This window comes from Aptenodytes patagonicus, unplaced genomic scaffold, assembly GCF_965638725.1.
Source record: "Aptenodytes patagonicus unplaced genomic scaffold, bAptPat1.pri.cur scaffold_157, whole genome shotgun sequence".
NCBI classification, from domain to species: domain Eukaryota; kingdom Metazoa; phylum Chordata; class Aves; order Sphenisciformes; family Spheniscidae; genus Aptenodytes; species Aptenodytes patagonicus.
Window position 1 is genome coordinate 36976 of NW_027472096.1, and position 131652 is coordinate 168627.

A 131652-nucleotide genomic window follows, 5' to 3' on the forward strand; every position below is an offset into this window, starting at 1 on the left:
CAGGGTGGGAGGGAGCTCAGGTGGTCTGTAGTCCAATGGCCAGCTCCAAGCAGGGCCAGCTCTGAGGTCAGACCAGGTCACTCAGTCCATGTCAGCATCCACAGAGAGAGTTTACCCATGAACCAGGCATCTAAGCCCCCATTCAAAAAAAGGAGACAGGCATTTGACCAGCTCCGTGCACACAGCTATCGGGACACCATTCCTCCAGAGATTCCTGGGAACATCCACCTCTTTGTCCAGAGGAGCGGGCTACTCCTGCAAGTTTCCTGGCCTATCTCCAGACCATGGGGGGCTTTAGGCTGGAAGCAGAATTGAAACAAAACCTCTGACTTGGGTACTGTCACCTTAATTGCTAAAAGAGAGGGAGGTGGAGGGATCTCAGCGCTTCCAGGGTCCTGCAGAAGATTTAAGGCCTCCGAGAAAGGAGCAGAAGATAACAGTTTTGAACTAGCAGAGCCTTAAATCATTTCACATGTGAGGGCTCTGCTCCCCCCTTTCAGTCATTGGCACCCAGAAACCTCCTTGAGCTTTTCCTTGCTCTCCTCCCAAAACATGACCCAGTGATGGGAAGAAAGGAAGCAGAACGGCCCTAGGCCTCTGAGAATCAGCCGGGGTCTGGCACCTGGAGGGCCACGGTGTCATTCCCTTGTACACCCGATAAAGAATCAAGCTGGGGAGTGACTGTGCAAGTCCGAATCAACAAGGTGCATGGACAGGCAAGGCTGTGTCTGTGGCTGTGTCTGGAGACCCGGACACCTACAGCATAGATGAAGCTGGGGCTGAAACTCAGGCCTTGCTTCAATGGTCTCCTGGGCCCATGGACAGAGAGGCAGGTGGAGGCCCCAGGTGATGCTGCTCAGGGCCATGAAGGCCTATGGATGCTCTCAGGGCCCTGACACTGCCCCCACGGGTTCCCACCTGCCAGTGCCCTCAGCAGGTCAAGTTCTCATGCCCTGATGTCCAGGGTCTGCTTGCGGCTACTCTCCTTCCCCATGTCCCTGGGGATCTGGGAGACCACCATTTCATGGTCACTACAGCCAAGGCTGACATGTGTCTTCACATCCCTGAGCAGCTCTTCCTCCTTTGGGAGTACCAGATCCAGGTGAGCAGAAGACTGGGTGGCCCATTCAGAAGGTGACCCCCACACAAGCCGCCATCTGACCTGTTACGTGTCCCACAGAGACCCTCATATATCTGAGCTGCCCTGACATCACACAAGGCATCCCCCACTTCTCATCTCCCCTGTCGGTCTCTCCTGAAGGTCTTGTATCTCCATGACCACAAAAGCCGTGGGAGCTGTCCTTCCCCACCTCAGCTCTTCTTCCACTGAAGTCACAGCTCTGTGGTGGCACATGGGGCTCCTGCTGTCTGTGGCCCAGGCTGTGGGTTTTGGTGCCCATTTGGGCTGCAGCACCTCACACGGGGCACCAGGCCCAAGGGCAGATTGTCACATGGAAACCTGGTGCGCAGAGCTTGGACCCCTTGCGTGGAAAGGCTTTGCTTCCCAGCAGAGGCATGCTGGAGTGGATGGCAGGTGGCGACATCATGACGGATGAGGTTCCCACAAGGAGAGCACAAGCTGCAGTCCCCAAGGCCCGAGAGAAAGAGGCCTGGGCTGTGCAGCCCTGGCAGGAGAGGGCTTTGCTGTCCCAGGTGACCCTGCAGCACCGTGGGGCCTGGGCCAGAGGTGGAGCTGATCTCCAAGAAGGACAAGGTGCTGCTGAGAAAGTCCCTGTGGGAAGAAAGCCTGTGATCCAGCCACACTGTGGACATCATGCTGGGGGCCGACCGGCCAGGTAGCAGCTCTGCAGAGAAGGACCTTGGCCTCCCAGAGGACAACAAGCTGAGCACGAGCCAGCAATGCCCCCTCGCGGCAAAGGCCAACAGCCTCCTGGGCTGCATTCGGAAAAGCATTGCTGGGTGATGGAGGGAGGTGACCCGTCCCCTCTTCTCAGCACTGGTGAGGCCACGTCTGTAGTGTTTTGTCCAGGGCTGGGCTCCCCAGTACAAGAAAGCTGTTGACCTACTCAAGCAAGTCCAGCAAAGGGCCACAGAGCTGGTTTCAGGGATTGTAGCGTCTTTCATAGGAGGAAATGGCTGAGAGATGTGGGTCTGGTCAGCCTGGAGAAAGAAAGTCTTGGAGGGATCGTATTAATGTCTATAAAATTCCATCTGAAGCCAAGAAAACACTTTTAGACTGTGAGGGTGGTCAGTCACTGGAACGGGTTGCCTGGAGAGGTTGTGGAGTGCCCGTCCATGGAGATATTCGAAACCCACCTAGACAAGGTGCTGAGCAACCTGCTCTAGCTGAGCCTGCCTCAGCTGCGGGGTTGAACCAGATGATCTCCAGAGGTCCCTTCCAACCTCAACATTGCCGCGATTCTGGGAGTATAAAGAAGTAAGACAGGAAGAAATGAACAACACAGAGCCTTGACCACAAATATGGTGGGATCCCATGGAGAGGACCCACACTGGAGCAGGGGAGAAGTGTGAGGAGGAAGGAGCGGCAGAGATGTTCTTTGACTGTTAACCCCCTCTTCATCACCACCCCTGCTCCTCTTGGGGTTGGGGAGGGTAGATGAATTGGGAGCAATGGAGTAATTAGAGCCTGGGAGAAAGTGTGAGGGCAAAGGTCTTTAATAGTTTTGTCATTGTTTCTCACAATCCACATCTTTTTTAATTGGCAATACATTAAATTGATCTTCGGCAAGTCCACACGTCTTTGCCTGTGACAGTAATTGGCAACTGATCTCCTTGACTTTGTCTTGACCCATGAGATTCCTGGTTTCTTTTCTCCCCTTGTCCTGTTGAGTCAGGGGAGTGAGGGAGTGAGCAGCTGGGTGGCTGTCTGGCTGCTGGCCAAGGTGAACCCACCACGGGACCGCATCAGGACTGCTGCGTCCAGTATGGGGCTTTCCAGCACAAGGAAGACCCTACACCGAATGGAGCGAGTCCTGCAGAGGCCAGAAGGGTGGTTGAGGCCTGGGGCACAGTATGGAGAAGCAGAGGCTGAGCGAGCTGGGGTTTTTGAGAAATTGTTCAGGGAGAAACACTGGAGCAAGGGCCCAGGCCCGTTGGTGGGACCTCAGTCAATGAGATTTTCAATGTTGGAAAGATCCAAGGGACAAGGCCATGAGCACCTGATCGCTTTGGAGTTGTCTGGGAAAGGGCTTGGCTGAGAGACCAGCAGTGGCCAGAGCTCTGGGACTCGTGTGTCGTAAGAGTCAGTAGGAAACTGGTTCCCTTTCTATTAATGAGTGCGGTGGAGTTGGGTATCACAGGGCCCCAGAGGAGGACAGAGGTGACCATGCAGCAGCAAAAGTCCCTCCTCAGGGCTGGGGTGTACGACCAGACATGGAAATGGCCGGTGTGTGGGACTGATCTGGGACAGTTTTCCCAGGGCAGCTTCCCCGGGGTGTGCAGGGAACATGGCACAGAGCGGGCCCCTCTCTTCTGCACCTTTGGTGCCTTGCTTCCTTCACCACAACGCCTGGCTCTGCTCTGTGAGCACCCTGCTGGGTGCGCTCACCCTGCACACTCTCACAGCGTTGGGAACACTGGTGTTTCCCTCTCCTGGGCTCTTTCCAGCCCAGCCCAGCCTCTCCCCACCTCTCCCCACCTCCCCTGCCCTCTACAGCAGCCCAGCCCAGCCCAGCCCAGCGGAGCAGCCCAGTCTGGGCTGGTCCCACTGCAGTGCTCATCGCAGGGTGCTGCAGAGCTCTGGCCATTCGGCAACAGCCCCAGCCCCTCTGAAGGGCACAGCAGGTCCTGGGGGGCAGAGAGGGGTCTCAGCCTCCCCACCAGCCCCAGGGCTGATGCCTGCAAAAAAGACACAAGGAAACAGAGGCCAGTCACTCCCAGGATCTCCTGCAGTCATCTTGTTGGTGATCCGCAACCCCAACTGCATTTGACCTCTTCTCTGCTCCCACCAGCCCCACTCCCCAGGACAGCACAAGAGCCCTGGGCCTCCTCAGGCAGCTCCCGCATCTCTCCAGTCTCCCCTTCCTGTGCCTGCTGGCTCCCCACTGACTCCCATGGCACTGCAGAGTCCTTTGTGGATACCTCAATCCAGTGCTTTACTTTGGGGGGACGCCACCTTTCAGGGTGTTGCACCTTCTGAGTCTCCATTCATTCCAACCCCAGGGCACGTGGCGAGTCCCCATCCTCGCCTCTCCTCACCCCTCCACATTCATTTCCACAGAGTCTGCCGTATGCCATCAGTCCTGTCGTACATGAAGAAACCTGAGGAGAGAAGGGGAGCTCATGGACCATCTCCCCTGCCATTGGACACCAAGAGGAGACCTTTGAAATCCAGAACATTCGGTCCAGTGGAACCCAATGGTACCATGAGCTTAACTCCCAAAACATTGACAACAAAAGGAGAACAGACTCGTTAAAACACCAACTCCTCCGACATTGTCTTGGAAGCAGTGTAGTAGACATTAAAGATGTGGGTATGACATCGGCACGGAAGAGGGGGTGGAGAAAGGACTGTCGTGGTGTAACCCCGGCCGGTAACCGAGCACCACACGGCCGCTCGCTCACTCCCCCCGGCGGGATGGGGGGAGGGAATCGGACGGGTAAGAGAGAGAAAACACGCGAGATAAAAAGTTTAATAAAAGTAATAAAAATAATAATAATAATAATAATAATAATAATAATAATAATAATAATGAAAAGGAAGATGACAAAGAGAGAGAAATAAAACCCAGGAAAGACAAGTGATGCAAATGAAAACCGTTGCTCACCACCAAGTGACCGATGCCCAGCCAGCGGCCCCCCCGCCAACCTCCCCCCCAGTTTTATTGCTGAGCGTGACGTCATATGGTGTGGAATATCCCTTGGGTCAGCCGGGGTCAGCTGTCCCGGCTGTGTCCCCTCCCAGCTTCTCGTGCACCCCCAGCCTGCTCGCTGGTGGGGCGGGGTGGGAAGCAGAAAGGGCCTTGACTCAGTGTAGGCACTGCTCAGCAGGGACGAAAACACCCCTGTGTTATCAACACCGTTTCCAGCACAAATCCAACCCAGAGCCCCGTAGCAGCTACTACGAGGGAAATTAACTCCATCCCAGCCCAAACCAGCCCAGCTCCCAGTACAAGAGAGGAGTTTGATGCCGGGACAAGTGACGACTCGCCAGCTTGGCAGAGCACGGGTGCCTTTTCGTGCCCTGGGATGTCTCAGGAGGGGCAGGTTGGGCTAAAGCTTCTCCCCTCCTCCCCTCGGGGCTTTGTGGTCTAGCGGGGCAGCTGGGGCTTGGCTGCAAGGACACCCTGGGTCCGGGTGTGCTGTCCTGCAGGCAGCGGCAGAGGCCAGGAAGGACGCTGTCTGCTCAGCACCCTCAGGGTGGTCCCCATGGGAAGGACACCATGGGACGGGGCTGCTTGTTCCAGCTTTAATTAAAAAAAAAAAAATATTCAAATACGGCCGTTTTTGAGAGGAGAACGTAATCTCTCAAAGGCTCGGCAGGGCCAGCAGCACAGCGATCGCAGGCTCCATCCTGATGTTGGCACATCTCTTGTCAGGACGAAGACGGTCTGAACTGCCAGGGAGCTGACCGAGAGTTCCGTGTCCTTCCCCAAGGGCAGGAGGGCTGCAACGAAAGGAAGCGAAGCGGACGTGAACCCCCACTGCCTGCAGAGACCCCCAGGAGTCCCCTCCAGCCCATGCCAGCCCCACCCATCTCTTTCCCTGGCCAGGAGGAGCAGGTGGGACAAACAGACCAGCTGGAAGCTGCTGCTCAGGAATTCCCCATGTGCCCCAGACACGTTCCTCTGCCCCTGAAACGTTGCCCTGGCGCGGGGCCAGCCATGGCAGCACCCTGCCCCGGCTCTGTCCCCTGCCCCGCCAGCCCCGGCCAGCACAGCACCGCCCCTACTCACCGTTGCAGATATCCCAGAGCTTCTCCGAGCTTCGGTTCCTCAGGTGCCGCGCGGCAAGCCCTAGGCACAGAGCTCCTGTCAGACCTCCTGCTCCCCAGCACGCTCCCAGCAGCACGGCCCCCGGCCCTGCCAGACTGGCTGCACCCCCTCCTCCCCCTCAGCAGGGCGGACCCCAGGGAAGGACAGTACGCGGGGGCGGTGGGACTGAGCAAGGCTCCCAGCGAGCCCACCTGCGTGGCGGGCCCTGCACGGGGCAGCCGGGGCTCTGGCAGCCACAGGGCTGTCCCTTGCTGCCGGTGCAGTGGAGGGAACCGGGGCCAGGCTGCCAGAAGAGGGACCCCAGGGGCTGTGGCTCACCGATGAACCTGATGGCCGCCACTCGCAGGGTGGCCTGAGCGTCCTTCAGGTACGGCAGGCTCTGACACAGATATTCTTCCACCCTGCTCCTGTTGTGCAGTAGCTGGAGAGAGCACAAGGGCACGTGGCTCATACAGACCCTCCCCAGCCATCCGGAACAGTCCCTCCTACCGGTGCCCTCCCTCCCTCCCTCCCTCCCTCCCTCCCAGGCAGGAGCCCTGTGGGGCTGAGGTTCAGAGCGAGCCGCAGGCACAGGGGGCCTGGGGGTGCTGCGACCCCTCTGTCCCAGTGCCAGGGCTTACATGTGCCAGGGTCTTGTTCAGCACCCTGGGGGCAGGGAGGGGAGAAGGGCCTGGAGAAGAGCCCTTGGGGGCTGCGTGCTTGAGGGCAAGGAAGGAGGATGCAGCTCCAGGCTCTGGGCTCCAGGCTGGAGCAGGGCAGGCGAGGCACAGCTGCACAGCCCTCCCCACGGGCACGTGGGGCCCGGCCGTGGGGCTTGGGGGTTGTCCTCACCAAGCACTCTCCAATCAGGTGTGTCTGACGCGTCTCGGCCAGGTAGCTGAGCTTCCTCCATCCCAGGAACTTTGCACAGGCGAGGAGGGTGTTCCCAGAGGCCTGCAGAGAAGCAGAGGCTGGGAGATGGCACCACAGCCCAGGGAAGCAGCCCTGGCATCCTCCTCCTCTTGGCCAGGCTCCGAGCTGTTCCCAGCCCCTTATGGGAAGAGGCAGCAGGGGACAGAGTCTGAACTGGGTTCAGTGCCCAGGGCAGGGACACGGGGCAGCCACCACCTCAGGTATCTCCTGCTGCCGGCCAACAGAACAGAGATCCTCAAGAGCTGCTGAGCTGCTGCCAGAGATGTGGGCAGGCCGAAGGGCAAAGGAGGTGTGGGCCCACAGCTGTAGGCAGCGAGGGCTGGAGCCCCAGAGACACTGGGGCAGGATGGAGCCAGCAGCACGTCCCAGGAGCATCCCCCAGCAGGACGCTTGGCTCCCCAGCCGGGGCTGCCCCAGCTCCTCCACACCCAGGCTCCGGGTGAGCAGAGCTTTGATCCCGGGATGCAGGGCCAGTCCCCTTCTGGCTGCACCTCCCTTCCCACCATTCTCCCTGCCCCAGGCTGGGGAACAAGCTGGCTCTCCACCCCTTCTAAGTGCTGCACCCCTCTGCAGAGGCCAAGTTCACTGGCCCCGTGCAAGGGCATCGGGGTGAGCAGGGCTCTGTTTCTGCAGCGATCCTGCCCTCAGGGAGCTGGGACATGCCCTGGCCCAAACATTTGGGGGTCTCTGGGGCACAGCCCTGGGGGACAGGGATTGGGGCTCAAAGCCCTGGCCTCCCACACCTGCAGGGACAGCTGGGAAGCCCGTAGGGACTCGTGTGCTCGCTGGCCGTGGGGCTGCTGCTGAGCCCTGCTGGACCAGGCAGGGCAGGTCTGGGAAATGCCTGTGCCAGGTTCCCCGGCCCTGCTCGTGCTGGGTCTGCAGGGAGCCTTCCTCTGGGCTGTGCTGGAGGAGGGCTGAGTGGGGAGAGCGGGGCTGGGAGGGGACCCCCGCTCCCCATCCACCTCGGCAGCAGGCAGCAGGGGGGAAGGAGGAAGGCAGCGGTGGGCCCAGGGCAGGGAAGGAGGGGAGCAGTGGGACCCTGGGGTGACACACATTCCCAGACTCTGACGTCCAGCAGCCCTCGCCCCTTATGCCAGGCCAGCGTCGGCACGCCCTTCCCGGCGTCCCCAGTGGGTCGCTGGTCACTCACCTTCGCCACGCTCTCGATCTGGTCGTTCATGTGGAGAAAGAGCGGGAGCAGGACCCTCTGCACTTTCTTCTTCATCTTTTTCACGTTTCTCCCCACCACAGTCTTCATCACGCCTTCGAAGAAGCTGATGGAGAGCTCCCGCACCTGGCTGGACACCTGGTGGTGAGGAGGACAGGGGGACTTGAGCAACAGCCGCTCCCTGCCCACAGTGAGCAAGGGCATCAGCGTGTCTGATGTGAGGGGGGCTGCTCGGGGGTCGGATCCTGAACACAGGGGCTGTGGGCCAGATCTGCAGCTGCGGCTGAAGAGCCCCAAAGCCCTGAAAGGCCATGCAAGAGGAGTGAGGAGGGGAGCCCTGCCCAAGTGCTGCCCACAGGGCTGGGCTGAAGGGCAGCTGTCTTTGCAGGGTGCCCATCTGTAGGGCTCAGGCTCCCACAGCAGCCTTACATCATCAAAGAGGGGCAGGAGCTTCTCTGCCAGCTGCAGAGCGATGACGCTGGCCTCCTCCCTCTTCATGTGACCCATCATGTTCCTGAGGAGTACCAGGGCCTTCATCTTGACATCAGCGTTGGCATCCTGCAGGGTCTCCATGATGTCTGGCAGCAGGACCGGTATTTTTCTTGCCTGTACGAAACACAGAGTTTCCTTATTGTGAAGCAGGGAACGAGCACCCTGGCAAAAATGCGCCGGCTGCTGAGCACCAGCCTCCCGCCCGGCTTCCCAGCAGGTGGCACAGGAGTCACTGCAGCAGCCTCCTGGCAGGCAGTGGCCACGGATGGGGATGCGGGGAGAGCCCGAGGAAGGGAAGGGAGTGCAGGAGAGCAGTGTCCCCTGCTCAGCCACCCCCTGAAACCGACCGGCCTGAAGGGGGCAGGTGGATTGGCAAGCCTCTGTGCCCGGAGGGCTCCCCAGGCACCCACCAGGCCCCTCCATAGCAGGGAGGGTGATTGGAGCCCTCACCCCGCCTCCTGCCTCCCAGCCAAGGCCAAGCCACCACATTACCCCCCTGCCCCAGGCCCCGGCTGCCAACATGGCTCCGCTTGACTACCCCCTGCTCACCGTCTCGGGTGTCTCTGAAAGCGTGATGAGGCCCCTCAGCACCAGCGAGAGCATCACCGGGCTTGGATGCCTCAGGTACCTCTGGGCTTTGTACAGGGCAGCAAACTCCTCTGTTCCAACGTCGGCGCAGAGCAGCAGCTAAAACGAAGACAGCAGTGAGAGACCAGCAGAGCCCGCAGGGCTCCCTCCACCGCGCTGGCACAAAGGGGGCACGACACGTGGGCGGTGGTAAGTGTCTCCTCTCCCCAGACTTGAAGCCCCCTCAGCCTGCGCAGAGGCCGTGCCTCTGCCCCAGGCCCAGCAACTGGCCTGACTCGGGCTTCTGCTCCTTTCTCTGCCCCTGCCCCGGGTTTCCAGGCTGCAGAGCAGGGCAGGGGGATGCAGGCAGGGGGATGCAGGCAGGAGGATGCAGGCAGGGGGGAAGCAGGCAGGGGGGAAGCAGGGTGCTGCCCGGGCAGGGGCAGGCTTCGTGTTTTTTCACCGGGGCCAAAACAGCTCAGGGCGGCCCCAAGTGTCTGGCACGGGGTCTGGCTGGTGCTGGGCAGGTCCCTGCTGACCCTCCGGGGCTGTGTCCATATGTACTGGAGGTGGTGGCCATTTGGAGGCAGACGGAAGGGGAGGGGGCCGTGCCTGTTTCCCTGGGGAGGCAGGCACAGCCCTGAAGGTCACTCACAGCCAAGGGATAGATGCAGGCGTCCTCCGCGGCACAGCTGAACACCTTGCGCAGCCGCTGGTCCTGGAGCACGCTGAGCAGCTCCGTCAAGACACTCCACAAAGCCCAAGGCACAGAGATCATCACCTCCCACATGGCCAGGGCAGCGCTGCAGACCCAGAGCGCTCGGTCAGCAGGGCTGCCTCGGCCACTGCACCATGCCCAGGCCAGCCTCTCCGGACCCAGGCGGTGCTGCAGCCCTGGCCCTGCCCACCCCCCTCACTTGGGGTGCCCGGGAACCCTGCCCGGTTAGGCAGGAGGGGGCTGAGGTGGTGTTCCCCATGGGGCAGGGAGGAGCGTGGTGGCGGGACTCTGCCTTGGCCAGCTTTGGCTGCTGCGGGCCTGGCTGACCCACCGGGGCTGGGAAGCGTAGTGGGATGGAGGGCCCTGCTCCTGGGGGATGTCCTGCAGTTTTCCGTGGGCCTGGCAGCCAGAGCGTCCATGAGCCCCTCTCCCCACAGGGAACGAGCCCTCAAGGCTGTCGGGGCCGGTACCTGTCGCATGTTGGAGAGATCTTCAACAGGCTCCTGACCACTTCCCTGGGGCACCGCTTGGTCAGCAGGAGCAGGAATGAATCCAGGCTGTGCCGGGCTGGCTCCATGCGGATGTGCTCCATGTTTTTGTGGGTGTACCTCACAATCGTTGGCACCTGGAGGGGACACAGTGAGGATGGTGCTGCCACTGGAGTGCAGCCATTTCCCAAGCTGCCACCGAAACTGCTGCCCTTCCCATCCCTCTCTGCTGCCTTGAAATGGCTTCAGGTGCCCGAGAGAGCTGGGTTAGGGAAGGAGGGAAGAACAAGGGCTGACAGGGCTCACGGGCAGGGCAATCCAGCCGCAGGGCACTTACATCCGTCAGCCAGGAGGCAGGGTCTCTCATGGCCATATCCAGGATGTTGCTGCCCAGCTGCCTGTCGTAGATGTCGTCTGCTGTCAAGGCCTCAATGGCCACGAGGAGAATGTCTGTCATCTGAGAAGGCTGGAGGTATTCTCCAAACACCTACGGGAGGAAGGAGGGGAGCAAAGACATGTCACACCGAGCACCCTGATGGTGCTTCTTGGCTGAGCACCGCCAGCAGCTCTGGCAAGAGGTGCCCGGCAGTGCTGTCAGCAGTGCCCGCAGGAAAGCTGGAAGCAGGGGCTGCAGTCTCTGCAGGGCAGAGGGTGAGAGCAGAGGGTTCCCAGGGTGAGGGAGGAGGGTTGGCATCATGGGCGCCGTGTGTTTGCCCTAGAGAGAACCAGGGCTGGCTGGTGGCCAGAAGGGCTGGAGCTGCTGCTGGGACACTGGAGTGCCACCCTCGCCTAGTCCCTGCTCGGGGACAGCAGGAACCCTCTCAGCAGGGACAGTAAGGCCATGCCAACCCCACTGATTCTGGGTCCCTTTGCTCACACAAGCCTCCTGCGGATGCCAGGGACAAGAGTCCCAGCAAGGGGGGAGCTCATTACCGTGGTCATGTCGCTGCTGTCGAGCGAAGAAAGCAACCAGGTGCTCTCAGAATCCCATCCCAGTTGGAGCTCCGGATGCTCTGGATTCTCCTCTGGCAGCGTCTCGCCTACGTGGAGGGGAAACACAGGAGAGTCGGTAGGACAAAGCATCTTTGCCAACAAGCTTCCCAATCGGTGAAAAAGCTCGGCATGGCTGAGGAGGGAGGCTGTGCTGGGGACAGCTCCCAGCCCCGAGCAGCCTTGGCGTTCAGGCATCACTGTGTCCCTGCCCGTGGGACTCCTGCTGCCAGCGTGCCGAGGAAATGGGGTCCCGGCGTTGAGCCGGTCGTGCTCGCTGGCCCCGGCTCTGCCAGTCCCGGGGGGCCCCTCACTCACCGGTCTGCAGGGGCTGGACCGTGGACACCTCGTAGGGCTCTGGCAGAGAGCGGCTCTCCTGGGGAGCCCCCACCTCTTCCCAGGCCACCCTGGGGTGGCTGGGGGGTCTCTCCGCCATCCTGCGAAATGGAGGAAAGTTTTGGGGGGAGGGTGGGGCAGCTTAAGGGCAACACCTCGGCAGCACGAGGCTGCCAGGGGCGGCAGGGAAAGACGTGGGCTGCGCTCGGGGTCTCCTCGCCAGCTCCGTGCTCCTGCCCTGTCCCGTCGCTGTCTTGTCAGACACTGCAGGGCCACGGCCCCGCTGGCTAGATATGGTGCCGTGGGGTGTCACAGAGGGGGGGGTCACAAAGGACCCCACTGTGACCCGCCGCCCGGGCTGGAAGGGGCAGGGAGTCCACTTGCAGGGGGTAGGGAGCCAGCTCACCATTGGCCCATGGGTCCTCTCGGGGTGCCCCCAGGCCCACCTCTGCTTTTATGTCCCCTCAGGACCTTCCTGTACCCTTTGGCTCATCCCAGAGCCCTGTGTTCACACGCCCCAGGCCTGGCCCCAGGACCTCCCTGCGAGACCTCTGCTTCTCCCCCTCCGTGTCGTGCTCTCTTCACATCTCCGCAGTTTCTGGCATCTCACAGTTACGTCCTTTCCCCCACTCTGAAAATCTCTCTCAGCACCAGGAAGCAGAAGATGTTTACGCCTGCTCCTCTCCTCCAATCCCTGCTTGGGGATACAGTTGTCGATGGGACTCTTACAGTGTGTAGCGCGTACCAGATACTGTCAGAATAGGAAGCCTGAAAGAAATAGTCTCTCTATGCTGCCTTAACATCTTTAATCAAGGCCCTCACCCACAGCCTGAGAGACGGAGAACTTGAGGAGTCATTCAGAAAAGTCTTCTCTAAACACATGGATCTCACCGGGATCCAAACCTGCCCGACTGATGTGAACAGCTTCTAAGCTGCTCCTTATTTGTGCCTTTAGAGATTTCTCGAGGTTTCTAAGGTGCGCAGTGGAGACAATAGACATTTTTTGATGGTGTCTGCCGTCTCATGGCTTACAGAAGCTCTCGTTCACTTTTGTCTTCATCAACCCTGGCTTGAGGTGCAACTCACCGCTTTAGAAAGTGAGAAGCTGTTGGAGATGGCAGGCCGTGAAAGGAGAAACCTAGTTGGCCTGGGGTGAAACTGGTGAGAATATAAAGGGATATTTGGTGCCAGCCAAAAGCTCGGAAAGTAGAGCGTCAGGATAGAAGGGGAAAAGGGGGAGTAGAAGGTGCGGCTGAAAAATGAGGCGGGGACGCCTGGGGGCCCCAGTCCAGCAGCCCTGTGTACCTGCTCTGTGCAGCCTGCAGCAGGAGAAGAAACCTGTTGCCCTGACTGTACCGCCTGTGTTTGACTGGCTGCTGTAGTCAGGAAGACATGGAGTGCTCCCCGACATCAGCGAAGGGGCACCCTGGTGTGCTGGTTTTGGCTGGGATAGAGTTAATGTTCCTCAGAGTAGCTAGTACGGGGCTATGGATGTCTAGGGAGCCTCGGCGTCTCACACAGCACTACAGGCCTGTATGTGGCCATTAGCTGAGCGGCTGCCCTGAATTCGGTTAGGCTGCGTGGGGACGTGTGAGACAGCTATTGTTACAGACAAGGGACAGCCAGTAAATACAGCTAAGGGAGGGGAGAAAGAGAAAGCCTTCACTCTCCCTCGGGCACATGACTCCATTTGGTCAGCTGAACACCTCCTTAGGCGGCCCTGAAGAGCGTGAGGAGGGACAGGTGGTGATGTCCTACATGTGGGCATCTGCCGTCGTTTCAGCTGGCATCCTCACCAGGCTGCAGGGTGATGCCCCCAGGTGTTTCCCACTCTCTCAGTCCTGCTCCACTCTCGTGGACTACCTCTGGCACCTCCAGTGTCACCAGGTGTTTGTGTGCGAACTCCTGCTCTCCATCTCCACCAATGACCATGGGACCATAGAAAAGGAGTGCAGGTGCCTATTTTGAACAGACACCGTTGCGGAAGCAAGAGGAATCTCACCTGCTGTGGGTTTGTGGCAGGCATGGGAGGGAGCTGAGGTCCCTTCCAGCCCCAGGACTACACATCCAGGACGAGATGCCTCCATTGACTCAGGTGATTCCCCTCCCTCAGCAGGGGTAAAGGAGATCCCTCCCTGTCAGTGTCCAGGTGCCCTGCCTAATGACGGGACAAGGCAGGGTGATTCTCAGACCTCACGGTGTCTCTGAGAGGAGAAAGGACAGTGCTGGGAAGAAATGTCTCTGCAGAGGTGAGACAGGCCACATCGGTGATTACTTCAGTCTCTTTCCACATGGGATCCTGGAGAGCCCCAGGGACAGCTGTGGAGAGCCCCAGGGACAGCTGGCGGGAGCGCAGCGTGGGGTGGGGGGCAGAGAAAGTGACGTCTTGGGCAGGTCCTGTCCTCCTGGGCAGAGACAGGCTCCTGGGATGGAGGGAGCTCAGGGTAAGCAGGCAGCACTGCAGAGAGAGAGCTCTGCCAAGGAACAACTCCTCTGCAAAGCGTGGCAGGGCTCAGAGGAAAGGAGTAGGGCAGAGAGAGATTGAAAGCAGTCTGGAGTGGGAGGACAGAGGAGAGCTCAAAGGAAGAAATCGTTACAGCCCTTGACACGGTAAGTCTCTTGGTGCAGGGCAATGCAGCTGCGGTTCCTGGCAGGGTCTCCTACAGCTATCGTAGCCTACAGGATCCGTCGGGAGGACTCCCAGTCCAGGGGCTCATGTTAGACAAGCGTGAAGGGGTGAAGCCAGGGTGTGCACCCAGAGCTGCCCAGGGCATTTCAGAGGGGACTTTTCCAGAGGAAGATCAAGGCAGGGGATGCCTTAAAGGTGAAGAGCTTTCCGGAGTCTACGCTTCCAGTTTCCTGCTCTTTCAGGGAAAAGGCGCTGCTATGTTTGGAGAGGGAGACTGAGAGTCCTGAGCCGCTACACTGAGGGATCAGTGGGTGTGGTAGGAGCCAAGTAAACTGCTTTCATCCACTCCTCTACCTACGGAGAGCACCAGCATCACCTTTGTTGCCCTCATCGGGGTTTGTCTGACCTGCTCCTTACTGCCTGCAAACGGGGAGAACCTCTAGAGAGTGCCTGAAACGGGGAGGTTTCTTCAGGTCAGAGCTGAGCCGACAGTAGTTGCTGATGGGGTCTGTGATCCCAGACAGGGGAAACATTGAGGGCAGAGGAACAGTTCGCGGCAGGGATAGCTCCAGGCAGCAGACACATGGGCAGAGAGCTCTACCCAACTCCAACCAGAAATGTCACGGGAGGGAGAATTTGGAAAGCTGCCTGTCATCCCCTCCAACGCAGACGCCTTCCTCTGAGCCAGAGCCCTGGTCTCGTCTCCCACCCAGCAGAGCCTCTGCCCTCAAGGCTGCGTGGTCCAGGGCAGGAGTTGCCTCCTCTGCAGCCAGAGCTCTAGCACGGCAGAGGTGCATCTCTCCTGACACGTGGCCACTTGCCTCTGCAGAGCAAAGGGGCTGAGAGCGACTGCCCTGGGATTTTGCTAACTGGGAGGGGCTGCGCTCTGCTGGGTAAGGAGAAGGCTTTGCCGAGTGCCCGGCCACCTCTCCTCTCCTTGCTTCCCTTAGGAGGAGAGTCACAGAGTCTTTCTTTGTTTCTCCACCTGGTTGTGCTGCTCTTCTTCCTGCTCTTGGGGTCCCTGGCCAGAACAGTGGTGGTGTGGCGCAAGGGGTGGGGGTGTTGAGTGCCTGCTCTGACGCTGCCCTGGAGGGCGCTGCCCTGGAGGTGTCTCCATGGGACCAAGGTGCCCAAGCCCTCTCTTAATTGTCCAGGCTGGAGACACTGCAGTCCGAGGTTGGGCAATGAGACGCTGCTTCCCTTAGCAGGCACCACCTTAAGGCACCTGACTATGCTGGACAGGGAGTCCTGCGAGGCTGTGAGCATCACTCCAGAAGGCCATCGCTCTCCTGTCGGACCTCTGTGATGTCTGAGAGCACCTGATCTGCCCATGCGAATCAGCATCCTTGTCCTGTCCTCTTCATCACACTCTGCATAGCTCTGCTGGCAAGGAGAGGTGGTTTTAAATCTCCACGTTGAACAGGACCCCTCTGCTCCCAGTACAGTCCGGTTTCTTCTTCAGAGCATCCTCTGTGTGTGGTCCTCCTCCAGCTGAGAGCGGTGCGAGCACAGGGCAGCTGGGCACCCGGCTGATGGACAGAGCAGCCCTCCTGGACGTGAGCACTGACGGAGGTTTACACTGAGAGCAAAGGGGCAACGGGGGGATTTCACCCTTTCCAAGAACATCTCCCAAGTGGGATGGGGGTGTCTGAAGTCTAAAACACAGGGTAACGAGGCACATTTGCTGCACGTCATCTCCCCCCCTCCTCGGTGGAGGAAAGCATCCTTCTGAGCTTTTTACCCTCCGCTCTGGTGCAGCCCAGGGAACTCCTCCCCGGGAACCCTCCCTCCAAATTATCTGGGCTGTTGCTACCTCCATGTGTCATTGCTGTAAAGCAGGGCTGACCCTGAAGGAGCCCACGGGTAGAGGGCACTGCTCTGCACCGCGCCCTCAGCCAGCACAAACCAGAGCTGAAGCCTCGGAGCTGCAGAACAGTCCCCCAGGCAAGAAAAGCACCCTCGGGTGTTTCACAATGAATGAATTAAGTTTTGCTCAGAGAAGCTTCTCTGAATTTTTCTGGTTTATCTCCTTTGGCAGTTTGAATGCCCAGAAGCAGCAGATGTCCAACGGCAGCTCCATCACTGAGTTCCTCCTCCTGGCATTCACAGACACGCGGGAGCTGCAGCTCTTGACCTTCTGGCTCTTCCTGGGCATCTACCTGGCTGCCCTCCTGGGCAACGGCCTCATCATCACCGCCGTAGCCTGCGACCACCGCCTCCACACCCCCATGTACTTCTTCCTCCTCAGCCTCTCCCTCCTCGACCTGGGCTCCATCTCCACCACTCTGCCCAAAGCCATGGCCAATTCCCTCTGGGACACCAGGGCCATCTCCTACCCAGGATGTGCTGCACAGCTCTTTTTATTTGTCTTTTTTATATCAGCTGAGTATTATCTTCTCACTGTCATGGCCTACGACCGCTACGTTGCCATCTGCAAACCCCTGCACTACGGGACCCTGCTGGGCAGCAGAGCTTGTGCCCACATGGCAGCAGCTGCCTGGGGCAGTGCGTTTCTCTATGCTCTGCTGCACACGGCCAATACATTTTCACTCCCACTCTGCCGAGGCAATGCCCTGGACCAGTTCTTCTGTGAAATCCCCCACATCCTCAAGCTCTCCTGCTCAGACTCCTACCTCAGGGAGGTTGGGCTTATTGTGGTTAGTGTCTGTTTAGGTTTGGGGTGTTTTGTTTTCCTTGTGGTGTCCTATGTGCAGATCTTCAGGGCCGTGCTGAGGATCCCCTCGGAGCAGGGACGGCACAAAGCCTTTTCCACGTGCCTCCCTCACCTGGCCGTGGTCTCCCTGTTTCTCAGCACTGCCATGTTTGCCTACCTGAAGCCCCCCTCCATCTCCTCCCCATCCCTGGACCTGGTGGTGTCGTTTCTGTACTCGGTGGTGCCTCCAGCAGTGAACCCCCTCATCTACAGCATGAGGAACAAGGAGATCAAGGATGCCCTGCGCAAACTCTGTGAACACGGACTACTGCAGCATCAATAAGGTGTCCATCATCCTCAGGAAAAGCTCGGATGCTCTTTTGCTCATATGTGCCTTGTTTTTCTCTTGGTTTATTATTCTTCATGTATTCCTTCTACTTAAAGAATAATATTCTTCCCCCTCTAGCAGTGTTTTCTGACCCAAAAGACCTCATGTACATATGGAGCCAGGCTCCCCGTGTCGGTAAAGACAATAAAGAATCCAGCAGAATATTATTTGTCTCTGCTCCCATCTCTTAGATCTCCTCTGGAGCTGGGGGTGCAGCCCCAGCACACAGGAGAGGTCAAGGAGCCATGAGCCCAGCTGCCACATGGAGGAGCAGCACTTGTGGACCTTGGGGCTGCCCCTCGCTGCCTCAGCGGACAGATCCTTTCTGCCACCTTCACATCGGGGCTGCTGCTTCCCTGGAGCCGTGGCCATGGACAACCGCAGGATCTGGTCTTATTAGAGCAGCCCTGCCAGGTCAAGGCCCTGTGGAGAGCACGGGCTGGGAACCTGGAGGCCATCAGCGCTCGCTGCCGGCAGCGGCCCAGGCTCTGGAGGTACAGCCCCTCGGTGTCTGGAGGGGGGAACGCAGAGACGTCGTCACCGGCTGGGGGACAAAGTGCCACCCTCTCCCCCCACTGGCAAGGGCGGACTCACAGTTGAGGATGGCGGCCCTCTTGCAGGGCCGGGCGCTGGCGGCAGCAGGAGGGAGAGGGGTGCAGAGGTGGCGCCAGGCGGCCTCGCTGTCGCACACCTCCTGGAGGCAGCGGCAGGTCTGGCCCAGTCTCAGCAGGTCGGGCAGCGTCAGGAAGGAGACGACGTGTAGTAGCTGCGGGGAGAGAGGGGGCGAGAGCAGCAACCCTGGGACCCCCCCCTGCTTTCAGGGGGAGACCCCAGCCCCGCCATCCACCCCTGCTCAACTCACCAGCTCAGGGGGGAGACGCTGCATGGCGGCCACGTCCTCCCCCTCCTCACCACCCTTCAGGCTCCTGTGGGGTTGGGCTGCGGGCAGGGCATGTGGGTGAGGTGATGGCGGGCAGCCCCACAGCAAGCACCACCCCCACCCCTCCTCAGCCACCCCACCGCCACCCCGGCGGCCTCACTGCCATGTCCTCACCACCGACAGCTGGATGCTGGCAGCGATGGCGATCTCTTTCCAAGCAGTGGATGGAGATCAATCTGGGGTTACTTAGGTAAGGTCAACCCTTAAGAGTCCATTGGCTGAGACGGAATGCATCCAAGGATGCTGAGAGACCAGCCGATGTCATAGCAGGGCCGCTCTGGTACATTTTGGAAGGTCACCATGACCGGAGAAAGCAAGAGGCAAATCTTGCATACCTCTTCTAAAGAGAGCCAAGGACTGAGCAGGGGAATTACAGGCTGCAGTGACAGAGGCCAGGGGCTGCGTGGCTGGGGAGCAGCTCTGTGGAAAAGGCTCTGGTGGTCCTTGAGTTTCATTAGGCAAAACATGACCCAGCAGAGGATCCTGGGCTCTTTGAGCAGGACCACAGCCAGAAGAAGCGATTATCCCCCTCTGCTCAGCGCTTTTGACACCACACCCAGAATACTTGCCCAGGTTTAGACCCTGGGCAACGACAGTGAGACATTGGCAAAGAGGAGCCACTTCACCGGAGGGCCACTAAGATGGTAATCCTTCCATTACCCTTCAAGAGTTGGTGCGATTTCCCCAAGAATACCAGTATCTGCAACAACATCAACAACAACAAAGGCATTAATGTCCCTAAATATAAATACCGGCAGTGGAGCAGTGGGCACCTGTGGTAGCCACTTAGGGCAATGCCAATTAGATCAGTATTTGCAATATACAGCATGATACCCAATCCCAAAGTACAGATCTAAAGCGGTTCAGATGAAGGGCGGTCTTGCAAAAGACACCCTTTGTGTTCCCAGGTGGCATGGCCACTGCTGATTGCCCTCCCCAGGCTGGCAGAGGCTGGCTCCCCTTCTGAGGAGGGACTCCCTGCAAGGAAGCCACAGCCGTGGGTGTTGCTCACCTGGTTCTTACTGGCACTTCACTTGGCAGCCCTTCTGGGGTGTTTGATGCCTTCCTGTGACTACTCTTTCTGCACAGAAGATCATAAAAGGACAATGATTTCATAAAAGATGGTCATAAAGGCCCTGCTATGGACAAGAAAGCTCACCATGAGCGCTGGAGGGCGCCAGGAAGGTAGTTGATAAGCACCAGGCCGATCCAGGAAGCTCAAGGCCTCTTCTGAAGCGTAAGCGGCCTTGAGCAGCAGTGCTTGCCCGTGTGGAGGTCTGGGAGAGAGAGTCGGGGCCCATCAGTGAGAATCCAAGTGATGGCTGCTGGCTTTAGCAAATCCTCACAACCATGTCAGAGCCCAGAAAGGGAAGGCACTTGATGGCTGTTGGCAGAGGAGACGCAGAGAATGTTTCCCCCGGGAATATGGCAGGAAGGACCTTGCCCTCTTTTTCTCCTTCACTCCCCACGCTGGGACGGAGCTCAGGAAACATCCGTGAGCCTGGAGGAAGCCCAGACCTCCTGGGATGAGGTTCTGTCAGTGCAGGGGAAGAGGGAAGGATTTGTGAGACACAAGGGAGTGCAGGTGAGGGAGCGGTATATGTGTAGCAACAAGTGTGCTAAGGGTAGGAAGGAGACCTGAACTAGCATGGGTAAGTGTAGGGTGGGGGTCATCCTGAATTGAAGTAGGTTATTTCTTATAAGTTGAGGCAGCAGAAGAAGGAGGCTGCGCAGGTCAGTGCTGGCATATGGCGTAAAGATTCAAACAAGCCTGGGGCTAAGACATCTTGGGTGCTAGGGGAGCATTAGCAGGGCTTTGGAAGAAACTGGGTGAGTTGTTGGGAACTCACAGGCACTGGCACATCCTCAGAAAACTTTGTGTTTGAAGACACAACCAGTGAGCGTACAGGGACACCAGCTTGGGAGATCCCGGCTCAGAGTGAGGCAGGGAAGCACGGGGGTGGTTAAAGGTTTCAAGGAAGCAGGCACAGGTATAGGAGAGTGTAGGACAGCCTGTGGTGGGGACAAGCAAGGGCCTTGGTGGGGCTGGGACAGCCCCCAACAGAACTGAGATCCTTGTCCTCTCAGCTATGGCTGCTGCTTCTTCCAGTGGGGCCCAGGAGAGGACAGCAGTTCCTTATGTTCCCAGTGCCTTGTGGCCTCCTCACCTCCACAGAGGCTGGGAGGTGTCCTACCGCTGTCCTGCACTCAGCATTGCACACCCCCACCTCTCACCGCCCCCAGGAAAAGCCCCGAGACTCCCATGAGGGAAGAATCCCCTTTCCCAGGGGACAGGGCTCAGGCCTTTGCTCTCTTGATTGAGGAAATGCATCAAAGGCTTTCAGAGCCACCTCCACATTGGCTTTTCCACCTGTAACCAGTGCTTCTGACTTTCTGCTTCACCAGTCCCCAGGGACGGGAATCTTCTCTGGTCATGCCCTCCACACGGTCTCTCCAGTGATGGACATCAGTGGGGCCTGCTAACACCCTCAGGAACTCCGAGTTTTGCTGCTGACTTTTACTTCTCTAGAGGCTTCTTCAATCTGCCAGGACCTGCAGGATCTTGCCACTAGAGGGCTCATTAACATGCAAAACGCCCCAACAAGCCAAGTGTCTGTGCGTAGTGTTCCTTAATCCCTCAGTTCTTATGGGGTTCTTTTGAGAGATTTCAGAAGCCAATAGATTTCAAAACTAAAAAACAAGTTTTTAATTTTTTCTTTGTATTTCTTCTTACACACATTAAGTGATATCAGCAATCTCCAGACAATATTGATCCTGAACGTCTCCTAATGGAGCCTGAATATGGAAGTCAAGACCCTTTCTGTCAGACCCTCTACGGACAGTCTTTGCCCCAACCCCACCATTTCTCTCACCAGGCAACTAGGACTTAGAGCAGCCTGTTCCAACCTGAGCTTTCCCCACTGAAGTCTGTAGCTGCATGTTTCCCCTCCTGGGCACCAATTCCCACCTGCTTTACCGGGAAAAGGAGCTGACACGGAAGGATGTTTCTTAATTGCCAACAAAGAAAACCAAAGGAAGGCAGAGTTCAATAAACAAAAGACCTTCCTCAGCTGTATGGTGAGTCCACGTTACCTCCACCGAAGTTCACTTTCCATTCTGGACGGCCTTAGGCTAATCGCAAACCCATTGTTGTGTCAAGCACAGATCATCCCAAGGCCCCCCAAAACTCTCCCTGCCCCGGACTCTGTCCGTAGTCGCTCTCTGCACACAGCGAGTCACACGTTGGAGTCACAAGCTCCCTCCATTCCCAGAGGCAAGCAAAGAGGCAGAGGGAATGAAATGCTCTCTCTTGATGAGCTAAAGCTGCACTGCTCCCAAAACGTCAGGGGCTCAGGAGCATCTTCAAGTAGACTCTGCAACACGCAGATCCCCTCATTTGTCATTCGCTGGAGGGTAAGTTACATGTGACTCCATTGTAGGTGAAGACAGGGATGAGAGTGACCTGCTACAGTGTAGGACACCTCGGGTGCAATTGCCCAGGCTTACCTTTCTGGTCCAAGGAGAGAAATGGGTTGTCTCCACTGAGATGCCCTGGCCTCCCCTGTCTGTCCACCAGCTCCTGCTCCAGAAAGGCTCTTGTCGGTCCTGGCTCACATTCCCCAGTCCCTTGTGGAGGCTTCAGCTGCTCCCAGGGATCCTGGAGGAAGTTGCCCCCTCGGTGTGGGCAACTGAGTCAAGCCCTGGAGGAAGAGGTTAGGCAGAAGTTGAAACAGATGCAGGAAAGGCCTGGGTGTGAGAAGTGCTCAGGAAGTCTGCATTTTCAGATCTTTGGTGCTGGTCTGTAAAGTCTTGTGAATTTCTTCATAGGACATGACACGGAGCAGCAAGCTGATGGCACTTTCTCACCCCCTTTGGAAATACAGGTTTATGCAGCCATTTCCAAAACCACATTTCACCCCAGCACTTTGCATGGAGAAACCGTGTTCTGAGGACATGTTTATTCTAACACATTTCACATCTACATCTCATATCTAAATGGAGCTGGGAGCAATGAAGGCTGGATAAGTTGGGTAGATGCTGCTCGTATCTCTTTGCTGTCAAGCAATGGCCCCACCTGCTGGCACTTCCCTCATACCGTCCCTTTTTTGGAGATGGCCAAATCTTTATGGGGTTGTGCAATGGCATAACACCCCGGCCCTCCATGTGCCAGACCACCATTGATGTACATGTTCCCTGAGTTCACCCAGTCACCTTCTCCTTCAGGCACCCAGAAATGCAATCCCAGAGGACATGCTCTGGGACACGTTCCCCATCTAAAGTGAAGCTAAGCAGCCTTTAGCTCCCCAGCTCATTCCCTGGACCTTTCTGAAAGATGCGTGCAGCATCTACTTTTTGCCAGCTGTCAGGGAGTCCCGCCAGTCTCCATGACCTTTCAAAGATGACAGAGAGTGGCCTCACTGTGACATTGTCTTACTTTCTCAGCACCCCTGGATGTGACCCAGCCATTCCCATGTCCTGGTAATGGTGGAGTTTGCTCAAGTAGCCCCTGATTTGACTCCTGTCCTCCGTTGGCTGTTCTCCTCCAGAGCCCTGCCTTGAGGCACAAAGGCCTGGGAGACCTTGCTGGTGAAGTCTGAGGCAAAAAGGACATGGAGGATCTCAGGTCTGTCTTTACCTACTCTTCCTAAATCCAGCAGTGTCCAGTCAGTATCTTTGTTTTCTCCTGGAAGTGTTCCTGAAGTAGGAAAAGCTCGTTATGATTGCCTGGAATTCGCTTTCAGGTTCCAAACAGGTTTTTGATACAGAGAAATCTTCTGCTTGGAGGATGCTGTCCTTGGAGACCAGCTGTACTGAGCTCTGCTGCCCTTCAGTGGTGCTGACTATTGGATCCCCACTGAAACTCCCCAGAAGAGGCACAAGTCTGCTCCTCTGAGGTCCAACGTCTCCACTCTTCCATTCCACTTCCTCACTCCCCTTGGGTGATGGGACCCCACTATTTCAGGGTCACAACAGCCAATCCTCACACCTCTGACCAGCTCTTCCTTCCTTGCAAGTATCACATCCAGGTTGGCATTATTTTTGTTGGCCCATCTGGCCGCTGTGCTAAGACGTTGTGCCAAGACACTCCAGGAACCGCCTGGACTGTGCATGCTGCTGTGTTCCCCTTTCAGAAATTGCCAGGGTCATTGCAGGCCCCAGGGAGACCCAGGCTTCTACAGCCAGAGGCTTCCTTGGGATCCTTCAAAAAGACTGTACCCGCTTCCTCACCCTGACTGCGGGTTCCTTATCGCCCACCATGAGAGGCCACTTTTACTGGCCTCTCCTCGGACCCTCCCTCACAAGGGATCACCAAACTCTTCCCCCGCCCCACAGAGGAGCTCCATACATCCCGTTAAAGCCTTCACTTTCAGGGAACCCCACTCCTGATCCTTCCAGCCTGTCCCTCCTGAAGAGCCGATACCCATCCAGTGCAGCACTCCACGCTGTGTGCCTTGTCCAGCCGCGCTGTGGCTGTTACTCTATCGATGTCAAAAAGCACAGGCTCTCGCTCCGCTTGTCTGCTGCCCTGGCTGAGGGCATGGGTGCCCATCTGGGCTGTGGCACCTCAGGTGTAGCTCCAGGCCAAGCTCTGACTCGCCTTAAAGGAAACCTGGTACCGAGCGTCGACATCCTTCTGTGTGCAAAGGCTTTGCTTCACAGCAGAGAAGCTCAAGCTGAAATTGAGTGCCGAGTGTGAGCAAATCCTGCTGTCCCCAAGGCCAGAGAGAAACAGGGCTGGGAACTGCAGCCCTGGCAAGAAACAAGGTTTTTCTCAGTGGCGTCTCTGCTGCCCCTGAGGGCCTTTGGCAAAGGTGAAGCTGATCTCCATGAACAACAAGGTGCTGCTGAGAGGCCCCCTGTGAAAATTGCTTGTCTGTTCCCTGACTGTCTAATCAAGGGGGTGAGTAAAGGTTGGGGAAGAGATAAAACAGCAGTTTGAGAGGGCAGGCACATGAGCGGAGACCCCGGTGTGATGTGCCTTGTCTTCCTGGACTGCCCTACATCTCCTGCATGGAGAAGGGAGAGACCTTGCCACAGTGCAGTGGCCATCAGTCACTTGTGTTAGGAAAATGTGCAACTGGCCCGTGCTGTCCGAGGAGAGAGGCTCGGACACAAAGCACGGAATTACACGGGTAAGCATTTATTCATGCGCGTGAGGTGTCTGAGCGAAATTGGGGTACCTCAAATGTGGTTTTACACAGGGTTCTTATACCGGTTAAGCATTGAGGTACAACGTGATTTGACTAATCACTAATTAACACACACACAGTACTGATGACCATCATAGTAACACTTCACAAAGCAACTATTTTTCTGCAGCCTCATCAGCCATCAGCATTCTCGCTGCTTGTCTGTTGATCCAGGCGTCCCTGGAGCTGGTCTATTGAGAGTTACTTATCTGGGCTGCTAGAGACTGGGAGAGTTTCAAAGGTGTGTTAGAGGGACTAGGGTACTGGCGTTATCTTGGTTGTCCAGGGGTCTCTTTCAGCCTTCATGGACAGCTCTAAGGTTCCGAGAAGCAAAGCCCTCATTTCCAGGGCAGGGCTGTTCTTCTGGTCCTTCTGATGAGCTGGTGTCCTTTAGTTTGCTTACTCAAGCGTGATAAATCAGTATACAACGTGAGCTATATCTCCATCTTCAGAAAGTGAATACGTTTTCATAGTATAAAGACTGATTGGCCTAAGAGTTAGGGAGGGAAGTTTTGATAACCTTGGAGCAGGGGATGCCTGTGGCCAGGCAGATTCTGCAGAAGGCTCTTTGATGGTCAAGGATCACCTCTCCATGATCCAGAATGCTCCACCCCAACATGCAGGAAGTCACGCCAAGGCGTCAGGAGGCTGGCATGGCTGAGAAAGGAGCTCCTGACTAAGGTCAAGCATGAAGAGGAAGCACAGAGAAGGGGGGAGCTGGCTGCCTTCCAGCCTCAATGGTCTATGACTCTGTGCTGGAGAGAGCCATTTGTGTGTGTGTGTGTGCTTGTCTGTGCATGGGGGCCCTGGAGGGATGAGGGAATCTTGAGGCCAGCTCCTAGAGAGGTGGAGGGTCTAAGACCAGCTCCAGGAGGGATCCGTCCCGTCTGTGTGTCTATACAGGTATACATCTCACACGAACACAGCCTGGCATGCAAACAGCCCAACCCTCATTTCCCTTTCTCCACAGACTGCGATTTGGCTTGGCCTAGAGACCTCCCGAGGTCCCTTCCAGCATGAGTGAGTGTGCATTTCCTTCCACCATGGGTCTTCCCTTGATGAGGACAGGGAGAGCGCTCAGGTTCCCCAGGACCACAGAAGTAAGCAGACATAAGTGTGACCCACTCAGGTGTGGCTTTTTTGTCCCACTCAACTCACTGACTCAAGGCGGACAGGCAGGTTACCCCAGACCCGCCTCATCATATCCTGAGCTGAACTTTTGCTTTTCCTTTTCCCTCTTTCCCCCTCCCAAATTCTTCTTTTTGATCATCCTCATACATTCCTCGACAAACAGCCCAGCTCTGCTCTTGCCCCACTGGCCCTGGCTTTGCTTGCTTTGTGCCCTCATGAAGTGTTTCTAAGAGGGTCGTCGTGCTGGTTCCTATGTTGGTCAGTACAGAACCAGTAAATCCTGCAATTACCTGCAGTGCCCTGCAACTTCTCATGCGGTTATCTTGTGGTCATGGCTCACCACAACCACGTTGAGCTGTCTGCATGCAAACAAGAAGAGGTGACAAAATGGATCTTCAGTGCAGGGGGACCTTGAGAAACTCTGGGATTCTGCCAACAAAAACTCCTGAAGTTTTCCAAGGAGAAGTGCCCAGTCCTGCATCGGCAGGGAATAACAACCCCATGTATCAGGGAACGTGACCAGCTGGGCAGTGACCCTGAGGAGAAGGGCCTGGGCACTACGAAGGACGCCAGACGAGCCAGTGGTGCATGCTCACCATGAGCAAGGCCAGCTGCACAGGGGGATGTGTTAGGAGGAGCATGGCCACCCAGACATCTTGAGTTTTCATCCCCCTCCAGGGAGCCGTGGTGTGGCCACACCTGCACTAGTGTGTCCCTCTGTGGGAATTCCTGCTCTAGGCAGGTGGGGAGGGACGGGAGAGTGCCCAGAGGAGGTCTGCACATCTCCTGGACTTCAGGCCCCAGTCCCCATCTTTGCCGACCTCTTCCATCCCAACACAACCTGAGGAACGTGATGACCCTGGAGAACCACCGTGCACTCCAGGCGGCTCCAGATTCTTGTCTTAGAGGATGGGTGTCTTCAGTGTCACCCGTGGGAAAGCTCTGGGAGTGTCCCTGTCCCGCTTTACACCTTCAGCAACGAAGCACCACAGAGCTGCTTGCTCACCCTCCCCACCCCAGTGGGATGGGGGTAGAGAAGTGGAAGAGTAAAAGTAAGAAAACTCGTGGATTGAGATAAGAACAATTTCATACTTGAAATAATAAGATAATAATAATAAAAATAATAACAACAACAAAAATAAATTGTAATGGAAAGTAAAACAATGAGAGAGAGAGAGAGAAATAAACAAAACCGAGGAAGGGGGGAAAAAAAATGTGATGCAACTGCTCAGTTTCAACCCCTCTCCAAACCTGAACTTCTGCTGTTTGGACCCTTGGGGGAAGAGCAGGGCTCAGGAGGTCCCAGAGCATTCTCAAGGTAGTGGAAGAGGACTGTGAGGAATCTGACTAGCTCACAGGCCTCAAGGAGGAGAGGGGTGGGAATGCTATGATGAGGTCAGCTGTACCTCAGAATTTCATGGGCCAGCAGGAGGCACGTGGCTGCGAAGGTGACTGTGATGCCCCTTCTGCCTCTGGAGTTGATTGACCAGCAGCACGAACATGGCTGGTAAAGGACGGGGAGGTCACTTCTTTCTGAGGTAGCTGCTCGGTCAGCCCTTGACTCATGGCTGGGATATTTGCTGTTAGGCTCACATCTGCCAGCGTCCTTGATAGGCCAGCAGAAGGCACCTGCCTGGACCGTGGATTGTGGGAAGCCGTTTCCCTAATGAGCTGGGAGGCCTCTCCAGGAAGAGGCGTTGGATATGGGTTGTCACTTCCTTTCCACCTGAGTAACTGAGGGGGCAGGGGCAGGCACACAGCTTGGCCGTGTCAGTCCCAGAAGCTGAAAGGCCAGCAGCAGGCACGTGGCTTGGAAGACCATGGTGAGGTTACGTCTGTCGAGTCGGCTGATAGGCCACAAGAAGGCTGATGGCTCGGGATGTGATGATGTTATCAATTGTGTCTGAGAAGCTCATAGGCCAGGAGGAGGCACGTGGCCGTGAAGGCGAGTTTGAGGCCATTTTGTCTCCAATCTCCTGGAGTGACTGGCCATCAGCAGGCACAGGGCTGGGCTGGTCACCGTGACATTCATTTCTGGCTGAGAACCTGAGAGCCAGCAGCAGGCACACGTGACTTGGTGGTTGTTTTGTACCTGGAGGTTCTGGTTTGTTATGTCCCCAGTGAGAAAGGCACTCAGACTCTGCGAGGCATTCCTTACAATGCCATTTGTTAGAGAAACACTCTGAACAAAGAGAGGATCGTGTAGGCAATCTGACGTCCCTTCAGGTGCCAGGGCCTTTGACAGTGGTGCAGAGAGTTGTGCAGCTTCCATCTCTGAATCTGCTCCTGTGATCTCTTTCAAGGTTTCCTAAAGGGGAAAAACACTCTGGTCATCATTTCTACTGCCCTGAGACGTGATGTTCACGTGCAAATCTGTTGCTGCAGTTTTTGGCAAACGTGAGGACGTGCAGTGGGCCTCCTGGCCAGTCCCAGGTGGGAGCTTCCTGCAGATTTCTCTCTTGCCATCAAGTTGGTCCTGTGACCCAGGGACATGCTCAGCACAACACAGCCTGAAGACCAAACTGCACGTGGAGCCCAGCACAGCGCAGCACAGGCCCGGGTCCACTCAGGTTTACTCTTCTGTGGATCACTGACTCCTCCATGGACAATGCTCTTATGGGCAGGATCCCTGAACTGCCTGAGGAAGGTTAGGAAGAGGGTGAGGTCTCCTTTAGACAGCTGGAGGAAGGGACACCTTTTTAGGACCTGGTAGTCGCTGGGGACTTTGAAGACCATGGACCTCTGCTAAAAGGCCTCGGTAGGAGGGAAGGTAGAAGGTAATCCCTGACCCGACATGGGGGGATGCTCTCCTGGACTTGTTTTTCACCAGAAGACAAGGCAGGACTGGTGGAAGATGCGGAGGGCAGCTTTGGCTGCAGTGCGCGTGAGGTGGCAATGTAGAAAAGCTTGAGGGAAGTGAGCAAGAGCACTTGTAGCAGGGCTGAGTAGAGAGGAAGGATCACCTCCACCCAGCTGCTGGCAGTGCTCTTCCTCCTGCAGCCCAGGATGGTGTTGTCTGCCTTTGCTGCAAAGGTGCCAAGTCAGGAGAAGAGAAGAGAAGAGAAGAGAAGAGAAGAGAAGAGAAGAGAAGAGAAGAGAAGAGAAGAGAAGAGAAGAGAAGAGAAGAGAAGAGAAGAGAAGAGAAGAGAAGAGAAGAGAAGAGAAGAGAAGAGAAGAGAAGAGAAGAGAAGAGAAGAGAAGAGAAGAGAAGAGAAGAGAAGAGAAGAGAAGAGAAGAGAAGAGAAGAGAAGAGAAGAGAAGAGAAGAGAAGAGAAGAGAAGAGAAGAGAAGAGAAGAGAAGAGAAGAGAAGAGAAGAGAAGAGAAGAGAAGAGAAGAGAAGAGAAGAGAAGAGAAGAGAAGAGAAGAGAAGAGAAGAGAAGAGAAGAGAAAGAGAAGAGAAGAGAAGAGAAGAGAAGAGAAGAGGCTTTGGGGAGACCTAATTCCAGCCCTCCCATATCTTCCTGGAGAGAAGAAGGGAAGGGAAGGGAAGGGAAGGGAAGGGAAGGGAAGGGAAGGGAAGGGAAGGGAAGGGAAGGGAAGGGAAGGGAAGGGAAGGGAAGGGAAGGGAAGGGAAGGGAAGGGAAGGGAAGGGAAGGGAAGGGAAGGGAAGGGAAGGGAAGGGAAGGGAAGGGAAGGGAAGGGAAGGGAGGGGAAGGGAAGGCAAGGCAAGGGAAGGAAAGGAAAGGAAAGGAAAGGAATTCCTTCTTGGATAAAAGAAATAGAAAACCAGGGCCTCTGCCATGGACATCTGCCAGGATGTGGTTTGAGGCCTCTGTGGAGAGGCAGAGGGACCTGGGGTTCTTTAGCCTGGTGACGTAGAGGCTCAGGACTCTATAGTAGTAACCTGCAGCTACTTGAAGGATGGTTTCCAAGATAATGGAGCTTTTCTGGGTAGTGGGAAGAGAAGGAAACCTCCAGAAATTGCAGCTTGGAAGCTTCAGAGTGGAGGTGATAAAAAAGAAATCTCACTCTGAGGGTAGCCTTGTGGTGCAAGAGGTCACCCAGAGGGCGTCTGGATCAGCCCATGGCTTTGTCTTCAAGGAAAAGCCAACAATGGCTGGAGAGACATCAGTGAAGACACAGAAATGCTGGGCTGAGAGCTAGGTGGGAAAGCAAGAAGGGTGTCGGCAGCCTGAAGGGAAAGAGGTGCAGGCATGGGACAGTGTAGGACAGCCTGCAGTAGAGACGGCCTCGGCCTCTGGCAAGGCTGAAAGGCCCATCAAAACCGAGGTCTTTGTCCCCTTGGCTACGGCAGTTGCCTCTACCACCGAGGCCTACAAGGAGGAACTTTCTGTTGAGGCTCTGGACTGCATTTCTTCCTTTCCCCTGCTTGGGGAGGCCGGGAGGGGTTGTACGGTTTTTCTACACCTGGCATTGCTCACCCTCACATCCCACTGCCCCCAGGAAGAGCCCTGAGCCACGCGTGAGGGACAGGGTCGGCCTTCTCAGGGCCTGGGGGTCAGGGCTTGGCCTTTCTGCTTTCTGAATACAACCAAGGCTTCTCTCAGCATCACAGCTGCCTGCACAGTGCCTTTGCCTACCTGCAATCACAGCCTCCAATTACCTGCTCTAACGAGTCCATGGGGAGGCTTTGTCAGGAATGGTCCTCAGGGGGACCCAGTCATACTTCAGTACTCCTTTGCTTCTGACTTGGACTTCTTGAGAGGTTTCTTCAATCTCCTCTCATCATGGGAGCTTCAAGGACTCAGCACCAAATACTCCATGGGTCTCATTAAAAGACAGAGAGCCTTAACGAGCTCTTTGTCTTCCTGTAGTGTTCTTCAGGTCTTCCAGGCTTGTACAGCTCATTGGAGTCAGTTCATTGTGTGGTGAAAGAGGAAGATTTCAAAGGGCACCTAATAAAAAAACCAAAATTTTGTAATTTGTTTGATATTTTATTTCTTTTCATTGTAGAGAAGAGGTGATAGAAGCATTCTCCAATTGATATTGATGCAGAGTGTCTCCTCAGGAGGCCTGGGCAGGTAGGAACAGCCGTCCTTTGAGGTCTGACGCCGGATGGACAACCTCGCTCCTCACCTCCCCAACCCCACCATTGTTCTCATTGGCCCCCTGGGACTTGCATCAGTTTGCCTTACATCAGACTTCACTGAACTCTGGAGCTGAATGTTACAGCTCCGTTGCACCAGCTCCCTCCCGCTCTCCTTCGAGAACTGGCTGCACACAGGCCACAGAAGAATTTTTCCCATTTGCAAGCAAAGACAAGCAAAGCATGATAAAGTTTGCTAAACAGTAAAACACCCTCCTCAACCACACGCTAAGCACAAGCTGTCTCTAATGAGTTGCTTTTCCACAAGGGATAATCTCAGGAGAAATATTTTACACACAACAATGTTAGCTATGAAAATAATTAAAGAATTTGCTAAAGAGACAGCTAGAGAACGGAAAGACAGGCAAGCTTTTGACTCCCTGAAGCTCAAAGCAGCAACTGGGTAGGTGAGAGTTATCTGAGCGAACAAAAAAAAAGTGTAGGAGAAAATGAGAGAATAATGGAAGGGGCCTTTGTCTAGAGAGTCTGCACCTGCAGAGATGACCTTAGAAATGGTCACTGTATCAGGACAGGTGGAATGATATGAAAGATTAGGGAAACTAAACACACCATATCACAGGAACAACAGTGGTCATGAAGTTACAGGGCAAGATGGATATTTCTGTGGAATATCCCTTTTGAAAGGTCCTGGGATTGGTAGAGGTCTCTTGTGAGGTAGGAGGAGCAAGTGTTGCACTCATCTTTGCAAGCGGACCACAGTGGAACCCAGGGAGCCTCAGGCTGTACCAGCTCACTTTGGTGAGGAGGGAGCCGTTGAAGGAGTGCTCTTGGGTGACATCCCTGGGCACCTAAAAGAGAAGAGCATCGTCCTGGACTGACCAAGGGTCAACCATGCCTCGCCAACCTGGCTGCCTTCACGATGAAGGAGCTGCATTTGTGCATGAGGGGACACCAGGTGATGTTGTTTACCTCCACTTCAGCAAGACTTTTGGCATGGTCTCCCTCAATATTCTTGTACCCAAGTGAGGCCGTTACGGTCTGGACGGATAGACAAACAGAGGAGCAAAGCACCAGTTGGATGATGAGGCTGAGAGGGCAGTGGTGAAGGGGCCATCCTCTACCTGGAGGCCAGGGGACATACTGGGGTTTGGTGAGGCGGCACAGGGCACTCTCCTGAGCCCTGTGCACTTTCACACCTGTATCCATGACCCGGAGGAGGCAGCTCTCACCACAGTTTTTCAATGATACTCACTTGGGAGGACCATTCCTGTGCCTTCGGGATGCCTTTCAGGGAAACCTGGCAGGCAGGAGGACTGTCCTGTCAGGAACTTCATGGCAAAGACAAAGGACAAAGGCCAGGTCCTGCGCCTGGGGGAGATAGAGTGACACCCTGCAGTGGCAGGGGAAGGGGCCTGCCTGGCTGGGGAGCAGCTCTGCGGAAAAGGCCCTGGTGGTGCTGGGGAACAGACGGCAAAACAAAATCCAGGAGCGTGACGTGGTGGCAAAGGCGGCCAGCAGTGTCCTGGGGTGTGTAAAGAGGAGCCTCGCCAGAAGAGTGGGGGAAGGGATTGTCTGCCCCTGCTCAGCCCTTGTTCGGCCACCAGTACACTACTGTGTCCATTTCTGGAGCCCCAGTTCAAGTGTCCTGGGTCTGGCTGGGATGGGGTTCACGTCCTTCGTAGCAGCCCCTGTGGTGCTGTGGTTTGCGTTTGTGCCTAAACCGGTGTTGATGACACAGCAGCGTTTTGGCTGTTGCTGAGCAGTGTCTGCACAGCGTCAAGGCCTCCTCTGTGTCTCACTCTGCTCCCTCCCAGCGAGTAGGCTGGGGGTGGGCAAGAAGTTGGTGGGCGGCCACAGGCAGGACAGCTGACCCCGACTGACCAGAGGGATATTCCATACCGTATGACGACACGCTCAGCAATAACAGCTGGGGCCTGTTTTTTATCTCAACCCACATGCTGCACAACAAGTTTATGCAGCAGGATGGGTGGAGACCTGTCTGGCTAAGGAGTGCCCTGAGGAGAAGGGCCTGGGCACCAGGACGGTGCCATACGAGCCAGTGGGCCTCAGATTCCAAAAGGAAAGTGGAGAAACTGGAGAGGGTCCAGAGGAGGTCTGCCAAGATGGAGCTGGGGGCCTAAAGCACGAGCTGGGAGGAGAGTCTGACGGAACTGGGCCTCTCCAGGCTGCTGAAGGAGGCATGGGGCAACCTAGTAGGTGCCTACACCTACCTGGAGCGATGACGGAGCCAAGCTCTTTTCTGCAGTGGCCAAAGATATGGCAGAGGCAACAGCCACAAACGGCCTCTTGGGAGCTTTAGGCTGAGCCTTTGGAAAATAAAATGGACTAGAGGAGCGTTGCTGTGATCTCCACCTTTGGAGCTCTTCTTTGCTCCACAACGTCACAGCCAGCCTGGAGGCTGGACAAGAGACCCCCAGCAGCCTCTTTCCCACCAGCCCTTCCAGGAGCCTGTGCCTTGCCACACACCGTACAAGAAGAGACAAAGCTGGAGGTGAGGGTCTCCACATCATATGCTCATAGGACAGTTCAGGGTGAGAGGGAGCTCAGGTGGTCTGTAGTCCAATGGCCAGCTCCAAGCAGGGCCAGCTCTGAGGTCAGACCAGGTCACTCAGTCCATGTCAGCATCCACAGAGAGAGTTTGCACATGAACCAGGCACCTAAGCCCCCATTCAAAAAAAGGAGACAGGCATTTGACCAGCTCCGTGCACACAGCTATCGGGACACCATTCCTCCAGAGATTCCTGGGAACATCCACCTCTTTGTCCAGAGGAGCGGGCTACTCCTGCAAGTTTCCTGGCCTATCTCCAGACCATGGGGGGCTTTAGGCTGGAAGCAGAATTGAAACAAAACCTCTGACTTGGGTACTGTCAACTTTACTGCTAAAAGAGAGGGAGGTGGAGGGATCTCAGCGCTTCCAGGTTCCTGCAGAAGATTTAAGGCCTCCGAGAAAGGAGCAGAAGATAACAGTTTTGAACTAACAGAGCCTTAAATCATTTCACATGTGAGGGCTCTGCTCCCCCCTTTCAGTCATTGGCACCCAGAAACCTCACCTGCTTTTCCTTGCTCTCCTCCCAAAACCTGAGCAAGTGATGGGAAGAAAGGAAGCAGAACGGCCCTAGGCCTCTGAGAATCAGCTGGGGTCTGGCACTTGGAGGGTCACGGTGTCATGTCATGGTACACCTGATAAAGAATCAAGCTGGGGAGTGACTGTGCAAGTCACTGGTTTAAGGGATTGTAGCGTCTTTCATAGGAGGAAAAGCTGAGAGATGTGGGTCTGTTCAGTCTGGAGAAAAAAAGTCTTGGAGGGATCGTATTAATGTCTATAAAATTCCATCTGACACCAGAAAAACACTTTTAGACTGTGAGGGTGGTCAGTCACTGGAACGGGTTGCCTGGAGAGGTTGTGGAGTGTCCGTCCATGGAGATATTTGAAACCCACCTAGACAAGGTGCTGAGCAACCTGCTCTAGCTGACCCTGCCTCAGCTGCGGGGTTGAACCAGATGATCTCCAGAGGTCCCTTCCAACCTCAACATTGCCGCGATTCTGGGAGTATAAAGAAGTAAGACAGGAAGAAATGAACAACACAGAGCCTTGACCACAAATATGGTGGGATCCCATGGACAAGACCCACACTGGAGCAGGGGAGAAGTGTGAGGAGGAAGGACCGGCAGAGATGTTCTTTGACTGTTAACCCCCTCTTCATCACCACCCCTGCTCCTCTTGGGGTTGGGGTGGGTAGATGAATTGGGAGCAATGGAGTAATTTGAGCCTGGGAGAAAGTGTGAGGGCAAAGGTCTTTAATAGTTTTGTCATTGTTTCTCACAGTCCACATCTTTTTTAATTGGCAATACATTAAATTGATCTTCGGCAAGTCCACACGTCTTTGCCCGTGACAGTACTTGGTAACTGATCTCCTTGACTTTGTCTTGACCCATGAGATTCCTGGTTTCTTTTCTCCCCTTGTCCTGTTGAGTCAGGGGAGTGAGGGAGTGAGCAGCTGGGTGGCTGTCTGGCTGCTGGCCAAGGTGAACCCACCACAGGACCGCATCAGGACTGCTGCGTCCAGTACGGGGCTTCCCAGCACAAGGAAGACCCTACACCGAATGGAGCGAGTCCTGCAGAGGCCAGAAGGGTGGTTGAGGCCTGGAGCACAGTATGGAGAAGCAGAGGCTGAGAGAGCTGGGGTTTTTGAGAAATTGTTCAGGGAGAAACACTGGAGCAAGGGCCCAGGCCCGTTGGTGGGACCTCAGTCAATGGAGATTTTCAATGTTGGAAAGATCCAAGGGACAAGGCCATGAGCACCTGATCTCTTTGGAGTTGTCTGGGAAAGGGCTTGGCTGAGAGACCAGCAGTGGCCAGAGCTCTGGGACTCGTGTGTCGTAAGAGTCAGTAGGAAACCGGTTCCCTTTCTATTAGTAAGTGCGGTGGAGTTGGGTGTCACAGGGCCCCGGAGGAGAACAGAGGTGACCATGCAGCAGCAAAGGTCCCTCCTCAGGGCGGGGGTGTACGACCAGACATGGAAATGGCCGGTGTGTGGGACTGATCTGGGACAGTTTTCCCAGGGCAGCTTCCCCGGGGTGTGCAGGGAACATGGCACAGAGCGGGCCCCTCTCTTCTGCACCTTTGGTGCCTTGCTTCCTTCACCACGACGCCTGGCTCTGCACCGTGAGCACCCTGCTGGGTGCCCTCACCCTGCACACTCTCACAGCGTTGGGAACACTGGTGTTTCCCTCTCCTGGGCTCTTTCCAGCCCAGCCCAGCCTCTCCCCACCTCTCCCCACCTCCCCTGCCCTCTACAGCAGCCCAGCCCAGCCCAGCCCAGCGGAGCAGCCCAGTCTGGGCTGGTCCCACTGCAGTGCTCATCGCAGGGTGCTGCAGAGCTCTGGCCATTCGGCAACAGCCCCAGCCCCTCTGAAGGGCACAGCAGGTCCTGGGGGGGCAGAGAGGGGTCTCAGCCTCCCCACCAGCCCCAGGGCTGATGCTTGCCAAAATGCCACAAGGAAACAGAAGCCAGTCACTCCCAGGATCTCCTGCAGTCATCTTGTTGCTGATCCGCAACCCCAACTGCATTTGACCTCTTCTCTGCTCCCACCAGCCCCACTCCCCAGGACAGCACAAGAGCCCTGGGCCTCCTCAGGCAGCTCCCGCATCTCTCCAGTCTCCCCTTCCTGTGCCTGCTGGCTCCCCACTGACTCCCATGGCACTGCAGAGTCCTTTGTGGATACCTCAATCCAATGCTTTACTTTGGGGGGACGCCACCTTTCAGGGTGTTGCACCTTCTGAGTCTCCATTCATTCCAACCCCAGGGCACGTGGCGAGTCCCCATCCTCGCCTCTCCTCACCCCTCCACATTCATTTCCACAGCGTCTGCTGTATGCCATCAGTCCTGTCGTACATGAAGAAACCTGAGGAGATAAGGGGAGCTCATGGACCATCTCCCCTGCCATTGGACACCAAGAAGAAACCATTTAAATCCAGAACATTTGGTCCAGTGGAACCCAATGGTAGCATGAGCTTAACTCCCAAAACATTGAGAACAAAAGGAGAACAGACTCGTTAAAACACCAAGTCCTCCGACATTGTCTTGGAAGCAATGTAGTAGACATTGAAGATGTGGGTATGACATCGGCACGGAAGAGGGGGTGGAGAAAGGACTGTCGTGGTGTAACCCCGGCCGGTAACCGAGCACCACACGGCCGCTCGCTCACTCCCCCCGGCGGGATGGGGGGAGAGAATCAGAAGGGTAAGAGAGAGAAAACGCGCAAGATAAAAAGTTTAATAATTGACATGAACTAAAATAATAAAAATAATAATAATAATAATAATAATAATAATAATAATAATAATAATAATGAAAAGGAAGATGACAAAGAGAGAGAAATAAAACCCAGGAAAGACAAGTGATGCAAATGAAAACCGTTGCTCACCACCAAGTGACCGATGCCCGGCCAGCGGCCCCCCCGCCAGCCTCCCCCCCAGTTTTATTGCTGAGCGTGACGTCATATGGTGTGGAATATCCCTTGGGTCAGCCGGGGTCAGCTGTCCCGGCTGTGTCCCCTCCCAGCTTCTCGTGCACCCCCAGGCTGCTCGCTGGTGGGGCGGGGTGGGAAGCAGAAAAGGCCTTGACTCAGTGTAGGCACTGCTCAGCAGGGACGAAAACACCCCTGTGTTATCAACACCGTTTCCAGCACAAATCCAACCCAGAGCCCCGTAGCAGCTACTACGAGGGAAATTAACTCCATCCCAGCCCAAACCAGCCCAGCTCCCAGTACAAGAGAGGAGTCTGATGCCGGGACAAGTGACGACTCGCCAGCTTGGCAGAGCACGGGTGCGTTTTCGTGCCCTGGGATGTCTCAGGAGGGGCAGGTTGGGCTAAAGCTTCTCCCCTCCTCCCCTCGGGGCTTTGTGGTCTAGCGGGGCAGCTGGGGCTTGGCTGCAAGGACACCCTGGGTCCGGGTGTGCTGTCCTGCAGCTGTCTGCTCAGCACCCTCAGGGTGGTCCCCATGGGACGGACACCATGGGACGGGGCTGCTTGTTCCAGCTTTATTTAAAAAAAAAATATTCAAATACGGCCGTTTTTGAGAGGAGAACGTAATCTCTCAAAGGCTCAGCAGGGCCAGCAGCACAGCGATCGCAGGCTCCATCCTGATGTTGGCACATCTCTTGTCAGGATGAAGAGGGTCTGAACTGCCAGGGAGCTGACCGAGAGATCCGTGTCCTTCCCCAAGGGCAGGAGGGCTGCAACGAAAGGAAGCGAAGCGGACGTGAACCCCCACTGCCTGCAGAGACCCCCAGGAGTCCCCTCCAGCCCATGCCAGCCCCACCCATCTCTTGCCCTGGCCAGGAGGAGCAGGTGGGACAAACAGACCAGCTGGAAGCTGCTGCTCAGGAATGCCCCATGTGCCCCTGACACGTTCCTCTGCCCCTGAAACGTTGCCCTGGCGCGGGGCCAGCCATGGCAGCACCCTGCCCCGGCTCTGTCCCCTGCCCCGCCAGCCCCGGCCAGCACAGCACCACCCCTACTCACCGTTGCAGATATCCAAGAGCTTCTCCAAGCTTCGGTTCCTCAGGTGCCGCGCGGCAAGCCCTAGGCACAGAGCTCCTGTCAGACCTCCTGCTCCCCAGCACGCTCCCAGCAGCACGGCCCCCGGCCCTGCCAGACTGGCTGCACCCCCTCCTCCCCCTCAGCAGGGCGGACCCCAGGGAAGGACAGTACGCGAGGGCGGTGGGACTGAGCAAGGCTCCCAGCGAGCCCACCTGCGTGGCGGGCCCTGCACGGGGCAGCCGGGGCTCTGGCAGCCACAGGGCTGTCCCTTGCTGCCGGTGCAGTGGAGGGGACCGGGGCCAGGCTGCCAGAAGAGGGACCCCAGGGGCTGGGGCTCACCGATGAACCTGATGGCTGCCACTCGCAGGGTGGCCTGAGCGTCCTTCAGGTACGGCAGGCTCTGACACAGATATTCTTCCACCCTGCTCCTGTTGTGCAGTAGCTGGAGAGAGCACAAGGGCACGTGGCTCATACAGACCCTCCCCAGCCATCCGGAACAGTCCCTCCTACCGGTGCCCTCCCTCCCTCCCTCCCAGGCAGGAGCCCTGTGGGGCTGAGGTTCAGAGCGAGCCGCAGGCACAGGGGGCCTGGGGGTGCTGCGACCCCTCTGTCCCAGTGCCAGGGCTTACATGTGCCAGGGTCTTGTTCAGCACCCTGGGGGCAGGGAGGGGAGAAGGGCCTGGAGAAGAGCCCTTGGGGGCTGCGTGCTTGAGGGCAAGGAAGGAGGATGCAGCTCCAGGCTCTGGGCTCCAGGCTGGAGCAGGGCAGGCGAGGCACAGCTGCACAGCCCTCCCCACGGGCACGTGGGGCCCGGCCGTGGGGCTTGGGGGTTGTCCTCACCAAGCACTCTCCAATCAGGTGTGTCTGACGCGTCTCGGCCAGGTAGCTGAGCTTCCTCCATCCCAGGAACTTTGCACAGGCAAGGAGGGTGTTCCCAGAGGCCTGCAGAGAAGCAGAGGCTGGGAGATGGCACCACAGCCCAGGGAAGCAGCCCTGGCATCCTCCTCCTCTTGGCCAGGCTCCGAGCTGTTCCCAGCCCCTTATGGGAAGAGGCAGCAGGGGACAGAGTCTGAACTGGGTTCAGTGCCCAGGGCAGGGACACGGGGCAGCCACCACCTCAGGTATCTCCTGCTGCCGGCCAACAGAACAGAGATCCTCAAGAGCTGCTGAGCTGCTGCCAGGGATGGGGGCAGGCCGAAGGGCAAAGGAGGTGTGGGCCCACAGCTGTAGGCAGCGAGGGCTGGAGCCCCAGAGACACTGGGGCAGGATGGAGCCAGCAGCACGTCCCAGGAGCATCCCCCAGCAGGATGCTGGGCTCCCCAGCCGGGGCTGCCCCAGCTCCTCCACACCCAGGCTCCGGGTGAGCAGAGCTTTGATCCCGGGATGCAGGGCCAGTCCCCTTCTGGCTGCACCTCCCTTCCCACCATTCTCCCTGCCCCAGGCTGGGGAACAAGCTGGCTCTCCACCCCTTCTAAGTGCTGCACCCCTCTGCAGAGGCCAAGTTCACTGGCCCCGTGCAAGGGCATCGAGGTGAGCAGGGCTCTGTTTCTGCAGCGATCCTGCCCTCAGGGAGCTGGGACATGCCCTGGCCCAAACATTTGGGGGTCTCTGGGGCACAGCCCTGGGGGACAGGGATTGGGGCTCAAAGCCCTGGCCTCCCACACCTGCAGGGACAGCTGGGAAGCCTGTAGGGACTCGTGTGCTCGCTGGCCGTGGGGCTGCTGCTGAGCCCTGCTGGACCAGGCAGGGCAGGTCTGGGAAATGCCTGTGCCAGGTTCCCCGGCCCTGCTCGTGCTGGGTCTGCAGGGAGCCTTCCTCTGGGCTGTGCTGGAGGAGGGCTGAGTGGGGAGAGCGGGGCTGGGAGGGGACCCCCGCTCCCCATCCACCTCAGCAGCAGGCAGCAGGGGGGAAGGAGGAAGGCAGCGGTGGGCCCAGGGCAGGGAAGGAGGGGAGCAGTGGGACCCTGGGGTGACACACATTCCCAGACTCTGACGTCCAGCAGCCCTCGCCCCTTATGCCAGGCCAGCATCGGCACGCCCTTCCCGGGGTCCCCAGTGGGTCGCTGATCACTCACCTTCACCACGCTCTCGATCTGGTCGTTCATGTGGAGAAAGAGCGGGAGCAGGACCCTCTGCACTTTCTTCTTCATCTGTTTCACGTTTCTCCCCACCACAGTCTTCATCACGCCTTCGAAGAAGCTGATGGAGAGCTCCTGCACCTGGCTGGACACCTGGTGGTGAGGAGGACAGGGGGACTTGAGCAACAGCCGCTCCCTGCCCACAGTGAGCAAGGGCATCAGCGTGTCTGATGTGAGGGGGGCTGCTCGGGGGTCGGATCCTGAACACAGGGGCTGTGGGCCAGATCTGCAGCTGCGGCTGAAGAGCCCCAAAGCCCTGAAAGGCCATGCAAGAGGAGTGAGGAGGGGAGCCCTGCCCAAGTGCTGCCCACAGGGCTGGGCTGAAGGGCAGCTGTCTTTGCAGGGTGCCCATCTGTAGGGCTCAGGCTCCCACAGCAGCCTTACATCGTCAAAGAGGGGCAGGAGCTTCTCCGCCAGCTGCAGAGCGATGACGCTGGCCTCCTCCCTCTTCATGTGACCCATCATGTTCCTGAGGAGTACCAGGGCCTTCATCTTGACATCAGCGTTGGCATCCTGCAGGGTCTCCATGATGTCTGGCAGCAGGACCGGTATTTTTCTTGCCTGTACGAAACACAGAGTTTCCTTATTGTGAAGCAGGGAACGAGCACCCTGGCAAAAATGCGCCGGCTGCTGAGCACCAGCCTCCCGCCCGGCTTCCCAGCAGGTGGCCCAGGAGTCACTGCAGCAGCCTCCTGGCAGGCAGTGGCCACTGATGGGGATGCGGGGAGAGCCCGAGGAAGGGAAGGGAGTGCAGGAGAGCAGTGTCCCCTGCTCAGCCACCCCCTGAAACCGACCGGCCTGAAGGGGGCAGGTGGATTGGCAAGCCTCTGTGCCTGGAGGGCTCCCCAGGCACCCACCAGGCCCCTCCATAGCAGGGAGGGTGATTGGAGCCCTCACCCCGCCTCCTGCCTCCCAGCCAAGGCCAAGCCACCACATTACCCCCTGCCCCAGGCCCCGGCTGCCAACATGGCTCCGCTTGACTACACCCTGCTCACCGTCTCGGGTGTCTCTGAAAGCGTGATGAGGCCCCTCAGCACCAGCGAGAGCATCACCGGGCTTGGATGCCTCAGGTACCTCTGGGCTTTGTACAGGGCAGCAAACTCCTCTCTTCCAACGTCGGCGCAGAGCAGCAGCTAAAACGAAGACAGCAGTGAGAGACCAGCAGAGCCCGCAGGGCTCCCTCCACCGCGCTGGCACAAAGGGGGCACGACACGTGGGCGGTGGTAAGTGTCTCCTCTCCCCAGACTTGAAGCCCCCTCAGCCAGCGCAGAGGCCGTGCCTCTGCCCCAGGCCCAGCAACTGCCCTGAGTCGGGCTTCTGCTGCTTTCTCTGCCCCTGCCCCGGGTTTCCAGGCTGCAGAGCAGGGCAGGGGGATGCAGGCAGGGGGATGCAGGCAGGGGGATGCAGGCAGCGGGGAAGCAGGGTGCTGCCCGGGCAGGGGCAGGCTTCGTGTTTTCTCACCGGGGCCAAAACAGCACAGGGGGGCCCCAAGTGTCTGGCACGGGGTCTGGCTGGTGCTGGGCAGGTCCCTGCTGACCCTCCGGGGCTGTGTCCATATGTACTGGAGGAGGTGGCCATTTGGAGGCAGACGGAAGGGGAGGGGGCCGTGCCTGTTTCCCTGGGGAGGCAGGCACAGCCCTGAAGGTCACTCACAGCCAAGGGATAGATGCAGGCGTCCTCCGCGGCACAGCTGAACACCTTGCGCAGCCGCTGGTCCTGGAGCACGCTGAGCAGCTCCGTCAAGACACTCCACAAAGCCCAAGGCACAGAGATCATCACCTCCCACATGGCCAGGGCAGCGCTGCAGACCCAGAGCGCTCGGTCAGCAGGGCTGCCTCGGCCACTGCACCGTGCCCAGGCCAGCCTCTCCGGACCCAGGCGGTGCTGCAGCCCTGGCCCTACCCACCCCCCTCACTTGGGGTGCCCGGGGACCCTGCCCGGTTAGGCAGGAGGGGGCTGAGGTGGTGTTCCCCATGGGGCAGGGAGGAGCGTGGTGGCGGGACTCTGGCTTGGCCAGCTTTGGCTGTTGCGGGCCTGGCTGACCCACCGGGGCTGGGAAGCGTGGTGGGATGGAGGGCCCTGCTCCTTGGGGATGTCCTGCAGTTTTCCGTGGGCCTGGCAGCCAGAGAGTCCCTGGGCCCCTCTCCCCACAGGGAACGAGCCCTCAAGGCTGTCGGGGCCGGTACCTGTCGCATGTTGGAGAGATCTTCAACAGGCTCCTGACCACTTCCCTGGGGCACCGCTTGGTCAGCAGGAGAAGGAATGAATCCAGGCTGTGCCGGGCTGGCTCCATGCGGATGTGCTCCATGTTTTTGTGGGTGTACCTCACAATCGTTGGCACCTGGAGGGGACACAGTGAGGATGGTGCTTCCACTGGAGTGCAGCCATTTCCCAAGCTGCCACTGAAACTGCTGCCCTTCCCATCCCTCTCTGCTGCCTTGAAATGGCTTCAGGTGCCCGAGAGAGCTGGGTTAGGGAAGGAGGGAAGAACAAGGGCTGACAGGGCTCACGGGCAGGGCAATCCAGCCGCAGGGCACTTACATCCGTCAGCCAGGAGGCAGGGTCTCTCATGGCCATATCCAGGATGTTGCTGCCCAGCTGCCTGTCGTAGATGTCGTCTGCTGTCAAGGCCTCAATGGCCACGAGGAGAATGTCTGTCATCTGAGAAGGCTGGAGGTATTCTCCAAACACCTACGGGAGGAAGGAGGGGAGCAAAGACATGTCACGCCGAGCACCCTGATGGTGCTTCTTGGCTGAGCACCGCGAGCAGCTCTGGCAAGAGGTGCCCGGCAGTGCTGTCAGCAGTGCCCGCAGGAAAGCTGGAAGCAGGGGCTGCAGTCTCTGCAGGGCAGAGGGTGAGAGCAGAGGGTCCCCAGGGTGAGGGAGGAGGGTTGGCATCATGGGCGCCGTGTGTTTGCCCTGGAGAGAACCAGGGCTGGCTGGTGGCCAGAAGGGCTGGAGCTGCTGCTGGGACACTGGAGTGCCACCCTCGCCTAGTCCCTGCTCGGGGACAGCAGGAACCCTCTCAGCAGGGACAGTAAGGCCATGCCAACCCCACTGATTCTGGGTCCCTTTGCTCACACAAGCCTCCTGCGGATGCCAGGGACAAGAGTCCCAGCAAGGGGGGAGCTCATTACCGTGGTCATGTCGCTGCTGTCGAGCGAAGAAAGCAACCAGGTGCTCTCAGAATCCCATCCCAGTTGGAGCTCTGGATGCTCTGGATTCTCCTCTGGCAGCGTCTCGCCTACGTGGAGGGGAAACACAGAAGAGTCGGTAGGACAAAGCATCTTTGCCAACAAGCTTCCCAATCGGTGAAAAAGCTCGGCATGGCTGAGGAGGGAGGCTGTGCCGGGGACGGCTCCCAGCCCCAAGCAGCCTTGGCGTTCAGGCATCACTGTGTCCCTGCCCGTGGGACTCCTGCTGCCAGCGTGCCGAGGAAATGGGGTCCCGGCGTTGAGCCGGTCGTGCTCGCTGGCCCCAGCTCTGCCAGTCCCGGGGGGGGCCCTCACTCACCGGTCTGCAGCGGCTGGACCGTGGACACCTCGTAGGGCTCTGGCGGAGAGCGGCTCTCCTGGGGAGCCCCCACCTCTTCCCAGGCCACCCTGGGGTGGCTGGGGGGTCTCTCCGCCATCCTGCAAAATGGAGGAAAGTTTGCGGGGGGGGGAGGGGGGGGCAGCTTAAGGGCAACACCTCGGCAGCACGAGGCTGCCAGGGGCGGCAGGGAAAGACGTGGGCTGCGCTCGGGGTCTCCTCGCCAGCTCCGTGCTCCTGCCCTGTCCCGTCGCTATCTTGTCAGACACTGCAGGGCCACGGCCCCGCTGGCTAGATATGGTGCCGTGGGGTGTCACAGAGGGGGGGTCACAAAGGAGCCCACTGTGACCCGCCGCCCGGGCTGGAAGGGGCAGGGAGTCCACTTGCAGGGGGTAGGGAGCCAGCTCACCATTGGCCCATGGGTCCTCTCGGGGTGCCCCCAGGCCCCCATCTGCTTTTATGTCCCCTCAGGACCTTCCTGTACCCTTTGGCTCATCCCAGAGCCCTGTGTTCACACGCCCCAGGCCTGGCCCCAGGACCTCCCTGCGAGACCTCTGCTTCTCCCCCTCCGTGTCGTGCTCTCTTCACATCTCCGCAGTTTCTGGCATCTCACAGTTACGTCCTTTCCCCCACTCTGAAAATCTCTCTCAGCACCAGGAAGCAGAAGTTGTTTACGCCTGCTCCTCTCCTCCAATCCCTGCTTGGGGATACAGTTCTCGATGGGACTCTTACAGTGTGTAGCGCGTACCAGATACTGTCAGAAGAGGAAGCCTGAAAGAAATAGTCTCTCTATGCTGCCTTAACATCTTTCATCAAGGCCCTCACCCACAGCCTGAGAGACGGAGAACTTGAGGAGTCATTCAGAAAAGTCTTCTCTAAACACATGGATCTCACCGGGATCCAAACCTGCCCGACTGATGTGAACAGCTTCTAAGCTGCTCCTTATTTGTGCCTTTAGAGATTTCTCGAGGTTTCTAAGGTGGGCAGTGGAGACAATAGACATTTTTTGATGGTGTCTGCCGTCTCATTGCTTACAGAAGCTCTCATTCACTTTTGTCTTCATCAACCCTGGCTTGAGGTGCAACTCACCGCTTTAGAAAGTGAGAAGCTGTTGGAGATGGCAGGCCGTGAAAGGAGAAACCTAGTTGGCCTGGGGTGAAACTGGTGAGAATATAAAGGGATATTTGGTGCCAGCCAAAATCTTGGAAAGTAGAGCGTCAGAATAAAAGGGGAAAAGGGGGAGTAGAAGGTACGGCTGAAAAATGAGGCGGGGACGCCTGGGGGTCCCAGTCCAGCAGCCCTGTGTACCTGCTCTGTGCAGCCTGCAGCAGGAGAAGGAACCTGTTGCCCTGACTGTACCGCCTGTGTTTGACTGGCTGCTGTAGTCAGGAAGACATGGAGCGCTCCCCGACATCAGCGAAGGGGCACCCTGGTGTGCTGGTTTTGGCTGGGATAGAGTTAATGTTCCTCAGAGTAGCTAGTACGGGGCTATGGATGTCTGGGGAGCCTCGGCGTCTCACACAGCACTACAGGCCTGTACGTGGCCATTAGCTGAGCGGCTGCCCTGAATTCGGTTAGGCTGCGTGGGGACGTGTGAGACAGCTATTGTTACAGACAAGGGACAGCCAGTAAATACAGCTAAGGGAGGGGAGAAAGAGAAAGCCTTCACTCTCCCTCGGGCACATGACTCCATTTGGTCAGCTGAACACCTCCTTAGGCGGCCCTGAAGAGCGTGAGGAGGGACAGGTGGTGATGTCCTACATGTGGGCATCTGCCGTCGTTTCAGCTGGCATCCTCACCAGGCTGCAGGGTGATGCCCCCAGGTGTTTCCCACTCTCTCAGTCCTGCTCCACTCTCGTGGACTACCTCTGGCACCTCCAGTGTCACCAGGTGTTTGTGTGTGAACTCCTGCTCTCCATCTCCACCAATGACCATGGGACCATGGAAAAGGAGTGCAGGTGCCTATTTTGAACAGACACCGTTGCGGAAGCAAGAGGAATCTCACCTGCTGTGGGTTTGTGGCAGGCATGGGAGGGAGCTGAGGTCCCTTCCAGCCCCAGGACTACACACCCAGGATGAGATGCCTCCATTGACTCAGCCGATTCCCTTCCCTCAGCAGGGGTAAAGGAGATCCCTCCCTGTCAGTGTCCAGGTGCCCTGCCTAATGACGGGACAAGGCAGGGTGATTGTCAGACCTCACGGTGTCTCTGAGAGGAGAAAGGACAGTGCTGGGAAGAAATGTCTCTGCAGAGGTGAGACAGGCCACATCGGTGATTACTTCAGTCTCTTTCCACATGGGATCCTGGAGAGCCCCAGGGACAGCTGGCGGGAGCGCAGCGTGGGGTGGGGGGCAGAGAAAGTGACGTCTTGGGCAGGTCCTGTCCTCCTGGGCTGAGACAGGCTCCTGGGATGGAGGGAGCTCAGGGTAAGCAGGCAGCACTGCAGAGAGACGGCTCTGCCAAGGAACAACTCCTCTGCAAAGCGTGGCAGGGCTCAGAGGAAAGGAGTAGGGCAGAGAGAGATTGAAAGCAGTCTGGAGTGGGAGGACAGAGGAGAGCTCAAAGGAAGAAATCGTTACAGCCCTTGACACGGTAAGTCTCTTGGTGCAGGGCAATGCAGCTGCGGTTCCTGGCAGGGTCTCCTACAGCTATCGTAGCCTACAGGATCCGTCGGGAGGACTCCCAGTCCAGGGGCTCATGTTAGACAAGCGTGAAGGGGTGAAGCCAGGGTGTGCACCCAGAGCTGCCCAGGGCATTTCAGAGGGGACTTTTCCAGAGGAAGATCAAGGCAGGGGATGCCTTAAAGGTGAAGAGCTTTCCGGAGTCTATGCTCTCAGTTTCCTGCTCTTTCAGGGAAAAGGCGCTGCTATGTTTGGAGAGGGAGACTGAGAGTCCTGAGCCGCTACACTGAGGGATCAGTGCGTGTGGTAGGAGCCAAGTAAACTGCTTTCATCCACTCCTCTACCTACGGAGAGCACCAGCATCACCTTTGTTGCCCTCATCGGGGTTTGTCTGACCTGCTCCTTACTGCCTGCAAACGGGGAGAATCTCTAGAGAGTGCCTGAAACGGGGAGGTTTCTTCAGGTCAGAGCTGAGCCGACAGTAGTTGCTGATGGGGTCTGTGATCCCAGACAGGGGAAAAATTGAGGGCAGAGGAACAGTTTGCGGCAGGGATAGCTCCAGGCAGCAGACACATGGGCAGAGAGCTCTACGCAGCTCCGACCAGAAATGTCACGGGAGGGAGAATTTGGAAAGCTGCCTGTCATCCCCTCCAACGCAGACGCCTTCCTCTGAGCCAGAGCCCTGGTCTCGTCTCCCACCCAGCAGAGCCTCTGCCCTCAAGGCTGCGTGGTCCAGGGCAGGAGTTGCCTCCTCTGCAGCCAGAGCTCTAGCACGGCAGAGGTGCATCTCTCCTGACACGTGGCCACTTGCCTCAGCAGAGCAAAGGGGCTGAGAGCGACTGCCCTGGGATTTTGCTAACTGGGAGGGGCTGCGCTCTGCTGGGTAAGGAGAAGGCTTTGCCGAGTGCCCGGCCACCTCTCCTCTCCTTGCTTCCCTTAGGAGGAGAGTCACAGAGTCTTTCTTTGTTTCTCCACCTGGTTGTGCTGCTCTTCTTCCTGCTCTTGGGGTCCCTGGCCAGAACAGTGGTGGTGTGGCGCAAGGGGTGGGGGTGTTGAGTGCCTGCTCTGACGCTGCCCTGGAGGGCGCTGCCCTGGAGGTGTCTCCATGGGACCAAGGTGCCCAAGCCCTCTCTTAATTGTCCAGGCTGGAGACACTGCAGTCCGAGGTTGGGCAATGAGACGCTGCTTCCCTTAGCAGACACCACCTTAAGGCACCTGACTATGCTGGACAGGGAGTCCTGCGAGGCTGTGAGCATCACTCCAGAAGGGCATCGCTCTCCTGTCGGACCTCTGTGATGTCTGAGAGCACCTGATCTGCCCATGCGAATCAGCATCCCTGTCCTGTCCTCTTCATCACACTCTGCATCGCTCTGCTGGCAAGGAGAGGTGGTTTTAAATCTCCACGTTGAACAGGACCCCTCTGCTCCCAGTACAGCCCAATCTCTTTTTCAGAGCAACCTCTGTGTGTGGTCCTCCTCCAGCTGAGAGCGGTGCGAGCACAGGGCAGCTGGGCACCCGGCTGATGGACAGAGCAGCCCTCCTGGACGTGAGCACTGACGGAGGTTTACACTGAGAGCAAAGGGGCAACGGGGGGATTTCACCCTTTCCAAGAACATTTCCCAAGTTGGATGGGGGTGTCTGAAGTCTAAAACACAGGGTAATGAGACACATTTGCTGCACCTCATCTCCCCCCCTCCTCGGTGGAAGAAAGCATCCTTCTGAGCTTTTTACCCTCCGCTCTGGTGCAGCCCAGGGAACTCCTCCCCGGGAACCCTCCCTCCAAATTATCTGGGCTGTTGCTACCTCCATGTGTCATTGCTGTAAAGCAGGGCTGACCCTGAAGGAGCCCACGGGTAGAGGGCACTGCTCTGCACCGCGCCCTCAGCCAGCACAAACCAGAGCTGAAGCCTCGGAGCTGCAGAACAGTCCCCCAGGCAAGAAAAGCACCCTCGGGTGTTTCACAATGAATGAATTAAGTTTTGCTCAGAGAAGCTTCTCTGAATTTTTCTGGTTTATCTCCTTTGGCAGTTTGAATGCCCAGAAGCAGCAGATGTCCAACGGCAGCTCCGTCACCCAGTTCCTCCTCCTGGCATTCACAGGCACGCGGGAGCTGCAGCTCTTGACCTTCTGCCTCTTCCTGGGCATCTACCTGGCTGCCCTCCTGGGCAACGGCCTCATCATCACGGCCGTAGCCTGCGACCACCGCCTCCACACCCCCATGTACTTCTTCCTCCTCAGCCTCTCCCTCCTCGACCTGGGCTCCATCTCCACCACTCTCCCCAAAGCCATGGCCAATTCCCTCTGGGACACCAGGGCCATCTCCTACAAAGGGTGTGCTGCCCAGCTCTTTTTAATTGTCTTTTTTATCTCAGCTGAGTATTTTCTCCTCACCGTCATGGCCTACGACCGCTACGTTGCCATCTGCAAACCCCTGCACTACGGGACCCTGCTGGGCAGCAGAGCTTGTGCCCACATGGCAGCAGCTGCCTGGGGCAGTGGGTTTCTCCATGCTCTGCTGCACACGGCCAATACATTTTCACTCCCACTCTGCCGAGGCAATGCCCTGGACCAGTTCTTCTGTGAAATCCCCCACATCCTCAAGCTCTCCTGCTCAGACTCCTACCTCAGGGAGGTTGGGCTTCTTGTGGTTACTGCCTGTTTACTCTTCGGCTGTTTTGTTTTCCTTGTGGTGTCCTATGTGCAGATCTTCAGGGCCGTGCTGAGGATCCCCTCTGAGCAGGGACGGCACAAAGTCTTTTCCACGTGCCTCCCTCACCTGGCCGTGGTCTCCCTGTTTCTCAGCACTGGCATGTTTGCCTACCGGAAGCCCCCCTCCATCTCCTCCCCATCCCTGGACCTGGTGGTGTCGTTTCTGTACTCGGTGGTGCCTCCAGCAGTGAACCCCCTCATCTACAGCATGAGGAACAAGGAGATCAAGGATGCCCTGCACAAACTCTGTGAACACGGACTACTGCAGCATCAATAAGGTGTCCATCATCCTCAGGAAAAGCTCGGATGCTCTTTTGCTCATATGTGCCTTGTTTTTCTCTTGGTTTATTATTCTTCATGTATTCCTTCTACTTAAATAATAATATTCTTCCCCCTCTAGCAGTGTTTTCTGACCTGAAAGACCTCATGTACATATGGAGCCAGGCTCCCTGTGTCGGTAAAGACAATCAAGAGTCCAGCAGAATATTATTTGTCTCTGCTCCCATCTCTTAGATCTCCTCAGGAGCTGGGGGTGCAGCCCCCGCACACAGGAGAGGTCAAGGAGCCATGAGCCCAGCTGCCACATGGAGGAGCAGCACTTGTGGACCTTGGGGCTGCCCCTCGCTGCCTCAGTGGACAGATCCTTTCTGCCACCTTCACATCGGGGCTGCTGCTTCCCTGGAGCCATGGCCATGGCCAACCGCAGGACGTGGTCTTTTCAGAGCAGCCCTGCCAGGTCAAGGCCCTGTGAAGAGCACGGGCTGGGAACCAAGACAGGCTGGCCAGGCCAGCCTGGACATGCTCACCTGGGGAAAGGGATGTCCAGGGAGAAGAGCAAGGGAGCATTTCTGTGCCTGCAGGGAGGAGCCCTTGAGAACGAGAAACCTCTTTCTGCAGGCACCCCCTCGGGGCAGGCTGCTCGGTCCCCTGACCAGGACTCCTGTGGTGGTGTGGGGAGAGGGGCTGGCACTGAGCTGGCAGAGGCAGTCTGTGGTGGGGATCTCCTGGACACTGGACCAGGAGTTCTTCATTTTCACTAACCTCCATTTTCTCACTCCCTGGTGAGCCTCTAGCCCTGGGGCTGGTGGGGGGCTGACCCTTCTCTGCCCCCCAGCACCTGCTGTGCCCTCCAGAGGGGCTGGGGCTGTGCGGTGAGTGCCCAGAGCTCTGCAGCACGCTGTGGTGGGCACTGCCATGGGGCCAGCCCAGGCTGGGCTGCCACGGGGACTTGTGGAGGGGGAACGTTTCCCCACCCCAAACATACCCTGCCCTGTGCTGTGTCTGATGAGTGGGGATGTGGGGGCATGTGTTGGGCTTTGGGGCTGCACTGGCTCAGGGACACGTCACAGATGGGTGCTACCACACAATGATCAGGAGGTGGAAGCAAGCACAGGCTACGAAGGGGGAATTTAGAAATATGACCTGAGCATGCGGGTATGCGTTTAGGAAAGCCAAAGCTCACCTGGAGCTGATGGGGGCTGCAGGCAACATCAAGAGCAAAATGAAGAGCTTCAGTCACTGTGTCTGCAGTAAAAGGCTGAACAAGGAACATGCAGCTGAGTGATGAGGGAGGGCTCCTAACAGCAGACACAGACAAGGCTGAGGCACTCAATGCCTTTAGTGCCCGAGGCTTTGCTCAAAAGGTCTCCCAGGCCTCTGCTCAGTGAAAGGGCTCAAGGAGGAGGAGAGCACGTATTGACAGGAACCTCATGACATCCCACAGATGTCAGGTTCTGCCCCTGGAGGGGACTCACCCTGGCAATGGCACAGGCTGGGGGCTGCCTGGCTGGGGAGCAGCTCTGTGGGAAAGGTCTTGGTGGGCAGGGAGCTGGACAGGAGGCAGCTGCGTGCCCTGGCAGCAAGGGAGGACAGCAGGGCCCTGGGCTGTACGACCAGAAGTACGGCCAGGAGGTGGAGGGAAGGGGCTCTCCCCCTCCACGTGGAACTTGTTAGACCACATCCAGAACACTGTGTCCAGTTTTGGGAGCCCCAGTACTGCAAAGGTGCCGGCAAGCTGGGGCAGATTTAGGGAAGGGCCCTGAAGATGGTCAGGGGGCTGGATCACTTTCTGTGTGAGGAAAGGCTGAGGAAGCTGGGCTTGTTCAGCCTGGAGAAGGAATGGCTGAAGGACACCCCACAGCAGGGGGTGGGGCAGGCTCATCTTTTCACCATGAGGCATTGGAAGCAAGCATTGGAACAAGCGTTGGTCACCCTGATAGCTTGTGAAGTCCTTGGTCCTTGCTGGTTTTCAAGACCCAGATGGACCAAGCCCTGAGAAACCAGGTCTGACCATATACCTGACCCTGCTTTGAGCAGAGGGGTTTTCTATAGACCTCCCAAGGTCTACTCTGAACCTCAATAACCGTATCATCCTAGGATCCTACTCGTAGGTTTCTGGCCTCAGGGAAGCTGAATGCCACCTGTGACTGTTCAAGACATTCCCGGTGTTCGTGGACAGCAAGGAGTTTCTCCTTCTGGTGCCTTCCCATGTGCCATGGACTCTCCACCTGGGATTTGTCTCCCCTTCTTTTAGACAACCGTTGTTTGGGATTCTTTCCACTCTTCCACAGTTTCAAATCCCTTGGTTCCTTCATTGCCTTGTCCTCCAGGCACCTGATCAGCCCCCACACAGCCTGGCTATGAGCTCACTCCTGGGCTCTTCTTCCCAGGCGAACCCCCGCCAAGCTGAAGTCCCAGGTGTGGTTCTGAGGTGCCATGCTGCTTGGTGTCAGGTCTGCTCCAGGGGAGATAGGGCTGAGCAGGGTGTCCATGAGCGTGGCCTGCCCTCCTGCCTGCCACAGCAGGTCGGGTGGCTGTAACAGAGGTGTCCTCAGAGCCAGCACCCAGACAGGTCCCTTTCACCTGCCTCACCCCTCCCTTTCTTGACACAGGCAGCTGATGGCTGACTAGGTGTCGTGGTTTAACCTCAGCCGGCAACTGAGCACCACACAGCCTCTTGCTCACTCTCCCCACCCTGGAGGGATGGGGGAGAGAATCAGAAGAGTAAAAGTGAGAAAACTCGTGGGTTGAGAGAAGAACAGATTAATAATTGAAATAGAATATAATAATAACAATAACAATAACAATAACAATAACAATAATAATAATAATAATAATAATAATAATAGAATCACAGAATCATAGAATCATAGAATCATTAAGGTTGGAAAAGACCTCTAACATCATCGAGTCCAACCGTCGACCCAACACCACCATGTTCACTAAGCCATGTCCCTAAGCTCTTCCAGGCCTTTCTGGGCCCAGCTCAGCCCCTCCCCAGATCTCTCCACCTCCCTCACCCCATGGCAGGGTCCACTGCAGGGTCTTGCAGAACTCTAGGCCCTTAACTGCAGCCCCAGCCCTCTGAAGGCTCCTGGGGGGCAGAGACGGGGGTCAGCCTCCCCACCAGCCCCAGGGCTGATGCTGCCCCCAAGGCCCCAAGGAAATAGAGGCCAGTCAACCTCTAGCTCTGCTGCATTCATATTGTAGGGTGTCCCCAACTGCATTTGCCCCCTTCTCTATCCCCACCAGCCCCACTCCCCAGGACAGCATGAGAGTCCTGGGCCTCCGCAGGCAGCTCCCACATCTCTCCAGTCTCCCTTCCCTCTGCTTGCTGGGACCCCACTGACTCCCATGGCAAAGTCCTTTTTTGTGCGTGCCTCAATTTAGTGTTCTGCTTTGGGGGAACTTCACCTCTGAGGGTGATTCGCCTTGTGTGTCTCAATTCACTCCCATTCCAGGGCACGTGGCGAGTCCCCGTCCTCTCCTGAGCCCTCCAAATTCATGTCCAGAGAGACTACTATCTGCCATCCATCCTGTCATAAGTGAAGCAGCCAGAGACAGTAACTGGGAGCCCATGCACCATCTCCACTGCCATTGGACACCAAGAAGAGGGCTTTGAAAACCAGAACTTTCGGTCCAGTGGAACCCAATCGTACCATGAGCTTAACTCCCAAACCATTGAGAACAAAAGGAGAACAGCCTCTTTAAAAGACCAATTCCTTGGACATTTTCTTGGCAGCAGATCTGGAGGAAGAGCTCAGCCTTCAGGCACTGCACCTGGCAGCTAACCTTTTACTGAAGAGCTGCATGTGGACAGGTGACATTTGAGACAGCGTTGTGCAAGGGTCAGACACAATAAGATCAAGCCTCACGAGAAGCAGTATAAACCCAGAAAATATCTATAAGTAGGATGATCACAAGGGAAAACAGCAGACTCCTGGCCTAAGATAAACTCTGGGAAATGTGCAGAGAAGGGGAGGGAGGTTTCACTGTCAGTGAAACAGCGTCCATTGGGCCAGTTTCCACAGGGCATCCTTGAGCTCCTGATTCCTCATGCTGTAGATGAGGGGGTTCATTCCTGGAGGCACCACTGAGTACAGAAATGACACCACCAGGTCCAGGGATGGGGAGGAGATGGAGGGGGGCTTCAGGTAGGCAAACATGGCAGTGCTGAGAAACAGGGAGACCACGGCCAGGTGAGGGAGGCACGTGGAAAAGGCTTTGTGCCGTCCCTGCTCCGAGGGGATCCTCAGCACGGCCCTGAAGATCTGCACATAGGACACCACAAGGAAAACAAAACACCCCAGATGTAAACAGGCACTAACCACAAGAAGCCCAACCTCCCTGAGGTAGGAGTCTGAGCAGGAGAGCTTGAGGATCTGGGGGATTTCACAGAAGAACTGGTCCAGGGCATTGCCCTTGCAGATGTGTATGGAAAATGTATTGGCCGTGTGCAGCAGAGCATGGAGAAACCCACTGCCCCAGGCAGCTGCTGCCATGTGGGCACAAGCTCTGCTGCCCAGCAGGGTCCCGTAGTGCAGGGGTTTGCAGATGGCAACGTAGCGGTCGTAGGCCATGACAGTGAGAAGACAATACTCTGCTACTAGCAAGAAGGCAAAGAAAAAGAGCTGTGCAGCACACCCTGGGTAGGAGATGGCCCTGGTGTCCCAGAGGGAATTGGCCATGGCTTTGGGGAGAGTGGTGGAGATGGAGCCCAGGTCGAGGAGGGAGAGGCTGAGGAGGAAGAAGTACATGGGGGTGTGGAGGCGGTGGTCGCAGGCTACGGCCGTGATGATGAGGCCGTTGCCGAGGAGGGCAGCCAGGTAGATGCCCAGGAAGAGCCAGAAGGTCAAGAGCTGCAGCTCCCGCGTGTCTGTGAATGCCAGGAGGAGGAACTGGGTGATGGAGCTGCCATTGGACATCTGGTCCTGCTGGGCATCAGCACTGTCCAAGGAGGAAAAGGCAGTAAAATATTTATGTTAGACTAGTGTGAACAAAATCTACTTCATTTTCCCTAGAGCTCTGCTGTGTGGGAGAGGAGATCAGGGGCTTGCTCCGGGGAAGGGGTCTGGCCCGGCAGGGGGTGGCAGGGAGGTGCCCAGATCCCCCTTCCCCCAGCATTGCTGGGACCAGCTCCCCTCTCACTCCCTGCCCATCTCTGCTGCCTGGAGCTGTCCCTGCCAGGAGATGTTTCTCTGTCCCCATGTCTCCTCCCTGCCAGTGCTCACAGGCTCCATCCAACCCGCTGCGTGCTCCACTCTGCCGTGCAGACCCCTCTTGGCAGCAGGACACCGCCCAAGGGCATCTCTGTGTGTGCAGGGTCTGAGGAGCAGCTCAGAAAAGTGCTAACCAGAACTGGGGTCTCAGGGCCTTCTCCAGGGCCTTCTCTAAGGCACTTCCTCAGAAATGCCTTAGAAATGATCTGGAGCTCTGAGCAGCCCTGACCCATACAGCACCCTCTCGACAGCAGAAGGACCCTGCCCTGCTGGGGGTCGCTCCTTCCGCCCACAGCTTTTCCCCAAAGCACCGTGGGGAGTGCCCCGGGCAGGCTGAGTGCTGACCCTGGCAGGCGGCAGAGTCCCTTGCCCTGGCACACAGCCCCCTGGGGCGCAGGGACCCTGCTCGCAAGGACAGCCCTGGGCACCCCTGGCTGCACACCCACCTTCACAGCCCTGCAGCCCTCCCTGGGAGAAGGGAAACCTCATGCCCTGTCCCTCTGAAAGGGCAGCAGGGAAGCCCTGCTCTGCAACACCTCCTCCTCCTCTACGCTAGAGAAACACTGAGAGTCCTCCTGACAGATTCCATAAGCTGTGGTCATGTGCCAGCTTTAGGAGATCTCTCCAGGAACCGCAGCTGTGTTGCCCTGCAGCCAGAGACTTACTGTGTCAAGGGCTGTGAACATTTCTCCCACAGTGGACACTCAGCTCTCCTCCCACTCCACGCTGCCTTCTCTCTCTGCCTCGCTCCTCTCCCCTCGGTGCCTGCAGGCAGTGCCCTCAGCCCTGCTGCGCTCTGCAGAGGAGCTGCTCCTGGGCAGAGCTGTCTCTCGGCAGCGCTGCCCGCTTGCCATGAGCTCCCTCCATCCCAGGAGCCCAGCCCAGCTCAGCAGCAGAGGACCAGCCCAGGGCAGCACTTTCCCTGCCCCCTCTGGGCTCCCAGGAGGTGTCCCTGGGGCTCCAGGGGAACCTGCTGTGAAACAGGCTGAAGGAATCACTGATGTTCCCTCCCTCAGCTGGGCAGAGAGACTTCTTTCCTGCTCTGTCAGTTCTCTTCCCAGAGACAGAGTTAGGTCCTATAATCCCTTTTTCTTGTCTCATCATCAGGCAGGACACCCAGACAGTGACAGGGAGGGATCTCCTTTACCCCTGCTGAGGGAAGGGATTCAGCAGAGTCAATGGAGGCATCTCATCCTGGGTCTGTAGTCCTGGGGCTGGAAGGGGTCTCATCTCCCTCCCATGCAGACCACAACCCACAGGAGGTGGGATTCCTCTTGCATCAGTTCAGGTGGGCACACAATCGGCACCTACATGTCAGCTCCATGTCTCAGCTCCCATGGCAAGAATGGAGCTAGAGAGCAGGAGGGAGCTGTTCAGACCCCAACACCTGGTGCCATCTGAGGTTCAGGGGGTGGTCTAAGATGTGTGCAGGTGACTGCGAGCTCTAGTGGAGCAATGCTGAGAGACAGGGCAGCATCTGGGGGCATCTTCTTGGGGGCTGCTGGGAAATTAACTGTGCCAGGTGAAATGACATCACATGCCCACATGTAGGACACCTGAACCTGTACATATTCCTTATGTCCTGGGCAGCCTAGAGAGGTATTCAGCTGACCAAATGGAGTCATGTGCCATGGGGAGAGCTAAGCCTCTCCCTTTCTCTTCTCCATCAGCTCCATTTTCTACATGTCCTTCCAGTAGAATGGCAGTTTTGTCAAGTGCATCCCTTGCACTCTCATTGTCTAAACTAATTCAGGGCACCTGAATCTTAATTGAATCTCCAAACACAGGCCTGTAGCGCTATGTGAGATGCCAGGGCGCTCCAGCACAACTGCATGCAGCTGACATGGACAGCACAGGTCCTGTACAAGAACCCGATCCCCATTCAGACTAGTTGTGTGACAAGCACCACCCAGGGCATCTCAGACAAATTCGGAGCCTTTGGGCCAGTGACCGAATCCCACCACTGCAGCGACGTAAGGTCTGTCCCTTCTCTATCCAGTAGATGCTGGGCAGTGCATGAATGCCAAGCACATCACACCAGGGTCCCCCCACTCGTGTGCCTTCCCTCTCAATCTCTGCCAGTTCTTCTCTCCCCCATCGTTTAACCATCCCCTCGATGTCACAATCATGGATCAGGCCAATGATTTTCATTGTGCCGGGATCGCAGGAGGTCCACACCCAAGGACACTCTCAACATCATCTCTTCCTTCCTGACATCAGCTTCACCTCCACCACAAGCCCTCAGAGCCTGCAGAGACACCTCAGACAGCAAACACCTCTCCTGCTCGGACTGCACAGCCCAGCTCTGTTTCTCTTTGGCCTTGGAGACAGCAGGCTTTGCCTTCTTTGTGGGCACCTCATTTCTTCTTTACATTGCCATCTGCTCTCCACTCCACCATGTCTCTGCCCTGAAGCAAAGCCTTTGCACACTTGAGGTCTTGGGCGCCTCATAGCAGGTTTCCCCGTTCCAAGTCTGGTCCCAGCCCACACATGCCACAGCTGAGGTGCTGCAGCCCAGACATGCACCCATGCCCTCAGCCTGGGGCACAGCCAGGAGGAGCTGGAGCTCTGCGTGCAATCTCTTCCTTCCACTTGGGGGGAATACCAGCTGAGGCGTGTTGGGACAGCTCACAGGATTGGGGTGCTGTGATGGCTGGGTACAGGATCACCAGGAGGGAGAGGCTGGAAAGATGAGGAGGGAGGTGTCCTGGGTGTGAAGGAGCTGCTTAGATGTGTTCAGCTCCTCTCTGGGATGAAGAAATTGGGTGAGCCCTTGTGGGTGAGGGTCAGAGGAGAGACTGGTAAGGGTGCCATTGTGGTGGGAGACAAAGAACCCACTGACGTTTCCTTGAGGACTTGAATTACCCTGGTATTCCCTGGAAGGAGACCACAAGAGTGTGCAAAGAGTCCTGGAGATTTCTGGAGGGGCTTGGGACACAGGGCTTTGTAACACAGCTGCCAGATTGGCCAAGGTCAGTGCTGGCAGATGGAGTGAACATTCAAGCAAGCCTGGGTGCTAGGACATCTTGGGTGGTAGGGGAGCATTAGCAGGGCTTTGGAAGAAGCTGGGGGAGGTGTTGTTGGGAACTCACAGGCACTGGCAAATCCTCAGAAAACTTGACCACCCATGAGAGGACAGCAGTTCCTTATGTTCCCAGTGCCTTGTGGCCCCCTCACCTCCACAGAGGCTGGGAGGTGTCCTCCCGCTGTCCTGCACTCAGCATTGCACACCCCCACCTCTCACTGCCCCCAGGAAAAGCCCCGAGACTCCCATGAGGGAAGAATCCCCTTTCCCAGGGGACAGGGCTCAGGCCTTTGCTCTCTTGATTGAGGAAATGCATCAAAGGCTTTCAGAGCCACCTCCACATGGGCTTTTCCACCTGTAACCAGTGCTTCTGACTTTCTGCTTCACCAGTCCCCAGGGACGGGAATCTTCTCTGGTCATGCCCTCCATGGTCTCTCCAGTGATGGGCATCAGTGGGGCCTGCCAACACCCTCAGGAACTCCGAGTTTTGCTGCTGACTTTTACTTCTCTAGAGGCTTCTTCAGTCTGCCAGGACCTGCAGGATCTTGCCACTAGAGGGCTCATTAACATGCAAAACGCCCCAACAAGCCAAGTGTCTGTGCGTAGTGTTCCTAAATCCCTCAGTTCTTATGGGGTTCTTTTGAGAGATTTCAGAAGCCAATAGATTTCAAAACTAAACAAGAACAAGTTAGGATTCTTTCTTTTTTTAATTTTTTCTTTGTATTCCTTCTTACACACATTAAGTGATATCAGCAATCTCCAGACAATATTGATCCTGAACGTCTCCTAATGGAGCCTGAATATGGAAGTCAAGACCCTTTCTGTCAGACCCTCTACGGACAGTCTTTGCCCCAACCCCACCATTTCTCTCACCAGGCAACTAGGACTTAGAGCAGCCTGTTCCAACCTGAGCTTTCCCCACTGAAGTCTGTAGCTGCATGTTTCCCCTCCTGGGCACCAATTCCCACCTGCTTTACTGGGAAAAGGAGCTGACACGGAAGGATGTTTCTTAATTGCCAACAAAGAAAACCAAAGGAAGGCCCAGTTCAATAAACAAAAGACCTTCCTCAGCTGCATGGTGAGTCCACGTTACCTCCACCAAAGTTCACTTTCCATTCTGGACGGCCTTAGGCTAATCGCAAACCCATTGTTGTGTCAAGCACAGATCATCCCAAGACCCCCCAAAATTCTTCCTGTCCCGGACTCTGTCCATAGTCGCTCTCTGCACACAGTGAGTCACACGTTGGAGTCACAAGCTCCCTCCATTCCCAGAGGCAAGCAAAGAGGCAGAGGGAATGAAATGCTCTCTCTTGACGAGCTAAAGCTGCACTGCTCCCAAAATGTCAGGGGCTCAGGAGCATCTTCAAGTAGACTCTGGAACACGCAGATCCCCTCATTTGTCATTCGCTGCAGGGTAAGTTACATGTGACTCCATTGTAGGTGAAGACAGGGATGAGAGTGACCTGCTACAGTGTAGGACACCTCGGGTGCAATTGCCCAGGCTTACCTTTCTGGTCCAAGGAGAGAAATGGGTTGTCTCCACTGAGATGCCCTGGCCTCCCCTGTCTGTCCACCAGCTCCTGCTCCAGAAAGGCTCTTGTCGGTCCTGGCTCACATTCCCCAGTCCCTTGTGGAGGCTTCAGCTGCTCCCACGGATCCTGGAAGAAGTTGCCCCCTCGGTGTGGGCAACTGAGTCAAGCCCTGGAGGAAGAGGTTAGGCAGAAGTTGAAACAGATGCAGGAAAGGCCTGGGTGTGAGAAGTGGTCAGGAAGTCTGCATTTTCAGATCTTTGGTGCTGGTCTGTAAAGTCTCATGAATTTTTCCATAGGACATGACACGGAGCAGCAAGCTGATGGCACTTTCTCACCCCCTTTGGAAATACAGGTTTAGGCAGCCCTTTCCAAAACCACATTTCACCCCAGCACTTTGCATGGAGAAACCGTGTTCTGAGGACATGTTTCTTCTAACACATTTCACATCTACATCTCATATCTAAATGGAGCTGGGAGCAATGAAGGCTGGATAAGTTGGATAGATGCTGCTTGTATCTCTTTGCTGTCAAGCAATGGCCCCACCTGCTGGCACTTCCCTCATACCGTCCCTTTTTTGGAGATGGTCAAATCTTTATGGGGTTGTGCAATGGCATAACACCCCGGCCCTCCACGTGCCAAACCACCACCAGTGTACATGTTCCCTGAGTTCACCCAGTCACCTTCTCCTTCAGGCACCCAGAAATGCAATCCCAGAGGACATGCTCTGGGACACGTTCCCCATCTAAAGTGAAGCTAAGCAGCCTTTAGCTCCCCAGCTCATTCCCTGGACCTTTCTGAAAGATGCGTGCAGCATCTACTTTTTGCCAGCTGTCAGGGAGTCCCGCCAGTCTCCATGACCTTTCAAAGATGACAGAGAGTGGCCTCACTGTGACATTGTCTTACTTTCTCAGCACCCCTGGATGTGACCCGTCCATTCCCATGTCCTGGTAATGGTGGAGTTTGCTCAAGTAGCCCCTGATTTGACTCCTGTCCTCCGTTGGCTGTTCTCCTCCAGAGTCCTGCCTTGAGGCACAAAGGCCTGGGAGACCTTCCTGGTGAAGTCTGAGGCAAAAAGGACATGGAGGATCTCAGGTCTGTCTTTACCTACTCTTCCTAAATCCAGCAGTGTCCAGTCAGTATCTTTGTTTTCTCCTGGAAGTGTTCCTGAAGTAGGAAAAGCTCGTTATGATTGCCTGGAATTCGCTTTCAGGTTCCAAACAGATTTTTGATAGAGACAAATCTTCTGCTTGGAGGATGCTGTCCTTGGAGACCAGCTGTACTGAGCTCTGCTGCCCTTCAGTGGTGCTGACTATTGGATCCCCACTGAAACTCCCCAGAAGAGGCACAAGTCTGCTCCTCTGAGGTCCAACATCTGCACTCTTCCATTCTGCTTGTTGTCCTAAGATGCTCCAGGAACCACCTGGACTGTGCATGCTGCTGTGTTCCCCTTTCAGAAATTGCCAGGGTCATTGCAGGCCCCAGGGAGACCCAGGCTTCTACAGCCAGAGGCTTCCTTGGGATCCTTCAAAAAGACTGTACCCGCTTCCTCACCCTGACTGTGGGTCCCTTATCTCCCACCATGAGAGGCCGCTTTTACTGGGTCTCCTCTGACCCTCCCTCACAAGGGATCACCAAACTCTTCCCCCGCCCCACAGAGGAGCTCCATACATCCCGTTAAAGTCTTCACTTTCAGGGAACCCCACTCCTGATCCTTCCAGCCTGTCCCTCCTGAAGAGCCGATACCCATCCAGTGCAGCACTCCACGCTGTGTGCCTTGTCCAGCCGCGCTGTGGCTGTTACTCTATCGATGTCAAAAAGCACAGGCTCGCGCTCCGCTTGTCTGCTGCCCTGGCTGAGGGCATGGGTGCCCATCTGGGCTGTGGCACCTCAGGTGTAGCTCCAGGCCAAGCTCTGACTCGCCTTAAAGGAAACCTGGTACCGAGCGTCGACATCCTTCTGTGTGCAAAGGCTTTGCTTCACAGCAGAGAAGCTCAAGCTGAAATTGAGTGCCGAGTGTGAGCAAATCCTGCTGTCCCCAAGGCCAGAGGGAAACAGGGCTGGGAACTGCAGCCCTGGCAAGAAACAAGGTTTTTCTCAGTGGTGTCTCTGCTGCCCCTGAGGGCCCTTGGCAAAGGTGAAGCTGATCTCCATGAACAACAAGGTGCTGCTGAGAGGCCCCCTATGAAAATTGTTTGTCTGTTCCCTGACTGTCTAATCAAGGGGGTGAGTAAAGGTTGGGGAAGAGATAAAACAGCAGTTTGAGAGGGCAGGCACATGAGCGGAGACCCCGGTGTGATGTGCCTTGTCTTCCTGGACTGCCCTACATCTCCTGCATGGAGAAGGGAGAGACCTTGCCACAGTGCAGTGGCCATGAATCACTTGTGTTAGGAAAATGTGCAACTGGCCCGTGCTGTCCGAGGAGAGAAGCTCGGACACAAAGCACGGAATTACAAGGGTAAGCATTTATTCATGCGCATGAGGTGTCTGAGCGAAATTGGGGTACCTCAAATGTGGTTTTAGACAGGGTTCTTATACCGGTCAAGCATTGAGGTACAACGTGATTTGACCAATCACTAATTAACACACACACAGTACTGATAACCATCATAGTAAAACTTCACAAAGCAACTATTTTTCTGCAGCCTCCTCAGCCATCAGCATTCTCGCTGCTTGTCTATTGATCCAGGCGTCCCTGGAGCTGGTCTATTGGTAGTTACTTATCTGGGCTGCTAGAGACTGGGAGAGTTTCAAAGGTGTGTTAGAGGGACTAGGGTACTGGCGTTATCTTGGTTGTCCAGGGGTCTCTTTCAGCCTTCACGGACAGCTCTAAGGTTCCGAGAAGCAAAGCCCTCATTTCCAGGGCAGGGCTGTTCTTCTGGTCCTTCTGATGAGCTGGTGTCCTTTAGTTTGCTTACTCAAGCGTGATAAATCAGTATACAACGTGAGCTATATCTCCATCTTCAGAAAGTGAATACGTTTTCATAGTATAAAGACTGATTGGCCTAAGAGTTAGGGAGGGAAATTTTGATAACCTTGGAGCAGGGGATGCCTGTGGCCAGGCAGATTCTGCAGAAGGCTCTTTGATGGTCAAGGATCACCTCTCCATGATCCAGAATGCTCCACCCCAACATGCAGGAAGTCACGCCAGGGTGACAGGATGCTGGCATGGCTGAGAAAGGAGCTCCTGACTAAGGTCAAGCATGAAGAGGAAGCACAGAGAAGGGGGAAGCTGGCTGCCTTCCAGCCTCAATGGTCTATGACTCGGTGCTGGAGAGAGCCATTTGTGTGTGTGTGTGTGTGTGCTTGTCTGTGCATGGGGGACCTGGAGGGATGAGGGAATCTTGAGGCCAGCTCCTAGAGAGGTGGAGGGTCTAAGACCAGCTCCGGGAGGGACCCGTCCCGTCTGTGTGTCTGTACAGGTATACATCTCACACGAACACAGCCTGGCATGCAAACAGCCCAACCCTCATTTCCCTTTCTCCACAGACTGCGATTTGGCTTGGCCTAGAGACCTCCCGAGGTCCCTTCCAGCATGAGTGAGTGTGCATTTCCTTCCAGGAAAAAAAAACAGGTCCTGGTTCCCCAGGACCACAGAGGTAAGCAGACATAAGTGTGACCCACTCAGGTGTGGCTTTTTTGTCCCACTCAACTCACTGACTCAAGGCGGACAGGCAGGTTACCCCAGACCCGCCTCATCATATCCTGAGCTGAACTTTTGCTTTTCCTTTTCCCTCTTTCCCCCTCCCAAGTTCTTCTCTTTAATCATCCTCATACATTCCTCGACAAACAGCCCAGCTCTGCTCTTGCCCCACTGGCCCTGGCTTTGCTTGTTTCGTTCCCTTGTAAGCTCACCTTCAACCCCTCTCCTAGCCTGAACTTCTGCTGTTTGGACCCTTGGGGGAAGAGCAGGGCTCAGGAGGTCCCACAGCATTCTCAAGGCAGTGGAAGAGGACTGTGAGGAATCTGACTAGCTCACTGGCCACAAGGAGGAGAGGGGTGGGAATGCTATGATGAGGTCAGCGGTACCTCAGAATTTCATGGGCCAGCAGGAGGCACGTGGCTGTGAAGGTGACTGTGATGCCCCTTCTGCCTCTGGAGTTGATTGATCAGCAGCACGAACATGGCTGGTAAAGGACGGGGAGGTCACTTCTTTCTGAGGTAGCTGCTCGGTCAGCCCTTGACTCATGGCTGGGATATTTGCTGTTAGGCTCACATCTGCCAGCGTCCTTGATAGGCCAGCAGAAGGCACCTGCCTGGTCCGTGGATTGTGGGAAGCCGTTTCCCTAATGAGCTGGGAGGCCTCTCCAGGAAGAGGCGTTGGATATGGGTTGTCACTTCCTTTCCACCTGAGTAACTGAGTGGGCAGGGGCAGGCACACAGCTTGGCCATGTCAGTCCCAGAAGCTGAAAGGCCAGCAGCAGGCACGTGGCTTGGAAGACCATGGTGAGGTTACGTCTGTCAAGTCGGCCGATAGGCCACAAGAAGGCTGATGGCTCGGGATGTGATGATGTTATCAACTGTGTCTGAGAAGCTCATAGGCCAGGAGGAGGCACGTGGCCGTGAAGGCGAGTGTGAGGCCATTTTGTCTCCAATCTCCTGGAGTGATTGGCCATCAGCAGGCACAGGGCTGGGCTGGTGACCGTGACATTCACTTCTGGCTGAGAACCTGAGAGCCAGCAGCAGGCACACGTGACTTGGTGGTTGTTTTGTACCTGGAGGTTCTGGTTTGTTATGTCCCCAGTGAGAAAGGCACTCAGACTCTGCGAGGCATTCCTTACAATGCCATTTGTTAGAGAAACACTCTGAACAAAGAGAGGATCGTGTAGGCAATCTGACGTCCCTTCAGGTGCCAGAGCCTTTGACAGTGGTGCAGGGAGTTGTGCAGCTTCCATCTCTGAATCTGCTCCTGTGATCTCTTTCAAGGTTTCCTAACAGGGAAAAAACCCTCTAGTCATCATTTCTACTGCCCTGAGACGTGATGTTCATGTGCAAATCTGTTGCTGCAGTTTTTGGCAAACGTTGAGGAGGTGCAGTGGGCCTCCTGGCCAGTCCCAGGTGGGAGCTTCCTGCAGATTTCTCTCTTGCCATCAAGTTGGTCCTGTGACCCAGGGACATGCTCAGCACAACACAGCCTGAAGACCAAGCTGCACGTGGAGCCCAGCACAGCGCAGCACAGGCCCGGGTCCACTCAGGTTTACTCTTCTGTGGATCACTGACTCCTCCATGGACAATGCTCTTATGGTCAGGATCCCTGAACTGCCTGAGGAAGGTTAGGAAGAGGGTGAGGTCTCCTTTAGACAGCTGGAGGAAGGGACACCGTTTTAGGACCTGGTAGTCGCTGGGGACTTTGAAGACCATGGACCTCTGCTAAAAGGCCTCGGTAGGAGGGAAGGTAGAAGGTAATCCCTGACCCGACATGGGGGGATGCTCTCCTGGACTTGTTTTTCACCAGAAGACAAGGCAGGACTGGTGGAAGATGCGGAGGGCAGCTTTGGCTGCAGTGCGCGTGAGGTGGCAATGTAGAAAAGCTTGAGGGAAGTGAGCAAGAGCACTTGTAGCAGGGCTGAGTAGAGAGGAAGGATCACCCCCACCCAGCTGCTGGCAGTGCTCTTCCTCCTGCAGCCCAGGATGGCGTTGTCTGCCTTTGCTGCAAAGGTGCCGAGTCAGGAGAAGAGAAGAGAAGAGAAGAGAAGAGAAGAGAAGAGAAGAGAAGAGAAGAGAAGAGAAGAGAAGAGAAGAGAAGAGAAGAGAAGAGAAGAGAAGAGAAGAGAAGAGAAGAGAAGAGAAGAGAAGAGAAGAGAAGAGAAGAGAAGAGAAGAGAAGAGAAGAGAAGAGAAGAGAAGAGAAGAGAAGAGAAGAGAAGAGAAGAGAAGAGAAGAGAAGAGAAGAGAAGAGAAGAGAAGAGAAGAGAAGAGAAGAGAAGAGAAGAGAAGAGAAGAGAAGAGAAGAGAAGAGAAGAGAAGAGAAGAGAAGAGAAGAGAAGAGAAGAGAAGAGAAGAGAAGAGAAGAGAAGAGAAGAGAAGAGAAGAGAAGAGAAGAGAAGGCTTTGGGGAGACCTAATTCCAGCCCTCCCATATCTTCCTGGAGAGAAGAGGGGAAGGGAAGGGAAGGGAAGGGAAGGGAAGGGAAGGGAAGGGAAGGGAAGGGAAGGGAAGGGAAGGGAAGGCAAGGCAAGGCAAGGCAAGGCAAGGCAAGGCAAGGCAAGGCAAGGCAAGGCAAGGCAAGGCAAGGCAAGGCAAGGCAAGGCAAGGCAAGGCAAGGCAAGGCAAGGCAAGGCAAGGAAAGGCAAGGAAAGGCAAGGAAAGGCAAGGAAAGGAAAGGAAAGGAAAGGAAAGGAAAGGAAAGGAAAGGAAAGGAAAGGAAAGGAAAGGAAAGGAAAGGAAAGGAAAGGAAAGGAAAGGAAAGGAAAGGAAAGGAAAGGAAAGGAAAGGAAAGGAAAGGAAAGGAAAGGAAAGGAAAGGAAAGGAATTTCTTCTTGGATCCTAGAAATGGAAAACCAGGGCCTCCCTGGTCTGGAGGAATGGGGAAGAGCTGGAGCGGCCCTAGAGGACATCTGCCAGGATGTGGTTTGAGGCCTCTGTGGAGAGGCAGAGGGACCTGGGGTTCTTTAGCCTGGTGAAGTAGAGGCTCAGGACTCTATAGCAGTAGCCTGGAACTATTTGAAGGGTGGTTTCTGAGATAATGGAGCTTTTCTGGGTAGTGGGAAGAGAAGGAAACCTCCACAAATTGCAGCTTGGAAGCTTCAGACTGGAGGTGAGGAAAAAGAAATCTCACTCCAAGGGTAGCCTTGTGGTGCAAGAGGTCACCCAGAGGGCGTCGGGATCAGCCCATGGCTTTGTCTTTCAAGAAAAAGCCAACAATGGCTGGAGAGACAACAGTGAAGATATAGATACACTGGGGTGAGAGGTAGGTGGGAAAGCAGGAAGGGTGTCAGCAGCCTGAAGGGAAAGAGGTGCAGGCATGGGACAGTGTAGGACAGCCTGCAGTAGAGACGGCCTCGGCCTCTGGCAAGGCTGAAAGGCCCATCAAAACCGAGGTCTTTGTCCCCTTGGCTACGGCAGTTGCCTCTACCACCGAGGCCTACAAGGAGGAACTTTCTCTTGAGGCTCTGGACTGCATTTCTTCCTTTCCCCTGCTTGGGGAGGACTGGAGGGGTTGTACGGTTTTTCTACACCTGGCATTGCTCACCCTCACATCCCACTGCCCCCAGGAAGAGCCCTGAGCCACGCGTGAGGGACAGGGTCTGCCTTCTCAGGGCCTGGGGGTCAGGGCTTGGCCTTTCTGCTTTCTGAATACAACCAAGGCTTTTCTCAGCATCACAGCTGCCTGCACAGTGCCTTTGCCTACCTGCAATCACAGCCTCCAATTACCTGCTCTAACGAGTCCATGGGGAGGCTTTGTCAGGAATGGTCCTCAGGGGGACCCAGTCATACTTCAGTACTCCTTTGCTTCTGACTTGGACTTCTGGAGAGGTGTGTTCAATCTCCTCTCATCATGGGAGCTTCAAGGACTCAGCACCAAATACTCCATGGGTCTCATTAAAAGACAGAGAGCCTTAACGAGCTCTTTCTCTTCCTGTAGTTTTCTTCAGGTCTTCCAGGCTTGTACAGCTCATTGGAGTCATTTCATTGTGTGGTGAAAGAGGAAGATTTCAAAGGGCACCTAATAAAAAAAACTTTGTAATTTTTGTAATTTGTTTGATATTTTATTTCTTTTCATTGTAGAGAAGAGGTGATAGAAGCATTCTGCAATTGATATTGATGCAGAGTGTCTCCTCAGGAGGCCTGGGCAGGTAGGAACAGCAGTCCTTTGAGGTCTGACGCCGGATGGACAACCTCGATCCCCACCTCCCCAACCCCACCATTGTTCTCATTGGCCCCCTGGGACTTGCGTCAGTTTGCCTTACATCAGACTTCACTGAACTCTGGAGCTGAATGTTACAGCTCCGTTGCACCAGCTCCCTCCTGCTCTCCTTCGAGAACTGGCTGCACACAGGCCACAGAAGATTTCTTCCTATTTGCAAGCAAAGACAAGCAAAACATGATAAAGTTTGCTAAACAGTAAAACACCCTCCTCAACCACACGCTAAGCACAAGCTGTCTCTAATGAGGTTGCCTTTCCACAAGGGATAATCTCAGGAGAAATGTTTTAGGTAGATACAAAAAAGTTAGATATGAACATAATTAAAGACTTGGCTGAAGAGACAATTAGAGAACGGAAAGACAGGCAAGGTTTTGACTCCCTGAAGCTCAAAGCAGCACCTGGGTAGGTGAGAGTTATCTGAAAGAACAAAGAAAAAGGGTAGGAGAAAATGAGAGAATAATGGAAGGGGCCTTTGTCTAGAGAGTCTGCACCTGCAGAGATGACCTTAGAAATGGCCATTGTATCAGGACAGGTGGAATGATAAGAAAGATTAGAGAAACTAAACACACCGTATCACAGGAACAACAGTGGACATGAAGTTACAGGGCAAGATGGATATTTCTGTGGAATATCCCTTTTGAAAGGTCCTGGGATTGGTAGAGGTCTCTTGTGAGTTAGGAGAAGCAAGTGTTGCACTCATCTGTGCAAGCGGACCAAAGTGGAACCCAGGGAACCCCAGGCTGTACCAGCTCACTTTGTTGAGGAGGGAGGCGTTGAAGGAGTGCTCTTGGGTGACATCCCTGGGCACCTAAAAGAGAAGAGCATCGTCGTGGACTCACCAAGGGTCAACCATGCCTCGCCAACCTGGCTGCCTTCACGATGGAGGAGCTGCATTTGTGCATGAGGGGACACCAGGTGATGTCGTTTACCTCCACTTCAGCAAGACTTTTGGCATGGTCTCCCTCAATATTCTTGTACCCAAGTGAGACCGTTACGGTCTGGACGGATGGACAAACAGAGGAGCAAAGCACCAGTTGGATGATGAGGCTGAGAGGGCAGTGGTGAAGGGGCCATCCTCTACCTGGAGGCCAGGGGACATACCGGGGTTTGGTGAGGCGGCACAGGGGACTCTCCTGAGCCCTGTGCAGTTTCACACCTGTATCCATGACGCGGAGGAGGCAGCTCTCACCACAGTTTTCAATGATACTCACTTGGGAGGACCATTCCTGTGCCTTCGGGATGCCTTTCAGGGGAAACCTGGCAGGCGGGAGGACTGTCCTGTCAGGAACTTCATGAAATAACCAAAGGACAAAGAGCAGGTCCTGCGCCTGGGGGAGATAGAGTGACACCCTGCAGTGGCAGGGGAAGGGGCCTGCCTGGCTGGGGAGCAGCTCTGCGGAAAAGGCCCTGGTGGTGCTGGGGAACAGACGGCAAAAATAAATCCAGGAGCGTGACGTGGTGGCAAAGGCGGCCAGCAGTGTCCTGGGGTGTGTAAAGAGGAGCCTCGCCAGAAGAGTGGGGGAAGGGATTGTCTGCCCCTGCTCATCCCTTGTTTGGCCACCAGTACACTACTGTGTCCATTTCTGGAGCCCCGGTTCAAGTGTCCTGGGTCTGGCTGGGATGGGGTTCACGTCCTTCGTAGCAGCCCCTGTGGTGCGGTGTTTTGCGTTTGTGCCTAAACCAGTGTTGATGACACAGCAGCGTTTTGGCTGTTGCTGAGCAGTGTCTGCACAGTGTCAAGGCCTTCTCTGTGTCTCACTCTGCTCCCTCCCAGCGAGTAGGCTGGGGGTGGGCAAGAAGTTGGTGGGCGGCCACAGGCAGGACAGCTGACCCCGACTGACCAGAGGGATATTCCATACCGTATGACGTCACGCTCAGCAAGAAACGCTGGGGCCTATTATCTGTTTTCTATCTCAGCCCACATGCTGCACAACAGGTTTATGCAGCAGGATGGGTAGAGACCTGTCTGGCTAAGGAGTGCCCTGAGGAGAAGGGCCTGGGCACCAGGACGGTGCCATACGAGCCAGTGGGCCTCAGATTTCAAAAGGAACGTGGAGAAACTGGAGAGGGTCCAGAGGAGGTCTGCCAAGATGGAGCTGGGGGCCTAAAGCACGAGCTGTGAGGAGAGTCTGAGGGAACTGCACCTCTCTAGGCTGCTGAAGGAGGCATGGGGCAACCTAGTAGGAGCCTACACCTACCTGGAGCGATGACGGAGCCAAGCTCTCTTCTGCAGTGGCCAAAGATATGGCAGAGGCAACAGCCACAAACGGCCTCTTGGGAGCTTTAGGCTGAGCCTTCGGAAAATGAAATGGACTAGAGGAGCGTTGCTGTGATCTCCACCTTTGGAGCTCTTCTTTGCTCCACAACGTCACAGCCAGCCTGGAGGCCGGACAAGAGACCCCCAGCAGCCTCTTTCCCACCAGCCCTTCCAGGAGCCTGTGCCTTGCCACACACCGTACAAGAAGAGACAAAGCTGGAGGTGAGGGTCTCGGCGTCATGTGCTCATAGGACAATTCAGGGTGGGAGGGAGCTCAGGTGGTCTGTAGTCCAATGGCCAGCTCCAAGCAGGGCCAGCTCTGAGGTCAGACCAGGTCACTCAGTCCATGTCAGCATCCACAGAGAGAGTTTACCCATGAACCAGGCATCTAAGCCCCCATTCAAAAAAAGGAGACAGGCATTTGACCAGCTCCGTGCACACAGCTATCGGGACACCATTCCTCCAGAGATTCCTGGGAACATCCACCTCTTTGTCCAGAGGAGCGGGCTACTCCTGCAAGTTTCCTGGCATATCTCCAGACCATGGGGGGCTTTAGGCTGGAAGCAGAATTGAAACAAAACCTCTGACTTGGGTACTGTCAACTTCACTGCTAAAAGAGAGGGAGGTGGAGGGATCTCAGCGCTTCCAGGGTCCTGCAGAAGATTTAAGGCCTCCGAGAAAGGAACAGAAGATAACAGTTTTGAACTAGCAGAGCCTTAGATCATTTGACATGTGAGGGCTCTGCTCCCCCCTTTCAGTCATTGGCACCCAGAAACCTCACCTGCTTTTCCTTGCTCTCCTCCCAAAACCGGACCCAGTGATGGGAAGAAAGGAAGCAGAACGGCCCTAGGCCTCTGAGAATCAGCTGGGGTCTGGCACTTGGAGGGCCACGGTGTCATTCCATTGTACACCCGATAAAGAATCAAGCTGGGGAGTGACTGTGCAAGTCCGAATCAACAAGGTGCATGGACAGGCAAGGCTGTGTCTGTGGCTGTGTCTGGAGACCCGGACACCTACAGCATAGATGAAGCTGGGGCTGAAACTCAGGCCTTGCTTCAATGGTCTCCTGGGCCCCTGGACAGAGAGGCAGGTGGAGGCCCCAGGTGATGCTGCTCAGGGCCATGAAGGCCTATGGATGCTCTCAGGGCCCTGACACTGCCCCCACGGGTTCCCACCTGCCAGTGCCCTCAGCAGGTCAAGTTCTCATGCCCTGATGTCCAGGGGTCTGTGCTCTGCTCATCTCCCTCCCCATGTCCCTGGGGATCTGGGAGACCACCATTTCAGTGGTCACTACAGCCAAGGCTGACACTGGTCTTCACATCCCGGACCAGCTCGTCCTCTTTCGGGAGTACCAGGTCCAGGGGAGCATCAGACTGGGTGACCCGTTTGGCAGCCCTGTAAGAACTTTTCCAGGAACACCACAAGAAACCTCCTGGACGGTTTGCACCCTGCTGTCTCACTTGACCAGGGAATACCAGGGAGGCTGAGTCCCCCCCTAAGTGCCAAGGTCTGTGATCCACAGGTTTCCTCAGGTCATTTAAAAAAGACATTGTTCATTCCTCACCCTGCCTCTATGACCTGTAACTCTGTCCTGGATCTGGCTGGGATGGAGTTAATTCTCTTCACAGCAGACCACATGGTGATCTGCTTTGGATTTCTTCGTAAAGCAGCACTGATGACACACCGGGTGTTTTGGCTATGGCTGAGCAGTCCTTGCAGAGCAGGAAGGTTTTCTCTTTCTCACACTCTGCCCCCACTGCAGGGAGGCTGGGGGTGCACAAGAAGTTGGCAGGGACAGAGCTGGGACAGCTGACCCCGACTGACCAGAGGGATATTCCCTTCCATATGATGTCATGCTCAGCAAAAAGTCTCAAGGAAAGATGGAGGAAGGGGGGAGGTTTGTGGTCTTGGCATTTCTCTCCCTCAGTCACTAATACACACGATGAAGTCCCGCTTTCCTGGGAATGGCTCAACGTCTGCCCGCCAAGGGGAAGTAGTGAATGCGTGCTTCATTTTGCTTTGCTTGCCCACACAGCTGTTGCTTCACTTATTCAACCATCTTTGCCTCGATCCAAGAGTTTTCTCGCTTTGGCACTTCTGATTCTCTCCCCCATCCCGCTGGGGGTGGAAGGGGTGAGTGAGCAAGTGACTCTGTGGTGCTTAGCTGCTGGCTGGGGTCAAAGCAAACAGAACTACTACTGCAGTCTCATCCTTCCTGGTCTCTCCTTTGACCCCCGCCCACAAGCTCCCCCCTAACCTATTGCCTGTATCAGAGAGGAGATAGGATATCTCCATACAGGTGAGCTGCCCTGACATCACACAGGGCATTCCTCCCTCCTTGTCTTCCCTGTCGGTCTCTCCTCAAGGTGCTGTCTCTCCATCCACCACAAAAGCCGTGGGAGCTGTCCTTCCCCACCTCAGCTCTTCTTCCACTGAAGTCACAGCTCTGTGGTGGCACACGGGGCTCCTGCTGCCTGTGGCCCAGGCTGTGAGCTCTGGTGGACATTTGGGCTGCAGCACTTGAGATGTGGCACTTCAGGTGTGGCCAAGGGCAGATTGTCACATGGAAACCTGGTGCGCAGAGCTTGGACCCCTTGCGTGGAAAGGCTTTGCTTCCCAGCAGAGGCATGCTGGAGTGGATGGCAGGTGGCGACATCATGATGGATGAGGTTCCCACAAGGAGGGCACAAGCTGCAGTCCCCAAGGCCCGAGAGAAAGAGGCCTGGGCTGTGCAGCCGTGGCAGGAGAGGGCTTTGCTGTCCCAGGTGACCCTGCAGCACCGTGGGGCCTGGGCCAGAGGTGGAGCTGATCTCCAAGAAGGACAAGGTGCTGCTGAGAAAGTCCCTGCGGGAAGAAAGCCTGTGATCCAGCCACACTGTGGACATCATGCTGGGGGCCGACCGGCCAGGTAGCAGCTCTGCAGAGAAGGACCTTGGCCTCCCAGAGGACAACAAGCTGAGCACGAGCCAGCAATGCCCCCTCGCGGCAAAGGCCAACAGCCTCCTGGGCTGCATTAGTAAAAGCATTGCTGGGTGATGGAGGGAGGTGACCCGTCCCCTCTTCTCAGCACTGGTGAGGCCACGTCTGCAGTGTTTTGTCCAGGGCTGGGCTCCCCAGTACAAGAAAGCTGTTGACCTACTCAAGCAAGTCCAGCAAAGGGCCACAGAGCTGGTTTCAGGGATTGTAGCGTCTTTCAGAGGAGGAAATGGCTGAGAGATGTGGGTCTGTTCAGCCTGGAGAAAAAAAGTCTTGGAGGGGTCGCATTAATGTCTATAAAATTCCATCTGACGCCAACAAAACACTTTTAGACTGTGAGGGTGGTCAGTCACTGGAACGGGTTGCCTGGAGAGGTTGTGGAGTGTCCGTCCGTGGAGATATTTGAAACCCACCTACACAAGGTGCTGAGCAACCTGCTCTAGCTGAGCCTGCCTCAGCTGGGGGGTAGAACCAGATGATCTCCAGAGGTCCCTTCCAACCTCAACATTGCCGTGATTCTGGGAGTATAAAGAAGTAAGACAGGAAGAAATGAACAACACAGAGCCTTGACCACAAATATGGTGGGATCCCATGGACAAGACCCACACTGGAGCAGGGGAGAAGTGTGAGGAGGAAGGAGCGGCAGAGATGTTCTTTGACTGTTAACCCCCTCTTCATCACCACCCCTGCTCCTCTTGGGGTTGGGGAGGGTAGATGAATTGGGAGCGATGGAGTAATTTGAGCCTGGGAGAAAGTGTGAGGGCAAAGGTCTTTAATAGTTTTGTCATTGTTTCTCACAATCCACATCTTTTTTAATTGGCAATACATTAAATTGATCTTCGGCAAGTCCACACCTCTTTGCCCGTGCCAGTACTTGGTAACTGATCTCCTTGACTTTATCTTGACCCATGAGATTCCTGGTTTCTTTTCTCCCCTTGTCCTGTTGAGTCAGGGGAGTGAGGGAGTGAGCAGCTGGGTGGCTGTCTGGCTGCTGGCCAAGGTGAACCCACCACAGGACCGCATCAGGACTGCTGCGTCCAGTACGGGGCTTCCCAGCACAAGGAAGACCCTACACCGAATGGAGCGAGTCCTGCAGAGGCCAGAAGGATGGCTGAGGCCTGGAGCACAGTATGGAGAAGCAGAGGCTGAGAGAGCTGGGGTTTTTGAGAAATTGTTCAGGGAGAAACAGTGGAGCAAGGGCCCAGGCCCGTTGGTGGGACCTCAGTCAATGGAGATTTTCAATGTTGGAAAGATCCAAGGGACAAGGCCATGAGCACCTGATCTCTTTGGAGTTGTCTGGGAAAGGGCTTGGCTGAGAGACCAGCAGTGGCCAGAGCTCTGGGACTTGTGTGTCGTAAGAGTCAGTAGGAAACTGGTTCCCTTTCTATTAATGAGTGCGGTGGAGTTGGGTATCACAGGGCCCCAGAGGAGGACAGAGGTGACCATGCAGCAGCAAAGGTCCCTCCTCAGGGCTGGGGTGTACGACCAGACATGGAAATGGCCGGTGTGTGGGACTGACCTGGGACAGTTTTCCCAGGGCAGCTTCCCCGGGGTGTGCAGGGAACATGGCACAGAGCGGGCCCCTCTCTTCTGCACCTTTGGTGCCTTGCTTCCTTCACCACGACGCCTGGCTCTGCACCGTGAGCACCCTGCTGGGTGCCCTCACCCTGCACACTCTCACAGCGTTGGGAACACTGGTGTTTCCCTCTCCTGGGCTCTTTCCAGCCCAGCCCAGCCTCTCCCCAGCTCTTCCCACCTCCCCTGCCCTCTACAGCAGCCCAGCACAGTCCAGCCCAGCCCAGCGGAGCAGCCCAGTCTGGGCTGGTCCCACTGCAGTGCTCATCGCAGGGTGCTGCAGAGCTCTGGCCATTCGGCAACAGCCCCAGCCCCTCTGAAGGGCACAGCAGGTCCTGGGGGGCAGAGAGGGGTCTCAGCCTCCCCACCAGCCCCAGGGATGATGCTTGCCAAAATGCCACAAGGAAACAGAGGCCAGTCACTCCCAGGATCTCCTGCAGTCATCTTGTTGGTGATCCGCAACCCCAACTGCATTTGACCTCTTCTCTGCTCCCACCAGCCCCACTCCCCAGGACAGCACAAGAGCCCTGGGCCTCCTCAGGCAGCTCCCGCATCTCTCCAGTCTCCCCTTCCTGTGCCTGCTGGCTCCCCACTGACTCCCATGGCACTGCAGAGTCCTTTGTGGATACCTCAATCCAGTGCTTTACTTTGGGGGGACGCCACCTTTCAGGGTGTTGCACCTTCTGAGTCTCCATTCATTCCAACCCCAGGGCACGTGGCGAGTCCCCATCCTCGCCTCTCCTCACCCCTCCACATTCATTTCCAGAGAGTCTGCCGTATGCCATCAGTCCTGTCGTACATGAAGAAACCTGAGGAGAGAAGGGGAGCTCATGGACCATCTCCCCTGCCATTGGACACCAAGAGGAGACCTTTGAAATCCAGAACATTTGTTCCAGTGGAACCCAATGGTACCATGAGCTTAACTCCCAAAACATTGACAACAAAAGGAGAACAGACTCGTTAAAACACCAACTCCTCCGACATTGTCTTGGAAGCAATGTAGTAGACATTGAAGATGTGGGTATGACATCGGCACGGAAGAGGGGGTGGAGAAAGGACTGTCGTGGTGTAACCCCGGCCGGTAACCGAGCACCACACGGCCGCTCGCTCACTCCCCCCGGCGGGATGGGGGGAGGGAATCGGAAGGGTAAGAGAGAGAAAACGCGCGAGATAAAAAGTTTAATAAAAGTAATAAAAATAATAATAATAATAATAATAATAATAATAATAATAATAATAATGAAAAGGAAGATGACAAAGAGAGAGAAATAAAACCCAGGAAAGACAAGTGATGCAAATGAAAACCGTTGCTCACCACCAAGTGACCGATGCCCGGCCAGCGGCCCCCCCGCCAACCTCCCCCCCAGTTTTATTGCTGAGCGTGACGTCATGTGGTGTGGAATATCCCTTGGGTCAGCCGGGGTCAGCTGTCCCGGCTGTGTCCCCTCCCAGCTTCTCGTGCACCCCCAGCCTGCTCGCTGGTGGGGCGGGGTGGGAAGCAGAAAAGGCCTTGACTCAGTGTAGGCACTGCTCAGCAGGGACGAAAACACCCCTGTGTTATCAACACCGTTTCCAGCACAAATCCAACCCAGAGCCCCGTAGCAGCTACTACGAGGGAAATTAACTCCATCCCAGCCCAAACCAGCCCAGCTCCCAGTACAAGAGAGGAGTTTGATGCCGGGACAAGTGACGACTCGCCAGCTTGGCAGAGCACGGGTGCCTTTTCGTGCCCTGGGATGTCTCAGGAGGGGCAGGTTGGGCTAAAGCTTCTCCCCTCCTCCCCTCGGGGCTTTGTGGTCTAGCGGGGCAGCTGGGGCTTGGCTGCAAGGACACCCTGGGTCCGGGTGTGCTGTCCTGCAGGCAGCGGCAGAGGCCAGGAAGGACGCTGTCTGCTCAGCACCCTCAGGGTGGTCCCCATGGGAAGGACACCATGGGACGGGGCTGCTTGTTCCAGCTTTATTTAAAAAACAAGATATTCAAATACGGCCGTTTTTGAGAGGAGAACGTAATCTCTCAAAGGCTCGGCAGGGCCAGCAGCACAGCGATCGCAGGCTCCATCCTGATGTTGGCACATCTCTTGTCAGGATGAAGAGGGTCTGAACTGCCAGGGAGCTGACCGAGAGTTCCGTGTCCTTCCCCAAGGGCAGGAGGGCTGCAACGAAAGGAAGCGAAGCGGACGTGAACCCCCACTGCCTGCAGAGACCCCCAGGAGTCCCCTCCAGCCCATGCCAGCCCCACCCATCTCTTTCCCTGGCCAGGAGGAGCAGGTGGGACAAACAGACCAGCTGGAAGCTGCTGCTCAGGAATGCCCCATGTGCCCCTGACACGTTCCTCTGCCCCTGGAGCGTTGCCCTGGCGCGGGGCCAGGCAGGGCAGCACCCTGCCCCGGCTCTGTCCCCTGCCCCGCCAGCCCCGGCCAGCACAGCACCGCCCCTACTCACCGTTGCAGATGTCCAAGAGCTTCTCCAAGCTTCGGTTCCTCAGGTGCCGTGCGGCAAGCCCTAGGCACAGAGCTCCTGTCAGACCTCCTGCTCCCCAGCACGCTCCCAGCAGCACGGCCCCCGGCCCTGCCAGACTGGCTGCACCCCCTCCTCCCCCTCAGCAGGCCGGACCCCAGGGAAGGACAGTACGCGAGGGCGGTGGGACTGAGCAAGGCTCCCAGCGAGCCCACCTGCGTGGCGGGCCCTGCACGGGGCAGCCGGGGCTCTGGCAGCCACAGGGCTGTCCCTTGCTGCCGGTGCAGTGGAGGGGACCGGGGCCAGGCTGCCAGAAGAGGGACCCCAGGGGCTGTGGCTCACCGATGAACCTGATGGCCGCCACTCGCAGGGTGGCCTGAGCGTCCTTCAGGTACGGCAGGCTCTGACATAGATATTCTTCCACCCTGCTCCTGTTGTGCAGTAGCTGCAGAGAGCACAAGGGCACGTGGCTCATACAGACCCTCCCCAGCCATCCGGACCAGTCCCTCCTACCGGTGCCCTCCCTCCCTCCCTCCCTCCCTCCCAGGCAGGAGCCCTGTGGGGCTGAGGTTCAGAGAGAGCCGCAGGCACAGGGGGCCTGGGGGTGCTGCGACCCCTCTGTCCCAGTGCCAGGGCTTACATGTGCCAGGGTCTTGTTCAGCACCCTGGGGGCAGGGAGGGGAGAAGGGCCTGGAGAAGAGCCCTTGGGGGCTGCGTGCTTGAGGGCAAGGAAGGAGGATGCAGCTCCAGGCTCTGGGCTCCAGGCTGGAGCAGGGCAGGCGAGGCACAGCTGCACAGCCCTCCCCACGGGCACGTGGGGCCCGGCCGTGGGGCTTGGGGGTTGTCCTCACCAAGCACTCTCCAATCAGGTGTGTCTGATGGGTCTCGGCCAGGTAGCTGAGCTTCCTCCATCCCAGGAACTTTGCACAGGCGAGGAGGGTGTTCCCAGAGGCCTGCAGAGAAGCAGAGGCTGGGAGATGGCACCACAGCCCAGGGAAGCAGCCCTGGCATCCTCCTCCTCTTGGCCAGGCTCCGAGCTGTTCCCAGCCCCTTATGGGAAGAGGCAGCAGGGGACAGAGTCTGAACTGGGTTCAGTGCCCAGGGCAGGGACACGGGGCAGCCACCACCTCAGGTATCTCCTGCTGCCGGCCAACAGAACAGAGATCCTCAAGAGCTGCTGAGCTGCTGCCAGGGATGGGGGCAGGCCGAAGGGCAAAGGAGGTGTGGGCCCACAGCTGTAGGCAGCGAGGGCTGGAGCCCCAGAGACACTGGGGCAGGATGGAGCCAGCAGCACGTCCCAGGAGCATCCCCCAGCAGGACGCTGGGCTCCCCAGCCGGGGCTGCCCCAGCTCCTCCACACCCAGGCTCCGGGTGAGCAGAGCTTTGATCCCGGGATGCAGGGCCAGTCCCCTTCTGGCTGCACCTCCCTTCCCACCATTCTCCCTGCCCCAGGCTGGGGAACAAGCTGGCTCTCCACCCCTTCTAAGTGCTGCACCCCTCTGCAGAGGCCAAGTTCACTGGCCCCCTGAAAGGGCATCGGGGTGAGCAGGGCTCTGTTTCTGCAGCGATCCTGCCCTCAGGGAGCTGGGACATGCCCTGGCCCAAACATTTGGGGGTCTCTGGGGCACAGCCCTGGGGGACAGGGATTGGGGCTCAAAGCCCTGGCCTCCCACACCTGCAGGGACAGCTGGGAAGCCCGTAGGGACTCGTGTGCTCGCTGGCCGTGGGGCTGCTGCTGAGCCCTGCTGGACCAGGCAGGGCAGGTCTGGGAAATGCCTGTGCCAGGTTCCCCGGCCCTGCTCGTGCTGGGTCTGCAGGGAGCCTTCCTCTGGGCTGTGCTGGAGGAGGGCTGAGTGGGGAGAGCGGGGCTGGGAGGGGACCCCCGCTCCCCATCCACCTCGGCAGCAGGCAGCAGGGGGGAAGGAGGAAGGCAGCGGTGGGCCCAGGGCAGGGAAGGAGGGGAGCAGTGGGACCCTGGGGTGACACACATTCCCAGACTCTGACGTCCAGCAGCCCTCGCCCCTTATGCCAGGCCAGCGTCGGCACGCCCTTCCCGGCGTCCCCAGTGGGTGGCTGGTCACTCACCTTCGCCACGCTCTCGATCTGGTCGTTCATGTGGAGAAAGAGCGGGAGCAGGACCCTCTGCACTTTCTTCTTCATCTTTGTCACGTTTCTCCCCACCACAGTCTTCATCACGCCTTCGAAGAAGCTGATGGAGAGCTCCCGCACCTGGCTGGACACCTGGTGGTGAGGAGGACAGGGGGACTTGAGCAACAGCCGCTCCCTGCCCACAGTGAGCAAGGGCATCAGCGTGTCTGATGTGAGGGGGGCTGCTCTGGGGTCGGATCCTGAACACAGGGGCTGTGGGCCAGATCTGCAGCTGTGGCTGAACAGCCCCAAAGCCCTGAAAGGCCATGCAAGAGGAGTGAGGAGGGGAGCCCTGCCCAAGTGCTGCCCACAGGGCTGGGCTGAAGGGCAGCTGTCTTTGCAGGGTGCCCATCTGTAGGGCTGAGGCTCCCACAGCAGCCTTACATCATCAAAGAGGGGCAGGAGCTTCTCCGCCAGCTGCAGAGCGATGACGCTGGCCTCCTCCCTCTTCATGTGACCCATCATGTTCCTGAGCAGTACCAGGGCCTTCATCCTGACATCAGTGTTGGCATCCTGCAGGGTCTCCATGATGTCTGGCAGCAGGACCGGTATTTTTCTTGCCTGTACGAAACACACAGTTTCCTTATTGTGAAGCAGGGAACGAGCACCCTGGCAAAAATGCGCCGGCTGCTGAGCACCAGCCTCCTGCCCGGCTTCCCAGCAGGTGGCCCAGGAGTCACTGCAGCAGCCTCCTGGCAGGCAGTGGCCACTGATGGGGATGCGGGGAGAGCCCGAGGAAGGGAAGGGAGTGCAGGAGAGCAGTGTCCCCTGCTCAGCCACCCCCTGAAACCGACCGGCCTGAAGCGGGCAGGTGGATTGGCAAGCCTCTGTGCCTGGAGGGCTCCCCAGGCACCCACCAGGCCCCTCCATAGCAGGGAGGGTGATTGGAGCCCTCACCCCGCCTCCTGCCTCCCAGCCAAGGCCAAACCACCACATTACCCCCTGCCCCAGGCCCCGGCTGCCAACATGGCTCCGCTTGACTACACCCTGCTCACCGTCTCGGGTGTCTCTGAAAGCGTGATGAGGCCCCTCAGCACCAGCGAGAGCATCACCGGGCTTGGATGCCTCAGGTTCCTCTGGGCTTTGTACAGGGCAGCAAACTCCTCTGTTCCAACGTCGGCGCAGAGCAGCAGCTAAAACGAAGACAGCAGTGAGAGACCAGCAGAGCCCGCAGGGCTCCCTCCACCGCGCTGGCACAAAGGGGGCACGACACGTGGGCGGTGGTAAGTGTCTCCTCTCCCCAGACTTGAAGCCCCCTCAGCCTGCGCAGAGGCCGTGCCTCTGCCCCAGGCCCAGCAACTGCCCTGACTCGGGCTTCTGCTGCTTTCTCTGCCCCTGCCCCGGGTTTCCAGGCTGCAGAGCAGGGCAGGGGGATGCAGGCAGGGGGATGCAGGCAGGGGGATGCAGGCAGGGGGGAAGCAGGGTGCTGCCCGGGCAGGGGCAGGCTTCGTGTTTTTTCACCGGGGCCAAAACAGCACAGGGCGGCCCCAAGTGTCTGGCACGGGGTCTGGCTGGTGCTGGGCAGGTCCCTGCTGACCCTCCGGGGCTGTGTCCATATGTACAGGAGGAGGTGGCCATTTGGAGGCAGACGGAAGGGGAGGGGGCCGTGCCTGTTTCCCTGGGGAGGCAGGCACAGCCCTGAAGGTCACTCACAGCCAAGGGATAGATGCAGGCGTCCTCCGCGGCACAGCTGAACACCTTGCGCAGCCGCTGGTCCTGGAGCACGCTGAGCAGCTCCGTCAAGACACTCCACAAAGCCCAAGGCACAGAGATCATCACCTCCCACATGGCCAGGGCAGCGCTGCAGACCCAGAGCGCTCGGTCAGCAGGGCTGCCTCGGCCACTGCACCGTGCCCAGGCCAGCCTCTCCGGACCCAGGCGGTGCTGCAGCCCTGGCCCTGCCCACCCCCCTCACTTGGGGTGCCCGGGGACCCTGCCCGGTTAGGCAGGAGGGGGCTGAGGTGGTGTTCCCCATGGGGCAGGGAGGAGCGTGGTGGCGGGACTCTGCCTTGGCCAGCTTTGGCTGCTGCGGGCCTGGCTGACCCACCGGGGCTGGGAAGCGTGGTGGGATGGAGGACCCTGCTCCTGGGGGATGTCCTGCAGTTTTCCATGGGCCTGGCAGCCAGAGAGTCCCTGGGCCCCTCTCCCCACAGGGAACGAGCCCTCAAGGCTGTCGGGGCCGGTACCTGTCGCATGTTGGAGAGATCTTCAACAGGCTCCTGACCACTTCCCTGGGGCACCGCTTGGTCAGCAGGAGAAGGAATGAATCCAGGCTGTGCCGGGCTGGCTCCATGCGGATGTGCTCCATGTTTTTGTGGGTGTACCTCACAATCGTTGGCACCTGGAGGGGACACAGGTGAGGATGGTGCAGCCATTTCCCAAGCTGCCACCGAAACTGCTGCCCTTCCCATCCCTCTCTGCTGCCTTGAAATGGCTTCAGGTGCCCGAGAGAGCTGGGTTAGGGAAGGAGGGAAGAACAAGGGCTGACAGGGCTCACGGGCAGGGCAATCCAGCCGCAGGGCACTTACATCCGTCAGCCAGGAGGCAGGGTCTCTCATGGCCATATCCAAGATGTTGCTGCCCAGCTGCCTGTCGTAGATGTCGTCTGCTGTCAAGGCCTCAATGGCCACGAGGAGAATGTCTGTCATCTGAGAAGGCTGGAGGTATTCTCCAAACACCTACGGGAGGAAGGAGGGGAGCAAAGACATGTCACGCCGAGCACCCTGATGGTGCTTCTTGGCTGAGCACCGCCAGCAGCTCTGGCAAGAGGTGCCCGGCAGTGCTGTCAGCAGTGCCCGCAGGACAGCTGGAAGCAGGGGCTGCAGTCTCTGCAGGGCAGAGGGTGAGAGCAGAGGGTCCCCAGGGTGAGGGAGGAGGGTTGGCATCATGGGCGCCGTGTGTTTGCCCTAGAGAGAACCAGGGCTGGCTGGTGGCCAGAAGGGCTGGAGCTGCTGCTGGGACACTGGAGTGCCACCCTCGCCTAGTCCCTGCTCGGGGACAGCAGGAACCCTCTCAGCAGGGACAGTAAGGCCATGCCAACCCCACTGATTCTGGGTCCCTTTGCTCACACAAGCCTCCTGCGGATGCCAGGGACAAGAGTCCCAGCAAGGGGGGAGCTCATTACCGTGGTCATGTCGCTGCTGTCGAGCGAAGAAAGCAACCAGGTGCTCTCAGAATCCCATCCCAGTTGGAGCTCCGGATGCTCTGGATTCTCCTCTGGCAGCGTCTCGCCTACGTGGAGGGGAAACACAGGAGAGTCGGTAGGACAAAGCATCTTTGCCAACAAGCTTCCCAATCGGTGAAAAAGCTCGGCATGGCTGAGGAGGGAGGCTGTGCCGGGGACGGCTCCCAGCCCCGAGCAGCCTTGGCGTTCAGGCATCACTGTGTCCCTGCCCGTGGGACTCCTGCTGCCAGCGTGCCGAGGAAATGGGGTCCCGGCGTTGAGCCGGTCGTGCTCGCTGGCCCCGGCTCTGCCAGTCCCGGGGGGCCCTTCACTCACCGGTCTGCAGCGGCTGGACCGTGGACACCTCGTAGGGCTCTGGCGGAGAGCGGCTCTCCTGGGGAGCCCCCACCTCTTCCCAGGCCACCCTGGGGTGGCTGGGGGGTCTCTCCGCCATCCTGCGAAATGGAGGAAAGTTTTGGGGGGGGGAGGGGGGGGGCAGCTTAAGGGCAACACCTCGGCAGCACGAGGCTGCCAGGGGCGGCAGGGAAAGACGTGGGCTGCGCTCGGGGTCTCCTCGCCAGCTCCGTGCTCCTGCCCTGTCCCGTCGCTGTCTTGTCAGACACTGCAGGGCCATGGCCCCGCTGGCTATATATGGTGCCGTGGGGTGTCACAGAGGGGGGATCACAAAGGACCCCACTGTGACCCGCCGCCCGGGCTGGAAGGGGCAGGGAGTCCACTTGCAGGGGGTAGGGAGCCAGCTCACCATTGGCCCATGGGTCCTCTCGGGGTGCCCCCAGGCCCCCATCTGCTTTTATGTCCCCTCAGGACCTTCCTGTACCCTTTGGCTCATCCCAGAGCCCTGTGTTCACACGCCCCAGGCCTGGCCCCAGGACCTCCCTGCGAGACCTCTGCTTCTCCCCCTCCGTGTCGTGCTCTCTTCACATCTCCGCAGTTTCTGGCATCTCACAGTTACGTCCTTTCCCCCACTCTGAAAATCTCTCTCAGCACCAGGAAGCAGAAGATGTTTACGCCTGCTCCTCTCCTCCAATCCCTGCTTGGGGATACAGTTCTCGATGGGACTCTTACAGTGTGTAGCGCGTACCAGATACTGTCAGAATAGGAAGCCTGAAAGAAATAGTCTCTCTATGCTGCCTTAACATCTTTAATCAAGGCCCTCACCCACAGCCTGAGAGACGGAGAACTTGAGGAGTCATTCAGAAAAGTCTTCTCTAAACACGTGGATCTCACCGGGATCCAAACCTGCCCGACTGACGTGAACAGCTTCTAAGCTGCTCCTTATTTCTGCCTTTAGAGATTTCTCGAGGTTTCTAAGGTGGGCAGTGGAGACGATAGACATTTTTTGATGGTGTCTGCCGTCTCATTGCTTACAGAAGCTCTCGTTCACTTTTGTCTTCATCAACCCTGGCTTGAGGTGCAACTCACCGCTTTAGAAAGTGAGAAGCTGTTGGAGATGGCAGGCCATGAAAGGAGAAACCTAGTTGGCCTGGGGTGAAACTGGTGAGAATATACAGGGAAAACGTGCCAGCCAAAAGCTCGGAAAGTAGAGCGTCAGGATAGAAGGGGAAAAGGGGGAGTAGAAGGTGCGGCTGAAAAATGAGGCGGGGACGCCTGGGGGCCCCAGTCCAGCAGCCCTGTGTACCTGCTCTGTGCAGCCTGCAGCAGGAGAAGGAACCTGTTGCCCTGACTGTACCGCCTGTGTTTGACTGGCTGCTGTAGTCAGGAAGACATGGAGCGCTCCCCGACATCAGCGAAGGGGCACCCTGGTGTGCTGGTTTTGGCTGGGATAGAGTTAATGTTCCTCAGAGTAGCTAGTACGGGGCTATGGATGTCTGGAGAGCCTCGGCGTCTCACACAGCACTACAGGCCTGTACGTGGCCATTAGCTGAGCGGCTGCCCTGAATTCGGTTAGGCTGCGTGGGGACGTGTGAGACAGCTATTGTTACAGACAAGGGACAGCCAGTAAATACAGCTAAGGGAGGGGAGAAAGAGAAAGCCTTCACTCTCCCTCGGGCACATGACTCCATTTGGTCAGCTGAACACCTCCTCAGGCGGCCCTGAAGAGCGTGAGGAGGGACAGGTGGTGATGTCCTACATGGGGGCATCTGCCGTCCTTTCAGCTGGCATCCTCACCAGGCTGCAGGGTGATGCCCCCAGGTGTTTCCCACTCTCTCAGTCCTGCTCCACTCTCGTGGACTACCTCTGGCACCTCCAGTGTCACCAGGTGTTTGTGTGTGAACTCCTGCTCTCCATCTCCACCAATGACCATGGGACCATAGAAAAGGAGTGCAGGTGCCTATTTTGAACAGACACCGTTGCGGAAGCAAGAGGAATCTCACCTGCTGTGGGTTTGTGGCAGGCATGGGAGGGAGCTGAGGTCCCTTCCAGCCCCAGGACTACACATCCAGGATGAGATGCCTCCATTGACTCAGCCGATTCCCTTCCCTCAGCAGGGGTAAAGGAGATCCCTCCCTGTCAGTGTCCAGGTGCCCTGCCTAATGACGGGACAAGGCAGGGTGATTCTCAGACCTCACGGTGTCTCTGAGAGGAGAAAGGACAGTGCTGGGAAGAAATGTCTCTGCAGAGGTGAGACAGGCCACATCGGTGATTACTTCAGTCTCTTTCCACATGGGATCCTGGAGAGCCCCAGGGACAGCTGGTGGGAGCGCAGCGTGGGGTGGGGGGCAGAGAAAGTGACGTCTTGGGCAGGTCCTGTCCTCCTGGGCTGAGACAGGCTCCTGGGATGGAGGGAGCTCAGGGTAAGCAGGCAGCACTGCAGAGAGACGGCTCTGCCAAGGAACAACTCCTCTGCAAAGCGTGGCAGGGCTCAGAGGAAAGGAGTAGGGCAGAGAGAGATTGAAAGCAGTCTGGAGTGGGAGGACAGAGGAGAGCTCAAAGGAAGAAATCGTTACAGCCCTTGACACGGTAAGTCTCTTGGTGCAGGGCAATGCAGCTGCGGTTCCTGGCAGGGTCTCCTACAGCTATCGTAGCCTACAGGATCCGTCGGGAGGACTCCCAGTCCAGGGGCTCATGTTAGACAAGCGTGAAGGGGTGAAGCCAGGGTGTGCACCCAGAGCTGCCCAGGGCATTTCAGAGGGGACTTTTCCAGAGGAAGATCAAGGCAGGGGATACCTTAAAGGTGAAGAGCTTTCCGGAGTCTACGCTCTCAGTTTCCTGCTCTTTCAGGGAAAAGGCGCTGCTATGTTTGGAGAGGGAGACTGAGAGTCCTGAGCCGCTACACTGAGGGATCAGTGGGTGTGGTAGGAGCCAAGTAAACTGCTTTCATCCACTCCTCTACCTACGGAGAGCACCAGCATCACCTTTGTTGCCCTCATCGGGGTTTGTCTGACCTGCTCCTTACTGCCTGCAAACGGGGAGAACCTCTAGAGAGTGCCTGAAACGGGGAGGTTTCTTCAGGTCAGAGCTGAGCCGACAGTAGTTGCTGATGGGGTCTGTGATCCCAGACAGGGGAAACATTGAGGGCAGAGGAACAGTTCGCGGCAGGGATAGCTCCAGGCAGCAGACACATGGCCAGAGAGCTCTACGCAGCTCCGACCAGAAATGTCACGGGAGGGAGAATTTGGAAAGCTGCCTGTCATCCCCTCCAACGCAGACGCCTTCCTCTGAGCCAGAGCCCTGGTCTCGTCTCCCACCCAGCAGAGCCTCTGCCCTCAAGGCTGCGTGGTCCAGGGCAGGAGTTGCCTCCTCTGCAGCCAGAGCTCTAGCACGGCAGAGGTGCATCTCTCCTGACACGTGGCCACTTGCCTCTGCAGAGCAAAGGGGCTGAGAGCGACTGCCCTGGGATTTTGCTAACTGGGAGGGGCTGCGCTCTGCTGGGTAAGGAGAAGGCTTTGCCGAGTGCCCGGCCACCTCTCCTCTCCTTGCTTCCCTTAGGAGGAGAGTCACAGAGTCTTTCTTTGTTTCTCCACCTGGTTGTGCTGCTCTTCTTCCTGCTCTTGGGGTCCCTGGCCAGAACAGTGGTGGTGTGGCGCAAGGGGTGGGGGTGTTGAGTGCCTGCTCTGACGCTGCCCTGGAGGGCGCTACCCTGGAGGTGCCTCCATGGGATCAAGGTGCCCAAGCCCTCTCTTAATTGTCCAGGCTGGAGACACTGCAGTCCGTGGTTGGGCAATGAGACGCTGCTTCCCTTAGCAGGCACCACCTTAAGGCACCTGACTATGCTGGACAGGGAGTCCTGCGAGGCTGTGAGCATCACTCCAGAAGGGCATCGCTCTCCTGTCGGACCTCTGTGATGTCTGAGAGCACCTGATCTGCCCATGCGAATCAGCATCCCTGTCCTGTCCTCTTCATCACACTCTGCATAGCTCTGCTGGCAAGGAGAGGTGGTTTTAAATCTCCACGTTGAACAGGACCCCTCTGCTCCCAGTACAGTCCGGTTTCTTCTTCAGAGCAACCTCTGTGTGTGGTCCTCCTCCAGCTGAGAGCGGTGCGAGCACAGGGCAGCTGGGCACCCGGCTGATGGACAGAGCAGCCCTCCTGGACGTGAGCACTGACGGAGGTTTACACTGAGAGCAAAGGGGCAACGGGGGGATTTCACCCTTTCCAAGAACATCTCCCAAGTGGGATGGGGGTGTCTGAAGTCTAAAACACAGGGTAACGAGACACATTTGCTGCACGTCATCTCCCCCCCTCCTCGGTGGAAGAAAGCATCCTTCTGAGCTTTTTACCCTCCGCTCTGGTGCAGCCCAGGGAACTCCTCCCCGGGAACCCTCCCTCCAAATTATCTGGGCTGTTGCTACCTCCATGTGTCATTGCTGTAAAGCAGGGCTGACCCTGAAGGAGCCCACGGGTAGAGGGCACTGCTCTGCGCAGCGCCCTCAGCCAGCACAAACCAGAGCTGAAGCCTCGGAGCTGCAGAACAGTCCCCCAGGCAAGAAAAGCACCCTCGGGTGTTTCACAATGAATGAATTAAGTTTTGCTCAGAGAAGCTTCTCTGAATTTTTCTGGTTTATCTCCTTTGGCAGTTTGAATGCCCAGAAGCAGCAGATGTCCAACGGCAGCTCCATCACCCAGTTCCTCCTCCTGGCATTCGCAGACACGCGGGAGCTGCAGCTCTTGACCTTCTGGCTCTTCCTGGGCATCTACCTGGCTGCCCTCCTCGGCAACGGCCTCATCATCACCGCCGTAGCCTGCGACCACCGCCTCCACACCCCCATGTACTTCTTCCTCCTCAACCTCTCCCTCCTCGACCTGGGCTCCATCTCCACCACTCTCCCCAAAGCCATGGCCAATTCCCTCTGGGACACCAGGGCCATCTCCTACCCAGGATGTGCTGCACAGCTCTTTTTATTTGTCTTTTTTATATCAGCTGAGCATTTCCTTCTCACCATCATGGCCTACGACCGCTACGTTGCCATCTGCAAACCCCTGCACTACGGGACCCTGCTGGGCAGCAGAGCTTGTGCCCACATGGCAGCAGCTGCCTGGGGCAGTGGGTTTCTCCATGCTGTGCTGCACACGGCCAATACATTTTCACTCCCACTCTGCAAGGGCAATGCCCTGGACCAGTTCTTCTGTGAAATCCCCCACATCCTCAAGCTCTCCTGCTCAGACTCCTACCTCAGGGAGGTTGGGCTTCTTGTGGTTAGTGCCTGTTTATATCTGGGGTGTTTTGTTTTCCTTGTGGTGTCCTATGTGCAGATCTTCAGGGCCGTGCTGAGGATCCCCTCGGAGCAGGGACGGCACAAAGCCTTTTCCACGTGCCTCCCTCACCTGGCCGTGGTCTCCCTGTTTCTCAGCACTGCCATGTTTGCCTACCTGAAGCCCCCCTCCATCTCCTCCCCAGTTCTAAATCTGGTGGTGTCGTTTCTGTACTCGGTGGTGCCTCCAGCAGTGAACCCCCTCATCTACAGCATGAGGAACAAGGAGATCAAGGATGCCCTGCGCAAACTCTGTGAACACGGACTACTGCAGCATCAATAAGGTGTCCATCATCCTCAGGAAAAGCTCGGATGCTCTTTTGCTCATATGTGCCTTGTTTTTCTCTTGGTTTATTATTCTTCATGTATTCCTTCTACTTAAATAATAATATTCTTCCCCCTCTAGCAGTGTTTTCTGACCCAAAAGACCTCATGTACATATGGAGCCGGGCTCCCTGTGTCGGTAAAGACAATAAAGAATCCAGCAGAATATTATTTGTCTCTGCTCCCATCTCTTAGATCTCCTCTGGAGCTGGGGGTGCAGCCCCAGCATACAGGAGAGGTCAAGGAGCCATGAGCCCAGCTGCCACATGGAGGAGCAGCACTTGTGGACCTTGGGGCTGCCCCTCGCTGCCTCAGCGGACAGATCCTTTCTGCCACCTTCACATCGGGGCTGCTGCTTCCCTGGAGCCGTGGCCATGGACAACCGCAGGATCTGGTCTTCTTAGAGCAGCCCTGCCAGCGCAGGGCCCTGTGGAGAGCACGGGCTGGGAACCTGGAGGCCATCAGCGCTCGCTGCCGGCAGCGGCCCAGGCTCTGGAGGTACAGGCTCTCAGTGTCTGGAGGGGGGAACGCAGGGACGTCGTCACCGGCTGGGGGACAAAGTGCCACCCTCTCCCCCCACTGGCAAGGGCGGACTCACAGTTGAGGATGGCGGCCCTCTTGCAGGGCCGGGCGCTGGCGGCAGCAGGAGGGAGAGGGGTGCAGAGGTGGCGCCAGGCAGCCTCGCTGTCGCACACCTCCTGGAGGCAGCGGCAGGTCTGGCCCAGTCTCAGCAGGTCGGGCAGCGTCGGGAAGGAGACAACGTGCAGTAGCTGTGGGGAGAGAGGGGGCGAGAGCAGCAACCCTGGGACCCCCCCTGCTTTCAGGGGGAGACCCCAGCCCCGCCATCCACCCCTGCTCAACTCACCAGCTCAGGGGGGAGACGCTGCATGGCGGCCACGTCCTCCCCCTCCTCACCACCCTTCAGGCTGCTGTGGGGTTGGGCTGTGGGCAGGGCATGTGGGTGAGGTGATGGCGGGCAGCCCCACGGCGAGCACCACCCCCACCCCTCCTCAGCCACCCCACCGCCACCCCGACGGCCTCACCGCCATCTCCTCACCACCGACAGCTGGATGCTGGCGGCGATGGCGATCTCTTTCCAAGCAGTGGATGGAGATCAATCTGGGGTTACTTAGGTAAGGTCAACCCTTAAGAGTCCATTGGCTGAGACGGGATGCATCCAAGGATGCTGAGAGACCAGCCGATGTCATAGTAGGGCCGCTCTGGTACATTTTGGAAGGTCACCATGACCAGAGAAAGCAAGAGGCAAATCTTGCATACCTCTTCTAAAGAGAGCCAAGGACTGAGCAGGGGAATTACAGGCTGCAGTGACAGAGGCCAGGGGCTGCGTGGCTGGGGAGCAGCTCTGTGGAAAAGGCTCTGGTGGTCCTTGAGTTTCATTAGGCAAAACATGACCCAGCAGAGGATCCTGGGCTCTTTGAGCAGGACCACAGCCAGAAGAAGTGATTATCCCCCTCTGCTCAGCGCTTTTGACACCACACCCAGAATACTTGCCCAGGTTTAGACCCTGGGCAATGGCAGTGAGACATTGGCAAAGAGGAGCCACTTCACCGGAGGGCCACTAAGATGGGAATCCTTCCATTACCCTTCAAGAGTTTGTGCGATTTCCCCAAGAATACCAGTATCTGCAACAACATCAACAACAACAAAGGCATTAATGTCCCTAAATATAAATACCGGCAGTGGAGCAGTGGGCACCTGTGGTAGCCACTTAGGGCAATGCCAATTAGATCAGTATTTGCAATATACAGCATGCTACCCAATCCCAAAGTACAGATCTAAAGCGGTTCAGATGAAGGGCGGTCTTGCAAAAGACACCCTTTGTGTTCCCAGGTGGCATGGCCACTGCTGATTTCCCTCGCCAGGCTGGCAGAGGCTGGCTCCCCTTCTGAGGAGGGACTCCCTGCAAGGAAGCCACAGCCGTGGGTGTTGCTCACCTGGTTCTTACTGGCACTTCACTTGGCAGCCCTTCTGGGGTGTTTGATGCCTTCCTGTGACTACTCTTTCTGCACAGAAGATCATAAAAGGAGAATGATTTCATAAAAGAGGGTCATAAAGGCCCTGCTATGGACAAGAAAGCTCACCATGGGCGCTGGAGGGAGCCAGGAAGGTAGTTGATAAGCACCAGGCGGATCCAGGAAGCTCAAGGCCTCTTCTGAAGCGTAAGCGGCCTTGAGCAGCAGTGCTTGCCCGTGTGGAGGTCTGGGAGAGAGAGTCGGGGCCCATCAGTGAGAATCCAAGTGATGGCTGCTGGCTTTAGCAAATCCTCACAACCATGTCAGAGCCCAGAAAGGGAAGGCACTTGATGGCTGTTGGCAGAGGAGACGCAGAGAATGTTTCCCCCGGGAATATGGCAGGAAGGACCTTGCCCTCTTTTTCTCCTTCACTCCCCACGCTGGGACGGAGCTCAGGAAACATCCGTGAGCCTGGAGGAAGCCCAGACCTCCTGGGATGAGGTTCTGTCAGTGCAGGGGAAGAGGGAAGGATTTGTGAGACACATGGGAGTGCAGGTGAGGGAGCGGTATATGTGTAGCAACAAGTGTGCTAAGGGTAGGAAGGAGACCTGAACTAGCATGGGTAAGTGTAGGGTGGGGGTCATCCTGAATTGAAGTAGGTTCATTTCTTATAAGTTGAGGCCGCAGAAGAAGGAGGCTGCGCAGGTCAGCGCTGGTATATGGAGCGAAGATTCAAGCAAGCCTTGGGGCCAGGACATCTTGGGTGCTAGGGGAGCATTAGCAGGGCTTTGGAAGAAACTGGGTGAGTTGTTGGGAACTCACAGGCACTGGCACATCCTCAGAAAACTTTGTGTTTGAAGACACAACCAGTGAGGCTAAAGAGACACCAGTAAAGCTTGGGAGATCCCGGCTCAGAGTGAGGCAGGGAAGCACGGGGGTGGTTAAAGGTTTCAAGGAAACAGGCACAGGTATAGGAGAGTGTAGGACAGCCTGGGGTGGGGACAAGCAAGGGCCTTGGTGGGGCTGGGACAGCCCCCAACAGAACTGAGATCCTTGTCCTCTCAACTATGGCTGCTGCTTCTTCCAGGGGGGCCCAGGAGAGGACAGCAGTTCCTTATGTTCCCAGTGCCTTGTGGCCTCCTCACCTCCACAGAGGCTGGGAGGTGTCCTACCGCTGTCCTGCACTCAGCATTGCACACCCCCACCTCTCACTGCCCCCAGGAAAAGCCCCGAGACTCCCATGAGGGAAGAATCCCCTTTCCCAGGGGACAGGGCCCAGGCCTTTGCTCTCTTGATGGAGGAAATGCATCAAAGGCTTTCAGAGCCACCTCCACATTGGCTTTTCCACCTGTAACCAGTGCTTCTGACTTTCTGCTTCACCAGTCCCCAGGGACGGGAATCTTCTCTGGTCATGCCCTCCATGGTCTCTCCGGTGATGGGCATCAGTGAGGCCTGCCAACACCCTCAGGAACTCCGAGTTTTGCTGCTGACTTTTACTTCTCTAGAGGCTTCTTCAATCTGCCAGGACCTGCAGGATCTTGCCACTAGAGGGCTCATTAACATGCAAAATGCCCCAACAAGCCAAGTGTCTGTGCGTAGTGTTCCTTAATCCCTCAGTTCTTATGGGGTTCTTTTGAGTGATTTCAGAAGTCAATAGATTTCAATACTGAAAAACAAGTTAGGATTCCTTCTTCTTTTAATTTTTTCTTTATATTTCTTCTTACACACATTAAGTGATATCAGCAATCTCCAGACAATAGTGATCCTGAACGTCTCCTAATGGAGCCTGAATATGGAAGTCAAGACCCTTTCTGTCAGACCCTCTACGGACAGTCTTTGCCCCAACCCCACCATTTCTCTCACCAGGCAACTAGGACTTAGAGCAGCCTGTTCCAACCTGAGCTTTCCCCACTGAAGTCTGTAGCTGCATGTTTCCGCTCCTGGGCACCAATTCCCACCTGCTTTACCGGGAAAAGGAGCTGACACGGAAGGATGTTTCTTAATTGCCAACAAAGAAAACCAAAGGAAGGCAGAGTTCAATAAACAAAAGACCTTCCTCAGCTGTATGGTGAGTCCACGTTACCTCCACCGAAGTTCACTTTCCATTCTGGACGGCCTTAGGCTAATCGCAAACCCATTGTTGTGTCAAGCACAGATCATCCCAAGGCCCCCCAAAACTCTCCCTGCCCCGGACTCTGTCCGTAGTCGCTCTCTGCACACAGCGAGTCACACGTTGGAGTCACAAGCTCCCTCCATTCCCAGAGGCAAGCAAAGAGGCAGAGGGAATGAAATGCTCTCTCTTGACGAGCTAAAGCTGCACTGCTCCCAAAATGTCAGGGGCTCAGGAGCATCTTCAAGTAGACTCTGCAACACGCAGATCCCCTCATTTGTCATTCGCTGCAGGGTAAGTTACATGTGACTCCATTGTAGGTGAAGACAGGGATGAGAGTGACCTGCTACAGTGTAGGACACCTCGGGTGCAATTGCCCAGGCTTACCTTTCTGGTCCAAGGAGAGAAATGGGTTGTCTCCACTGAGATGCCCTGGCCTCCCCTGTCTGTCCACCAGCTCCTGCTCCAGAAAGGCTCTTGTCGGTCCTGGCTCACATTCCCCAGTCCCTTGTGGAGGCTTCAGCTGCTCCCACGGATCCTGGAGGAAGTTGCCCCCTCGGTGTGGGCAACTGAGTCAAGCCCTGGAGGAAGAGGTTAGGCAGAAGTTGAAACAGATGCAGGAAAGGCCTGGGTGTGAGAAGTGGTCAGGAAGTCTGCATTTTCAGATCTTTGGTGCTGGTCTGTAAAGTCTCGTGAATTTTTCCATAGGACATGACACGGAGCAGCAAGCTGATGGCACTTTCTCACCCCCTTTGGAAATACAGGTTTAGGCAGCCATTTCCAAAACCACATTTCACCCCAGCACTTTGCATGTAGAATCTGTGTTCTGAGACATGTTTATTCTAACACATTTCACATCTACATCTCATATCTAAATGGAGCTGGGAGCAATGAAGGTTGGATAAGTTGGGTAGATGCTGCTCGTATCTCTTTGCTGTCAAGCAATGGCCCCACCTGCTGGCACTTCCCTCATACCGTCCCTTTTTTGGAGATGGCCAAATCTTTATGGGGTTGTGCAATGGCATAACACCACGGCCCTCCACGTGCCAGACCACCATTGATGTACATGTTCCCTGAGTTCACCCAGTCACCTTCTCCTTCACGCACCCAGAAATGCAATCCCAGAGGACATGCTCTGGGACACGTTCCCCATCTAAAGTGAAGCTAAGCAGCCTTTAGCTCCCCAGCTCATTCCCTGGACCTTTCTGAAAGATGCGTGCAGCATCTACTTTTTGCCAGCTGTCAGGGAGTCCCGCCAGTCTCCATGACCTTTCAAAGATGACAGAGAGTGGCCTCACTGTGACATTGTCTTACTTTCTCAGCACCCCTGGATGTGACCCGGCCATTCCCATGTCCTGGTAATGGTGGAGTTTGCTCAAGTAGCCCCTGTTGATTCCTGTCCTCCGTTGGCTGTTCTCCTCCAGAGTCCTGCCTTGAGGCACAAAGGCCTGGGAGACCTTGCTGGTGAAGTCTGAGGCAAAAAGGACATGAAGGATCTCAGGTCTGTCTTTACCTACTCTTCCTAAATCCAGCAGTGTCCAATCAGCATCTTTGTTTTCTTCTGGAAGTGTTCCTGAAGTAGGAAAAGCTCGTTATGATTGCCTGGAATTCGCTTTCAGGTTCCAAACTGATTTTTGATAGAGACAAATCTTCTGCTTGGAGGATGCTGTCCTTGGAGACCAGCTGTACTGAGCTCTGCTGCCCTTCAGTGGTGCTGACTATTGGATCCCCACTGAAACTCCCCAGAAGAGGCACAAGTCTGCTCCTCTGAGGTCCAACGTCTGCACTCTTCCATTCTGCTTGTTGTCCTAAGATGCTCCAGGAACCGCCTGGACTGTGCATGCTGCTGTGTTCCCCTTTCAGAAATTGCCAGGGTCATTGCAGGCCCCAGGGAGACCCAGGCTTCTACAGCCAGAGGCTTCCTTGGGATCCTTCAAAAAGACTGTACCCACTTCCTCACCCTGACTGCGGGTTCCTTATCGCCCACCATGAGAGGCCACTTTTACTGGCCTGTCCTCGCACCCTCCCTCACAAGGGATCACCAAACTCTTCCCCCGCCCCACAGAGGAGCTCCATACATCCCGTTAAAGCCTTCACTTTCAGGGAACCCCACTCCTGATCCTTCCAGCCTGTCCCTCCTGAAGAGCCGATACCCATCCATTGCAGCACTCCACGCTGTGTGCCTTGTCCAGCCGTGCTGTGGCTGTTACTCTATCGATGTCAAAAAGCACAGGCTCTCGCTCCGCTTGTCTGCTGCCCTGGCTGAGGGCATGGGTGCCCACCTGGGCTGTGGCACCTCAGGTGTAGCTCCAGGCCAAGCTCTGACTCGCCTTAAAGGAAACCTGGTACCGAGCGTCGACATCCTTCTGTGTGCAAAGGCTTTGCTTCACAGCAGAGAAGCTCAAGCTGAAATTGAGTGCCGAGTGTGAGCAAATCCTGCTGTCCCCAAGGCCAGAGAGAAACAGGGCTGGGAACTGCAGCCCTGGCAAGAAACAAGGTTTTTCTCAGTGGTGTCTCTGCTGCCCCTGAGGGCCCTTGGCAAAGGTGAAGGTGATCTCCATGAACGACAAGGTGCTGCTGAGAGGCCCCCTGTGAAAATTTTTTGTCTGTTCCCTGACTGTCTAATCAAGGGGGTGAGTAAAGGTTGGGGAAGAGATAAAACAGCAGTTTGAGAGGGCAGGCACATGAGCGGAGACCCCGGTGTGATGTGCCTTGTCTTCCTGGACTGCCCTACATCTCCTGCATGGAGAAGGGAGAGACCTTGCCACAGTGCAGTGGCCATGAATCACTTGTGTTAGGAAAATGTGCAACCGGCCCGTGCTGTCCGAGGAGAGAGGCTCGGACATAAAGCACGGAATTACAAGGGTAAGCATTTATTCATGCGCGTGAGGTGTCTGAGTGAAATTGGGGTACCTCAAATGTGGTTTTACACAGGGTTCTTATACCGGTCAAGTATTGAGGTACAACGTGATTTGACCAATCACTAATTAACACACACACAGTACTGATGACCATCATAGTAACACTTCACAAAGCAACTATTTTTCTGCAGCCTCATCAGCCATCAGCATTCTCGCTGCTTGTCTATTGATCCAGGCGTCCCTGGAGCTGGTCTATTGAGAGTTACTTATCTGGGCTGCTAGAGACTGGGAGAGTTTCAAAGGTGTGTTAGAGGGACTGGGGTACTGGCGTTATCTTGGTTGTCCAGGGGTCTCTTTCAGCCTTCATGGACAGCTCTAAGGTTCCGAGAAGCAAAGCCCTTATTTCCAGGGCAGGGCTGGTCCTTCTGGTCCTTCTGATGAGCTGGTGTCCTTTAGTTTGCTTACTCAAGCGTGATAAATCAGTATACAACGTGAGCTATATCTCCATCTTCAGAAAGTGAATACGTTTTCATAGTATAAAGACTGATTGGCCTAAGAGTTAGGGAGGGAAGTTTTGATAATCTTGGAGCAGGGGATGCCTGTGGCCAGGCAGATTCTGCAGAAGGCTCTTTGATGGTCAAGGATCACCTCTCCGTGATCCAGAATGCTCCACCCCAACATGCAGGAAGTCACGCCAGGGTGGCAGGAGGCTGGCATGGCTGAGAAAGGAGCTCCTGACTAAGGTCAAGCATGAAGAGGAAGCACAGAGAAGGGGGAAGCTGGCTGCCTTCCAGCCTCAATGGTCTATGACTCTGTGCTGGAGAGAGCCATTTGTGTGTGTGTGTGTGCGCGCGCTTGTCTGTGCATGGGGGCCCTGGAGGGATGAGGGAATCTTGAGGCCAGCTCCTAGATAGGTGGAGGGTCTAAGACCAGCTCCGGGAGGGACCCGTCCTGTCTGTGTGTCTATACAGGTATACATCTCACACGAACACAGCCTGGCATGCAAACAGCCCAACCCTCATTTCCCTTTCTCCACAGACTGTGATTTGGCTTGGCCTAGAGACCTCCCGAGGTCCCTTCCAGCATGAGTGAGTGTGCATTTCCTTCCACCATGGGTCTTCCCTTGATGAGGACAGGGAGAGCGCTCAGGTTCCCCAGGACCACAGAAGTAAGCAGACATAAGTGTGACCCACTCAGGTGTGGCTTTTTTGTCCCACTCAACTCACTGACTCAGGGCGGACAGGCAGGTTACCCCAGACCCGCCTCATCATATCCTGAGCTGAACTTTTGCTTTTCCTTTTCCCTCTTTCCCCCTCCCAAGTTCTTCTCTTTAATCATCCTCATACATTCCTCGACAAACAGCCCAGCTCTGCTCTTGCCCCACTGGCCCTGGCTTTGCTTGTTTTGTACCCTTGTATGCTCACCTTCAACCCCTCTCCTAGCCTGAACTTCTGCTGTTTGGACCCTTGGGGGAAGAGCAGGGCTCAGGAGGTCCCACAGCATTCTCAAGGCAGTGGAAGAGGACTGTGAGGAATCTGACTAGCTCACAGGCCACAAGGAGGAGAGGGGTGAGAATGCTATGATGAGGTCAGCGGTACCTCAGAATTTCATGGGCCAGCAGGAGGCACGTGGCTGTGAAGGTGACTGTGATGCCCCTTCTGCCTCTGGAGCTGATTGACCAGCAGCACGAACATGGCTGGTAAAGGACGGGGAGGTCACTTCTTTCTGAGGTAGCTGCTTGGTCAGCCCTTGACTCATGGCTGGGATATTTGCTGTTAGGCTCACGTCTGCCAGCGTCCTTGATAGGCCAGCAGAAGGCACCTGCCTGGACCGTGGATTGTGGGAAGCCGTTTCCCTAATGGGCTGGGAGGCCTCTCCAGGAAGAGGCGTTGGATATGGGTTGTCACTTCCTTTCCACCTGAGTAACTGATGGGGCAGGGGCAGGCACACAGCTTGGCCGTGTCAGTCCCAGAAGCTGAAAGGCCAGCAGCAGGCACGTGGCTTGGAAGACCATGGTGAGGTTATATCTGTCGAGTCGGCTGATAGGCCACAAGAAGGCTGATGGCTCGGGATGTGATGATGTTATCAATTGTGTCTGAGAAGCTCATAGGCCAGGAGGAGGCACGTGGCCGTGAAGGCGAGTGTGAGGCCACTTTAGTCTCCAATCTCCTGGAGTGACTGGCCATCAGCAGGCACAGGGCTGGGCTGGTGACCGTGACATTCACTTCTGGCTGAGAACCTGAGAGCCAGCAGCAGGCACACGTGACTTGGTGGTTGTTTTGTACCTGGAGGTTCTGGTTTGTTATGTCCCCAGTAAGAAAGGCACTCAGACTCTGCGAGGCATTCCTTACAATGCCATTTGTTAGAGAAACACTCTGAACAAAGAGAGGATCGTGTAGGCAATCTGACGTCCCTTCAGGTGCCAGAGCCTTTGATGTGGTGCAGAGAGTTGTGCAGCTTCCATCTGTGGAATCTGCTCCTCTGATCTCTTTCAAGGTTTCCTAAAGGGGAAAAACACTCTGGTCATCATTTCTACTGCCCTGAGACGTGATGTTCACGTGCAAATCTGTTGCTGCAGTTTTTGGCAAAGGTAAGGACGTGCAGTGGGCCTCCTGGCCAGTCCCAGGTGGGAGCTTCCTGCAGATTTCTCTGTTGCCATCAAGTTGATCCTGTGACCCAGGGACATGCTCAGCACAACACAGCCTGAAGACCAAGCTGCACGTGGAGCCCAGCACAGCGCAGCACAGGCCCGGGTCCACTCAGGTTTACTCTTCTGTGGATCACTGACTCCTCCATGGACAATGCTCTTATGGTCAGGATCCCTGAACTGCCTGAGGAAGGTTAGGAAGAGGGTGAGGTCTCCTTTAGACAGCTGGAGGAAGGGACACCATTTTAGGACCTGGTAGTCACTGGGGACTTTGAAGACCATGGACCTCTGCTAAAAGGCCTCTGTTAGAGGGAAGGTAGAAGGTAATCCCTGACCCGACATGGGGGGATGCTCTCCTGGACTTGTTTTTCACCAGAAGACAAGGCAGGACTGGTGGAAGATGCGGAGGGCAGCTTTGGCTGCAGTGCGCGTGAGGTGGCAATGTAGAAAAGCTTGAGGGAAGTGAGCAAGAGCACTTGTAGCAGGGCTGAGTAGAGAGGAAGGATCACCCCCACCCAGCTGCTGGCAGTGCTCCTCCTCCTGCAGCCCAGGATGGCGTTGTCTGACTTTGCTGCAAAGGTGCCGAGTCAGGAGAAGAGAAGAGAAGAGAGGAGAAGAGAGGAGAAGAGAGGAGAAGGGAAGGGAAGGGAAGGGAAGGGAAGGCAAGGCAAGGCAAGGCAAGGCAAGGCAGGAAATGCAAGGCAAGGCAAGGCAAGGCAAGGCAAGGCAAGGCAAGGAAAGGAAAGGCAAGGAAAGGCAAGGAAAGGAAAGGCAAGGAAAGGCAAGGAAAGGCAAGGAAAGGCAAGGAAAGGCAAGGAAAGGCAAGGAAAGGCAAGGAAAGGCAAGGAAAGGCAAGGAAAGGCAAGGAAAGGCAAGGAAAGGCAAGGAAAGGCAAGGAAAGGCAAGGAAAGGAAAGGAAAGGAAAGGAAAGGAAAGGAAAGGAAAGGAAAGGAAAGGAAAGGAAAGGAAAGGAAAGGAAAGGAAAGGAAAGGAAAGGAAAGGAAAGGAAAGGAAAGGAAAGGAAAGGAAAGGAAAGGAAAGGAAAGGAAAGGAAAGGAATTTCTTCTTGGATAAAAGAAATGGAAAACCAGGGCCTCCCTGGTCTGGAGGAATGGGGAAGAACTGGAGCGGCCCCAAAGGGCATCTGCCAGGATGTGGTTTGAGGCCTCTGTGGAGAGGCTGAGGGACCTGGGGTTCTTTAGCCTGGTGAAGTAGAGGCTCAGGACTCTATAGTAGTAGCCTGGAACTATTTGAAGGGTGGTTTCTGAGATAATGGAGCTTTTCTGGGTAGTGGGAAGAGAAGGAAACCTCCAGAAATTGCAGCTTTGAAGCTTCAGAGTGGAGGTGAGGAAAAAGAAATCTCACTCCAAGGGTAGCCTTGTGGTGCAAGAGGTCACCCAGAGGGCGTCTGGATCAGCCCATGGCTTTGTCTTTCAAGGAAAAGCCAACAATGGCTGGAGAGACATCAGTGAAGATATAGATACACTGGGCTGAGAGGTAGGTGGGAAAGCAAGAAGGGTGTCGGCAGCCTGAAGGGAAAGAGGTGCAGGCATGGGACAGTGTAGGACAGCCTGCAGTAGAGACGGCCTCGGCCTCTGGCAAGGCTGAAAGGCCCATCAAAACCGAGGTCTTTGTCCCCTTGGCTATGGCAGTTGCCTCTACCACCGAGGCCTACAAGGAGGAACTTTCTCTTGAGGCTCTGGACTGCATTTCTTCCTTTCCCCTGCTTGGGGAGGCCGGGAGGGGTTGTACAGTTTTTCTACACCTGGCATTGCTCACCCTCACATCCCACTGCCCCCAGGAAGAGCCCTGAGCCACGCGTGAGGGACAGGGTCGGCCTTCTCAGGGCCTGGGGGTCAGGGCTTGGCCTTTCTGCTTTCTGAAAAAAAACCCAAGGCTTCTCTCAGCATCACAGCTGCCTGCACAGTGCCTTTGCCTACCTGCAATCACAGCCTCCAATTACCTGCTCTAACGAGTCCATGGGGAGGCTTTGTCAGGAATGGTCCTCAGGGGGACCCAGTCATACTTCAGTACTCCTTTGCTTCTGACTTGGACTTCTTGAGAGGTTTCTTCAGTCTCCTCTCATCATGGGAGCTTGAAGGACTCAGCACCAAATACTCCATGGGTCTCATTAAAAGACAGAGAGCCTTAACGAGCTCTTTCTCTTCCTGTAGTTTTCTTCAGGTCTTCCAGGCTTGTACAGCTCATTGGAGTCATTTCATTGTGCAGTGAAAGAGGAAAATTTCAAAGGGCACCTAATAAAAAAACCAAAATTTTGTAATTTGTTTGATATTTTATTTCTTTTCATTGTAGAGAAGAGGTGATAGAAGCATTCTGCAATTGATATTGATGCAGAGTGTCTCCTCAGGAGGCCTGGGCAGGTAGGAACAGCCGTCCTTTGAGGTCTGACGCCGGATGGACAACCTCGCTCCCCACCTCCCCAACCCCACCATTGTTCTCATTGGCCCCCTGGGACTTGCGTCAGTTTGCCTTACATCAGACTTCACTGAACTCTGGAGCTGAATGTTACAGCTCCGTTGCACCAGCTCCCTCCCGCTCTCCTTCGAGAACTGGCTGCACACAGGCCACAGAAGATTTCTTCCTATTTGCAAGCAAAGACAAGCAAAGCATGATAAAGTTTGCTAAACAGTAAAACACCCTCCTCAACCACACGCTAAGCACAAGCTGTCTCTAATGAGGTTGCCTTTCCACAAGGGATAATCTCAGGAGAAATGTTTTACACACAACAATGTTAGCTATGAAAATAATTAAAGAATTAGCTAAAGAGACAGCTAGAGAACGGAAAGACAGGCAAGCTTTTGACTCCCTGAAGCTCAAAGCAGCAACTGGGTAGGTGAGAGTTATCTGAGCAAACAAAGAAAAAGGGTAGGAGAAAATGAGAGAATAATGGAAGGGGCCTTTGTCTAGAGAGTCTGCACCTGCAGAGATGACCTTAGAAATGGCCATTGTATCAGGACAGGTGGAATGATAAGAAAGATTAGAGAAACTAAATACACCGTATCTCAGGAACAACAGTGGACATGAAGTTACAGGGCAAGATGGATATTTCTGTGGAATATCCCTTTTGAAAGGTCCTGGGATTGGTAGAGGTCTCCTGTGAGTTAGGAGAAGCAAGTGTTGTGCTCATCTTTGCAAGCGGACCACAGTGGACCCCAGGGAACCCCAGGCTGTACAAGCTCACTTTGGTGAGGAGGGAGCCATTGAAGGAGTGCTCTTGGGTGACATCCCTGGGCACCTAAAAGAGAAGAGCATCGTCCTGGACTGACCAAGGGTCAACCATGCCTCACCAACCTGGCTGCCTTCACGATGAAGGAGCTGCATTTGTGCATGAGGGGACACCAGGTGATGTCGTTTACCTCCACTTCAGCAAGACTTTTGGCATGGTCTCCCTCAATATTCTTGCACCCAAGTGAGGCCGTTACGGTCTGGACGGATAGACAAACAGAGGAGCAAAGCACCAGTTGGATGATGAGGCTGAGAGGGCAGTGGTGAAGGGGCCATCCTCTACCTGGAGGCCAGGGGACATACTGGGGTTTGGTGAGGCGGCACAGGGGACTCTCCTGAGCCCTGTGCAGTTTCACACCTGTATCCATGACCCGGAGGAGGCAGCTCTCACCACAGTTTTCAATGATACTCACTTGGGAGGACCATTCCTGTGCCTTCGGGATGCCTTTCAGGGAAACCTGGCAGGCGGGAGGACTGTCCTGTCAGGAACTTGATGGAAAACACAAAGGACAAAGAGCAGGTCCTGCGCCTGGGGGAGATAGAGTGACACCCTGCAGTGGCAGGGGAAGGGGCCTGCCTGGCTGGGGAGCAGCTCTGCGGAAAAGGCCCTGGTGGTGCTGGGGAACAGAAGGCAAAACAAAATCCAGGAGCGTGACGTGGTGGCAAAGGCGGCCAGCAGTGTCCTGGGGTGTGTAAAGAGGAGCCTCGCCAGAAGAGTGGGGGAAGGGATTGTCTGCCCCTGCTCATCCCTTGTTCGGCCACCAGTACACTACTGTGTCCACTTCTGGAGCCCCAGTTCAAGTGTCCTGGGTCTGGCTGGGATGGGGTTCACGTCCTTCGTAGCAGCCCCTGTGGTGCTGTGGTTTGCGTTTGTGCCTCGACCAGTGTTGATGACACAGCAGCGTTTTGGCTGTTGCTGAGCAGTGTCTGCACAGCGTCAAGGCCTTCTCTGTGTCTCACTCTGCTCCCTCCCAGCGAGTAGGCTGGGGGTGGGCAAGAAGTTGGTGGGCGGCCACAGGCAGGACAGCTGACCCCGACTGACCAGAGGGATATTCCATACTGTATGACGACACGCTCAGCAAGAAAAGCTGGGGCCTGTTTTTGATCTCAGCCCACATGCTGCACAACAAGTTTATGCAGCAGCATGGGTAGAGACCTGTCTGGCTAAGGAGTGCCCTGAGGAGAAGGGCCTGGGCACCAGGACGGTTCCATACAAACCAGTGGGCCTCAGATTTCAAAAGGAAAGTGGAGAAACTGGAGAGGGTCCAGAGGAGGTCTGCCAAGATGGAGCTGGGGGCCTAAAGCACGAGCTGTGAGGAGAGTCTGAGGGAACTGGGCATCTCTAGGCTGCTGAAGGAGGCATGGGGCAACCTAGTAGGAGCCTACACCTACCTGGAGCGATGACGGAGCCAAGCTCTCTTCTGCAGTGGCCAAAGATATGGCAGAGGCAACAGCCACAAACGGCCTCTTGGGAGCTTTAGGCTGAGCCTTCGGAAAATAAAATGGACTAGAGGAGCGTTGCTGTGATCTCCACCTTTGGAGCTCTTCTTTGCTCCACAAAGTCACAGCCAGCCTGGAGGCTGGACAAGAGACCCCCAGCAGCCTCTTTCCCACCAGCCCTTCCAGGAGCCTGTGCCTTGCCACACACCGTACAAGAAGAGACAAAGCTGGAGGTGAGGGTCTCTACGTCATATGCTCATAGGACAATTCAGGGTGGGAGGGAGCTCAGGTGGTCTGTAGTCCAATGGCCAGCTCCAAGCAGGGCCAGCTCTGAGGTCAGACCAGGTCACTCAGTCCATGTCAGCATCCACAGAGAGAGTTTGCACATGAACCAGGCATCTAAGCCCCCATTCAAAAAAAGGAGACAGGCATTTGACCAGCTCCGTGCACACAGCTATCGGGACACCATTCCTCCAGAGATTCCTGGGAACATCCACCTCTTTGTCCAGAGGAGCGGGCTACTCCTGCAAGTTTCCTGGCATATCTCCAGACCATGGGGGGCTTTGGGCTGGAAGCAGAATTGAAACAAAACCTCTGACTTGGGTACTGTCAACTTCACTGCTAAAAGAGAGGGAGGTGGAGGGATCTCAGCGCTTCCAGGTTCCTGCAGAAGATTTAAGGCCTCCGAGAAAGGAGCAGAAGATAACAGTTTTGAACTAGCAGAGCCTTAGATCATTTCACATGTGAGGGCTCTGCTCCCCCCTTTCAGTCATTGGCACCCAGAGACCTCCTTGAGCTTTTCCTTGCTCTCCTCCCAAAAGCTGACCCAGTGATGGGAAGAAAGGAAGCAGAACAGCCCTAGGCCTCTGACAATCAGCTGGGGTCTGGCACCTGGAGGGCCACGGTGTCATTCCATTGTACACCCGATAAAGAATCAAGCTGGGGAGTGACTGTGCAAGTCCGAATCAACAAGGTGCATGGACAGGCAAGGCTGTGTCTGTGGCTGTGTCTGGAGACCCGTACGCCTACAGCATAGATGAAGCTGGGGCTGAAACTCAGGCCTTGCTTCAATGGTCTCCTGGGCCCCTGGACAGAGAGGCAGGTGGAGGCCCCAGGTGATGCTGCTCACGGCCATGAAGGCCTATGGATGCTCTCAGGGCCCTGACACTGCCCCCATGGGTTTCCACCTGCCAGTGCCCTCAGCAGGTCAAGTTCTCATGCCCTGATGTCCAGGGTCTGCTCTCTGCTCATTTCCCTCCCCATGTCCCTGGGGATCTGGGAGACCACCATTTCATGGTCGTTACGACCAAGGCTGACACTTGTCTTCACATCCCTGACCAGCTCTTCCTCCTTTGGGAGTACCAGATCCAGGTGAGCAGAAGACTGGGTGGCCCATTCAGAAGGTGACCCCCACACAAGCCGCCATCTGACCTGTTACATGTCCCGTAGAGACCCTCATATATCTGAGCTGCCCTGACATCACACAAGGCATCCCCCACTTCTCATCTTCCCTGTCGGTCTCTCCTGAAGGTCTTGTATCTCCATGACCACAAAAGCCGTGGGAGCTGTCCTTCCCCACCTCAGCTCTTCTTCCACTGAAGTCACAGCTCTGTGGTGGCACACGGGGCTTCTGCTGCCTGTGGCCCAGCCTGTGGGTTTTGATGGACATTTGGGCTGCAGCACCTCACATGCGGCACCAGGTCCAAGGGCAGATTGTCACATGGAAACCTGGTGCGCAGAGCTTGGACCCCTTGCGTGGCCACAGAGCTGGTTTCAGGGATTGTAGCGTCTTTCATAGGAGGAAATGGCTGAGAGATGTGGGTCTGTTCAGTCTGGAGAAAAAAAGTCTTGGAGGGATCGTATTAATGTCTATAAAATTCCATCTGACGCCAAGAAAACGCTTTTAGACTGTGAGGGCGGTCAGTCACTGGAACGGGTTGCCTGGAGAGGTTGTGGAGTGCCCGTCCATGGAGATATTTGAAACCCACCTAGACAAGGTGCTGAGCAACCTGCTCTAGCTGAGCCTGCCTCAGCTGGGGGGTTGAACCAGATGATCTCCAGAGGTCCCTTCCAACCTCAACATTGCCGCGATTCTGGGAGTATAAAGAAGTAAGACAGGAAGAAATGAACAACACAGAGCCTTGACCACAAATATGGTGGGATCCCATGGACAAGACCCACACTGGAGCAGGGGAGAAGTGTGAGGAGGAAGGAGCGGCAGAGATGTTCTTTGACTGTTAACCCCCTCTTCATCACCACCCCTGCTCCTCTTGGGGTTGGGGAGGGTAGATGAATTGGGAGCAATGGAGTAATTTGAGCCTAGAAAGTGTGAGGGCAAGGGTCTTTAATAGTTTTGTCATTGTTTCTCACAATCCACATCTTTTTTAATTGGCAATACATTAAATTGATCTTCGGCAAGTCCACACGTCTTTGCCTGTGACAGTAATTGGTAACTGATCTCCTTGACTTTGTCTTGACCCGTGAGATTCCTGGTTTCTTTTCTCCCCTTGTCCTGTTGAGTCAGGGGAGTGAGTGAGTGAGCAGCTGGGTGGCTGTCTGGCTGCTGGCCAAGGTGAACCCACCACAGGACCGCATCAGGACTGCTGCGTCCAGTACAGGGCTTCCCAGCACAAGGAAGACCCTACACCGAATGGAGCGAGTCCTGCAGAGGCCAGAAGGGTGGTTGAGGCCTGGGGCACAGTACGGAGAAGCAGAGGCTGAGCGAGCTGGGGTTTTTGAGAAATTGTTCAGGGAGAAACAGTGGAGCAAGGGCCCAGGCCCGTTGGTGGGACCTCAGTCAATGGAGATTTTCAATGTTGGAAAGATCCAAGGGACAAGGCCATGAGCACCTGATCGCTTTGGAGTTGTCTGGGAAAGGGCTTGGCTGAGAGACCAGCAGTGGCCAGAGCTCTGGGACTCGTGTGTCGTAAGAGTCAGTAGGAAACTGGTTCCCTTTCTATTAATGAGTGCGGTGGAGTTGGGTATCACAGGGCCCCAGAGGAGGACAGAGGTGACCATGCAGCAGCAAAGGTCCCTCCTCAGGGCTGGGGTGTACCACCAGACATGGAAATGGCCGGTGTGTGGGACTGATCTGGGACAGTTTTCCCAGGGCAGCTTCCCCAGGGTGTCCAGGGAACATGGCACAGAGCGGGCCCCTCTCTTCTGCACCTTTGGTGCCTTGCTTCCTTCACCACGACGCCTGGCTCTGCACCGTGAGCACCCTGCTGGGTGCCCTCACCCTGCACACTCTCACAGCGTTGGGAACACTGGTGTTTCCCTCTCCTGGGCTCTTTCCAGCCCAGCCCAGCCTCTCCCCACCTCTCCCCACCTCCCCTCCCCTCTACAGCAGCCCAGCCCAGCCCAGCCCAGCGGAGCAGCCCAGTCTGGGCTGGTCCCACTGCAGTGCTCATCGCAGGGTGCTGCAGAGCTCTGGCCATTCGGCAACAGCCCCAGCCCCTCTGAAGGGCACAGCAGGTCCTGGGGGGCAGAGAGGGGTCTCAGCCTCCCCACCAGCCCCAGGGATGATGCTTGCCAAAATGCCACAAGGAAACAGAGGCCAGTCACTCCCAGGATCTCCTGCAGTCATCTTGTTGGTGATCCGCAACCCCAACTGCATTTGACCTCTTCTCTGCTCCCACCAGCCCCACTCCCCAGGACAGCACAAGAGCCCTGGGCCTCCTCAGGCAGCTCCTGCATCTCTCCAGTCTCCCCTTCCTGTGCCTGCTGGCTCCCCACTGACTCCCATGGCACTGCAGAGTCCTTTGTGGATACCTCAATCCAGTGCTTTACTTTGGGGGGACTTCACCTTTCAGGGTGTTGCACCTTCTGAGTCTCCATTCATTCCAACCCCAGGGCACGTGGCGAGTCCCCATCCTCGCCTCTCCTCACCCCTCCACATTCATTTCCAGAGAGTCTGCCGTATGCCATCAGTCCTGTCGTACATGAAGAAACCTGAGGAGAGAAGGGGAGCTCATGGACCATCTCCCCTGCCATTGGACAACAAGAGGAGACCTTTGAAATCCAGAACATCTGGTCCAGTGGAACCCAATGGTACCATGAGCTTAACTCCCAAAACATTGAGAACAAAAGGAGAACAGACTCGTTAAAACACCAACTCCTCCGACATTGTCTTGGAAGCAATGTAGTAGACATTGAAGATGTGGGTATGACATTGGCACGGAAGAGGGGGTGGAGAAAGGACTGTCGTGGTGTAACCCCGGCCGGTAACCGAGCACCACACGGCCGCTCGCTCACTCCCCCCGGCGGGATGGGGGGAGGGAATCGGAAGGGTAAGAGAGAGAAAACGCGCTAGATAAAAAGTTTAATAATTGACATGAACTAAAGTAATAACAATAATAATAATAATAATAATAATAATAATGAAAAGGAAGATGACAAAGAGAGAGAAATAAAACCCAGGAAAGACAAGTGATGCAAATGAAAACCGTTGCTCACCACCAAGTGACCGATGCCCGGCCAGCGGCCCCCCCGCCAACCTCCCCCCCAGTTTTATTGCTGAGCGTGACGTCATATGGTGTGGAATATCCCTTGGGTCAGCCGGGGTCAGCTGTCCCGGCTGTGTCCCCTCCCAGCTTCTCGTGCACCCCCAGCCTGCTCGCTGGTGGGGCGGGGTGGGAAGCAGAAAGGGCCTTGGCTCAGTGTAGGCACTGCTCAGCAGTGACGAGAACACCCCTGTGTTATCAACACCGTTTCCAGCACAAATCCAACCCAGAGCCCCGTAGCAGCTACTACGAGGGAAATTAACTCCATCCCAGCCCAAACCAGCCCAGCTCCCAGTACAAGAGAGGAGTTTGATGCCGGGACAAGTGACGACTCGCCAGCTTGGCAGAGCACGGGTGCCTTTTCGTGCCCTGGGATGTCTCAGGAGGGGCAGGTTGGGCTAAAGCTTCTCCCCTCCTCCCCTCGGGGCTTTGTGGTCTAGCGGGGCAGCTGGGGCTTGGCTGCAAGGACACCCTGGGTCCGGGTGTGCTGTCCTGCAGGCAGCGGCAGAGGCCAGGAAGGATGCTGTCTGCTCAGCACCCTCAGGGTGGTCCCCATGGGAAGGACACCATGGGACGGGGCTGCTTGTTCCAGCTTTATTTAAAAAGAAAATATTCAAATACGGCCGTTTTTGAGAGGAGAACGTAATCTCTCAAAGGCTCGGCAGGGCCAGCAGCACAGCGATCGCAGGCTCCATCCTGATGTTGGCACATCTCTTGTCAGGATGAAGAGGGTCTGAACTGCCAGGGAGCTGACCGAGAGTTCCGTGTCCTTCCCCAAGGGCAGGAGGGCTGCAACGAAAGGAAGCGAAGCGGACGTGAACCCGCACTGCCTGCAGAGACCCCCAGGAGTCCCCTCCAGCCCATGCCAGCCCCACCCATCTCTTTCCCTGGCCAGGAGGAGCAGGTGGGACAAACAGACCAGCTGGAAGCTGCTGCTCAGGAATGCCCCATGTGCCCCGTGACACATTCCTCTGCCCCTGGAGCGTTGCCCTGGCGCGGGGCCAGGCAGGGCAGCACCCTGCCCCGGCTCTGTCCCCTGCCCCGCCAGCCCCGGCCAGCACAGCACCGCCCCTACTCACCATTGCAGATATCCAAGAGCTTCTCCGAGCTTCGGTTCCTCAGGTGCCGTGCGGCAAGCCCTACGCACAGAGCTCCTGTCAGACCTCCTGCTCCCCAGCACGCTCCCAGCAGCACGGCCCCCGGCCCTGCCAGACTGGCTGCACCCCCTCCTCCCCCTCAGCAGGGCGGACCCCAGCGAAGGACAGTACGCGAGGGCGGTGGGACTGAGCAAGGCTCCCAGCGAGCCCACCTGCGTGGCGGGCCCTGCACGGGGCAGCCGGGGCTCTGGCAGCCACAGGGCTGTCCCTTGCTGCCGGTGCAGTGGAGGGGACCGGGGCCAGGCTGCCAGAAGAGGGACCCCAGGGGCTGGGGCTCACCGATGAACCTGATGGCCGCCACTCGCAGGGTGGCCTGAGCGTCCTTCAGGTACGGCAGGCTCTGACACAGATATTCTTCCACCCTGCTCCTGTTGTGCAGTAGCTGGAGAGAGCACAAGGGCACGTGGCTCATACAGACCCTCCCCAGCCATCCGGACCAGTCCCTCCTACCGGTGCCCTCCCTCCCTCCCTCCCTCCCTCCCAGGCAGGAGCCCTGTGGGGCTGAGGTTCAGAGCGAGCCGCAGGCACAGGGGGCCTGGGGGTGCTGCGACCCCTCTGTCCCAGTGCCAGGGCTTACATGTGCCAGGGCCTTGTTCAGCACCCTGGGGGCAGGGAGGGGAGAAGGGCCTGGAGAAGAGCCCTTGGGGGCTGCGTGCTTGAGGGCAAGGAAGGAGGATGCAGCTCCAGGCTCTGGGCTCCAGGCTGGAGCAGGGCAGGCGAGGCACAGCTGCACAGCCCTCCCCACGGGCACGTGGGGCCCGGCCGTGGGGCTTGGGGGTTGTCCTCACCAAGCACTCTCCAATCAGGTGTGTCTGACGCGTCTCGGCCAGGTAGCTGAGCTTCCTCCATCCCAGGAACTTTGCACAGGCGAGGAGGGTGTTCCCAGAGGCCTGCAGAGAAGCAGAGGCTGGGAGATGGCACCACAGCCCAGGGAAGCAGCCCTGGCATCCTCCTCCTCTTGGCCAGGCTCCGAGCTGTTCCCAGCCCCTTATGGGAAGAGGCAGCAGGGGACAGAGTCTGAACTGGGTTCAGTGCCCAGGGCAGGGACACGGGGCAGCCACCACCTCAGGTATCTCCTGCTGCCGGCCAACAGAACAGAGATCCTCAAGAGCTGCTGAGCTGCTGCCAGGGATGGGGGCAGGCCGAAGGGCAAAGGAGGTGTGGGCCCACAGCTGTAGGCAGCGAGGGCTGGAGCCCCAGAGGCACTGGGGCAGGATGGAGCCAGCAGCACGTCCCAGGAGCATCCCCCAGCAGGACGCTTGGCTCCCCAGCCGGGGCTGCCCCAGCTCCTCCACACCCAGGCTCCGGGTGAGCAGAGCTTTGATCCCGGGATGCAGGGCCAGTCCCCTTCTGGCTGCACCTCCCTTCCCACCATTCTCCCTGCCCCAGGCTGGGGAACAAGCTGGCTCTCCACCCCTTCTAAGTGCTGCACCCCTCTGCAGAGGCCAAGTTCACTGGCCCCGTGCAAGGGCATCGGGGTGAGCAGGGCTCTGTTTCTGCAGCGATCCTGCCCTCAGGGAGCTGGGACATGCCCTGGCCCAAACATTTGGGGGTCTCTGGGGCACAGCCCTGGGGGACAGGGATTGGGGCTCAAAGCCCTGGCCTCCCACACCTGCAGGGACAGCTGGGAAGCCTGTAGGGACTCGTGTGCTCGGTGGCCGTGGGGCTGCTGCTGAGCCCTGCTGGACCAGGCAGGGCAGGTCTGGGAAATGCCTGTGCCAGGTTCCCCGGCCCTGCTCGTGCTGGGTCTGCAGGGAGCCTTCCTCTGGGCTGTGCTGGAGGAGGGCTGAGTGGGGAGAGCGGGGCTGGGAGGGGACCCCCGCTCCCCATCCACCTCGGCAGCAGGCAGCAGGGGGGAAGGAGGAAGGCAGCGGTGGGCCCAGGGCAGGGAAGGAGGGGAGCAGTGGGACCCTGGGGTGACACACATTCCCAGACTCTGACGTCCAGCAGCCCTCGCCCCTTATGCCAGGCCAGCGTCGGCACGCCCTTCCCGGCGTCCCCAGTGGGTCGCTGGTCACTCACCTTCACCACGCTCTCGATCTGGTCGTTCATGTGGAGAAAGAGCGGGAGCAGGACCCTCTGCACTTTCTTCTTCATCTTTGTGACATTTCTCCCCACCACAGTCTTCATCACGTCTTCGAAGAAGCTGATGGAGAGCTCCCGCACCTGGCTGGACACCTGGTGGTGAGGAGGACAGGGGGACTTCAGCAACAGCCGCTCCCTGCCCACAGTGAGCAAGGGCATCAGCGTGTCTGATGTGAGGGGGGCTGCTCGGGGGTCGGATCCTGAACACAGGGGCTGTGGGCCAGATCTGCAGCTGCGGCTGAAGAGCCCCAAAGCCCTGAAAGGCCATGCAAGAGGAGTGAGGAGGGGAGCCCTGCCCAAGTGCTGCCCACAGGGCTGGGCTGAAGGGCAGCTGTCTTTGCAGGGTGCCCATCTGTAGGGCTCAGGCTCCCACAGCAGCCTTACATCATCAAAGAGGGGCAGGAGCTTCTCCGCCAGCTGCAGAGCGATGACGCTGGCCTCCTCCCTCTTCATGTGACCCATCATGTTCCTGAGCAGTACCAGGGCCTTCATCTTGACATCAGCGTTGGCATCCTGCAGGGTCTCCATGATGTCTGGCAGCAGGACCGGTATTTTTCTTGCCTGTACGAAACACACAGTTTCCTTATTGTGAAGCAGGGAACGAGCACCCTGGCAAAAACGCGCTGGCTGCTGAGCACCAGCCTCCCGCCCGGCTTCCCAGCAGGTGGCCCAGGAGTCACTGCAGCAGCCTCCTGGCAGGCAGTGGCCACTGATGGGGATGCGGGGAGAGCCCGAGGAAGGGAAGGGAGTGCAGGAGAGCAGTGTCCCCTGCTCAGCCACCCCCTGAAACCGACCGGCCTGAAGGGGGCAGGTGGATTGGCAAGCCTCTGTGCCTGGAGGGCTCCCCAGGCACCCACCAGGCCCCTCCATAGCAGGGAGGGTGATTGGAGCCCTCACCCCGCCTCCTGCCTCCCAGCCAAGGCCAAGCCACCACATTACCCCCTGCCCCAGGCCCCGGCTGCCAACATGGCTCCGCTTGACTACACCCTGCTCACCGTCTCGGGTGTCTCTGAAAGCGTGATGAGGCCCCTCAGCACCAGCGAGAGCATCACCGGGCTTGGATGCCTCAGGTACCTCTGGGCTTTGTACAGGGCAGCAAACTCCTCTGTTCCAACGTCGGCGCAGAGCAGCAGCTAAAACAAAGACAGCAGTGAGAGACCAGCAGAGCCCGCAGGGCTCCCTCCACCGCGCTGGCACAAAGGGGGCACGACACGTGGGCGGTGGTAAGTGTCTCCTCTCCCCAGACTTGAAGCCCCCGCAGCCTGCGCAGAGGCCATGCCTCTGCCCCAGGCCCAGCAACTGGCCTGACTCGGGCTTCTGCTCCTTTCTCTGCCCCTGCCCCGGGTTTCCAGGCTGCAGAGCAGGGCAGGGGGATGCAGGCAGGGGGATGCAGGCAGGGGGATGCAGGCAGGGGGGAAGCAGGGTGCTGCCCGGGCAGGGGCAGGCTTCGTGTTTTTTCACCGGGGCCAAAACAGCACAGGGCGGCCCCAAGTGTCTGGCACGGGGTCTGGCTGGTGCTGGGCAGGTCCCTGCTGACCCTCCGGGGCTGTGTCCATATGTACTGGAGGAGGTGGCCATTTGGAGGCAGACGGAAGGGGAGGGGGCCGTGCCTGTTTCCCTGGGGAGGCAGGCACAGCCCTGAAGGTCACTCACAGCCAAGGGATAGATGCAGGCGTCCTCCACGGCACAGCTGAACACCTTGCGCAGCCGCTGGTCCTGGAGCACGCTGAGCAGCTCCGTCAAGACACTCCACAAAACCCAAGGCACAGAGATCATCACCTCCCACATGGCCATGGCAGCGCTGCAGACCCAGAGCGCTCGGTCAGCAGCTCGCTCCATTTGGTCAGCTGAACACCTCCTTAGGCGGCCCTGAACAGCGTGAGGAGGGACAGGTGCTGATGTCCTACATGTGGGCATCTGCCGTCGTTTCAGCTGGCATCCTCACCAGGCTGCAGGGTGATGCCCCCAGGTGTTTCCCACTCTCTCAGTCCTGCTCCACTCTCGTGGACTACCTCTGGCACCTCCAGTGTCACCAGGTGTTTGTGTGTGAACTCCTGCTCTCCATCTCCACCAATGACCATGGGACCATAGAAAAGGAGTGCAGGTGCCTATTTTGAACAGACACCGTTGCGGAAGCAAGAGGAATCTCACCTGCTGTGGGTTTGTGGCAGGCATGGGAGGGAGCTGAGGTCCCTTCCAGTCCCAGGACTACACACCCAGGACGAGATGCCTCCACTGACTCAGCCGATTCCCTTCCCTCAGCAGGGGTAAAGGAGATCCCTCCCTGTCAGTGTCCAGGTGCCCTGCCTAATGACGGGACAAGGCAGGGTGATTCTCAGACCTCACGGTGTCTCTGAGAGGAGAAAGGACAGTGCTGGGAAGAAATGTCTCTGCAGAGGTGAGACAGGCCACATCGGTGATTACTTCAGTCTCTTTCCACATGGGATCCTGGAGAGCCCCAGGGACAGCAGGAGGGAGCGCAGCATGGGGTGGGGGGCAGAGAAAGTGACGTCTTGGGCAGGTCCTGTCCTCCTGGGCTGAGACAGGCTCCTGGGATGGAGGGAGCTCAGGGTAAGCAGGCAGCACTGCAGAGAGACGGCTCTGCCAAGGAACAACTCCTCTGCAAAGCGTGGCAGGGCTCAGAGGAAAGGAGTAGGGCAGAGAGAGATTGAAAGCAGTCTGGAGTGGGAGGACAGAGGAGAGCTCAAAGGAAGAAATCGTTACAGCCCTTGACACGGTAAGTCTCTTGGTGCAGGGCAATGCAGCTGCGGTTCCTGGCAGGGTCTCCTACAGCTATCGTAGCCTACAGGATCCGTCGGGAGGACTCCCAGTCCAGGGGCTCATGTTAGACAAGCGTGAAGGGGTGAAGCCAGGGTGTGCACCCAGAGCTGCCCAGGGCATTTCAGAGGGGACTTTTCCAGAGGAAGATCAAGGCAGGGGATGCCTTAAAGGTGAAGAGCTTTCCGGAGTCTACGCTCTCAGTTTCCTGCTCTTTCAGGGAAAAGGCGCTGCTATGTTTGGAGAGGGAGACTGAGAGTCCTGAGCCGCTACACTGAGGGATCAGTGGGTGTGGTAGGAGCCAAGTAAACTGCTTTCATCCACTCCTCTACCTACGGAGAGCACCAGCATCACCTTTGTTGCCCTCATCGGGGTTTGTCTGACCTGCTCCTTACTGCCTGCAAACGGGGAGAACCTCTAGAGAGTGCCTGAAACGGGGAGGTTTCTTCAGGTCAGAGCTGAGCCGACAGTAGTTGCTGATGGGGTCTGTGATCCCAGACAGGGGAAAAATTGAGGGCAGAGGAACAGTTTGCGGCAGGGATAGCTCCAGGCAGCAGACACATGGCCAGAGAGCTCTACGCAGCTCCGACCAGAAATGTCACGGGAGGGAGAATTTGGAAAGCTGACTGTCATCCCCTCCAATGCAGACGCCTTCCTCTGAGCCAGAGCCCTGGTCTCGTCTCCCACCCAGCAGAGCCTCTGCCCTCAAGGCTGCGTGGTCCAGGGCAGGAGTTGCCTCCTCTGCAGCCAGAGCTCTAGCACGGCAGAGGTGCATCTCTCCTGACACGTGGCCACTTGCCTCTGCAGAGCAAAGGGGCTGAGAGCGACTGCCCTGGGATTTTGCTAACTGGGAGGGGCTGCGCTCTGCTGGGTAAGGAGAAGGCTTTGCCGAGTGCCCGGCCACCTCTCCTCTCCTTGCTTCCCTTAGGAGGAGAGTCACAGAGTCTTTCTTTGTTTCTCCACCTGGTTGTGCTGCTCTTCTTCCTGCTCTTGGGGTCCCTGGCCAGAACAGTGGTGGTGTGGCGCAAGGGGTGGGGGTGTTGAGTGCCTGCTCTGACGCTGCCCTGGAGGGCGCTGCCCTGGAGGTGTCTCCATGGGACCAAGGTGCCCAAGCCCTCTCTTAATTGTCCAGGCTGGAGACACTGCAGTCCGTGGTTGGGCAATGAGACGCTGCTTCCCTTAGCAGACACCACCTTAAGGCACCTGACTATGCTGGACAGGGAGTCCTGCGAGGCTGTGAGCATCACTCCAGAAGGGCATCGCTCTCCTGTCGGACCTGCTGATTTCCCTCGCCAGGCTGGCAGAGGCTGGCTCCCCTTCTGAGGAGGGACTCCCTGCAAGGAAGCCACAGCCGTGGGTGTTGCTCACCTGGTTCTTACTGGCACTTCACTTGGCAGCCCTTCTGGTGTGTTTGATGCCTTCCTGTGACTACTCTTTCTGCACAGAAGATCATAAAAGGAGAATGATTTCATAAAAGAGGGTCATAAAGGCCCTGCTATGGACAAGAAAGCTCACCATGAGCGCTGGAGGGCGCCAGGAAGGTAGTTGATAAGCACCAGGCGGATCCAGGAAGCTCAAGGCCTCTTCTGAAGCGTAAGCGGCCTTGAGCAGCAGTGCTTGCCCGTGTGGAGGTCTGGGAGAGAGAGTCGGGGCCCATCAGTGAGAATCCAAGTGATGGCTGCTGGCTTTAGCAAATCCTCACAACCATGTCAGAGCCCAGAAAGGGAAGGCACTTGATGGCTGTTGGCAGAGGAGACGCAGAGAATGTTTCCCCCGGGAATATGGCAGGAAGGACCTTGGCCTCTTTTTCTCCTTCAGTCCCCACGCTGGGACGGACCTCAGGAACCATCCGTGAGCCTGGAGGAAGCCCAGAGGGGGCCGTGCCTGTTTCCCTGGGGAGGCAGGCACAGCCCTGAAGGTCACTCACAGTCAAGGGATAGATGCAGGCGTCCTCCGCGGCACAGCTGAACACCTTGCGCAGCCGCTGGTCCTGGAGCACGCTGAGCAGCTCCGTCAAGACACTCCACAAAGCCCAAGGCACAGAGATCATCACCTCCCACATGGCCAGGGCAGCGCTGCAGACCCAGAGCGCTCGGTCAGCAGGGCTGCCTCGGCCACTGCACCGTGCCCAGGCCAGCCTCTCCGGACCCAGGCGGTGCTGCAGCCCTGGCCCTGCCCACCCCCCTCACTTGGGGTGCCCGGGGACCCTGCCCGCTTAGGCAGGAGGGGGCTGAGGTGGTGTTCCCCATGGGGCAGGGAGGAGCGTGGTGGCGGGACTCTGCCTTGGCCAGCTTTGGCTGCTGCGGGCCTGGCTGACCCACCGGGGCTGGGAAGCGTGGTGGGATGGAGGGCCCTGCTCCTTGGGGATGTCCTGCAGTTTTCCATGGGCCTGGCAGCCAGAGCGTCCCTGGGCCCCTCTCCCCACAGGGAACGAGCCCTCAAGGCTGTCGGGGCCGGTACCTGTTGCATGTTGGAGAGATCTTCAACAGGCTCCTGACCACTTCCCTGGGGCACCGCTTGGTCAGCAGGAGCAGGAATGAATCCAGGCTGTGCCGGGCTGGCTCCATGCGGATGTGCTCCATGTTTTTGTGGGTGTACCTCACAATCGTTGGCACCTGGAGGGGACACAGTGAGGATGGTGCTGCCACTGGAGTGCAGCCATTTCCCAAGCTGCCACCGAAACTGCTGCCCTTCCCATCCCTCTCTGCTGCCTTGAAATGGCTTCAGGTGCCCGAGAGAGCTGGGTTAGGGAAGGAGGGAAGAACAAGGGCTGACAGGGCTCACGGGCAGGGCAATCCAGCTGCAGGGCACTTACATCCGTCAGCCAGGAGGCAGGGTCTCTCATGGCCATATCCAGGATGTTGCTGCCCAGCTGCCTGTCGTAGATGTCGTCTGCTGTCAAGGCCTCAATGGCCACGAGGAGAACGTCTGTCATCTGAGAAGGCTGGAGGTATTCTCCAAACACCTACGGGAGGAAGGAGGGGAGCAAAGACATGTCACGCCGAGCACCCTGATGGTGCTTCTTGGCTGAGCACCGCCAGCAGCTCTGGCAAGAGGTGCCCGGCAGTGCTGTCAGCAGTGCCCGCAGGAAAGCTGGAAGCAGGGGCTGCAGTCTCTGCAGGGCAGAGGGTGAGAGCAGAGGGTCCCCAGGGTGAGGGAGGAGGGTTGGCATCATGGGCGCCGTGTGTTTGCCCTAGAGAGAACCAGGGCTGGCTGGTGGCCAGAAGGGCTGGAGCTGCTGCTGGGACACTGGAGTGCCACCCTCGCCTAGTCCCTGCTCGGGGACAGCAGGAACCCTCTCAGCAGGGACAGTAAGGCCATGCCAACCCCACTGATTCTGGGTCCCTTTGCTCACACAAGCCTCCTGCGGATGCCAGGGACAAGAGTCCCAGCAAGGGGGGAGCTCATTACCGTGGTCATGTCGCTGCTGTCGAGCGAAGAAAGCAACCAGGTGCTCTCAGAATCCCATCCCAGTTGGAGCTCCGGATGCTCTGGATTCTCCTCTGGCAGCGTCTCGCCTACGTGGAGGGGAAACACAGGAGAGTCGGTAGGACAAAGCATCTTTGCCAACAAGCTTCCCAATCGGTGAAAAAGCTCGGCATGGCTGAGGAGGGAGGCTGTGCCGGGGACGGCTCCCAGCCCCGAGCAGCCTTGGCGTTCAGGCATCACTGTGTCCCTGCCCGTGGGACTCCTGCTGCCAGCGTGCCGAGGAAATGGGGTCCCGGCGTTGAGCCGGTTGTGCTCGCTGGCCCCAGCTCTGCCAGTCCCGGGGGGCCCCTCACTCACCGGTCTGCAGCGGCTGGACCGTGGACACCTCGTAGGGCTCTGGCGGAGAGCGGCTCTCCTGGGGAGCCCCCACCTCTTCCCAGGCCACCCTGGGGTGGCTGGGGGGTCTCTCCGCCATCCTGCAAAATGGAGGAAAGTTTTGGGGGGAGGGGAGGGGGGGGGCAGCTTAAGGGCAACACCTCGGCAGCACGAGGCTGCCAGGGGCGGCAGGGAAAGACGTGGGCTGCGCTCGGGGTCTCCTCGCCAGCTCCGTGCTCCTGCCCTGTCCCGTCGCTGTCTTGTCAGACACTGCAGGGCCACGGCCCCGCTGGCTAGATATGGTGCCGTGGGGTGTCACAGAGGGGGGGTCAGAAAGGACCCCACTGTGACCCGCCGCCTGGGCTGGAAGGGGCAGGGAGTCCACTTGCAGGGGGTAGGGAGCCAGCTCACCATTGGCCCATGGGTCCTCTCGGGGTGCCCCCAGGCCCCCATCTGCTTTTATGTCCCCTCAGGACCTTCCTGTACCCTTTGGCTCATCCCAGAGCCCTGTGTTCACACGCCCCAGGCCTGGCCCCAGGACCTCCCTGCGAGACCTCTGCTTCTCCCCCTCCGTGTCGTGCTCTCTTCACATCTCCGCAGTTTCTGGCATCTCACAGTTACGTCCTTTCCCCCACTCTGAAAATCTCTCTCAGCACCAGGAAGCAGAAGATGTTTACGCCTGCTCCTCTCCTCCAATCCCTGCTTGGGGATACAGTTGTCGATGGGACTCTTACAGTGTGTAGCGCGTACCAGATACTGTCAGAATAGGAAGCCTGAAAGAAATAGTCTCTCTATGCTGCCTTAACATCTTTAATCAAGGCCCTCACCCACAGCCTGAGAGACGGAGAACTTGAGGAGTCATTCAGAAAAGTCTTCTCTAAACACATGGATCTCACTGGGATCCAAACCTGCCCGACTGATGTGAACAGCTTCTAAGCTGCTCCTTATTTGTGCCTTTAGAGATTTCTCGAGGTTTCTAAGGTGGGCAGTGGAGACGATAGACATTTTTTGATGGTGTCTGCCGTCTCATTGCTTACAGAAGCTCTCGTTCACTTTTGTCTTCATCAACCCTGGCTTGAGGTGCAACTCACCGCTTTAGAAAGTGAGAAGCTGTTGGAGATGGCAGGCCGTGAAAGGAGAAACCTAGTTGGCCTGGGGTGAAACTGGTGAGAATATAAAGGGATATTTGGTGCCAGCCAAAAGCTCGGAAAGTAGAGCGTCAGGATAGAAGGGGAAAAGGGGGAGTAGAAGGTGCGGCTGAAAAATGAGGCGGGGACGCCTGGGGGTCCCAGTCTAGCAGCCCTGTGTACCTGCTCTGTGCAGCCTGCAGCAGGAGAAGGAACCTGTTGCCCTGACTGTACCGCCTGTGTTTGACTGGCTGCTGTAGTCAGGAAGACATGGAGCGCTCCCCGACATCAGCGAAGGGGCACCCTGGTGTGCTGGTTTTGGCTGGGATAGAGTTAATGTTCCTCAGAGTAGCTAGTACGGGGCTATGGATGTCTGGAGAGCCTCGGCGTCTCACACAGCACTACAGGCCTGTATGTGGCCATTAGCTGAGCGGCTGCCCTGAATTCGGTTAGGCTGCGTGGGGACGTGTGAGACAGCTATTGTTACAGACAAGGGACAGCCAGTAAATACAGCTAAGGGAGGGGAGAAAGAGAAAGCCTTCACTCTCCCTCGGGCACATGACTCCATTTGGTCAGCTGAACACCTCCTTAGGCGGCCCTGAAGAGCGTGAGGAGGGACAGGTGGTGATGTCCTACATGTGGGCATCTGCCGTCGTTTCAGCTGGCATCCTCACCAGGCTGCAGGGTGATGCCCCCAGGTGTTTCCCACTCTCTCAGTCCTGCTCCACTCTCGTGGACTACCTCTGGCACCTCCAGTGTCACCAGGTGTTTGTGTGTGAACTCCTGCTCTCCATCTCCACCAATGACCATGGGACCATAGAAAAGGAGTGCAGGTGCCTATTTTGAACAGACACCGTTGCGGAAGCAAGAGGAATCTCACCTGCTGTGGGTTTGTGGCAGGCATGGGAGGGAGCTGAGGTCCCTTCCAGCCCCAGGACTACACATCCAGGATGAGATGCCTCCATTGACTCAGGTGATTCCCCTCCCTCAGCAGGGGTAAAGGAGATCCCTCCCTGTCAGTGTCCAGGTGCCCTGCCTAATGACGGGACAAGGCAGGGTGATTCTCAGACCTGAGAGGTGTCTCTGAGAGGAGAAAGGACAGTGCTGGGAAGAAATGTCTCTGCAGAGGTGAGACAGGCCACATCGGTGATTACTTCAGTCTCTTTCCACATGGGATCCTGGAGAGCCCCAGGGACAGCTGGCGGGAGCGCAGCGTGGGGTGGGGGGCAGAGAAAGTGACGTCTTGGGCAGGTCCTGTCCTCCTGGGCTGAGACAGGCTCCTGGGATGGAGGGAGCTCAGGGTAAGCAGGCAGCACTGCAGAGAGACGGCTCTGCCAAGGAACAACTCCTCTGCAAAGCGTGGCAGGGCTCAGAGGAAAGGAGTAGGGCAGAGAGAGATTGAAAGCAGTCTGGAGTGGGAGGACAGAGGAGAGCTCAAAGGAAGAAATCGTTACAGCCCTTGACACGGTAAGTCTCTTGGTGCAGGGCAATGCAGCTGCGGTTCCTGGCAGGGTCTCCTACAGCTATCGTAGCCTACAGGATCCGTCGGGAGGACTCCCAGTCCAGGGGCTCATGTTAGACAAGCGTGAAGGGGTGAAGCCAGGGTGTGCACCCAGAGCTGCCCAGGGCATTTCAGAGGGGACTTTTCCAGAGGAAGATCAAGGCAGGGGATGCCTTAAAGGTGAAGAGCTTTCCGGAGTCTACGCTTTCAGTTTCCTGCTCTTTCAGGGAAACGGCGCTCCTATGTTTGGAGAGGGAGACTGAGAGTCCTGAGCCGCTACACTGAGGGATCAGTGCGTGTGGTAGGAGCCAAGTAAACTGCTTTCATCCACTCCTCTACCTGCGGAGAGCACCAGCATCACCTTTGTTGCCCTCATCGGGGTTTGTCTGACCTGCTCCTTACTGCCTGCAAACGGGGAGAACCTCTAGAGAGTGCCTGAAACGGGGAGGTTTCTTCAGGTCAGAGCTGAGCCGACAGTAGTTGCTGATGGGGTCTGTGATCCCAGACAGGGGAAACATTGAGGGCAGAGGAACAGTTCGTGGCAGGGATAGCTCCAGGCAGCAGACACATGGCCAGAGAGCTCTACGCAGCTCCGACCAGAAATGTCACGGGAGGGAGAATTTGGAAAGCTGCCTGTCATCCCCTCCAATGCAGACGCCTTCCTCTGAGCCAGAGCCCTGGTCTCGTCTCCCACCCAGCAGAGCCTCTGCCCTCCAGGCTGCGTGGTCCAGGGCAGGAGTTGCCTCCTCTGCAGCCAGAGCTCTAGCACGGCAGAGGTGCATCTCTCCTGACACGTGGCCACTTGCCTCAGCGGAGCAAAGGGGCTGAGAGCGACTGCCCTGGGATTTTGCTAACTGGGAGGGGCTGCGCTCTGCTGGGTAAGGAGGAGGCTTTGCCGAGTGCCCGGCCACCTCTCCTCTCCTTGCTTCCCTTAGGAGGAGAGTCACAGAGTCTTTCTTTGTTTCTCCACCTGGTTGTGCTGCTCTTCTTCCTGCTCTTGGGGTCCCTGGCCAGAACAGTGGTGGTGTGGCGCAAGGGGTGGGGGTGTTGAGTGCCTGCTCTGACGCTGCCCTGGAGGGCGCTGCCCTGGAGGTGTCTCCATGGGACCAAGGTGCCCAAGCCCTCTCTTAATTGTCCAGGCTGGAGACACTGCAGTCCGAGGTTGGGCAATGAGACGCTGCTTCCCTTAGCAGACACCACCTTAAGGCACCTGACTATGCTGGACAGGGAGTCCTGCGAGGCTGTGAGCATCACTCCAGAAGGGCATCGCTCTCCTGTCGGACCTCTGTGATGTCTGAGAGCACCTGATCTGCCCATGCGAATCAGCATCCCTGTCCTGTCCTCTTCATCACACTCTGCATAGCTCTGCTGGCAAGGAGAGGTGGTTTTAAATCTCCACGTTGAACAGGACCCCTCTGCTCCCAGTACAGTCCGGTTTCTTCTTCAGAGCAACCTCTGTGTGTGGTCCTCCTCCAGCTGAGAGCGGTGCGAGCACAGGGCAGCTGGGCACCCGGCTGATGGACAGAGCAGCCCTCCTGGACGTGAGCACTGACGGAGGTTTACACTGAGAGCAAAGGGGCAACGGGGGGATTTCACCCTTTCCAAGAACATCTCCCAAGTGGGATGGGGGGGTCTGAAGTCTAAAACACAGTGTACCGAGACACATTTCCTGCACATCATCTCCCCCCTCCTCTGTGGAAGAAAGCATCCTTCTGAGCTTTTTACCCTCTGCTCTGGTGCAGCCCAGGGAACTCCTCCCCAGGAACCCTCCCTCCAAATTATCTGGGCTGTTGCTACCTCCATGTGTCATTGCTGTAAAGCAGGGCTGACCCTGAAGGAGCCCACGGGTAGAGGGCACTGCTCTGCACAGCGCCCTCAGCCAGCACAAACCAGAGCTGAAGCCTCGGAGCTGCAGAACAGTCCCCCAGGCAAGAAAAGCACCCTCGGGTGTTTCACAATGAATGAATTAAGTTTTGCTCAGAGAAGCTTCTCTGAATTTTTCTGGTTTATCTCCTTTGGCAGTTTGAATGCCCAGAAGCAGCAGATGTCCAACGGCAGCTCCGTCACCCAGTTCCTCCTCCTGGCATTCACAGGCACGCGGGAGCTGCAGCTCTTGACCTTCTGGCTCTTCCTGGGCATCTACCTGGCTGCCCTCCTGGGCAACGGCCTCATCATCACCGCCGTAGCCTGCGACCACCGCCTCCACACCCCCATGTACTTCTTCCTCCTCAGCCTCTCCCTCCTCGACCTGGGCTCCATCTCCACCACTCTGCCCAAAGCCATGGCCAATTCCCTCTGGGACACCAGGGCCATCTCCTACCCAGGATGTGCTGCACAGCTCTTTTTATTTGTCTTTTTTATCTCAGCTGAGTATTATCTTCTCACCGTCATGGCCTACGACCGCTACGTTGCCATCTGCAAACCCCTGCACTACGGGACCCTGCTGGGCAGCAGAGCTTGTGCCCACATGGCAGCAGCTGCCTGGGGCAGTGCGTTTCTCTATGCTCTGCTGCACACGGCCAATACATTTTCACTCCCACTCTGCCGAGGCAATGCCCTGGACCAGTTCTTCTGTGAAATCCCCCACATCCTCAAGCTCTCCTGCTCAGACTCCTACCTCAGGGAGGTTGGGCTTATTGTGGTTTGTGCCTGTTTATATCTGGGGTGTTTTGTTTTCCTTGTGGTGTCCTATGTGCAGATCTTCAGGGCCGTGCTGAGGATCCCCTCGGAGCAGGGACGGCACAAAGCCTTTTCCACGTGCCTCCCTCACCTGGCCGTGGTCTCCCTGTTTCTCAGCACTGCCATGTTTGCCTACCTGAAGCCCCCCTCCATCTCCTCCCCATCCCTGGACCTGGTGGTGTCGTTTCTGTACTCGGTGGTGCCTCCAGCAGTGAACCCCCTCATCTACAGCATGAGGAACAAGGAGATCAAGGATGCCCTGCGCAAACTCTGTGAACACGGACTACTGCAGCATCAATAAGGTGTCCATCATCCTCAGGAAAAGCTCGGATGCTCTTTTGCTCATATGTGCCTTGTTTTTCTCTTGGTTTATTATTCTTCATGTATTCCTTCTACTTAAATAATAATATTCTTCCCCCTCTAGCAGTGTTTTCTGACCCAAAAGACCTCATGTACATATGGAGCCAGGCTCCCTGTGTCGGTAAAGACAATAAAGAATCCAGCAGAATATTATTTGTCTCTGCTCCCATCTCTTAGATCTCCTCTGGAGCTGGGGGTGCAGCCCCAGCACACAGGAGAGGTCAAGGAGCCATGAGCCCAGCTGCCACATGGAGGAGCAGCACTTGTGGACCTTGGGGCTGCCCCTCGCTGCCTCAGTGGACAGATCCTTTCTGCCACCTTCACATCGGGGCTGCTGCTTCCCTGGAGCCGTGGCCATGGACAACCGCAGGATCTGGTCTTATTAGAGCAGCCCTGCCAGCTCAGGGCCCTGTGGAGAGCACGGGCTGGGAACCTGGAGGCCATCAGCGCTCGCTGCCGGCAGCGGCCCAGGCTCTGGAGGTACAGCCCCTTGGTGACTGGAGGGGGGAACGCAGGGATGTCGTCACCGGCTGGGGGACAAAGTGCCACCCTCTCCCCCCACTGGCAAGGGCGGACTCACAGTTGAGGATGGCGGCCCTCTTGCAGGGCCGGGCGCTGGCGGCAGCAGGAGGGAGAGGGGTGCAGAGGTGGCGCCAGGCGGCCTCGCTGTCGCACACCTCCTGGAGGCAGCGGCAGGTCTGGCCCAGTCTCAGCAGGTCGGGCAGCGTCGGGAAGGAGACGACGTGCAGTAGCTGTGGGGAGAGAGGGGGCAAGAGCAGCAACCCTGGGAGCCCCCCTGCTTTCAGGGGGAGACCCCAGCCCCGCCAACCACCCCAGCTCAACTCACCACTCAGGGGGGAGATGCTGCATGGCGGCCACGTCCTCCCCCTCCTCACCACCCTTCAGGCTGCTGTGGGGTTGGGCTGCGGGCAGGGCATGTGGGTGAGGTGATGGCGGGCAGCCCCACGGCGAGCACCACCCCCACCCCTCCTCAGCCACCCCACCGCCACCCCGGCGGCCTCACCGCCATGTCCTCACCACCGACAGCTGGATGCTGGCGGCGATGGCGATCTCTTTCCAAGCAGTGGATGGAGATCAATCTGGGGTTACTTAGGTAAGGTCAACCCTTAAGAGTCCATTGGCTGAGACGGGATGCATCCAAGGATGCTGAGAGACCAGCCAATGTCATAGTAGGGCCGCTCTGGTACATTTTGGAAGGTCACCATGACCGGAGAAAGCAAGAGGCAAATCTTGCATACCTCTTCTAAAGAGAGCCAAGGACTGAGCAGGGGAATTACAGGCTGCAGTGACAGAGGCCAGGGGCTGCGTGGCTGGGGAGCAGCTCTGTGGAAAAGGCTCTGGTGGTCCTTGAGTTTCATTAGGCAAAACATGACCCAGCAGAGGATACTGGGCTCTTTGAGCAGGACCAGAGCCAGAAGAAGCGATTATCCCCCTCTGCTCAGCGCTTTTGACACCACACCCAGAATACTTGCCCAGGTTTAGACCCTGGGCAACGACAGTGAGACATTGGCAAAGAGGAGCCACTTCACCGGAGGGCCACTAAGATGGGAATCCTTCCATTACCCTTCAAGAGTTGGTGCGATTTCCCCAAGAATACCAGTATCTGCAACAACATCAACAACAACAAAGGCATTAATGTCCCTAAATATAAATACTGGCAGTGGAGCAGTGGGCACCTGTGGTAGCCACTTAGGGCAATGCCAATTAGATCAGTATTTGCAATATACAGCATGATACCCAATCCCAAAGTACAGATCTAAAGCGGTTCAGATGAAGGGCCGTCTTGCAAAAGACACCCTTTGTGTTCCCAGGTGGCATGGCCACTGCTGATTTCCCTCCCCAGGCTGGCAGAGGCTGGCTCCCCTTCTGAGGAGGGACTCCCTGCAAGGAAGCCACAGCCGTGGGTGTTGCTCACCTGGTTCTTACTGGCACTTCACTTGGCAGCCCTTCTGGGGTGTTTGATGCCTTCCTGTGACTACTCTTTCTGCACAGAAGATCATAAAAGGACAATGATTTCATAAAAGAGGGTCATAAAGGCCCTGCTATGGACAAGAAAGCTCACCATGAGCGCTGGAGGGTGCCAGGAAGATAGTTGATAAGCACCAGGCGGATCCAGGAAGCTCAAGGCCTCTTCTGAAACGTAAGCGGCCTTGAGCAGCAGTGCTTGCCCGTGTGGAGGTCTGGGAGAGAGAGTCGGGGCTCATCAGTGAGAATCCAAGTGATGGCTGCTGGCTTTAGCAAATCCTCACAACCATGTCAGAGCCCAGGAAGGGAAGGCACTTGATGGCTGTTGGCAGAGGAGACGCAGAGAATGTTTCCCCCGGGAATATGGCAGGAAGGACCTTGCCCTCTTTTTCTCCTTCACTCCCCACGCTGGGACGGAGCTCAGGAAACATCCGTGAGCCTGGAGGAAGCCCAGACCTCCTGGGATGAGGTTCTGTCAGTGCAGGGGAAGAGGGAAGGATTTGTGAGACACATGGGAGTGCAGGTGAGGGAGCGGCGTATGTGTAGCAACAAGTGTGCTAAGGGTAGGAAGGAGACCTGAACTAGCATGGGTAAGTGTAGGGTGGGGGTCATCCTGAATTGAAGTACGTTGATTTCTTATAAGTTGAGGCCGCAGAAGAAGGAGGCTGCGCAGGTCAGCGCTGGTATATGGAGCGAAGATTCAAGCAAGCCTTGGGGCCAGGACATCTTGGGTGCTAGGGGAGCATTAGCAGGGCTTTGGAAGAAACTCGGTGAGTTGTTGGGAACTCACAGGCACTGGCACATCCTCAGAAAACTTTGTGTTTGAAGACACAACCAGTGACGATAAAGAGACACCAGTAAAGCTTGGGAGATCCCGGCTCAGAGTGAGGCAGGGAAGCAAGGGGGTGGTTAAAGGTTTCAAGGAAGCAGGCACAGGTATAGGAGAGTGTAGGACAGCCTGGGGTGGGGACAAGCAAGGGCCTTGGTGGGGCTGAGACACCCCCCCAACAGAACTGAGATCCTCGTCCTCTCGGCTATGGCTGCTGCTTCTTCCAGTGGGGCCCATGAGAGGACAGCAGTTCCTTCTGTTCCCAGTGCCTTGTGGCCCCCTCACCTCCACAGAGGCTGGGAGGTGTCCTACCGCTGTCCTGCACTCAGCATTGCACACCCCCACCTCTCACTGCCCCCAGGAAAAGCCCCGAGACTCCCATGAGGGAAGAATCCCCTTTCCCAGGGGACAGGGCCCAGGCCTTTGCTCTCTTGATTGAGGAAATGCATCAAAGGCTTTCAGAGCCACCTGCACATTGGCTTTTCCACCTGTAACCAGTGCTTCTGACTTTCTGCTTCACCAGTCCCCAGGGACGGGAATCTTCTCTGGTCATGCCCGCCACGGTCTCTCCGGTGATGGGCATCAGTGGGGCCTGCTAACACCCTCAGGAACTCCGAGTTTTGCTGCTGACTTTTACTTCTCTAGAGGCTTGTTCAATCTGCCAGGACCTGCAGGATCTTGCCACTAGAGGGCTCATTAACATGCAAAACGCCCCAACAAGCCAAGTGTCTGTGCGTAGTGTTCCTAAATCCCTCAGTTCTTATGGGGTTCTTTTGAGAGATTTCAGAAGCCAATAGATTTCAATACTAAACAAGAACAAGTTAGCGTTCCTTCTTTTTTTAATTTTTTCTTTATTTTTCTTTTTACACACTTTAAGTGATATCAGCAATCTCCAGACAATATTGATCCTGAACGTCTCCTAATGGAGCCTGAATATGGAAGTCAAGACCCTTTCTGTCAGACCCTCTACGGACAGTCTTTGCCCCAACCCCACCATTTCTCTCACCAGGCAACTAGGACTTAGAGCAGCCTGTTCCAACCTGAGCTTTCCCCACTGAAGTCTGTAGCTGCATGTTTCCGCTCCTGGGCACCAATTCCCACCTGCTTTACTGGGAACAGGAGCTGACACGGAAGGATGTTTCTTAATTGCCAACAAAGAAAACCAAAGGAAGGCCCAGTTCAATAAACAAAAGACCTTCCTCAGCTGCATGGTGAGTCCACGTTACCTCCACCAAAGTTCACTTTCCATTCTGGACGGCCTTAGGCTAATCGCAAACCCATTGTTGTGTCAAGCACAGATCACCCCAAGACCCCCCAAAACTCTCCCTGCCCCGGACTCTGTCCATAGTCACCCTTTGCACACAGTGAGTCACACGTTGGAGTCACAAGCTCCCTCCATTCCCAGAGGCAAGCAAAGAGGCAGAGGGAATGAAATGCTCTCTCTTGACGAGCTAAAGCTGCACTGCTCCCAAAATGTCAGGGGCTCAGGAGCATCTTCAAGTAGACTCTGCAACACGCAGATCCCCTCATTTGTCATTCGCTGCAGGGTAAGTTACATGTGACTCCATTGTAGGTGAAGACAGGGATGAGAGTGACCTGCTACAGTGTAGGACACCTCGGGTGCAATTGCCCAGCCTTACCTTTCTGGTCCAAGGAGAGAAATGGGTTGTCTCCACTGAGATGCCCTGGCCTCCCCTCTCTGTCCACCAGCTCCTGCTCCAGAAAGGCTCTTGTCGGTCCTGGCTCACATTCCCCAGTCCCTTGTGGAGGCTTCAGCTGCTCCCAGGGATCCTGGAGGAAGTTGCCCCCTCGGTGTGGGCAACTGAGTCAAGCCCTGGAGGAAGAGGTTAGGCAGAAGTTGAAACAGATGCAGGAAAGGCCTGGGTGTGAGAAGTGGTCAGGAAGTCTGCATTTTCAGATCTTTGGTGCTGGTCTGTAAAGTCTCATGAATTTTTTCATAGGACATGACACGGAGCAGCAAGCTGATGGCACTTTCTCACCCCCTTTGGAAATACAGGTTTAGGCAGCCATTTCCAAAACCACATTTCACCCCAGCACTTTGCATGGAGAAACCGTGTTCCGAGGACATGTTTATTCTAACACATTTCACCTCTACGTCTCATATCGAAATGGAGCTGGGAGCAATGAAGGTTGGATAAGTTGGATAGATGCTGCTTGTATCTCTTTGCTGTCAAGCAATGGCCCCACCTGCTGGCACTTCCCTCATACCGTCCCTTTTTTGGAGATGGCCAAATCTTTATGGGGTTGTGCAATGGCATAACACCCCGGCCCTCCACGTGCCAGACCACCATTGATGTACATGTTCCCTGAGTTCACCCAGTCACCTTCTCCTTCAGGCACCCAGAAATGCAATCCCAGAGGACATGCTCTGGGACACGTTCCCCATCTAAAGTGAAGCTAAGCAGCCTTTAGCTCCCCAGCTCATTCCCTGGACCTTTCTGAAAGATGCGTGCAGCATCTACTTTTTGCCAGCTGTCAGGGAGTCCCGCCAGTCTCCATGACCTTTCAAAGATGACAGAGAGTGGCCTCACTGTGACATTGTCTTACTTTCTCAGCACCCCTGGATGTGACCCGGCCATTCCCACGTACTGGTAATGGTGGAGTTTGCTCAAGTAGCCCCTGATATCATTCCTGTCCTCCGTTGGCTGTTCTCCTCCAGAGCCCTGCCTTGAGGCACAAAGGCCTGGGAGACCTTGCTGGTGAAGTCTGAGGCAAAAAGGACATGGAGGATCTCAGGTCTGTCTTTACCTACTCTTCCTAAATCCAGCAGTGTCCAATCAGCATCTTTGTTTTCTTCTGGAAGTGTTCCTGAAGGAGGAAAAGCTCGTTATGATTGCCTGGAATTCGCTTTCAGGTTCCAAACTGATTTTTGATGGAGATAAGTCTTCTGCTTGGAGGATGCTGTCCTTGGAGACCAGCTGTACTGAGCTCTGCTGCCCTTCAGTGGTGCTGACTATTGGATCCCCACTGAAACTCCCCAGAAGAGGCACAAGTCTGCTCCTCTGAGGTCCAACGTCTCCACTCTTCCTTTTGGCTTCCTCACTCCCCTCGGGTGATGGGACCCCACTATTTCAGGGCCACGACAGCCAATCTTCACACCTCTGACCAGCTCTTCCTTCCTTGCAAGTATCACATCCAGGTTGGCATTACTTTTCTTGGCCCATCTGGCCGCTGTGCTAAGACGTTGTGCCAAGACACTCCAGGAACCGCCTGGACTGTGCATGCTGCTGTGTTCCCCTTTCAGAAATTGCCAGGGTCATTGCAGGCCCCAGGGAGACCCAGGCTTCTACAGCCAGAGGCTTCCTTGGGATCCTTCAAAAAGACTGTACCCGCTTCCTCACCCTGACTGCGGGTTCCTTATCTCCCACCATGAGAGGCCACTTTTACTGGCCTCTCCTCTGACCCTCCCTCACAAGGGAACACCAAACTCTTCACCCGCCCCACAGAGGAGCTCCATACATCCCGTTAAAGCCTTCACTTTCAGGGAACCCCACTCCTGATCCTTCCAGCCTGTCCCTCCTGAAGAGCCGATACCCATCCAGTGCAGCACTCCACGCTGTGTGCCTTGTCCAGCCGCGCTGTGGCTGTTACTCTCTCGATGTCAAAAAGCACAGGCTCTCGCTCCGCTTGTCTGCTGCCCTGGCTGAGGGCATGGGTGCCCATCTGGGCTGTGGCACCTCAGGTGTAGCTCCAGGCCAAGCTCTGACTCGCCTTAAAGGAAACCTGGTACCGAGCGTCGACATCCTTCTGTGTGCAAAGGCTTTGCTTCACAGCAGAGAAGCTCAAGCTGAAATTGAGTGCCGAGTGTGAGCAAATCCTGCTGTCCCCAAGGCCAGAGGGAAACAGGGCTGGGAACCGCAGCCCTGGCAAGAAACAAGGTTTTTCTCAGTGGTGTCTCTGCTGCCCCTGAGGGCCCTTGGCAAAGGTGAAGGTGATCTCCATGAACAACAAGGTGCTGCTGAGAGGCCCCCTGTGAAAATTGTTTGTCTGTTCCCTGACCGTCTAATCAAGGGGGTGAGTAAAGGTTGGGGAAGAGATAAAACAGCAGTTTGAGAGGGCAGGCACATGAGCGGAGACCCCGGTGTGATGTGCCTTGTCTTCCTGGACTGCCCTACACCTCCTGCATGGAGAAGGGAGAGACCTTGCCACAGTGCAGTGGCCATGAATCACTTGTGTTAGGAAAATGTGCAACTGGCCCGTGCTGTCCGAGGAGAGAAACTCAGACACAAAGCACGGAATTACACGGGTAAGCATTTATTCATGCGCATGAGGTGTCTGAGCGAAACTGGGGTACCTCAAATGTGGTTTTAGACAGGGTTCTTATACCGGTCAAGCATTGAGGTACAACGTGATTTGACCAATCACTAATTAACACACACACAGTACTGATGACCATCATAGTAAAACTTCACAAAGCAACTATTTTTCTGCAGCCTCATCAGCCATCAGCATTCTCGCTGCTTGTCTGTTGATCCAGGCGTCCCTGGAGCTGGTCTATTGATAGTTACTTATCTGGGCTGCTAGAGACTGGGAGAGTTTCAAAGGTGTGTTAGAGGGACTGGGGTACTGGCGTTATCTTGGTTGTCCAGGGGTCTCTTTCAGCCTTCACGGACAGCTCTAAGGTTCCGAGAAGCAAAGCCCTCATTTCCAGGGCAGGGCTGTTCTTCCGGTCCTTCTGATGAGCTGGTGTCCTTTAGTTTGCTTACTCAAGCGTGATAAATCAGTATACAACGTGAGCTATATCTCCATCTTCAGAAAGTGAATACGTTTTCATAGTATAAAGACTGATTGGCCTAAGAGTTAGGGAGGGAAAGTTTGATAACCTTGGAGCAGGGGATGCCTGTGGCCAGGCGGATTCTGCAGAAGGCTCTTTGATGGTCAAGGATCACCTCTCCATGATCCAGAATGCTCCACCCCAACATGCAGGAGGTCACGCCAGGGTGGCAGGAGGCTGTCATGGCTGAGAAAGGAGCTCCTGACTAACGTCAAGCATGAAGAGGAAGCACAGAGAAGGGGGGAGCTGGCTGCCTTCCAGCCTCAATGGTCTATGACTCGGTGCTGGAGAGAGCCATTTGTGTGTGTGTGTGTGTGTGTGCTTGTCTGTGCATGGGGGACCTGGAGGGATGAGGGAATCTTGAGGCCAGCTCCTAGATAGGTGGAGGGTCTAAGACCAGCTCCGGGAGGGACCCGTCCCGTTTGTGTCTATACAGGTATACATCTCACACGAACACAGCCTGGCATGCAAACAGCCCAACCCTCATTTCCCTTTCTCCACAGACTGCGATTTGGCTTGGCCTAGAGACCTCCCGAGGTCCCTTCCAGCATGAGTGAGTGTGCATTTCCTTCCACCATGGGTCTTCCCTTGATGAGGACAGGGAGAGCGCTCAGGTTCCCCAGGACCACAGAAGTAAGCAGACATAAGTGTGACCCACTCAGGTGTGGCTTTTTTGTCCCACTCAACTCACTGACTCAAGGCGGACAGGCAGGTTACCCCAGACCCGCCTCATCATATCCTGAGCTGAACTTTTGCTTTTCCTTTTCCCTCTTTCCCCCTCCCAAGTTCTTCTCTTTAATCATCCTCACACATTCCTCGACAAACAGCCCAGCTCTGCTCTTGCCCCGCTGGCCCTGGCTTTGCTTGCTTTGTGCCCTCGTGAAGTGTTTCTAAGAGGGTCGTCGTGCTGGTTCCTATGTTGGTCAGTACAGAACCAGTAAATCCTGCAATTACCTGCAGTGCCCTGCAACTTCTCATGCGGTTATCTTGTGGTGATGGCTCACCACAACCACGGTGAGCCGTCTGCATGCAAACAAGAAGAGGTGACAAAATGGATCTTCAGTGCAGGGGGACCTTGAGAAACTCTGGGATTCTGCCAACAAAAACTCCTGAAGTTTTCCAAGGAGAAGTGCCCAGTCCTGCATCGGCAGGGAATAACAACCCCATGTATCAGGGAACATGACCAGCTGGGCAGTGACCCTGAGGAGAGTGGCCTGGGCACTACGAAGGACGCCAGATGAGCCAGTGGTGCATGCTCACCATGAGCAAGGCCAGCTGCACAGGGGGATGTGTTAGGAGGAGCATGGCCACCCAGACATCTTGAGTTTTCATCCCCCTCCAGGGAGCCGTGGTGTGGCCACACCTGCACTAGTGTGTCCCTCTGTGGGAATTCCTGCTCTAGGCGGGTGGGGAGGCACAGGAGAGTGCCCAGAGGAGGTCTGCACATCTCCTGGACTTCAGGCCCCAGTCCCCATCTTTGCCGACCTCCTCCATCCCAACACAACCTCAGGAACGTGATGACCCTGGAGAACCACCGTGCACTCCAGGCGGCTCCAGATTCTTGTCTTAGAGGATGGGTGTCTTCAGTGTCACCCGTGGGAAAGCTCTGGGAGTGTCCCTGTCCCGCTTTACACCTTCAGCAACGAAGCACCACAGAGCTGCTTGCTCACCCTCCCCGCCCCAGTGGGATGGGGGGAGAGAAGTGGAAGAGTAAAAGTAAGAAAACTCGTGGATTGAGATAAGAACAATTTCATACTTGAAATAATAAGATGATAATAATAATAATAAAAATAATAACAACAACAAAAATAAATTGTAATGAAAAGGAAAACAATGAGAGAGAGAAAGAGAGAAATAAACAAAACCGAGGAAGGGGAAAAAAAAATGTGATGCAACTGCTCAATTTCAATCCCTCTCCAAACCTGAACTTCTGCTGTTTGGACCCTTGGGGGAAGAGCAGGGCTCAGGAGGTCCCAGAGCATTCTCAAGGCAGTGGAAGAGGACTGTGAGGAATCTGACTAGCTCACAGGCCTCAAGGAGGAGAGGGGTGGGAATGCTATGATGAGGTCAGCGGTACCTCAGAATCTCATGGGCCAGCAGGAGGCACATGGCTGTGAAGGTGACTGTGATGCCCCTTGTGCCTCTGGAGTTGATTGACCAGCAGCACGAACATGGCTGGTAAAGGACGGGGAGGTCACTTCTTTCTGAGGTAGCTGCTCGGTCAGCCCTTGACTCATGGCTGGGATATTTGCTGTTAGGCTCACATCTGCCAGCGTCCTTGACAGGCCAGCAGAAGGCACCTGCCTGGACCGTGGATTGTGGGAAGCCGTTTCCCTAATGAGCTGGGAGGCCTCTCCAGGAAGAGGCGTTGGATATGGGTTGTCACTTCCTTTCCACCTGAGTAACTGAGGGGGCAGGGGCAGGCACACAGCTTGGCCGTGTCAATCCCAGAAGCTGAAAGGCCAGCAGCAGGCACGTGGCTTGGAAGACCATGGTGAGGTTACTTCTGTCGAGTCGGCTGATAGGCCACGAGAAGGCTGATGGCTCGGGATGTGATGATGTTATCAATTGTGTCTGAGAAGCTCATAGGCCAGGAGGAGGCACGTGGCCGTAAAGGCGAGTGTGAGGCCACTTTAGTCTCCAATCTCCTGGAGTGACTGGCCATCAGCAGGCACAGGGCTGGGCT

The 131652-nt window shown here is 56.6% G+C and overlaps 1 protein-coding gene across 1 annotated transcript; it reads right to left on the minus strand.

Annotated features, from left to right (window-relative positions):
- Positions 1 to 65191: 65191 nt before the first annotated feature.
- On the minus strand, positions 65192 to 120708 carry LOC143173594 (maestro heat-like repeat-containing protein family member 7). Its single transcript, XM_076363858.1, has 7 exons — positions 120703 to 120708; positions 110103 to 110240; positions 109492 to 109668; positions 109141 to 109200; positions 109045 to 109062; positions 67267 to 67320; positions 65192 to 65341 (listed from the first exon to the last, which is right to left on the minus strand). The coding sequence occupies exons 1-7, from the start codon at positions 120706 to 120708 to the stop codon at positions 65192 to 65194; spliced, it is 603 nt and encodes a 200-aa protein (XP_076219973.1).
- Positions 120709 to 131652: the final 10944 nt, after the last annotated feature.

What these genes read in the sequence shown, in the direction of transcription:
- LOC143173594 (XM_076363858.1), bottom strand. An exon ending in TCCTGCCCCTCTTTGATGAT is followed by an intron (nt 109,201 to 109,491) that starts GTAAGGCTGCTG and finishes CCTCACCACCAG; the next exon opens with GTGTCCAGCCAGGTGCGGGA. An exon ending in ACGCCTCCCTCCTCAACAAA is followed by an intron (nt 65,342 to 67,266) that starts GTGAGCTGGTAC and finishes CCCACTACCCAG; the next exon opens with AAAAGCTCCATTATCTCAGA.